The sequence below is a fragment of the Haliotis rubra genome, unplaced genomic scaffold (genome assembly GCF_003918875.1).
Source record: "Haliotis rubra isolate DU_JTF1 unplaced genomic scaffold, ASM391887v1 Scf11, whole genome shotgun sequence".
Classification (NCBI taxonomy): domain Eukaryota; kingdom Metazoa; phylum Mollusca; class Gastropoda; order Lepetellida; family Haliotidae; genus Haliotis; species Haliotis rubra.
This window is the reverse complement of record NW_025765003.1, coordinates 2,296,761-2,428,267: the sequence shown is the minus strand read 5'-3', so window position 1 is coordinate 2,428,267 and position 131,507 is coordinate 2,296,761. Positions and strand designations below refer to the sequence as shown.

At 41.3% G+C, this 131,507-nt stretch overlaps 1 protein-coding gene and 2 long non-coding RNA genes across 3 annotated transcripts; all 3 read left to right on the top strand.

Moving 5' to 3' along the window:
* Positions 1–25,162: 25,162 nt before the first annotated feature.
* LOC124284452 lies at positions 25,163–100,608 on the top strand. The gene is made up of 2 exons (XM_046720536.1): positions 25,163–26,439; positions 97,527–100,608. The coding sequence occupies exons 1-2, from the start codon at positions 25,958–25,960 to the stop codon at positions 98,485–98,487; spliced, it is 1,443 nt and encodes a 480-aa protein (XP_046576492.1). The 5' UTR covers positions 25,163–25,957; the 3' UTR covers positions 98,488–100,608.
* On the top strand, positions 66,205–73,619 carry LOC124284468. The gene is made up of 3 exons (XR_006900560.1): positions 66,205–66,324; positions 71,015–71,028; positions 73,606–73,619. It is a non-coding gene; the product is annotated as an uncharacterized LOC124284468 (long non-coding RNA).
* Positions 100,609–111,738: 11,130 nt separating the features above from the next.
* On the top strand, positions 111,739–116,306 carry LOC124284462. Its single transcript, XR_006900559.1, has 3 exons — positions 111,739–111,921; positions 113,492–113,493; positions 116,296–116,306. It is a non-coding gene; the product is annotated as an uncharacterized LOC124284462 (long non-coding RNA).
* Positions 116,307–131,507: the final 15,201 nt, after the last annotated feature.

Below are 131,507 nucleotides of genomic sequence, written 5' to 3'. Positions count from 1 at the left end.
TAATGTTTGGAACAAATGAAACAAGGAAAGGAACAAATTAAAAAAACGGAAATATCCGAAGATTTCCGAGTGTTATGAAGTTTTCCGAATGCATGTCAAAATACCGGTTTTCGATCAGCGTATCGCAATACGTATCGTTCTCATGCCTAAACCTGTATATACCGGTAAACTGGTTATATTGCGCAGCCCTACAAAATATGGCATTCGCCTAAGATTCTTGAAAAGATTAACATGAGAACATGGTTTAGATAGTCTCACTAGTGTAAATGTAGCCACATACTTCAGTCAATTGTTCTAAAACTAGATTTTGCAATATATTCCACACTGTTTAAAGGTACTGTTTACACATGAACTGATGTATTGTAAAACAAATTCGTAACGTTGAAAAGTTTATCGTCATGAGTTCAATAAATGATGAAACTCATTTGGTGAATTCTTAACAAAACTTTACACCAAAACGCAACTTTTCACATGCACATTATTTGCACATGCTTTTCCGCAATTCAACCTTCCTTGACATACACATGATGTCTGCTTCAACGGTTCATAAATCGGGTCTGTGGATAGGCATTGGGCATTCTGTTTTCTGTAGTATAGTAGTTGTCTTTTTGTCTCCAAAAGAACTTAGCACCCTGTGCAAGTTTAATGATAACTAGTAATACATAATTCTAAGATGCATAGGGGCGGTTGAGTAACCAAGTGAGCTTTCGCTCGTCATGCCGAAGACCCGGATTCGATTCCCTACACGGGTATAATGAGTGAAGCCCATTTCTGGTGTCACACGCCGTGGTGTTGCTGGAATATTGCTAAAACGGCGTAAAACTAAACTCACTCAATCACTGAAGGTTGATTCAAAATATGGTAAAAGTCATAGCAAGAGGTTAGGAAAACACCTCCTACAACTAGTGTGCAATTTAATAAAGCTCATTTTCCAAATAACCATCAACAATCCTTGAACAATTTGTCCAAAACCAACATCTTAATAAACACTAGCTTTGGCTCAGTCTTCAAATATTAGTAACCTCCTCAAAAACTGATGATTTATAAGAAACATTACATCAATTCTGTGTTAAATGTATGTTTCAATATTTATCCCATTACATGAACAGTTTCTGTAAGTTATTCTGTTCCAGGGTGCCGTTCCACTAACCGATCTTAGCCCTATGCCAATCGTAAAACCCCTAAAATCCCAATCTTAGCGTGACGTTAAGATCGGCATACCGTTCCACTAACCAATCTTACCCAAGTCAATCGTAAAGTTAAGATTCAAAGTCTAAGTTGCTCATGACCAACTTAAGATAGCTAAAATCAATCGTAGCGAAACCAAAATGGTGGCTTTCCTATTCTATGTGAAAAATAAGAGCGAGCATTTCACCGTGAGCGTCCCCTAAAATCCCCCATGAAATGAATTTGTATATTTCTGTGACGTAAACAACTGAAGCCTTACAAATGTCAGGCCAGTCTGACCACTGTCGTCATGGGAACAACCGAGCGAGTCGGTGTAACACATTTGTACAACAATATTGCAACGTCATGGTTAAGAATAGGGACAGCCTTGAAGTGAACAATGTTCTGAAGCAAAAAGATACAAATATGCTTGATTTCACTGCGCATATTTGGTGGGAGATTCTAAAGGCAGGCCGCGTGTTATTCAAGCCTCGTCGCGCCTTGTTTATTCTGATTGACAAGGTTCAGGCACATATGAAAAGCTCTGACACAATTGACATTTTTAAAGTCCAGACTTAAAACCTGTTCTCAGTATATTACTTATAATCTCGGCTGTAAATATTCTCGTGTAAAATATCTGTACACAGCGCTTTGAGCATGCCCAAGGATGTGGAATAGGCGCACTATAAATATGCATTTATTATTATCATATTATGCTTGATACCCAGCGTTCACACGCACTTGCACCTGAAACCAAGGTGCTCACTACCCTAATATTTAGCTCTTGTTTTTTTCTCCACGTTTACACTTGGTTGGAAAAATACCCTTGAAGGCCCGGGTTAGAATATTGAACCCATGCTTTTCCACTAACTAAGAGGCCACTAACGGGATCGGGTGGTCAGGCTCGTTGACTTGGTTGACACATGTCATCGGTTCCCAACTGCGCAGATCGATGCGCATGCTGTTGATCACTGGATTGTCTCGATTATTGAGATATATAGCGTTCACTAACATGAACGCTCATGTTAGTGAACGCTATGCATCTTAGCTAGATTATTTACAGACCGCCGCCATATAGCTGGACTATTGCTGAGTGCGGCGTAAATCTAAACTCACTCACTCATTCAGTTGGTTCGTAAACTACTTCCATCATTTGCTAGACTATGCAAAGGGAGATAACTCGTGCCTCGCATTCCTCTATCTCTCGCACGAAAGAGTCTCGATCTAAGCTTGGATCGGATCGTAAGATCGGGACCGGCTACGATCGGCCTAAGATCGGTTAGTGGAACGGGTGTAACTTTTAGCTAAGACGACTGTAAAATTGGCGTAACTTGCTAAGATTGATCTGGATAATGCCTGACCAGGATGTGACCAAAACGTAGGGTTGCTTTATCAAATTCTCTGGATGTTGAAATAACTTTGATGAGTTATGATACTAGCAATCACTTTCAGAATTATCTTATTAGTAAATATATTATTTTAAAAATAAAACATCTAAAAGCAGGAGCCAACAAACTAAGTCATGATTTGTATAGTGTTTGTTTGCCTAGTTTTGCCTTAAAATCAACATGAATTTGATATGTCAATCAATTAAATAATTATTTATAATTGATTAGATTAGTATTTATTTATTACCCTTCCACATTTACTAAAAAGAGCAAGATTCTTAAAACATACCTTGCTATCATTTCCAGTGAATTAATCAAAATGACAATTGCAATATTGCTCCTAAAATGTACCAATATATGTGAATAAGTTTATGTTGTAACAAAACTTCAAATGTCCTCATAATTAAGATATACACTTTATATCACTCCGCCCAATACTCCAGAAAGTCACTATTCTTCTCAAATTGTTTTCGTATTCGCTCCACATAACGTAATTCAATTCAAAGTCCCATCCATCTCTTTATAAAAACTCTGAAATATTTGAAGCATAGTTCTATAGGCACTCATATGAATAAATTTTGATATTTGGATATTGCATGATAGGCAACAATATTACTCCTCGAATATTTTGCACTTTTAACAAGATACTGTGCAGTAGGCCTTCAGATTGCGCTTTTGAAACTTAAAACATCCTAAAATGTGTGACAAATTTAGGATTATCTAAGATCTATTTGTATCCGCCACATTGTTCTTTAATGTAACAAGTTTTGCTATTTCGGTCTACCCTAGAACCGAAATCAGATCGCTGTCAGATTTGTTTACATTGTGTCACGGCTTTCTCGCCTGTCTCACTTCAGCTTTATGGCGTGCCAACTCAATGCCCAGTAGTGACTAAAAACGTTAAGTAAAAACAATTTTGTAGTTACAAGAATTGTCCGTGTTTATAACACTTGCAAAGTCTTAAACTCCTATTTGTTGCCATCAATTGGTAATGATTTTGCACATGTGCAAAAGTGTGGAAATTCGTGCAAATTCTTATCTGCGGGCATGACGTAGGTTTCGTGAACGATGGTGCAGACAATTATCTGATCACGAGACCTATCGCGCTCCTTGATCCGCCTCAATTTGTTTTGTCTTGACCGTAACGTTTTTGTTAAAAGTACACATAAAATCACAGCAATATGTAATAGATATAGCGAGTGTAAATGGTATAATTCGAAGCATATTGTTTCGGAGGCATCGTTTGACCCCGGAAATAAGTCTGACAAATCCACACAGCGCACCCGGCCTTCTGATTGGCCAAAAGTGACGCATGCGTTAGTTTTGATTGACCGACTGGATCGGTCTATTACCTACGAGGGCGAACATATCGGGGTTCATATTCTTCATATGATGCCCTAGCAAAATATCACTTTGTCATGGTGACGTGACGTCATGAACAAGGCTATGACGTTACGTTTCTTCTGTGACGCTGCATTCTACATGCGGCGACGGCGGGTAGCCAGCCTGTGTTTGAAAGTAGATTTGGGTTTATCTACCTCAATTTGACGACTTCGGCAATAAACAGAATATTATATTCATGCCCATATCATACTATGTTTACGACACTCGTGCTAAATATCGGTATATCCTCACTCTCGCTCGGGAAATACCATCATTTAGGCACTCGTGTCGTAAACATAGTATGACATGGGCACTCATATAATATCCTCTATATACGTCCAATATACGCAGCTTATAGCTCGTCCCGGGAGATCAGCGTATTGCAGCGTATGAACCGCTTATCCCCCACGAACACATAACATACTCGTACCGCGCTCGACCGATGAGGGACCGATACACTGCGTATTTGTAACTTATGATCTGCGTAACAGCGTACGCATCGTAGTTTTGTACATGTCCAAAACTATCACGCGTACTGGGCCGTACTGTGCGCATGTCGGCGTACATAAAACTTACACAAAACGATTGAGATACATATGAGGTGCGAATTGTGCGTACGACTGCATATGAAATAAATCAGTGCGCAACTCATAAGGAATTAGGATACGCTGAAGTGTGATAGGGCCCTAACACAAAGGGACCTACACCAGGGGCGGATACAGCTTTTCGAGAAAGGGGGTGCACACTTAATTTCACGAGCGTTTCAATGGTCATTTAACAAACTTTCAGGACAAAAGGCGAGCTGTTAACCTCAGGGGCGGTGGAGTAGTCTAGTGGTTAAGCGTTCTTCCCGCATGCGCGAAGTCGTCGGGACAATGCCTGGCGATGCGGAACTATGCGTGTCGTGCGTGACATTGCGGAACAATGCGGTACGGTAGACGTGAACAATGCGCGAACAATACTTAACCTACGTGTAAACAATTCGTGTCATTGCGTGTCAATGCCAATGTTTGGCCGCGCATTGCGTAGACAGTGGTTAGCCTAATGGTTAAAGCATTGGCTCGTCACGCCGAAGACCCGGGTTCGAATCTCCACATGGGCACAATGTTTGAAACCCATTTCTGCTGTCCCCCGCCGTGATGTTGCTGGAATATTGCTGAAAGCGGCGTAAAACCAAACTCAGTAAGTCAGTCAGTATACGAGGGGCGTCCCAAAAGTAGTCGGCTTCACCTAGAAAATTATACAAATGTAGCTGTTTATTTTTTTATATTCTACATATTATCTGTCAACCTCAAGGAAATTGCGTTTGCCATGTTCCAGCCTCACGATCCCCGTTTTGCTTGACTCTTTATCTTTGTACCCCCCAAAAACGCAAAATCTGCAATAAGCAGAAGTCCTCTAGAATCAAACGTAGATATTAAAGTGCATAAAAATGCAATTTGAAACTACAATCGCTTGTTAAAGTGACTCCCATCATGATGTTTACTGAAAGAGCTTGTTTTGGAGACACTACCCACGTCCCTTTCAGATGACGTAACTTATTCTAATGTTTTCACTTATTCATACATTATGCCAAGGGTTCAAACTAAACACCGAATGGTCACACAAGTGCCAGCACTCAATATATTGTAAACAGTGCCAGCTTCAATGTCTGGACACAATGTTTTTGAAAGATTAAAATGGGGTGTCCTTTAAAAACAGCCCTGTCTAAATATATATCAAGCAATCCAAATCTTTGAATGTTGACTATGACGGGAAGTCATCCATTCTAACATATTTTATATGATATTATCTGAGGGCATACCATTATCCAAGAGGTACAAAATGACAGATCGTATTTCACTTTCTTCAATTTTTTAAGAAATATTATACCCCAGTGTGTTGTGAGGACTAATATCTCGTAAACCAAATTACTCACACATGTGAAATTTTGGATATTGCTTTGCTAATGATTCCTTCAAAGTAAAATGGAAGCTTTTCTAACATTGGACATCGAGAATATGTACTGAACCGCATAAAAAACGCAAGTTTTTCAAAATTAATAAATATTCGACAGAACATTGTTAAATATTATAGTGTAACTACACACTGGTTACCTTTGTTGTGAAAAAAACAGTTTGTTAATGTTCAGGTTCTGTTTGGTGATTTATCTTGGATATTGTACATGGCCAAAACGCAGCAATTGAATTGCCCGTGGGATGTGGTTGCAGAAGTTTTTAATGAAAATCATTATGCGCATTTTGTCATGGACACATAGGGGTATAAAAATGCCCTCAAATCAGTTTGAAATCACTCCCGACAAACGCCCACCAAGAATGCCAAGGTTAACGACGCAACAGAGGGAACAAGCCATCGGCCGTCTTGAAGCTGGACAGAGTGTTGCAGATGTTGCCAATGCATTCCATGTGCACATAACGACCATCTACCGTCTTCAGGAACGTTTTGCTGCTACACAGACCACTGCTGACCGCCAACGTCCTGGGCGTCCGAGAGTCACAACACCACGGCAAGATCGACACATTCAACGTTCGCACATCGGGGATTGATTCTTATCTGCCAACGAGACTGCCCGACAGACTATTGGACGTCACAACCGAGCAATAAGCGGAGATACAGTTCGGCGCAGACTCAGAGCAGTCCACCTCCGTTCCGTTGTCGTCGTCCAGCTCGACGTCCTGTCCTCACACAGAGACATCGTCAGAATCGTCTGCAGTGGGCTACGTTGCATCGAAACTGGCGTCATCAACAGCGGAGACTGATATTGTTCTCTGATGAAAGTCGGTTTTGCATTTCTCATGCTGACGGCTGAGTTCGAATATGGCGAAGACGAGGTGAACGCTTTGCTGAGGAATGTGTAATGGAAGTTGATGCATGGGGAGGTCCGAGCGTTATGGTATGGGCAGCGATTGGCCTGAATCAGAGATTAGGGCCAGTATTCTTCCAGAATATTGGGCCAGGTCGTGGAAATGAAGTCACTGCCCAACGTTATATCGACCAGATCCTCCGACCCCAGGTTGGGCCATTTTTCGTCCGACACCAGCAACACATTTTCCAGCAAGATAATGCCAGGCCCCACACTGCTAGAGTCACTCAGGCATTTTTCCAGCAGCACAACATCCGACTACTGCCATGGCCTGCTGTCAGTCCCGATTTAAACCCGATCGAACATTTTTTGGACGAGCTGCAGAGACGACTGAATGAAGTCCGACCACGTCCGACAACTGCAGCAGAACTCCAGGCAGCCATCATCCGGACATGTGCGGCAATGCGTAGGGCCTTTGTCAACCGTCTGATTCACTCCATGTTCAGGCGATGCACATCTGTAGTGAATGCACGAGGTGGACATACGCGCTACTGACTTGTTGGATCAATTTCGATGTTGTCTTCAATGAAAATATAACTAACAATGTTTCCATGCATTGACTGACATGCAATAAGTGTTGATTGTTATTATGCACCTGTTTTCATGCATTATCTGTCAAAAGTAAAGTTTTTGTAAATCTTGATTTTGACTTGCGTTTCTTTTGCGGTTCAGTATAGTTAGGCCGACTATTTTTGGGACGCCCCTCGTAAAGTAAATCTATTATTTTTTTGCATAGTAATTCCTATGTATTTATAAGAAATTGTGTTCTCTAAAATATGATGTCCAATTTTAAATCAGTATTTATATTCTCTTTTGGAACCACCAAATATAAGTATCTTTGTTTTGTATGGATATATATTCAGTCACCATGTTTTACAATATCAAAGCAATCTATCATATGTTGTAAAATATTTGGATTGGTGTCGTCGGCATACAACATAACAAATAGATGTATCATAGTTTCTCGGCAGTTATTAAAATCACCAGTTTCTCGGCAGTTTCTCGGCAGTTATTAAAAGACCAGTGGTCTGACAAAGTTGATATGTTCACACCCGTGAAGGTCCGGGTTAGAATGTGTCTTCAGTAACCCATGCTTGTCGTAAGAGGCGACTAACGGGATCGGGTGGTCAGGCTCGCTGGCTTGGTTGACATATGTCATCGGTTCCCAATTGCGCAGATCGATGCTCATGCTGTTGATCACTGGATTGTCTGGTCCAGACTCGATTACTTACAGACCGCCGCCATAAAGCTGGAATATTGCTGAGTGCGGCGTGAAACTGAACTCACTCACTCATGATATGTTCACTCGTGGCTGCGCCACTCGTGAACATATCAACTTTGTCAGACCACTCGAGTACCATACCATAACATGTATATTTCATCTCGTGGGCTGACAAAGTTGATATGAACATTAACAAAATATTGTATTTATTATATTTTGATCATTGTTTATAAAGTCTGCATTTTAACTCTTTAATCGGAACGTAGTTCCAGGCAAAAGTGATATTCTACTCAGTGAAATAACATGTTATTCTATTCAGTGAAAATACCATTTTTATTTTCACCAATATTTACAGTATTTCACCCTTAAGAATATAATAAATGAAGGTATTACAGTATTTGGATGTGCTGTAAGAGTGAGTGAGTGCGTTTGGTTTTACGCCGCTTTTAGCAATATTACAGTAATATCACTCCGGGGGACACCAGAAATGGGCTTCACACATTGTACCCATGTGGGGAATCGAACCCGCGTCTTCGTCGTGACGAGCGAACGCTTTAACCACTAGGCTACCCCACCACCCCTGTGCTCTAAGAGAAATAGAGGGCTATTCTGTAGAGACACCTGCAGTGTTCTTGCATTTGGCCTTGGATTTGTTTGCATGTCCCACTGTTGGGGCTGGGTCACCTCTCCGTGTTATCATTGTTTGTGATTCATTCCTGAGATTTTGATAGCGCGCAGTCAGACATATATCTATTACGATTGTGGGAATGATTTTGTCGGTTGTGCTAACTGCTAAACATTCGAGATAAATAGGACTGCACTTCTAACCTGACTATAGTGGCGATCCTATTACTTTCGGTTCGGCTTCATGAGCAACAAAAGAAAAGCGACAGAAACTTTGCCCAGATTGTATGGCTCTAATGTCTGATGTTTACGAGTTACATAAGCTCGCTCACATGACAAAAAATAAAATGTTGAAAGGTAGGCCGAGGCTGTAAAGGGTTTCAAATAAGATATTTATTGTATCGGTATCTTTTCGAAACGCCAATACTTTCTTCACATCTTCAGCGCAGAGGCCTCAGGGGGGATGCTGAAAACATCTGAATGTTTGCCACAGATAATTGTCATTTCATATATGAGAAAAATTAGATTTATAAATTGTGATTGAAAGATTGAGGAGAACAACACCGATATTTCATGATTTTTACAGAATTAGTACTTTAAATGTTTTGTTGAAGTAAGCGAAATGGAGACGCATAGAAAATATAACATGTATGTCACAGTAAAACGCTAACTGTAAATTCAAGTGACAAGTGTATTTTAGCATTTGGGGCATCATGGCCAATAGTGTTAAGATACAAAAATCATACAGTATTGGCAGTGATATACATGTACATTGCAAGACTACGTAACATGGTACATTTCTTTTGAGGAACAGTGATATCTACAGAATCTTTTGTTGACATTAATGAGACAAATTTATCATGGGATGGGTTGTTATAATGATATGATGGTATAAACAGTTCTCTACATGTCTTATAATGAAAATTGAAATGAAAATTGAAAAGGAAATCAAAGTCATCTTCTACAGATCCTCAGTTACACTTCGAGCATAACAGTTGGTTATGATCCTTCAAACGTTTAAAACGTAGTACCTGAACATTTAATTTATGCGATGCACAACGAAATTTACAGTACACTCTTAAGAGAACCTTTAACTGAAACAGTTCTAATATATACTAGTCTTCTCAACTCCCAAAAGAGTTTCAAAATTACCATAATTATTAAAAAGGATGACGTTGAAATCTTGGAATGCTAATTTTGATACTCAATATCTTTACATTTCTGTGTAAAGATAGACTGGAAAATCTTGACATTACCACATTCTTGGCTATTCCAAGCATAAACAAAGCCAGTTTCAAAGAGTAACTTACGAATATGTGAAACCCAGCCAAGTTTACGTTGTTCATCGAAGTGTTTCAACATTTTATAGCGAGCTCTAGGAAATCTCGACCTGTCCATATGAAGTAATCTACATCAATACAACCAATACAGCTAATACAACGACTGTAGTAATGTACACATAAATAACTTCTACCTACATCTCCTAAAATTACTAAAAGTACGCCCAGAAACAGAAAGACACCTAATAAAAAGGTCACTCTGCACCTTTTCTATCGACGACCTAAAGGTATATCCCCAAATCCCCGAACCATATAATAAAATAGGCATTATTTTAGGGTAAAAAATACTTTGGACAATATTAACAGGTATAGCGTTGAAAACGATTTCAATTCAATTATTTTATTCAGGGTACAAACGGTATACAATTTTGGTGGAAAAGCTGTACAGATTATGTAATAAATATTACACAAGATTCTATAATATAGATTGCATGATACATTTTCACATAGAAAGTGGCACATCATCAAACAGTGATGAACAGTGAACAATGTGGAATGGGATTGGGTCATCTCCTTTCCATCAGGTGCTAAGGTACTAAGTTCTTGAAAATAAATTATGCTAATGATGACTGATTTTCACAATTCATTATATGTATAAACGTCTTTTCATTGGAAAGATATTGCGGTATGTTCAATAGTTGAGCTCTAAGATCATGATATCGTGAGCAGATAATAAGAAAGTGGGTCTCATCCTCAAGAACACTTCTGTTTAGTACAGACAAACATTACTTGCACACTCTATCTTCTCTATTGATTCATGCCCATCTCCATGTTTCCACGGCAAGATTATGGTTAATGCATTAGAATCTTGTAAGCGCAGTTCTGTATCTGGTGATATGTACCACGCTGAAATATTATTCCATTTCAACTGAAGATATATGACTTGACTGCACGAGGGAGCGGTGGAGTAGCCTAGTGGTTAAAGCGTTCACAGGTCACGCCGAAGACCCGAGTTCGATTCCCACATGGGTACAATGTGTGAAGCCCATTTCTGGTGTACCCCGCCGCGATGTTGCTGGAATATTGCTAAAAACGGCGTAAAACCAAACTCACTCTCACTGACAGCACGATATATTTCATGAAACTAAGTTATGCTTCCGAGATATGTCATGACAGCACGATATATATTTCATGAAAACATTTTATGCTTCCGAGATATGTCATGAAGGCAGGATATATATTTCATGAAAACAGGGTCTGCTTCCGAGATATGTCATGAAGGCAGGATATATATTTCATGAAAGCAGGGTATGCTTCCGAGATATGTCACGAAGGCAGGATATATATTTCATGAAAGCAGGGTATGCTTCCGAGATATGTCATGACGGCAGGATATATATTACACGATATGATACAACAGGATATTTATTTGGGCTCAGGCTAAAACGTCACCACAGCAAAACGGCAGCTGGCGAAAACGGCACCAATTGGACATAACGGAACCTCGACTTGGCGAAAACGGCTACAAATCTTATGGCGAAAACGGCACCAACTAAAATCTTATGGGGAAAACTAGTTTGTCATAAGATAATCGGATTGCAGATAGTAAATACATCTACTATTATGTCGGAACTATCAAAATTTAAGAACAAGGATGTATTTTTATATTCAAGGATACGATGTGAAAACTACTGTATACGGTAACGGCGCTTTGAATAACTCAACTATTAGTGACATTCTGAACTCATTACAACAGTTCATTTCTGAAAGTAACCGCTTCCAGTAATATTATCAAATCTACGTATATATTCAATGTAAGGCAAGTTTTATATAACTTGATTTTCTGCTGCTGCTCATTTCGTTGCTGGGCATAACCAACACCATATCGAACATATTTATTATTCAATCATTTATCTGTTATTTTGTCACAGTATTTTTTGAAAGTGTATATTTATTGCTTATGACAAAGACAAAAAAATCAAATGTCACATCTGTGACATCAGCCACTGGAGTTGTGACACATGAACATTAAGTAAAATTGGGTGGTGTAAAGTAAATATAAAAATATTTTTTCCCTAATTTTGTTACTGTAAAGTGTAGAAGATACTGGGATAAGTTAGGTACCACAAAATTTTTTTTTGACTTTGACTTAAGTTTGTCGGATACAAACATCTGACATAAATATGCACGGATTTTGAGAATGACTCATATGTTGATGTAATCTTGCTAATGTTATAATGAAATGAAATAAAACATAAGTAAACGTCATACTTTGTTTTATATATGGTGCCGTTTTAGCCCAGAAATCAGTAGCCGTTTTCGCCAATATGGTGCCATTTTTGCCAAACAAATTTGGTGCCGTTCTGCTGTGGTTCCGTTTTAGCTATAACCCTTTTATTTCATGAAAACAGGATATTCTTCCTAGTTATGTCATGACAGCAGAATATATATTACACGATATGACAGGACAACAGGATATATATATTTCATGAAAACAGGGTATGCTCCCTAGTAATATCATGACAGCAGGATATATATTACACAGTATGTCATGACGGCATGGTATATATCATATGGCATTGCATAACAGCAGGATATATTTAACATGGACGTGTGACATGACATCTCGCTTTACTGAATTACTGTTTGAAGGGAGAACAAACGTGTAGTGGTTGAACTGAACGACAAACAGCATCATTTTCCCTGTAAAAATCTTGACAGATTTGTTCAGGATTAGACGCGGGAAGCTGACAAAATCTGTCCTGTTTCAGAATTTAATTACCACTCATTCCCAAGGGAGCTGTAGAAGAAGGTGTCTCCTTTGAAATGGCTGTTTGACTGGTTCTGAAACATTTCAACTGTTTCACAAAAGATGGCCAGGATACATCTGTATCTCGGCTCCCTTTTTGATGACTTGGAACCTGTCTACTTGTTTGGCGCTCTCCAAACTGTTAGACTTGATGATTGTACGCGGTAACTTTATCAGCATTTACCAGAACGAGGCGTTTTTGTAAAATGTGTAAAATCGTCTTTACTCATTAGAGCAAAAATGGTACAAGAGCTATAGGTAGATATGGTCTGAAGGTGCGGTAGTTGATACCGTAAGCGAGGAATGCCTAGAGTTTGCCCCCAACAATATTCCACTAATATCAAGGCGATGGAGGCCACATATGGGCTTAAAGGGCCACTGATCCAGAGCAATTTCCGTGGACTGGTTGTTGCTCTTGTTATTGTTTTTCTCCAGTGAGTACCCGGCTAACTAAGTACATGGAGAGTCTTGGGGAGCTTGGGTTCACTACTAGTCAATCTGAATGTTGTATTAAATGGCATTATTTTGATAACAAATGAAAACATTTTAAGTTTAACCATCTGCCAGTGGTAAAAAATGTTAGGACTGAAATAACGAAGTTAATGTACGTCTTTATATTTTGTCTTATAATCCTAATTAGTTTAGTATCATATTTGTATGCATTATGAAACTTAATAAAATGCACACGATCTGCTTATACTTAGTGAATTTATAACATGATTGTAATATCTGGACATTTTATAGATTGCCAACGTGTATCATATTTCACACACACGCCCTGAGTGCGACCTAGTGTATGTTGTCTGTCTCATTACACATCACGGCAAAAAAATGATTCTGTTGAATGCCATAACAAATAAATAAAAACAAATGCAAATATTAAAATTAAAACAGACTAAAGTTATAGCAACAATATCAGGTTATTACCTTGTTCGGGGAATGTATCCATCAATATCCACATAAAGGAATGAGATGCCATTCATCTGCAGCTGACAAAGTATCCTGTTCCATGTCATGTGTCTTTCAAAAGTCTACTATGCGAAAAAGTGATCTATCGTTTCAGGTTTTTCACATTGGTGTATAATCCCATTGGTCACCCAAGATAGCACACCTGGCAACTAATTGCATGATGTCCGCCATTCTTTAAAAAAAGTAATTTAGTTAGCCAATAATGAGCAATCAATCAATGTATTGGCGGTTAATCCTTTGAAGGAAGGGCGTTGTTTTTACACAAGCACTTTACGACAGGGTGTATTCAGTATAGATTAGTAAATCTACATACATAAACACTACCTTTTGACAAATCCGCTGTGCAGGATAAAAGCAATTAATCAATCAGCGTGTTATCGGTTAATCCTTTGATCGATGTTTGGTTTGTAACACAGCTGATAATCCCTCTTGCTGCACTTCAATGCGCATATTACATAAGATGTAATACATTTGCCACATCAGACCTAAATTTAGAATGATGAGTATTTACTCCAGACACATGAAATGCCAAATTGGAACCTTTCTCGGGTAATCTGAGTGGTGTTACCACTAATTATACCTGTTATAAATTCATTAACTGACCATCAAGTGAATGATGACAAATAACATGTGTAGGTTTACCACCAAACAAAGGTTACAGCAAGAGAGTAGTAATCGTTGTATTGCATTTTGATTGCCTGAAAAAAACAACTTATGGGCCGACACTGTTTTGAGGATACGAACGGAAGTTCATTGTTACATAAGAAATATATATAAGCATTTGCTGTGTACTTAGTTAAAAACTGTATACACCTATGTACCTAAGTAAAATTTCAGATTTATTTTGCAATGGCAAAGTGGGGTTGTTTAGTTTATGGATTCAAATATTTCATATGTGTGTTTTTGATATCATAGCATACGGAATAGACATCATATTTTTACATGATTAAATATTGAGGTAAAACAACACAGAAATAGGATCAAATTGGACCAGTTACTATACCATCCAAACATTTGAAAATCTGAAAAAGCCTACACTGCTGGGATACTTTATTACAATCAGACAAGAACTACCGTGGATATTTTCAAATAACGGCATCTGATGGGCATCCACCCTTCCTAATGTCCCACTGATTAGGTTGAAGAAATTCTGCCAAGGTGGACAGTAGCCCAGTCCCCGTGTCCGTCACGATCGAGGGAGCAGGGGCTGACCAGCTTGCAGGTAGGTTTCGTAAGTAGACTGTTGGCGAGAAACATTAATCGCTCTGGATCAGTGGCCCTTTCTCGCGTAGTACTGACCTGGAATAGAACCCAGGCCTTCGGCCTTAGTTAAGACCAAGAGCTTCTTTGGGTGCCCGCTGACGGACGGAAGACAAAGGTCAGCGGGAAGAGTTGATGACGACGACGGCCATGTTATTATGGTTGGGGGAATAATGGTCGAATCGTACAAGTTGATAGTAATCACGTGACAGAACGCACACCGGGACCGAGTGGCCAATGTTCCCGGTGCGGAGACCCACTCCATCACTGACACACATGCAGAAGTCGGATGGCGGTTCTTCAGCGTCGACGTAGTCGTTGGTGAGGCAACGTCCTTGGCCGACGCCACGACTAGCCGTACGATCCGTCCGCTTCTGGAGAGAGTGTGTGTGTGTGCGTGCGTGTGTTATGATAATTGGGGATACACAGAATGTTTGCTGAATACATAAAACAGGCAAAAGAGATGGAATTTCGGTCTACTTTGCTTACATGTTGAAACAATTAGGTCGTTTGAATATTTGAAGTTTTAATGAACCTGAAATGGTTTGCTCTATGACAGCTATGGGAGCGAATGCCTGAACTACCAGACTACCTCTCTGTCTGTCTGCCCATCTGCCTGTCGGTCTGTCCGGATAAACGAACTGACGGATATCCAAATCACTCTATCACCAAGACCGCCTCCGTGGTGTAGTGGTTAGAGCGTCCGCCCGGAGAGCGGAAGGTCGCGGGTTCGATCCCCGACTGCGTCATACCAAAAGACGTTAAAATATGGTATCTGTTGGTCCCTGTCTGGCGCTCGGCATTAATGGGTACAACAAGGACTGGTCGGCTCGGAGTCAGTATAATGTGTCTGAGTGGGGTATTCATGCTTCACTGCAACATGGTATCTCAGTGGGCTAGCACTATAAAACCAGCTTAAGTCTGGGCTAGTACAAGCAGCCGCACATCCACATACACACGCATGCACGTCGTCATATGAGCGAAGTATTCTCAAGCACGACGTAAAACCCAATTTCACCTCACCTCACCTCTATCACCAAAATGCTATGTTGGCGCAAAACCAGCACCCGCTCTATTCTATAATATAACTATGAAATTGATTTAAACAGTATTTTATTTCCCACAAGACATGTAATCTACATTAAACATTATTAAGTTACAAAAAAGGAAAAAGGATCAGCAAACAGGCTGCATCAGCCTATGTAATCAGCTTCTCCTAAACATAATCTTGTAAAGAAAGAGTTTATAAATACATTTGTGGAAATAAGTAATTCAATAATTTCAAACTAAACACAGCATATGGTACCACACTTTATGGAAAACGGTTGGTGTCATTTAAGAAATTATAAACCGATTGTATTATCAATTCGTTTTCATACTGAGACAAAGATTCATCGCCGCTTAGAATAGCATGTAAACTTATATTATTTTGAAGGAAGTATTTATTAAATCTAAACCTATCATATAGAGGACACTGAAGGAAATAATGGAAGGATCCTCTCGAGTGTTTCCACAGAAGCAGGTTCGGCTGTCTGACAAACATCTATCAAACAAGTGAGAGTTAAGATCACTGCAGCCCAGGGGCAAACGACAGAGAAGAATTTGACCTCGCCTGGGACCATACGATATATCATTTTTAAATGTTGGGGATAATGTCATGTCACAAGATATACAATTTGAGACCAAACTAAGGCGGAATTAGCAATCAGCTGGACATATATTTCCTCTTGAGCTATAAGTGATTTACTAAAATATAACAAGATAATACAAGGAACTTTAACACAATAACCAGCATTAATTGTCACTTGAAACTAATTTGATATAAGGAATAACATATATTCCAATATAGTGGTATTTTAGCTGGCGTGTTAACAACGCACGCACACATGTGTACACGAACGCACGCACACACACACGCAATATAAATAACATATCGGATTTGTATTTATCTTACCTCACACATAAATGTTGTTTTCTGATTGGCTGAGCGCTCTTTTATTATTTTCAATGTACCCCGCTTACAAGCGAGTAACATTTTCTGTGTTACCCGCTGGGAATGCCGAACTGTGGGAATCCATTCGGTACTTCGTGTTAGTAATTCTTTATCTCGAATAATTGAGTCACGTATGATGTACGGAAATTATATTTTTTATGTATAACGTACCACTTTGGCACAACTGATTACAGTTGACGTACAGCACAGTAATTATTCAGCTTTGAGATATTTTCATACTTCTATCGGGAGGAGGTTGTGTTGGGATGTAACTGTCATGCTTCAACGAACATGATTGTTACAGAGTCAAACATATGACAGTTGTGATATATTTATCTATTATCAACTTACGTTCGCTTCAAGGCCGAAGTAGAGGTAATATGATATGCTTGTGTACGTAACCGTAATTTAGTCGAGCACTCCTGATTTTACTGAAATTAATGTAGACAATGTTGAATGGAATTTTGAATGCAATTAATAAAGTAGATGACAAACATAAATCCCGATATACCATGAACATTAGAGCTGTGACGATATATCGTAGTATCGATAATCGTGATACTAACTATATCGATTCTTTTTTTCGTATCGTGATATGTATTGTTGACTTAAAAAATTGGGAAATTTCACTAGAAATTGACGGTAATGTCAAAATTTACACTGTTACTTGTTATCAAAATACACTTTTTAAAGAAAATAACTAAAGATAGCATATCGTGATACGCATAGTATCGAATCGTATCGTTCTAAGATATCGCGATACGTATCGTATCGTGAAATTTCTGTATCGTCACACCTCTAATGAACATGTATCTACTACCAGCATTTGTGGTAACATGGGTAGATAAACAGATCACATGATAGTCGCTCCTTTAATGTTGGAATGTGATGAATCACAAAACAAATATCGTCAAGCGTGGTTGTTGTCCGATACATATGGTGGCTGTATCCTGTGTTTTTATTCTCTGTGATATTAAATTTAGTCGCTTTCTCGCAAATAAATTTTATTGGCCCAAGCGATGGCCCTAATCAACCACCAAAAGAAAGCGAACCCTAATCAGCCACTACAGATACACCGGAGATAAATGTGTATTATCCACTGTTGGTAATTACAAGTCTTTGTTTTGATAAATGTGTGTTGTTTTGTTGTTGTTTTTAATCTTTGTGTTTGTGTTTGTTTTGTTTGTGTGTGAGAGAGGAGAGAGAGAGAGCGCGTGCATTCGTGTGTGCACTTGTGTGTGCGCAAGATAATGGATTTCCCTCCAACAACTGCTATTGATTATTGAATAGAAAGTTACTCTTAGAATCGGACGTGTTTGTTTGTTGTTTAACGCCACACTCTGCAATATTCCAGCTATGTAAATAATCGAGTCTGAACCAGACAATCCAGTGATCAGCAGCATGAGCACCGATCTACGCAATTTTGATTCGGTGAACCAAGTCAGCGAGTGTGACCACCCGATGCCGTTAGTCACCTCGTACGACAAACAGGGGTCGCTGACGACCGACGAATTCCAACCAAGACTCACCGATGACATTGTTGCGACGCGTGACATCGGTCGACCATCATGGTACTAACTATATATAAAAAGCACGCAGATTAGAGCTCCAGGTTATCCAGACCAGTTGTGTTTCCCAAAGTGACAGAAGCTTTTGTAAAATATTTCACTTACATCGATTTCTCACTATTTCATTTTGGTGGCGCGGTCGGGGATAAAACATTACCCTCACAGAAACACCGAGCAAATCAGTGTTTAGAAAATTATATATTATGTATGTCTGCGTCGGTATGTGCGTGTGTTTGTACATGTGCGTCTCATCGTATATTTGTGAGTGTGTGCGTGTGTTGATCTACTAGAATATAAATATCTATATTTATCATAATGGCTTGGCAATTTCTTTTACTGTTGCTAGCTATATCATAATACATTATATATTTATTCCTAGATTTCTTTCTTTGAAATAACATGCCGTGCCGTATGACATTCACGAGATATAAATGCAATCCTCGTCCTGGCATATTGGCCCATTAATGAAAACTGTTTTCATCCTTTACACTCTCAAAAATATATGGTTCAAAAGTTTACTTGAAAATATTGAATTTTATTTTATTCGAAATGCCATTCATTAACAACTCATTAAAATCGTATTGTATTTCTCTCACAAAACACACATGAAATTGATCTAAAAACACGCACTTGTTTAATAAACTGAGGGGCAAAAGAAACGTCCCTGATGATTTTGTATCATAAAATGATACAAACACGTGCAATTCAATGTTGAAATGTTTGATATAATTTTTGAACATATTATGCAGACTGTCATTACAGAACAATTGAAACAATTGCTGTAAGTAGAGTTTTGTGACGTTTTTTCACAGGAGGTTCAAATGTCTGGTTTTCGATCATGACACACATGCACATCAGTACTGACAGAGTGTCTTTTGAGTGTCCAACTCCTCAGTAGCGAGTGTGTCCACCTCTTGCAGCGATACATGCTGCCACCACGACGTCGTGCAGAGTGCAACAAGACGTCTGATCACGTGATGTGGGATGCGACGCCATTCTTCCTGTAGAGCTTGAGCCAAAGCGTTTCTTGTCTGTGGGGGATGTTGACGTTGCTTCACCTGACGGCCGAGATGATCCCATAGGTGCTCAATAGGTGATAAATCGGGGGATCTTGCTGGCCAAGGAATGACGTTTACGTTGTTGTTGTTCAGGAAGTTCCGGGTAACAACAGCAGTGTGGGGAGTAGCGTTATCCTGCTGAAACAACACGCCTCGATTCTGCTGGAGGTTCCTCTATCACCAACAAGTCAGTCTTCCCTCGCCACAAATTCCTTCCCCCACACAACACACACCATCACACTAACGCCGCCAAACGTCTCAACTTCCTGAACGCAACAACGTGCTGTGCGTTCGTTCCGACGTCTGTAGACTCGTACCCGACCATCAGCTTTGTTCAACTGGAAGCGGCTCTCGTCACTGAAGAGTACCCGGCGCCAGTTCCGCGGCTGCCACTGCCGAACTCTACGTGCCCAAGCCAATCGACGACGTCGATGTTCACGCGTTAACGTCACGCCCCGGAATGGTCTGTAGGCTCTGATACCGAATCGGCGGAGTCGTCTGATATGGTCCTTCGACTGACTGGATGGGTAAGGCTGGTTGTTGCTGATGACGTCACACCTCTAATGAACATGTATCTACTACCAGCATGTGTGGTAACATGGGTAGATAAACACAGATCACATGATAGTCGCTCCTTTAATGTTGGAATGTGATGAATCACAAAACAAACATCGTCAAGCGTGGTTGTTGTCCGATACAAGGGAGACAATCCTGTGTTTTATTCACTGTTATATTAAATCTAGTCAATGTGTTGGGCGCAAATAGGCCTCTTATTGGCCCACGTCGCCCTAAAACTATAAAACCAACCAAAAACCAACCAACCACTGTTGGTAATTACAAGTCACTGTTTGGATAAATGTGAGTTGTTTTGTTGTTGTTTTTATCTTTGTTTTTGTTTTTGTTTGTTTGTGTGTGTGTGTGTGTGTGTGTGTGTGTGAGAGAGAGAGAGAGAGAGAGGGAGAGAGAGAGAGAGCGTGCATTCGTGTGTGCACTTGTGTGTGCGCAAGATAATGGATTTCCCTCCAACAACTGCTATTGATTATTGAATAGAAAGTTACTCTTAGAATCGGACGTGTTTGTTTGTTGTTTAACGCCACACTCTGCAATATTCCAGCTATGTAAATAATCGAGTCTGAACCAGACAATCCAGTGATCAGCAGCATGAGCACCGATCTACGCAATTTTGATTCGGTGAACCAAGTCAGCGAGTGTGACCACCCGATGCCGTTAGTCACCCTGTAATGACAAACAGGGGTCGCTGACGACCGACGAATTCCAACCAAGACTCACCGATGACATTGTTGCGACGTGTGACAACGGTCGACCATCATGGTACTAACTATATATACAAGCACGCAGATTAGAGCTCCAGGTTATCCAGACCAGTTGTGTTTCCCAAAGTGACAGAAGCTTTTGTAAAATATTTCCACTTACATCGATTTCACTATTTCATTTTGGTGGCGCGGTCGGGGATAAAACATTACCTCACAGAAACACCGAGCAAATCAGTGTTTAGAAAAATTATATATTATGTATGTCTGCGTCGGTATGTGCGTGTGTTGGTACATGTGCGTCTCATCGTATATTTGTGAGTGTGTGTGTGTTGATCTACTAGAATATAAATATCTATATTTATCATAATGGCTTGGCAATTTCTTTTACTGTTGCTAGCTATATCATAATACATTATATATTTATTCCTAGATTTCTTTCTTTGAAATAACATGCCGTGCCGTATGACATTCACGAGATATAAATGCAATCCTCGTCCTGGCATATTGGCCCATTAATGAAAACTGTTTCTCATTTTACACTCTCAAAAAATATATGGTTCAAAGTTTACTTGAAAATATTGAATTTTATTTTATTCGAAATGCCATTCATTAACAACTCATTAAAATCGTATTGTATTTCTCTCACAAAACACACATGAAATTGATCTAAAAACACGCACTTGTTTAATAAACTGAGGGGCAAAAGAAACGTCCCCGATGATTTTTGTATCATAAAATGATACAAACACGTGCAATTCAATGTTGAAATGTTTGATATAATTTTTGAACATATTATGCAGACTGTCATTACAGAACAATTGAAACAATTTGCTGTAAGTAGAGTTTTTGTGACGTTTTTCACAGGAGGTTCAAATGTCCGGTTTTCGATCATGACAACACATGCACATCAGTACTGACAGAGTGTCTTTGAGTGTCCAACTCCTCAGTAGCGAGTGTGTCCACCTCTTGCAGCGATACATGCTGCCACACGACGTCGTGCAGAGTGCACAAGACGTCTGATCACGTGATGTGGGATGCGACGCCATTCTTCCTGTAGAGCTTGAGCCAAAGCGTTTCTTGTCTGTGGGGGATGTTGACGTTGCTTCACCTGACGGCCGAGATGATCCCATAGGTGCTCAATAGGTGATAAATCGGGGGATCTTGCTGGCCAAGGAATGACGTTTACGTTGTTGTTGTTCAGGAAGTTCCGGGTAACAACAGCAGTGTGGGGAGTAGCGTTATCCTGCTGAAACAACACGCCTCGATTCTGCTGGAGGTTTCCCTCTATCACCAACAAGTCAGTCTTCCTCTCGCCACAAATTCCTTCCCCCACACACACACACCATCACACTAACGCCGCCAAACGTCTCAACTTCCTGAACGCAACAACGTGCTGTGCGTTCGTTCCGACGTCTGTAGACTCGTACCCGACCATCAGCTTTGTTCAACTGGAAGCGGCTCTCGTCACTGAAGAGTACCCGGCGCCAGTTCCGCGGCTGCCACTGCCGAACTCTACGTGCCCAAGCCAATCGACGACGTCGATGTTCACGCGTTAACGTCACGCCCCGGAATGGTCTGTAGGCTCTGATACCGAATCGGCGGAGTCGTCTGGATATGGTCCTTCGACTGACTGGATGGGTAAGGCTGGTTGTTGCTGATGACGTCACAGTCAGGAATCTGTTGCGCAAGTGAAGCACCCGTAAATGGCGGTCTTCCTGAGGGGTGGTTGCGGGTGGTCTCCTGTCCTCCAGGCCTGTAACGCAGTCCGACCTGTTGTTCTGAAGCGTCATCAGTCTGGTGATGGTTTTCTTTGCTTGCAACTCCATGATTCTGCAACGTGACTGTGAGAAGCACTCCAGCTGCAACATCCCAATAGCTCGTTCTCTGTTCTGCCGTGAGTCGAGGCATGTTCTTTGTGTCCAACGTATTGAAGTGATGAATTCGAACAGTCGAGCATAATTTTTATACTGTACTTTCATACGGGTATGTTTCCACAGAAGCATGCAAAAAACGTGAATAAAAGCAATTTTCATGCTTACAAAAAACCCCACGTGGATTTCCTTTCTGTGAGACGTGGGGATGCGTTCGGGAGATGTGTTCCTAAATAAATTTCCGTCATAACGAAAACAGAAGAAATGTTTTTTTACAATTTTACTTTGGGGACGGTTCTTTTGCCCCTCAGTTTATTAACACTGACGACGATAATAAGAAATGATTCGTGCCGTGCAGTATAATAATCATAATATTTTATCTTAAACCGTATTTTTCATGTACATTTTCTGTATTAGTTTTTGGTTTGTTTTTAAATATCTTTTTTTATATAAATTAATAAACTGAAAATACATGTGAATGGAATATTTGCTTTGTCGATGTCTCCCTTAGATGAAACTCCTCTCTCTCTCTCTTCTACGGGCAAAGACATGGTGCCAACAGACCATGAGTGAGTGAGTTTAGTTTTACTCCGCTTTTAGCAATATCCCAGCAATATCACGGCTGGGAACACCACCGTGAGTGAGTGAGTTTAGATTTACGGCGCACTCAGCAATATTCCAGCTATATGACGGCGGTCTTTAAATAATCGAGTCTGGACCAAACAATCTAGTATGGGGAACACCAGAAATGGGCTTCACACATTGCATCCATGAGGGGAATCCAACCCGGGCCTTCGGCGTGACGAGCGAGCGCTTTAACCACTGGGCTATCCCACCGCCCCCGGCAGACCATGAACCAGCATCAAATAAAATCTTGGCTTCGAACCCAAGACCAATGGCAACTGCCTGTCTGATACTCCTCGTGCAACCTGTGCTTACATCATGATTGATCAGTACGTAAGATAGGAAATAAGTAATCGATAGTGGTACTAGCTATATTAGATGAGCAATTGTGTTATTGTTAGTGTCATTGTGTCTGTCAGTGATAGTGTGTGCGTGAGTCCGTGTCTGTGTGTCAGTATGTGTATTATTTATTTATTTATTTATTTATTTATTTATTTATTTATTTATTTATTTATTTATTTATTTATTTATTTATTTATTTATTTATTTATTTATTTATTTATTTATTTATTCATTTATTCATTTATTTATTTATTTAAAACTCGCCCAACCACCTTCCCACACAGACCAGTCGAAGCCATTCAAAACTGAGCATATCCACCTATTCCGAGTACAAGTCACGACAATACTGATGCAATAAGCCTGTACTAAATTATTTTAAAAATTTAACAATGAATGATCTTCTTTTAAATGTAAAACGACATATTTTAGATATGGTTCATCGATTGAACTGATTTGAAGTTTAAAAGGAGTTGAAAATTCAGCATACGCTCAAACATGTCGCCATAAAATCCTACATCGTGTATTTATATATGTGTGCCTATCAGTGCTCTGCCCCCCAGTGACCCACTGTTATCAGGGGTCGTGCCCCAGGCTGCTGTTTAAGGCCGTCAGCTGGTGACGTTAATTGCATGGTGTCATTGTGTTCCAAAAGCCCCACTAATTATCACGATAGTGTTATCACGGTATATTACCGCATTACCTGTAATATAATTTGGGAACGCTTCCCAACCGTTCACTGTTTCAAATATTGCTCTGCATAATCAACATTACCAATAGGAACACATACAAGAGCACTTTCTGTTCTCGATGCAGAATTTATTTCAAGGAGCGCAGGCGGTGGGGTAGCCTAGTGGTTAAAGCGTTCGCTCGTCACGCCGAAGACCCAGGTTCGGTTTCCCACATGGGTACAATGTGTGAAGCCCGTATCTGGTGTTCCCCGTGGTGATATTGCTGGAATATTGCTAAATGCGGCGTAAAACTAAACTCACTCACGCCCAGGAGAGCGAACTCGAGCATATATAGTAATATGAAATTTTTTTAAATGTGGCCCTGAGTGGGTACAGAGGATGGTATCTGTTGTAAAGGGACTTTTCGTTCTTATCCTTATATTAATCCAGGGAAGGTAATTTCAGTCGGTTATTCTGTTGTACGCTGTTTAATAGCCGGCGCTTACTAAAATGCGGCGCTTATTAACGTATGTACGGTTTTTCCTCTTGCTCTATACACGGCCAACCGTTACGTATTTCTTACCATACACGTGTTAATGCCTAGTCGCTCATTTGGTAGGACTGTTAAACATAGTATTTTTAACTGGAAGAAAATCCACTGAAAGCCGATATAAGCCCTGCCTGCGCAGATACATTTTCTGGAATACACTCATTACCTCCCCTCGTTACACCGATCAATGCAGCATCGTTGTCTTGGAACGAGTGTTATTCAAGTTAATTATTGGTTCAAGGGAGATAATTCAAAATGGACTACTATCAAAATACTGGCGACAGGGCCAAGGAAGAACCCACATTGTCCACCCACAGGCCCTACTCTACCCTTACCACCATTCCTGCCCCGGCGAGTATCGGAAATAACTGCGTAAGTGTTAACACCGTTATTACATGCGCTCTGCCATTCAGACAATGGTAGCCGGCGCGTTGTAAACAACAAAAGCGACATTTGTCGACTTGCCCGTTTCGGGACTGCGAGCACAGTAATGGGCGACACGAGCAGCGCCCATCGGACAGAGGAAGTGTTCCCGTGGCTGTTTCTTAATACTGTTGTATGTAACATCATGATTCCACGATGGCAATAGACTGCACAAAGACTGGGGGACAACCTCCCTGTCGTCTGACAGTTGTGTGTTGCCATGGATACCCGTAGTCGCGGCGGTGACAATGGAACGTGCACGCTGTACTAGTCATTTCATTTTGGATCGCAGTGTTTATCTTACGCGGATAGGGGGCGGGTTATCGATTGTGCTGGTGTGAGTTTATCGTACAGACCCGGTAGATACACACATGGCGATTGACTTTACCATGGGGTTAGTGAATTTCTTCGTGTTGATGTGATTAGAAGGATTCACGAAATCACCTTGTCAAACATATCAGAGTCACTCGATAACGGAAGTAATTTCATGCGGAAAACTTCGACGGATTTCAACGACTGCAGTGAATTATTAATCTTCATACCCACCTATAGACTGACGAGCCTACATTCTAGTTTCAAGATTAAAAGTGATGTGATGTGAACTAGCTTTGTGTTTTAAACATGCGGTTAAGGATTAGGCGAGCGTTCTATACGCTTTCCGTCGTGAACCTGTTGGTATTTTTGTTTTATTTATATGGCCTCGCATCAACAGTGCCGAAAGACACAGTTGAACAACTTGGACTTTTTAAGACACGAAAGGACGAAACGGTTAAACCAGCAACAACCACAACTGTTAGACCCGTTTCGGATTCACTGCAATTTGGAAACCGATCTAGTCAAACTTGTCAACACGTCAAAAGACCCATCGCCGTGCCCGATCTTCAGCAATTTCAAAAAGTTGGCCACAGTGATGCTTTTTATGTTTTCTCTGCATTTTTTGACGATGTGGTTGAAGCATCCCCCATCGTTCGACTGCTGGGCCTCTCCACAAGGGGAGGGGGTGGCCCCCTATACTGCCAGCTATGGTTCGATGATGCCACGGGACCAGATTTTCTTGAAGTTCAAGTTCAGGTGCAAAGGATACCAGAGGACCACGGTCGGAAGTAAGTACACTGTTATTAAATCACACATTCTTATTAACATGGGTGAGTGAGGGAGTGAGTGAAAGTTGCTTTAAGCCGCATCAGCAATTTTGCAACTATTCGCTGCGAACTTCTAAACATAAACATAATTAAAATGCATGTCGATTAAGACCTCACAAATTTCGTCAAATATGTGAGTATCTGTCTTAGTGGATAAGCTATAATAGTTGCCAGTTATGAGGGAGGTAGTGATGACTATTGACCTTCCAAAAGTAGGAGGCGGTGGGGTAGCCTAGTGGTTAAAGCGTTCGCTCGTCACGCCGAAGACCCGGGTTCGATTCCCCACATGGTACAATGTGTGAATCCCATTTCTGGTGTCCCCCGCTGTGATATTGCTGGAATATTGCTAAAAGCGGCGTAAAACTAAAGTCACTCACTCCTAAAGTGGCTTGGAGATGTTATGTTAGATCCATTAGATATGGCATCGAAATACCTCACAGACCACAGTGACTGTGATGTCATCGGTTACAATGACGTCACCATCAAATTACATCACTAATCCATGCCCCTGAAAGTTGATCAGCAGTACTTTTTATGCCTAGCCATTGCTTGGTGTTTCTAAACTGAACACATTAGAAGGGTGGTGATGGATGCCACCCACCCCGTGTCTTTTGATGTGAAATATATCAACACACGACCAAAAACAGTTATACATTGTGTATTTTTTTTAATATTGATCCAGTAAAGAGAATTGTAATGGATCTGTCTGCGAAATAGTTTCCAATTATTTTCTAGCCAGTCGCCCTAGTTATACCTGAAAGGTACTAGCCCACAAAATAATTTACTAGCCCGAAATTTGACTGTAGAAACTAAGCAAAAGATTACTGAAAAGGGAAAATACCATCAAAAACAAACGACAAAACACATGTCTGAAATATTTGTTCATGCTCAAATAAGTCATCATGAAGCTTCTAATATAATGAACACTTTTATCAGACCATCATTTAAAAGTGTATCATAACTTAACGAGTCGAAGAAAGTGATATATTTACAAAATGACCCCCTGAAAATTCACTAGCCAGCCGGGCCAGTGACTGTGGCGATTTACTGGCCCGACTGGATTTTTACTTGCCACGGGCAGGCGACCCAGTGGCTATTTCGCACGCTGATTAGGAGTGCGTAATTATTCACAACATGTTTTGGGCAGACTGAAGTTTAAATGTGTATAAACACGAACACACTATCCCACAGGTTTATGAATTCTTTAAAACATTCATAGCTGGATAGGTCATACATACTTTGTCGTACAATATGCATATTTGTATGAGACGCCGGAGGGAAGATAAAAAAAAAGATTTTACGTCGGTTAATGTTGTTTTTTATGCTATCTGGACTGACATTTCAGCCTCTAGCGTTATCATGAAATGTGATAATCTGTATGAGGTTGAAAATACCATCTGATCTATAGCTCGACATTTTTGTAGTGAAAAGCATTCATGACCAACTCGATTTATTCCGGAACAAGCCGAATAACGACCTTTCTGCAGGTTACAGAAAGGGTGCGAGTGGTGACAAATGTCAAAATATGATATTGACAGACTTCGCCCATAACTAGGTTTACAATTTATCGCTTAAATATACTTTCCAAGTTTTCCGTTTGCTATGTGGTATAATCTTGATGTCACCTATTTCTAAATTTTAGTCTGACAGCATACATATTGATTCATTACACCTTTACTGTTGATGTTAAACATCTATATAGTAAAATCCTTTGTTTATTGTTCCACAAGTAGAAGTAAGTTGTAGTATATCACCACGCGTAGATACTGCAGTTTGCATGCTTTATGTGGGAGGAATGGTAAATCCCTTTAGCCCTTATGATACGGCCCGTCAATGGATATGCCGCAATGACGTGACATTGACGCAATGGATCTCGAACTCGATCTGCAATGGTGAATCATTACACAGCCAGCTCGGTTACATCTTGAGTTTGTTTATATGTGTATTGTGTAACACTGCACTCAGCAATACTGCTACATTGTCGGAACCGGGCAACCAGTGACTGACATCATGAGCATAGATCTACGCAACTATGAGTGAGTGAGTTTGGTTTTACGCCTCACTCAGCAATATTCCAGCTATATGGCGGCGGTCTGAACCGGGCAATCAGTGACTGACATCATGAGCATAGATCTACGCTACTATGAGTGAGTGAGTTTGGTTTTACGCCTCACTCAGCAATATTCCAGCTATATGGCGGCGGTCTGAACCGGGCAATCAGTGACTGACATCATGAGCATAGATCTACGCTACTATGAGTGAGTGAGTTTGGTTTTACGCCTCACTCAGCAATATTCCAGCTATATGGCGGCGGTCTGAACCGGGCAATCAGTGACTGACATCATGAGCATAGATCTACGCAACTATGAGTGAGTGAGTTTAGTTTTACGCCTCACTGAGCAATATTCTAACTACATGTGTATATGGCGGCGGTCTGTAAATAATCGAGTCTGGACCAGACAATCCAGTGATCAACAGCATGATCATGGACCTACGCAACTGGGATAGGAGGACATGTGTCAACCAAGTCAGCGAGCCTGACCACCAGATTCCGTTAGTCGCCCAACAATTATGAGTTCCTGGAGATTTATTCTAACCCGGATCTTCAGGGGCAGTTACATTTTGCACGAGGCAGTCTCGACGTCATTTCACTCCGCTCCTACGCCTCATTTCATGCGACGTTGCGAACACTTCTGTGCTAGAATCCCGAAGGGTTTTATGGTTTGTTCTGTGTGATATATCAATCAAGGAAAGATTTGTCATACATACGATTTTCTGCCAATTTACCATATTGTCAGCACTTCTTTTTTAAACCATAAGCTGTTCATTATGAAACTATGTATCAGCTGTTCTCTATCAAAATATCAGCTGTTCTCTATCAAAATATATGCTGTTCTTTACCAAACTGCCAGCTGTTTTTTATCAGTATATCAGCTGTTACAGTTCTGTATCAAAATATAAGCTGTTCTTCACCAAACAATTTGCTGTTCAAAACCAAAACCAAAATGTTACCAACTGTTCTTTATCACCCAAAACTGTGTTCCACAGGAGATATTGCTTGTGTGAGATCAAACGATATCTCCTAGGATAGGACAGTAGATTTTGTACAATGCCCTAACAATGCTATGACGTCATGAACTTGATGACGTCACAATGCTGCATCGCTGCACCTCAAGTCTAATGGCAGTACTGTGTTCAGAGTTGTACATTTTTCATTGAAAACTAAACACGAGTGATTTTGGATGATAAATAGAATCTCACCCTCGTGTCTTCTGATAACAAATATATCAACACTCGTTGATTAAAGTAAAAATATTCTCGGCAAGCCTAGGATATTTGTAACTTTATCAACTCGTGATGATATATTTGATATCAAAAGACATTCGGGTAAGGTTCTCTATTTATCAACATTAAAAACAGCTTTACCAAACCATGTCCTGTTCCGCTGTTCTTTTCCAAAGTATCTTTGTTAGTCATTCGTTTCAAGCCGTAACAAGAACACGTAAATGTTTATGTTCACGCTTATACAATACACATTGTGTTCACGCTTCAATGAACCTTTTATGTACTACATTACTTAACTAGTTCGATTTTTTGTGCTTGCGTTGTTGTTTAACACCGCACTGACATTTTCCAGCAGTAGAAGAATTTACTTCAATGTTTTTGCGCTTGTGGAGAAACGTTAAAATTCCGATGTGCAAAGTGTACACAACAAATTGTGGAAACCGGTTTTACGCTTATAATTCCATAATTCCACATACATGCACGCGCGCGCACGCACACAGGGTGCTAGAGACCAAATCGAACCCGGAATCCCCACTTGAGTCACTAGGTTTGAATGTGGACAAATCGGATTTTACACTTGTTGTCCCCCGCCGTGATATCGCTGGAAATATTGCTAAGAGCGGCGTAAAACTAAACCTCACTCACGGACCCGCCGTGATATCGCTGGAAATATTGCTAAGAGCCTAAAACACTCACGGAGTTTACAACAGCACCGCTCTACCATAAGTATCAGTATGCAGGTGTTAGCAGAATTAAACCACTGGTCGATAACTTGAGCATTTCCACACAGTGTCGGAATCCACCCTGAATCATAAATTTAGTGGAAAAGATCCATAAGTGAGAGATGGCTTCCCGGTGGACACAGCTGGCAAGATCTCGCAATTCGCTCTGCAGAGTTTCATCCCTTGGGCATACAAGGAACCCTTAGTGTGTTCGAATCCGATTATGTTGCTGGGTGTGTCAGCACCAAACCTATCAATGTGGCTTCACCAAATTCCAAGCGGCAAATGTCTGACATGGAGGCCAGCGTCCCGATCCACAATCCGTTCGTAATGTTACGACCTGTCGCAACTAGACCCGTGAGGACCCGGATTAGAATTGGTCTTCAGCAACCCATGCTTGTTGTAAGAGGGATCGGGTGGCAAGGCTCGCTGACTCGCTTGACACACGTCATCGTATCCCAATTGCGTTGATCGATACTCATGCTGTTGATCACTGGATTGCCTTGTTCAAACTCGATTATTTATAGACCGCCGCAATATAGCTGGAACATTGCTGAAGGCGGCGTCAAAACTCACTCGCTCACTCAACCTGCAATGTTTGAAGTGTACGCAATGTAGCATTGCTAGACGGATTAAATGGCTGTTCGTTTTACCTCAAGGGAGAACATGTAGCTACAAGGAAACCTAAATTACTTGTCGGAGTTCTTCGTTCTAACATATATTTGTTCTGTAGACTAATCAATCAACCAACCAACCAACCAACCTGTCGTAACTCAACTTTATGGTTTATCATAGACTCACTAATGTCGTTGGCTACGAACGCTTTGAGGACGATTACCCTGGAGTACTTCAGGCTCTCCCTCCACATGGAGGGGCGGTGGGGTAGCCTAGTGGTTAAAGCGTTCGCTCGTCACGCCAAGATCCGGGTTCGATTCTCAATATGGGTACAATGTGTGAAGCCCATTTCTGGTGTCCCCAACCGTGATATTGCAGGAATATTGCTAAAAGCGGCGTAAAACCATACTCACTCACTCACTCTCCCTCCACATGGAGCTCAAACACTGTGTTGTAACTGGAATGCTGTTTAGAGCAGCGATGAAACCCATCTCATACACACCATGAACTGTGAGCTTCCACCGTACATCCGAATCTCCTATGTGTAATGTCCGTCATGTTCTATGTCATAGTTCAGATGAACGCTTATTAGAGTGTGAAATTTCTTCTAGTTATTTGGTAGATGAGTCGTTTCATGTTTTAACTGATCTTCGCAAACGAGACATACATATCGATTTCAATGTTTGAAAACGTTAACTCCAGACGCTTTAATGTGTTTGGTTTTCGTGGACAGACGGGGATGTTTGCAATATCATTGTCTGTGATTATCATAATTGTCAATGCGATCTTCGGATTCATGTTGTTTATGTTATTTTTCTCTTTCTTTTTTCAAAATTCGGAAGAGAACTAATTGTGAGCGAGCATGCCTTCTATGGCATCTGTTTCGGTGTATGCCAGGGGCGGTGGTGTAGGCTGGTGGTTAAAGCGTTTGCTCGTCTCTCCAAAGTGAGTGAGTTTAGTTTTATGCCGCACTGAGCAGTATTCCAGCTATATGGTGGCGGTCTGTAAATAATCGAGTTTGGACCAGACAATCCAGTGATCAACATCATGAGCATCGACCTACGCAATTGGGCTACGATGATCTGTGTCAACCAATTCAGCGAGCCTGACCACCCGATCCCGTTAGTCGCCTCTTACGACAAGCATGGGTTACTGAAGATCAATTCTAAATGCACCCGAAATCCTTTCGAATATTTTTATCAAATGTTCATTGGTGGACTACCCTCAACCAGGAGCTGGTTGTCAAATACTTAGCCTTCCCTATACTCAACAAGGAGATTTACTTGAAGACAAGTCCAGATACAACATGACCGCTTTCACTGGCTGGAAATGGTAAATTTTAAAGTAACGGAATTTGTGGTTGACAACGAATCCTGTCTTTTGTCAACCTGTAATACCCGTGACTGTCCGGTTTAGAATGAACCTTCAGTAACCCATGCTTGTCGTAAGAGGCGACTAACGGGATCGGGTGGTCATGCTCGCTGACTTGGTTGACACAGGTCATCGGTTCCAACTTGCGCAGATCAAGGCTCATGATGTTGATCACTGGATTGTCTGGTCCAGACTTGATTATTTACAGACCGCCGTCATATAGCTGGAATATTGCTGAGTGCGGCGTAAAACTCACTCACTCGCTCACTCAACCTGCAATGTTTGAAGTGTACGCAATGTAGCATTGCTAGACGGATTAAATGGCTGTTCGTTTTACCTCAAGGGAGAGCATGTAGCTACAAGGAAACCTAAATTACTTGTCGGAATTCTTCGTTCTAACATATACAGTACAACCAGAAATTATTGAGAATTTAAAGATTGTAAATTTGTAATTTTTTTCACTCATTACTCACGTATTAAATGTGAATATTAGCAGAACATAACTCCAGATTCAAAGACGGGTTAACAGTTAGTATTTTGTCAAGTCAGCATGGGCAGCAATGCAGGCTTCAATGCGGCGGGGCATACTACTGATCAAAGAAGTTAGAAAGTCGTGGTCCATGCTGTCCCAATATCGGACCACCTCTTCTTTTATTTCAGCAATATTTGTCAGATTTTTCTTATTGACACTTTCCTTCATAAGTCCCCAAACATTTTCTAGTGGATTTAGGTCAGGGCTATAGCTTGGCCAATCAAATAATGTCATATTTTGGGTCCGAAACCAGGCCTATGAATGCTTTGAACGATGTTTTGGGTCGTTGTCCTGCTGGAAAATCAAAACATTTCCATAGAACACGTGGAAGTAAATGTCCCTCGAGAATATCTGTGTACCGCTCACTGTTCATATTCCCTTCATATACACAGAGGGGCGTTGCCCCTAACACAGATATGCCACCCCACACGTTAAATTTCGGACTGTACTTTGGGCGCTGATACAAAGGTTTTTCAGTTTGTTTGGTCCAGAATTTCAGTGTATTAGGAAACAGCCACACAGAACTTTCAACTGAGAAAATCACATTGTTCCAGTTAAAATTTCTATGCTGTAAGCACCAGTTCAACCTTCGCTCCTTTCGTTCAAGTTGCATGATCGGTGATGGAATTCCTCGACTTTACTGCCAACCCATTGCATGCAGCTCAGTTCTAATTGTCTCCTTACAGACAGCCACAGTTCCTCTATCAATCATATCCAGCCTTAACTTTTCTAAACTCCTTCGTTTGTTTTTAGAAACAAGAATACCAAGCCGCCTCCTGTCACCGACAGTCAATTTTCGTAGCCTACCTGCGCCTCCCTGGTGCTCAATGCCATATCCATTTGCAATATTTTTCAAAACACGATAAACAGTGGACAAAGGGATGCCCGTTCTACTTGAAATCACTTTAGCTGATCTGATGTCCTTGTTATAATACTCTAAAATCAACTTCCTCTTCTCTAAATCATCCATACTGAGGATCACTGAAAATGTCGTCTGCTAGCAAGCAAACAAATGGGGGATAACTCTTCACAAACTAATGAAAAAAGGATTAACGGAGTTGTCTCTCTTGAATGAACCCAAGCACTTGATAGCTGGTCAAGGTTGTTTATACTAGAAATCCAATTAAACATATTCCTAAAATTCTCAATAATTTCCGGTCATACTATATTTTTTCTGTAGACTAATGATCCCCTTCTTCAAGAACATCAGCTTGTACCAAACACTTGTTTGGGGAGGTGGTGTATAGTGTGTGTGTCCTCGCCGTAATATGGTGGAATATTTCTAAAACAGTACTCACTCACAGAAGATTTCTGTTCTTTAAAATACGTTTTGACATTACCTAAACATATAACGTTTGTCAAAACATGCAGGTGTTGCAGTGAACTGCAAATTCGTATTGTCATTCATGTGAGCGAATAAGAAAATATTCACGAAGGTATTAAATTTTTTAATTTATACAGGGCAGAAACAGGAGTAGCTACTGCACCATTACGTCAGGCTGCAAGTTGGCTGAATGGTATAAGATATTCAAGGACGATGTACATGGTTGCTCAAGCTGAGAAAAATCCGTCCAGTAACTTTCCACGCTATATAATTATATACGTAGAGGAACAGAGGAAAATTCATTATTTTCTAGTTTTCATCACCAGCTTTGAACAACGCTGTGGCGATGAAAACTGGAAAATAATAAAGGAACGCTTGAATCTCCCCGTGTTCCTTCATTTAACAATCTCTACGTATAAATAGCTAGGCCTTTGAATAGAACACATGTTGACATGCACTTGCTTTATTAATAAGCGCTATAAGCTGCCTCCTTATCTAGTGTTCATGCAAGCGAAAGAATGTACGTATAATGTACAGGAAGTTAATGGGGTTATTCAGCGCTATCAGCAATTTAGAAATTCAGAGAAATATGTTATCGTGAACGTTATGCGTAGTTGGCACAATGGCGACTACATCTAGATGAAGGGCAGTTGTTTGAGTGAGTGTGGATTTACTGAGGTCCGCTCAAACCTGGACAGGTGAAAGAGTGAGTGAGTGTATAAGCGTAATGGTTCAAGCGTTTGCTCATCACGCCGAAGGCCCGGGTTCGATTCTCAACATGGGTAGTACACTATATATGAAGTCATTTGTGGTGTCCCCCGCCGTGATATTGTGAAACTGCTAAAGTGGCGTAAAACCCTACTCACTCACTCACTCAAGTATAAAGACACGCAAGATATCAGTTTATGATGCTGCATTAGCTCTATATTGGAAGACATTAGTGAGAGTGTTGTGTTTCCGTGTGTGCATGTGCTTTTACAGGCTAATCTACTATAGCGATCTGCTATAATAGTACTCTATATAGTGCTATCAATTGCCTTGTTTTGGTGTTTCTTTTTAAATTCCATCAACCCGTGAAGTTCCGGGTTAGAATATTGATCTTCACTAACCCATGCTTGTCGTAAGAGGCGACTAACGGGATCGGGTGGTCGGACTCGCCGACTTGGTTGACACATGTCATCGGTTCCCAGATGCGCAGATGGATGCTCATGCTGTTGATCACTGGATTGTCTGGTCCAGACTCGATTATTTACAGACTGCCGTCATATAGCTGGAATATTGCTGACTGAGTCACTCACTCTAAATTCCATCCGCCAATGTACACAGTTTACTTATCCCAAAACCATGTAGTCTGTGTTTCATTCGCGGTCGCTCGCCACACCGAAGACCGGGGGTAGCCTAGTGGTTAAAGCGTTCGCTCGTCACACCGAAGACCCGGGTTCGATTCCCCACATGGGTGCATTGTGTGAAGCCCATTTCTGGTGTCCCCCGCGGTGATATTGCTGGACTATCGCTAAAAGCGGCGTAAAACCATACTCACTCATTCCCCTTTCATCCAAGCGCCAGGGCAGGGTAACGACAAGTACCATCTTTAAACATCTTTGTATATGTTAGTGTCACATTGGAACCGTAAATATTACAGCGACCAGAGCAGTGCAGTGACGAAAGGACCGTCGTGTCGGAACATGTATACATAATTATGAGTGTATAGTTTGCGTTACTGTAAGTCGTTGGCAAGGCAACCATAAAGCTATTTTGATCGCCTCCCCCCGGACCCTGTAAAACATATGTAGCTGAGAATGAAATATCAGACTGTATATCCGTCACTGCCCGTCGAAAAGTCCCAAATTATTTATAGATCGAAATGAAATACATCCATAACAATACCTGTCTACCCGCCATATAATGGGTCGTGTTGACCGGGAAGGAAATACCTTCTTGAGATATCGTGTGCCTGTTTTCACGTACCATGCGCCCTTACGCCTTGACACGGCAACCAGGGCATTCCGACGTTCAAGCTCTTCCTGGCTAAGTCGGGTTTTATTATTTCGCTCAATCTAGCCGTTAAAATGTTCCTGATGACCAATGGACGTAGTGTCGGCTTACAAACGACACTAATTATGATGTCTAGACCTATACACTCGAAATTGACTTCTCTTGTTTCCCTTTAATATTTCACGACATTTCGGTACCGCCGTTTTCTTCGTTTTGTTTGTACGTTTGTTAAACAGATTTTATCTTTGGCAAAAAGTCCAAACATTTTTGTGTTATGATGGTATGCGTGTGAAGGTTACCAGATACAGAATAACTATTGCCTTAGTGTTTACTTGCGTTTTGGACCCGTGAAGATACGGGTTAGAATTGGTCTTCCGCACCATGCTTGTCGTTAGAGGCGGCTTAAGGGATACGGTGGTCAGACTCGCCGACTGATTGACACATGTCATCGTATCCCAGTTGCGTAGATCGATGCTCATGCTGTTCATCACTGAATTGTCTGGTCCAGACTCGATTATTTACAGACCACCGCCATATAGCTGGAATATTGGTGAGTGCGTGGTAAAACAACAAACCTATACCTGCTTGGGTTTTGTTTTGTTTTTTGGATGTTTTGTCACGAGTTTATTGACGAATAGAGCTGTGACGATATATCGTAGTATTGGTAATCGTGATACTTTTTCTGACAATAAATATATCGATACTTTTTTTCGTAGCGTGATATGTATCGTTGACTTAAAAATTGTGAATTTTCACTAGAAATTGACGGTTATGTCAAAATTTACACTGTTACCTGTTATCAAAATCTCTTTTTTAAAGAAAATTACTAAAGATAGCATATCGTGATACGCATCGTATCGAATCGTATCGTTCTAAGATATCGCGATACGTATCGTATCGTGAAATTTCTGTATCGTCACACCTCTATTGACGAAGCAATTCGTTTTATAAGTGGAAATAGCTTGAGAGGTTTTAAATATTTTTCGATTGTTATTGTGATTCTGTATCGTCGTTGCCAGGGGTAACAGATAACCCAGTCTTCCATATCTAATCCTAGACTCATGTCAGTCGTTTTGTGGCTTGTGTTATAAAAAACGTTCATCGTGTGAAGAGATGTTGTGTGAGGCAAACATACTGTACTTCAATTCATTGCCATTTAGATTCCCGTATTGTAATATACACATTACAATTGCGATATATTAGGAGCTATTGTTTTATGTTGGGTGACACTGATTGCACGTGCAGATCCTATATTTTGTACATACTACCTAAAAATATATGTTATTGTTCTGATGAGAGCAATCTCAAAATTAGGTTGCATAGTCAGGGTTTCTGTTTTCTTTTGTATACAATTGATAGCATGAATTACGGAGAAAAACAGAAGTTGTGATTGAAGTCTGTTTAGATTTTAACTTAAACAATAAGATAAAAGTTCCTATATATTTTTACCCATTATACCGGTTCTCCGATTTGTTTGTTTGTTTGCTTGTCAGCAATATCCCAGCTATATGGTGGCGGTCTGTAAATAATCGAGTCTGGACCGGACAATTTAGAGATCAACAGCATTAGCATCAATCTACGCAGTTGGATACGGTAACATGTGTCAACCCAGTCAGCGAGCCTGACCACCCGGTGCCGTTGTAAAACTCACTCACTCCTGACTATCATACAGGGGCGCGGATACAGCTTTTTGAGAAAGGGAGAGGAGCATTTAATAAACTCTTAGGACAAAAGGGGAATGCGCACCCCTGCACGCACGCACGCACGAACGCACGCACGCACACTGGATCCACCTATGTCATACCCACAAAACGATCATTCGCTACGTCTGTCATAAGCTTACGCATTGAAATTACTATCGGGGCATCCTGACACAAGTACCGTGTCCTCGATGTAGAGAATTATTTAGTAAGCACCCTTGAACTGTGTACTTGTGAGATTGTGCACCTGTAGTCTGTCTGTTCAATGCTTTCTTATCTTGTTAGCAAATCACATCTGTCTAACCGGTTGTGTCAAGGCGTGTCTCATTTCCATAGTAACTGATGGGTGTGACAAACAGGTCAATGTGTCAAGTGCTTGATGTACTTTATTGGTTTCTGTCTCGTTCTTAGGGGTGAAGGTCAATTGCCGTACGATATAGTGAGTGAGTGAGTTTAGTTTTACGCCGCACTCAGCAATATTCCAGCTATATGACGGCGGTCTGTAAATAATCAAGGCTGGGCCAGACAACCCAGTGATCAACACCATGAGCATCGTTCAACGCAATTGGGATACAATGACATGTGTCAACCAAGTCAGCGAGCCTGGCCACCCGATCTCGTTAGTCGCCTCTTACGACAAGCATGGGTTACTGAAGATCATTTCTAACCTGGATCTTCACGGGTCTGGTAAAGAGGTATAAGTAACTTCAGAATGTTAACGTTTCTGAATGCAGTTTGTACCTGGGTTACATCGTCAGGTAATCTGTCACTACCAAAAAGACATGTATGTAAATAGACTAACAAGGACTGGCTATCGATATAGATCATATAGATCGATAATCGTTAAAAAACCGATCAATTATCGATGAATATCGGAGATGTAACTGGTGAGTGGTGACGTGTTTTTGAATGGATTTACAAAACAGCGTCCTGAACATAATATAAAAAAGCAGTCGATGAATACAGTCCTACATTTGTATATTGTGACAAAATTAAAACTTTTTTTCTGTCACCTAAGTTAATGTGCGATATTATCGATAACACAATTTTCATATCGATAATTATTAATATTATTTTCTATTGACGATATATCCGATTATCGATCATTTTAGCCTGCCCTTAGACTAGCATATCCCTCATATATACATGACCCGTGAAGAAGGTTACAATTTGTTTTCAGCAACACATGCTTGTAGCAAGAGAGTAAGGCTGCAGTGGATCCATTATGAGGCGAATGTGATACCTATCACGAATATTGGTTGACGAATACGATTATTAACTAATGAATATTGTTCAAAACCAGTCAAAGTTTCTCATGTGTGGACATAATGATAGTGTTAATGAACAGTGACTAGATTGTTGTCAAATCGAATTTTAATAGTGTTGACTGTTATACTGCCTGTTTTTCTATATATTCCATTTTGCACATCGTTTCGATAAATTCAGGTAAAAACTCTCCTGTTTAACAAATAATCATGAATATTCGATTCTAGTGATCACGAATAACGACTTGAATTCAATAAAGGATACGGTTCAATTCACCGTATACGTGGGTCTTTATTTAACTGATGCAAGTGACGTTAAATTCTACCTTTCTCCATTACGAAGATCTATTCTCATAATGGTAATCACCAGGCTCGAATACCTAGAAATCGCCATCTTGCAGGTGGTATATAGCCAATTGCGGCGTTACACAACAAACAATCACAAACAACCACAAACAAACAGATAAATATTGACACACCCTGGTTAGCGTACGTTCCCAGCAGGTGATGCTGGACGTAACAGGCGATCAGATGTTAAGTTCTTTGATCGCTTGCCAGCCAGCGTGTCGTATCCTACATTATCGATCACTGGATTGTTTGGTCCAGACTCTATCTGATTGCAGGCCACCGTCACATGGCTAGGCTATTGCTGGGGTGGTATTTGGGGTAGGGGGAAGGTGTGTGGGTAGGATGGTGGTGATGGTTGAGGTAGGAGTGGTGGTGGTGGTGGTGGTTGGAAAGGCGGAAGATGTGTGGGTAGGAGAATTTGTGTGGGTAGGATGGTGGTGATGGTTGGGTAGGAGTGGTGGTGGTTGGAAAGGCAGAGGAAGGTAGGGAAGGTGTGTGGGTGGATGGTGGTAATGGTTGGGTAGGGTGGTGGATAGGGAAGGTGTGTGGGTAGGATGGTGGTGGGGAAGGTGTGGTTAAGGCAGGATGGATGTGTAGGTTGGGGAAGGTGTGTGGGTAGGATGGTTGGGTTGGGGGTGGGTGGGTTGGGGAAGGTGTGTAGGTTGGGGAAGGTGTGTGGGTAGGATTGTTGGGTTGGGGAAGGTTGGTGTGAAGGTGGTGTGGGTTGGGTGGATAGGGACGGTGTGTAGGTTGGGGAGAGGTGTGTGGGTAGGGTGGTTAGGATGGGGGAGGGTGTGTGGGCGTTAACCAATACAAAATCCTATTTTTCTGAAAATACCTTTGTACTGATTGTGGCTGCGACTCTATTCAGTAAATGGCGTCAATGTTGGCTTTATTGCTTGCTACCCAAGGGGCGTTCTGTGAATGTCATAAATGGGATAAAGTGAGTGCAGAAGTAGGCCCAGTGAATTCCCAGGTGAAGAATGATTTTACCGTGGACCTTCACCCCATGTCTCAGTGGTGTGGTCAAATGAAATTGGTGGTCATTCAGAGGCCACCCACTCAGGCCAAATATAAATAACTGTTGAGCCCCGGACACCTAAACGAGTAGACAGTCGATGGCAGATTTCTCGTTGGTTGCGACTGGACGACTTTAAAGATATTATTTGTATAAAAGAAAAACGAACGATTTGCAGACTATGTGAGTGAGCATGGTTATACGCCGCTTTAAGCAATATTCCAGCAATATCACGGCGGGGAACACCAGAAATGGGCTTCACACATTTACCCATGTGAAGAATCGAACCAGGGTCATCGACGTAAGGAGCTAACGCTTTAACACAAGGCTACCCCCACCGCCCGCTCCAGCAGTAACTTGAGACGATTCCGATATTGTTATTCACGAAAAGTTTACTTTGAGTGTGAGTGAGTATGGTTTTACGCCGCTTTTAGCAATATTCCAGCAATATCACGGCGGGGAACACCAGAAATGGGCTTCACACATTTACCCATGTGAAGAATCGAACCAGGGTCATCGACGTAAGGAGCTAACGCTTTAACACAAGGCTACCCCCACCGCCCGCTCCAGCAGTAACTTGAGACGATTCCGATATTGTTATTCACGAAAAGTTTACTTTGAGTGTGAGTGAGTATGGTTTTACGCCGCTTTTAGCAATATTCCAGCATTATCACGACGGGGAACACCAGAAATGGGCTTTACACGTGGCAATAAGCTTACTGTGAAGATGTAGATGGGGAAAGCCTCCATGTTTTGCATTCGGAATTGAAGACATTACCGTATGCGCTTCTGTAAATGGCCGTGGTTTTCAGATTTGGACTTTGTTTGTTTGTGTGTCGCCTGTTAGCTTGAATCGGTTTCGTATATTACTCGGGTTGGACATTAAGCAATAGGAACCGCCATCTTACATAAAGCAGCGAGCTGCAAATAATTTGCATACATATCCTGTTTTCGTAAAAGCATTATATGTTTTTCACATGTATACTTCAAAGGAAAGATTTTACTAATTACCGCTCCCAGATGGCTGCTCGTAAAGGGACGCAACGATTGATGGCGTCATTGAAATACGTGCACTTTAATTCGTGTTGATAGGGAGAGATCTAAACGTCAAAATAAAAATCAATTCAGGTCTGTTTGGAACGGTATGAAATACGTTTCTTTTATTTTTGCGTGAAATAATTAAATTTTTAGAGAGTCTGAAAGTATTTTGTTTGAATGAAAAAGACGGACCTGTTTTCCAGTGATTATTGCCAATAAAAATATGAGATTTTACAAAATAAAGCCTAAAGTTGCAGCAACCATTTTCTGAAATATTAATATGTTTAAACATTTCTTTATTTACGAAGAAATTTATCCATTGTCTGATAAGTGATTATGTTTGCCAAGAATATATTTTCAACTACTAGTATTCCAGAACTGTATTTTTTCTATGTTTAATACGTTTGATTTTGTTTTGTAGTCACATGGGAATTCAAATTCCATCAGTTTGTTTGTAGTTGAACGCCACGCTCAACAATAATCTAACTATATGACGGCGGTTTGAAAGTAATCAGATATCCAGTGATTGACATCATGAGCATTGATCAGCTGGGTCACAATGACATGTATGAACCAAATAAGCGATCCTCACCACCACGCCTTTATTAGTTTCCTCTTACGACAAGCATGCGAGCCTTGATGTATTTCCTTTCTTTCATACTGCTATGTTTATCAATCCGACAGAATCTGTTTTATATTACAAGTAAGGCGACGTATGTCGCCAGCAGGTAGTATTACCACAGGTTCAGTACTGAAAACGATACTGTATTTCAAGGATGTCAGCTATGACATGTCTCCCTATGTAACCAGGACTGTGTAAGTAGATGCATCCGTCCTGAATAGATTGTTCTCAAAATAACTGCTGGTTCGTCACTTGTGTCTCTAAATCGCCTTGACACCTTAGTGACGCTGTTATGACAGTCTGTTATGTCGTGTTATCTGTAAATAATACACAATGTTGTGACAGACTGTGTAAGTGATAAGCTTCTTAGTGACGCGCTGTGTTATGACAGACTGTGTTAGTGATACAATGTGATATGACAGACTGTGTTACAATGTTATGACAGTCTGTGTTAGTGATACAATGTTATGACAATGTTGTGACAGTCTGTGTTAGTGATACAATGTTGTGACAGTCTGTGTTAGTGATACAATGTTATGACAGTCTGTGTTAGTGATACAATGTTGTGACAGTCTGTGTTAGTGATACAATGTTATGACAGTCTGTGTTAGTGATACAATGTTATGACAGTCTGTGTTAGTGATACAATGTTGTGACAGACTGTGTTAGTGATACAATGTTATGACAGTCTGTGTTAGTGATACAATGTTATGACAGTCTGTGTTAGTGATACAATGTTGTGACAGTCTGTGTTAGTGATACAATGTTATGACAGTCTGTGTTAGTGATACAATGTTATGACAGACTGTGTTAGTGATACAATGTTGTGACAGTCTGTGTTAGTGATACAATGTTATGACAGTCTGTGTTAGTGACACATGTTACAATGTGACAGTCTGTGTTAGTGTGATACAAAGTGGTGTTAGTTGATACAATGTTGTGACAGTCTGTGTTAGTGATAGTGATACAATGTCGTGGCCCCGCTCTGATAGTGGTACAATGTTGTGACAGTCTGTGTTAGTGATGATACAATGTCGTGATACCGTGACAGACTGTGATAGTGGTACAATGTTGTGACAGACTGTGTTAGTGTTATGACAATGATACAATGTTGTGGCCCACGCTCTGATAGTGGTACAATGTTGTGACAGACTGTGTTAGTGGTACAATGTTGTGATAGACTGTGTTAATCATACGATGTTGTGACAGACTGTGTTAGTGGTACAATGTTGTGACAGTCTGTGTTAGTGGTACAATGTTGTGACAGTCTTGTGTTAATGATACAATGTTGTGACAGACTGTGTTAGTGGTACAATGTTGTGACAGACTGATAGTGGTACAATGTTGTGACAGACTGTGTTAGTGATACAATGTTATGAGAGGCTCTGTTAGTGATACATTGCAGTGACCATGCTCTGTTAGTGATACTATGTTGTGGCCATGTTTTTAGTGATACAATGCTGTGGCGAGCCCCAGTTAGTGATACAATGTTGTGACAGACTGTGTTAGTGATACAATGTTGTGACAGACTGTGTTTGTGATACTATCACACCATCAAAATCCATCTCGACCAAACCGTCTAGTCCACAGCAGATATGACCATATCATTTGAATTTACAAACACTCTATGGATAAGAAGATACGGTTTGATGATCCTCATTATCCTCTACCTTTTGGCACAGTATAGGATAATGTTGAAGAGACTCTTTAATAATTATTGTATACAAACTGTGTCAGTAAATGTTATCAGTAAAGAAGTTTATTTGTCGAGTCTGCTGTTCGTTGTTGACTGCAATGGTACAGCAGGCGGTCCAAATCCACATGGACCTTATGGTAGTGTGGGTACTGTCGAGTCAGTGGAGGAGAGTTAGTTAGTTAGTTAGTTAGTTAGTTAGTTCTGTTGAACGACGCACCCCGCTTTGTTCCAGCTTTACGACGGCGGCCCAAAAACATACGTGTCAGATAAGGGCGGTGGGGTAGCCTAGTGGTTAAAGCGTTCGCTCGTCACGCCGAAGACCCGGGTTCGATTCCCCATATGGGTACAATGGGTACTCAACTCACTCATTCGAGTCAGATAATCAAGTGATTGATATTGCGACCAAGGATCCATTTCGGTCGACCTTTACGACCGGCATAGGTGGCAAGGGAGCTGTTTTAACCCAGGACCCCGTGGGGTTACTTGATGTGATTAGTCGGGATCAACCCCAGAAGATATTTGATCGCTACGAGAACAAGGTCACGCACAGTGGATCTCTACGGGACTGTCGTAAACATGAGATCTGTACGAGGACATCGTCACGCACGGCGGTCACTTCCATTTAACATATATCCGCGGGGATCGTCACAAATTGTTCTTTGCCTGCATTAATTATAGCATTCAGGAAGGTGAAGATTGATTTTTGTCCTTGTCGAATAGCCTTCACCTTCACTTTGGTTAAAGGACGGTTGGGCAGCCGAGTGGTTAAAGCGCTTGCTCGTCAGGCTGAAGACCCGGATCGATGTGTGATCCCCTTTCTGGTGTTTCCTGCCGTGATATTGCTGGAATATTGCTAAAAGCGGCGTAAAACGCACTCACTCACTCTGTCACTCACCCTCAATCTGATGACTGCACAGTCCAGGGTGTTCAAATGGTTAACGGGGCGGTGGCGGAGAGGTTGTCATAAGAGGTGACTAAGGGGATTAGGTGGTCAGGCTCGACTTGGTGGACACATGTCATCGTATCCCAATTGCATGGATCGATGCCCATGCTGTTGATCACTGGTTTGTCTGGTCTAGACTCGATTATTTACAGACCGCCGTCATATAGCTGGAATATTGCTGAGTGCGGCGTTAAACAACAATCAATCAATCAATCAATCCAACGCGCAGACAACCCATGGTTGAACTTGTTTGTGTATTTAAGTCCGTTCCGGTTACAATAAGAAGAGGGGTGGAAGAGAATTCCTTATCGCGCATAAGGCCAGGAAGAAGACTTTTTACTAAATCACCTCCTCGATCTCTTCTTTGTCGTTCTCCGAGAGAAGCACAGGCTCAAGCCAACGCTGTAGGACAGATGCTCACGACAACGAATACTGGACTGATGTAGCATGGGGTCTATAGGCATTAATTTGGGGAAACATCGCATTTGGACATGTTTCAATATATTGACCATTTATTAAAAACACACTTTCAGACTGCCGCCATATAGCTGGAATATTGCTGAGTGTGGCGTTAAACAACAAACAAAGAAAAAAACGGAAGAGACGAAATAGGAATCACGTGACAGAGGTACAGATAAGCTGCGTATCTGCGTAAATTACGCAAATGTTTATGAGAAAACGCAATTCCTATTAAGTCTATTGCGTACAAATACGCTTGGTGTTTGGTAAATACCCAATAAATGTGATCTTTCATGCGTACAAAGAAAAATGTCAAATCGTAGCTTGCGTAACGGTGGATAAAATAAAATAACTGCGGTATACTGAGAGGTTCTATTTCAGGACATGAACTTGACAACCTGCAGTCTTTCTTATCGTTTCTCATATTACAGATCAAATATAAATAACAAACACTAACATTGAAACTTTTTTATATTTGTAAAATTAATGGAAAATGTAAAAAATACCCAATTGAGTTTGAGTGAGGTGAGTACAATTTATTTGGTTACTCAAAGGAAAATTTGAATACCCAATTGAGATGAACACAAGCGAGTACATAACTCAATGATCCAAAAAGTTACCTGTAGCTCTGCGTGACCTATCGACAATGGCGCGCAGTATAACTTTGTGTTGCTCAATTTAGAACCAGGATTGAACATGGAGTTATCGCTTGTCTTCTCAACCACAACTGTTGAACCAAATAGAATACAGGAAACTGTGTTTGTAACGAACAGACTGATATAACAACTTGTCTTTATTTCCTGGTCAGTTTCTGTATATTTTATTCAACATCCGTGTAACGAATTACGGTCATAACGAACTAAAAGCAATAATTTCCTTGGTTTCGTTGTAACCCATGCCTGTGGTAAGAGGCGACTAACGGGATCTCCAATTCGTCTGGATTATTTACCGACCGCCATCATATAGCAGGGCCCCGTTTCACGAAGCTATCGTATAGGGCTACGACTGTCGTACCTCCTATACTGTAACATAGACTTACGCCAATCAGAGTGTAACCAGAGTCTGATCTGAGATCACTGCAATGTTCAACAGATGTTACCAGTGGAGATCCGGGTTAGAATTGATCAGCAACCCATACTTGCCGACTAACGGGATCGGGTGGTCAGGCTCGCTGACTTGGTTGACACATGTCATCGTGTCCCAGTTGCGTAGATCGATGCCCAAGATGTCAATCACTGGATTGTCTTGTCCAGACTTTAATCGTTACAGACCGCCGCCATATAGCTGGAAGATTGCTGACTGCGGCGCTAAACAACAAACCAACCAAGTAGGTTGATCGCATGTCTTCAAACAACAAACACACTCCACGAGGCTGGTCGTATAAACAGCCAGTGCAACACAATACCCTATAGAATTCCCATTACGAACATATCGCCTGGTAAAATATTAATCGCACTGTGTCGTCACCTTAAACAGGGCTGTGTGAGAGGCAGGACGATCGATGCGACAGAGGATATATTATATAGGTATAACATGAAGGCTCATAAAAGCATTTCCGTCTGTTTGAAAGAGCATCCCCCTAACAGTGACAGACAGCAGAATACGAAACGGATTGAGTGTTTGTTCCCGTGTTAAATCGTTTCAGATTACCGGCCATGTAGGGACAGGTCCAGTACACAAAAAACGTCTGTCCAGTGTCCAAATAGTGATAGTTTATGTATTATAAATCTGACTTTAGATGACAGTCTGTACCGTGCCTCTCACAGAACTCCGCTGATGGCTTGGTACGACCCACGTGTCTGGTGCTGTGTGCGTTTGTAGATTGAATGGTCAGTATGGCTGGTGAGGATGGTTCCTCCCGCCACAAGGGCGGTGGAGTAGCATAGCGGTTAAGGCGTTCGCTCGTCACGCCGACCACCCGGGTTCCATTCCCCATATGGGTACAATGTGTGAAGCCCATTTCGGGTGTGCCACGCCCCGATATTGCTGGAATATTGCTAAAAGCGGCGTAAAACTAAACTCACTTATTCTTCCTGCACATACCCGGAGGGGGGGATTAGCAGCTAGTCATGATTATTAGGGGCATCCAAATCGTTTTGGTTGTCATGCTTGGCCAATTAGTTGAGTGCGTGTCACCATTCCCAACAACGGACATATTTGCTCATAATATCGATCACTGGATTGTCTGGTTTCGATTATTTACATGCTATCGCCACATAGCAAATGTTATTCGGGTTTAACTCCGCCTTTTGCAATATTCTAACGACAGGAGACCCTATATTTGGGCTTCAAATATTGTGCCTATGTGGGGAATCGAACCTGGACCATTTACGTGACAAGCGAACACTTTAACCACTAGGCTACCCACCGAACCCATATAGCAAGAATGTTGCCAACTATTGCGTTAAGCAACACACACACCGAGACATTCCACTCAATAGGCCCCAAGCGTCCAGTGTTTGCTGTAAGGGCCAATGCAACATGTAGTTATTGGGTTTCCTCTGCAACATTGCGGAGTGTGTGACATCACCGTACCCGGAAGTAATGGTCGTCGCTGAGCGACATATTTCAAAATCCGAGACTGTATTATTTACATGGGGCCGTGGTATTGATACTCCATATCAACGACTGCAGTGTAGGTTGTTTGCCCCGGCAATGCAGAAACCAGAAGGGACACGTCTCCAATGTATGTGCGTCGCTAGTCACTCTGACAACACGATATGAAAGACTCCAATCAATAACGACAGATCATGTGTCTTATTTATAAAACAACAGCGTTAATATTTGATGAATAAGGAAAGATATGTCACTGGTATATGGGCCAAGTGGGATGTGTGAAAACGCTGAAATACATTTCTGTGGCGAGATCATTTTGAGTTCCATTATTTCCGACATACTTCACAACATGGAATGAGCGTTATGCGGACGCTACAGTTTGTCAGTTTGTCGTTTGACGCTGGACTCAGCAAAATTCCAGCTATATACCGATGTGTGCAAATAATCTCGGCGGGACAATGCAGTGACTGACATGATAAGATTTGATAAAACATGACTGGGATACGATAACATAAATCAACCAAGTCAGCGAGCCTGGCCACCCGATACCGTTAGTTGCCTCTGACGACAAGCACGGATTGATTCATCTACCTGAACTGCTCTGCCGACAAACAGTGTAGGGAAATATAACTGTTTATATATTTTTCACAGTTATCAGGGATTGTCACGCAGGAAATTCCTTCACATTCCTAAATGAATATTGTTTTGGTTTTAAATTTTGCGAAGTGAGCAACTATTTGTCGTATCGAGGAACGTCGTTACTATGGATATGGTGTCTGTCGAGCTATGGAACCTATACCTAATCTTTTAACTTCAATTCAAATGGAGACCCGTGAAGATCCGGGGTAGAATAGGTCTTCAGCAACCCATTCTTGTCATAAAAGGCGACTATGCTTGTCGTAAAAGGCGACTGACGGGATCGGGTGGTCAGGCTCGCTGACTTGGTTGACACATGTCATCGGTTCCCAATTGCGCAGATCGATGCTCATGCTGTTGATCACTGGATTGTCTGGTCCAGACTCGATTATTTACAGACCGCCGCCATATAGCTGGAATATTGCTGAGTGCGGCGTAAAACTAAACTCACTCACTCACACTCAACTCAAATGGGGGCGGTTAACGTTGGATGATTAATGCTCCGCTCGTCACGCTGAACACCCGGGTTTGATTACCGACATGGGAACAATGTGTAAAACCCATTTCTGGTGTCCCCCGCCGTGATATTGCTGGAATATTGGTAAAAGCGGCGTAAAACCATACTCTCTCACTCACTAACTCAAATCATCGCCTTTCGTTAATCGGCTGTACCACTGTCAGTACAAACTTCATCTATCAGTAGCAAGTCCGATAGAGCTCGAGGAGCGTGTCAGGTAGACTGCCATTACGTCCACACATCTGGTCATGTGAATTAGTCGTCCGTACGCCTTATCTTAAGTACACACTGTCCAAAGGGCAGTGTTTGCACTGGAGGTAACAGTTGTCAACGGGTTAGATCTCAGATGTGAGGTCATGGAGCTGTCTGATAGAGAATCAGTTCGTTGTCAGGCTTGGCATTCATTACTCATACGAACAAAGGCCACGAATACGTGTTAATCATTTGGCTGTAATGTACTATTTCTCCTTCAGGGTTAGAGGAAGGTGCAGTTTCGTTTACGTTCTGGTTTTAAAACATGCAATTCCTTATGTCGCCGCCCAAACATTTTCTGTATGCAATCTCTAACAAGATGTTAGTACTTCATGGCTGTGTCGGGGCGACGGGGTAGCCTAGTGGTTAAAGCGTTGGCTCGTCACGCTGAAGACCCGGGTTCGATTCCCCACATGGGTACAATGTGTGAAGCCCATTTCTAGTGTCCCCCGCCGTGATATTGCTGGAATATTGCTAAAAGCGGCGTAAAACCATACTCACACAGTCACTCACACATGGATGTGTCTGTCTTACGTTCCTCCATCAAGCCTGAATATAGGAGGCCCGTATGTAAAGACGCTATTTTAACCAGCCAATCCAGATGGAGCTCGTTTCTCGCTGGTGGGACATTGCTGAGAGCTCTGACCAATGAACGGGTGTTTTACATCGCGCAAACTGCAATACGACTCGTGCAACAATGTTACATATGCCATGGTTTCGAAACCATCTACTCTCTATATTGTGTAAGTTACGGCAGGAGATGCGTACCCTGTTCGGGAACACCCGGTGTCATCACTAATTTTCAGTTTTCCATTCATATGTGTTTCACACCTATTTTTCCCTTTACAGCAAATGGAATCTGTTTTTGTCAAGAGTGGGTATTGTTTTGCACTGACGTTCTATATTCAAGCCCTTTCCACTTTCACATCACGATAGAATACTGCTTGAACCTATAAAAATGAATATTCGTCTCCGACTGGCTCGAACATTTACCTGTTATATTTATCTATCGTATGCAATGACATATCACGTAATGGTTTTCGTTCTTCTGATAGAACGTGTTATGCATTCTGCCCCCATTGTGTGGTCAGTGCATGCCAGTGCATGTCATACGAGAACGACGATATCACAAGACAACAATGGGACTTAATAGGTACTCTGTTGTCACGTGATACCAGATGTTGACCTCGGCCCCAAACCTGTGTTAGTAACCATAGCAGTGCAAATAACCAGTCCGTGTTTTGAGTATCAGGGATGAGATAAGAAGATGAACGGTACGAGTAGGTATATACTGCTCAACTCGGCCATCTTTCGCCTTATCTCGGAAACAACTAATAGTGTTTGTGTGACCCGGAAGATCAGTGTGGTCCTCGCTAACTTTGCGACTGAAGTGGATGGTTGGGTGACTTGTTTGATTGCGTGTCATCTTGACACGATGGTGTCATGGCGTTGTACGTTGGTTGCAGTTGGACGTAGGTTGTGATAGTGTTGAACGATGGAGGTAATGGCGTGGAACTTTGGTCGTGATGGCGTTCGACGTTTGTTTCATGGCGGTGGACGTTAGTCATGAAGGGTTGTCGACGTTGGTCGTAACAGCGGTCGACCTTGGTCTAGATGGCGGTCGACGTCGGTTGAAATGGCGGTCGACGATGGTCTTGATGGCGGTCGACGTTGGTCTTAATGGCGGTCGACGATGGTTGTAATGTCTTTCGAAATGTTGTTTCACGTTGACAGCTACCTTTAGCGGTGATGGGGTTTGGAGATTTTCATGATGATGTTTATCTTGATGGCGTATCCCAATCGTTTCCTCCGTCATACTTATGGATTCTGCGTGACTACGGGGTTAAAGAACAAACAAAGAAATAAACATACAAACAGGTCAAAATGGTCAAACTTATGGCTGGAACATGCACTGTGCCCTTAGAACACCACGGTCCCGTTCTAGATTTTTTCAGCATTTGTTTAACGTTTAATATTAATTTAAAGGTTTGAAAATGATACATAAATCACTGCTGTCAAACGTTCTGTCTGTTGAAAAGTACCAGCACTAAATAATCATATTGGAGGGTCATAGAAAGCAACTAAGGAACATAGAAGGAATCACTTAGTTCTTTATACACTCATGTCATTTGTACTCACAGGCTTTAGAAATAGGTTACGAGTTTTAGGTGAGGTGAAATTGGGTTTAACGTCGTGCTTGAGAATATTTCGCTCATATGACGACGTGCATGCGTGTGTATGTGTATGTGCGGCTGCTTGTACTAGCCCAGACTGAAGCTGGTTTTATAGTGCTAGCCCACTGAGATACCATGCCGCAGTGAAGCATGAATACCCCACTCAGACACATTATACTGACTCCGAGCCGACCAGTCCTTGTTGTACCCATTAATGCCGAGCGCCAGGCAGGGACCAACAAGTACCATATTTTAACGTCTTTTGGTATGACGCGGTCGGGGATTGAACCCGCGACCTTCCGCTCTCCGGGCGGACGCTCTAACCACTACACCACGGAGGCGGTACGAGTTTTAGGAAAAGAACGGTATTTCTTTTGTGGTTAAACTCCCCAGAATTTATTCGTTGAACATTCTGAATCTCCTGAAAAAAATTGGTTGTGAAAAATGTAAATAATAGTTCTTTGCAAATCGCGTGTTTAGAACCAGCCCCCTCCCTGCGTGCGTTCATGTTTTGCTTGTGTACTTCGACCAGGCGTCGCGGAGTATATTATACACATTCGAGAAAGCAATTGTCCATTTGGGAGAACATTAGGAGAATATCGTTTTTTCAGACCGTTGCTTTCATCCAATGTACAAGCGAAAGAAAAGGGCATCCGTAAGTGTAATTTGACAGTAAGTGTTTCAAAGTGACTATTGGTATAAGGCTTACAGGAGATTTAGAACCTTATTCTGCCCGTAGTATTATTATCACGACTCATCTTACATCAGTTCAACTGCAAAGGCTGCAGTGACATTTCCAAAGTCTCTAGTAAACTGTATCTTGTTATGATGATGGTGAATATTTCCTAGTCTGTTCTGACGGACCAAATCATAGGCCAGACAGACAGCGGGAATGAATAAACCATTGGTTAAACTTCTTCAGCTGTAGTTTGTGAACACCCACGATGTCGATGTCGTGCAGACGGAGGAGGTGGTCTCATCACGACGTTGACCTCAGGCCATCCACGGCGCATGAGGCGTTAGTGATGATTCCTGTAATTGTGTATGGCATTTATATAGGACTGTCAATGTTAGGACCGGAGTTGTGGAAGGTGGTAGGGCTAAGTGTCAGTCATGGAGATGGGAACTCCTGCAGTCAACACTTGATATCCCGGTATTTATAAGATGAGTGGTTTAATAGTGAGTGAGTTTAGTTTTACGCCGCACTCAGCAATATTCCACCTATATCGCGGCGGTCTGTAAATAATCGAGTCTGGACCAAACAATCCAGTGATCAATATCATGAGCATCGATCTACGCACTTGGGAACCTATGACATGTGTCAACCAAGTCAGCGAGCATGACCACCCGATCCCGTTAGTCGCCTCTTACGACAAGCATGGGTTACTGAAGATCAATATTCTAACCCGGATCTTCACGTGTCTGCGTCATCAACATGCCGTATATCTATATGCTCTCATACACACGAGACGGGACGAGACGGTTTTGGGGTGTTTTAGTTTGCTGAACAAGAGAGAAGAAAATGTTTCGTCCAACAAACAGCATTAATTTTTAAAATTTTGCGAATTGTGTAATTTGGGGTTTAGGTTGAGTAAGTGAGGAGGTGAAAGACTGAATCGGGTTTTACGCCGCTATGAGCAATATTCCAGCAATATCACGGTGGACACCACACATACGTTGTACTCATGTGGGGAATCGAACCCGGGTCTGGTATAAGTGCAGTAATGCAGCGACGCCAACTTAACTTTACCTCAAGTTAACTTCTTCGACTTGTCTCACTCTTGACTCAGAGACCCGTGAAGATCCGGTTTAGAATTGGTCTTCAGTAACCCATGCTTGTCGTAAGAGGCAACTAACGGGATCGGGTGGTCAACCTCGCTGACATGGTTGACACATGTCATCGTATCCCAATTGCGGATTGATGTTCATGATGTTGATCACTGGATTGTCTGGTCCAGACTCGACTATTTACAGACCGCCGCCATATAGATATTGCTGAGTGCGGCGTAAAACATCAACCAAACCAAAACATAAATTAAGAATACTGTTCGAAGCGTTTAACCCAATTCTTTGTAAACACAACTTGTTTCCCGCGCTGGTGGTAATGTCTACGCTTCTCAGTTGCCAGGAGGCTTGTAGCCATGACATCTCCACCATGTCGGTGCAAAACTGATAGATCTGTCTAGGACTGCCTTTTGTATCCCATATAGACCACTGATCCATGCGGCAGGTCGATTAGCCGGCGTTGTTGATGCCAACGTGCACCACGACGGCGCTGTAACTGGTGCAACGTCTTTTGACAAGACTATTGGCGAGTTACTACAGCTGGGTGCAGTGTCGAGTGATTGCATCTGGATGCAGTGTCGAGTTACTGCAGCTGGATTCACGTGTGAAAACAGGTGTTTCATCTACTCGGTCTGTCAACTCGCTTCCACGTGGCACGCTAAAACGTATTTGTGTAGGTTGTTGTTTGTCCAGCAAGGGCGATTTACATTGACACTCAGCAAATGGCATAAGAAATCTTGCTAATCTCATCGATAATTCTAAACTAATTGAGTTTGTGAAGTTGATACCTCCGTCAGTAGCAGTACTATTTTAGTATGAATAATGCATTGAACACGTATTAGTAGTTCATAAATTGTAAAAACCGGGATGGATGATCAAGCGATGTGGTTAAAACGTTCGCTTGTCACTCTGACGCCCCGGGTTCGATTCCCACATGTGTGCAGCCCATTTCTGATGTCCTTCGCATTGATATTTCTCTCAAGACTCTGGCATATATAGGCAGTTTTGATAGGGTTGCCAAGTGCGGCGGTGGGGTAGCCAAGTGGTTCAAGCGTTCGCTTGTCACTCCGACGCGCCGGGTTCGATTCCCCACTTGTGTGAAGCCCATTTCTGATGTCCTTCGCGTTGATATTTCTCTCAAAAAACTGGTATATATAGGCAGTCTTGACAGGGTTGCCAAGTGTGTCACGTGAATGTACATTACAGTTAAAAAGGCAGAGGTAAAAACATAAAATATACAAACACCAACGGGGGTGTGGTCGAAGCAAGCCCTCTGATTGGTCATCGCTTGCAAATCTGCAATTCTTTATAAATTCGCGGGATTTTTTTTCTTCCATCGACTGCTTAATGTAAGAATATTTTTCGAGCAATGGCTTCTCAAAAGAAAGCATCAGTTGTAAATGTCTCCAAAACAAGGATCAACCAACCAGAGGGCTTGCTTTGACCACACCCCCGTTTTGTGCGTACACATCATCATCCATTTGTGTCAAGATCGTTTAGTTGAGAGTCAAAATCGGGTTTCAATCTACTTGCAGAAATAACAATAAAGAATTGGTAGGTGTCATGAGTGGTGATCGATAGGCCATTCATCCATGATTATGCTCCCATTAAGTGTTAATCGATTGCATGCGATGGTAGCGTAGCGATCGGCAAAGCAAGCGGGTGGGGTATACCGAAGTGTCCGGCCTTATCATAATGTATTGTACTGTGTAGCATATCGAGTCGGGGGTCATCTAAAAAATAATAATTTTTTAAATCTTTAATCCTCGCAAAGACACGAAAGCTTTGTGCACCAATCCCAGTGCGCGATTAGCAGGCTTCGCTATTTCCTTAGCAGTGTAATTTAAATCCAGATTCTCCTCAAGCCAAAGTCCATAGGCGTTAGTATAATCAACACAATCATCACCCATCATAAAAATAAATTTAGATCTCATAAACCGTTTAGGACGATAATGAATAACTTTAGTTTTCTGAATATTAACAAGAATTCGCCAGCGGGAGCGCCAATCAGCTACAACATCCAACATTCTCTGCAAGGACACCTCATCGGGAGCAATAAGTGCTATGTCATCTGCATATAATAACAAACTTAACATAACATGATCAGTTTCAATGCCACATCCTAAATTATTTATTCCCCACATGGGTACAATGTGTGAAGCCCATTTCTGGTGTCCCCGCCGTGAAATTGCTGGAGTATTTCCAATAGCGGCGTAAAAGTAGACTCACTCACTGCGGCGGTGTGCATCATTCAGTCACCATTTTGTCTTAATCCTTATTTGATAAAAATAAGCTTTTATTCCGTGTTGTCAAGCAGTCTGGATTAAGCGACAGAGAGATGTTTGTCAGGATCGAGCGAACGCTTCGTAAACCCGTTTCACTTCCCCACCGTTTATTGACACACCCTGGCCTGTGCCATCAGCTCTGTCAAGACTGTTTACTTTAATAGATATGTCGACAGATCAACGGGTGACTGTTGACGCTGCGAGTTTACTGTTGTGTGGCTGAATTCCCCTGTCTGATCTGGGTTAAACAGTAATTAACACTACACCGGTAAACGAGACCTGCTGTCACATGACTTGGGCTCTAACTGCGTATATCGCAGCATGAAACAACAGCTTTTACACATGTGTAGGGCTAATAATAGACTATCCTCCAGTCACAGAAATAACATTATTTGCATTATCGTATTTTCAACAAAATTCAAAATAAAATCGAAATAAAGTCCAGAGCAATGTTAATATTTTCTTTCCTCTTGTCACAGTAAGGAAATTATTTAAATGATGGTATTTACAAATATTTAACACAATACAATTAAAATCTACAAAAAGTTAAGAACAATGTTTTTTATTATATTTCCACCAGTCACAGAAATAAAATTATTCAAAGAATCGTTTTTCTAACTGCTTAAACAAATTTCAATCTGAAATCTAAATACAGTGCAGCATGTAAAACAATATTTGATATTTTATTTCCACACAATTCAAGACTTGATTTGGATTAATTTGTATTTGTTCAATGTTTTTATGTATTCTATCGGATCTAGGAGACAGACTTGGCTATTAACCACCATTGAAGTGTAGAAGTCACTGTGTGCTCGTTACTCTCTGTGGGATGAAGCATTAGTGGTGTGTATCATGTCGTTAAATTGCCATTTGTTCAATGATGTTGTTATATTACTAAATTATACCTATCGTTAAGGGGATCGTTTCTATTTAATGTTGCGCAACTGCTAGGACCTTTATTGGGGCATTATATCTGTAACGGGGTATAAAGATATTGCTGTCTGCTTTCAAACACCATAAAACACCATGAATGTGGAATTCGGAAGCATTCTATATCATTTTTAGAGACATAAAAGGACTGAACCGAAATACGTTATATTCCAAGCTCTACTGGGGCACCAGGGTCCCAGTCTGAGGCGCCGGAATTCGCTGTGCAGAGTTGCGTCCCTTGGGTACGCCAGGAGTCTATGATAGTGAGTTCGAATGTCGGGTTGCCCCTATTATGTTTCTATGTTTGTCAGCACCGTGATGGTGGGTTTCACCGGAGTGGTCACCGTCTTAGACTTTCATCACTTTCATCACTTTCACCACCGTGCGTGATATAAATGGAATACTCTCCAAAGCGCCGTTAAACATAACTCACTCACTCACGTGCCCCAGTGGATTAACTTCAATTTCTGTCAAAATATGATTATTTTTCTAAACGAAATCCAAGTCTATCTCGCATATGTTGCTATGCTGTTGTCGATGTTCATGCTGTTGATCCCTGGATTGTCTGGTCCAGACTCGATTATTTACAGACCGGCGCCATATACTAGTAGCTGGAATATTGCTGAGTGCGGCGTAAAACTTAACTCACTCATTCACTCCAGAACATCACACATGTTGCTAAATATCGATTATATTTCAGTTAGACATATGAATCGTACAAACCATACCCAACTCAGACGCAGTATACTGACCCTTCACACTATACTGACGAGTCCCAGTTTCAGCGCCTTTCGGTCGAGCCCCGAACAGGATAAAAGGCTGAATCTTTTTAAAGGAGTTTGGTGTGACGCGGCCGGGGATCGAACCGCGGACCTCCCGTTTTCCGGACTCACACTCTATCAACTTGACCAAGGATTAAAACCATGACATCGCGTTACTGCGATTGCTGTTGTTGAGGGGCGGTGGGACTGTCTTGTGGGTTTCACACCGAGGACCCAAATAGGATTCCGACAAAGTTAAAATATATGACGTCCTTTCCTGGTTCCCCCCTCCACGGTATTCCGGAATAAATAACTAACAGTTCCCTTGTCATCTTCGACACGGATTCAACCAGAATTGGGTAATTTGGGGTCTTTACTTTGATTTTTGCACTGGCCTGTGTGTATCCGGATGACCATTTGTCCATCCATCCCTAATAAGCACAGACATATGCCTCATTGCCTACCTAATTTTGTAAACTTCTCTTCTATACTTGTCTACCAATTGTTTATAACTGCTTACCTGCAAATGTCTACTACTATGTTCTACCTGCCCAATCACCTATATCGGTTGTGCCCTTCTGTATCGGCCTACCCGCACTAAAGCGTGTCTACTTAACCTGTTATATCTCCATGCTTGCCCTAGTCAACTATAATCCACCTACCCATATTTCACCAAGCCCCCCTCCCCCTGCCAACCATTGCATTGTGATTCCCACCTTAGCGTCACGCCATTGTCGCTGCATGAAGAACTTGACGAAGGTGTTGTTGTACAAAGCGGTCTTAGCGCTAAGATGACCGTAACTCCCATACCTTAACATAGGCAAGCACAGTTTTAGCACTGAGGCTGTTTCGTACAACGACACCCTGCTCAGAGGATTGTGTTGCTGACAGAGGCCCAGATAAGCTGCTTATCCGGGTAAGATACGCATATAAAATTTCCAATTACGCATTGAAAAATAATTGTTGCGTACAAATTACGCATTTAAAATGTAAGATACGCAAAAAGTTTAAAACAAATGCGTACGGAATATATTTATAAAAATCGCTTGCGTAATGAAAAAGACATCGATTGCTATCAAGTTGTACTGTTAGTATAGGACAAGTGTTGTACTGTCAGTATAGGATGAGTGATTTTTTATGAAATCATGTCCATTACATGTATATCTAAGTTGGTTTTGATTAGGTATGACATAAGGCAGAACATACCTGCTTAGTAAACTTACTCAGTCACATAATACTTAGGTGAGCACATATTTGAAAGCAGTGGGTAACGGAAAATGAAATACCCACTCAACATTCATAATACCCACTCAAAAAAAAAATACAGTGGGTACAGTACCCACATGAGCTAAATCTTATCTGGAGCTCTGGCTGAACAGTCACACGATGAGGCCTCTGACGTACAGCAGCTGTGCTTTGTCCACTATCTCAAAATATGATCAGAACCCAACAGATATTCAGGGCCGTTAAGTGGGTCTATTCATGGGATTATGTTGAATATATCTGATCTTCCTAATGGCGATTGTGAAGCTGTTTGAACACGTGTTTCGTCAACCAAATAGGAAGATATGGGGTTAAAGGTCAATTGTATAGCGATGTACATGTACGTGTATATCTGTCAGGAAAGATATCTGGAAATCATTCTGAATATCTCTATTCAAGATATCTTTAATTCATTTCAAGATGTCTCCAATTCCATTCAAGATATTTTCAATTCAATTCAAGATATCTTTGAAATAATGTAAAATATCAGAGTGAGTAATTTCTCAATACATTATATCGATTTGATATATCTTTAATTCAGTTCAAGATATCTGTAATTCAATTCATGATATCAGCAATTTTTTCAAGATATCATCAATGTGCTTCATCATTATTATTATAGGGATCCACCCACCCCACACCCCACACCCCACCCGTACTTCCTTAGTACGTACTTCCTTATTTACTATGGATCGGTAGTCGGTAGTATCTGGATAGTTGCTTATCATAAGCCCGTGTTTAAGTGTGGGAGCTTCGACCATCTTAACGCTAAGATAGCTTAGTGCAAGTGGGCCCAGACCACTTAATATGTTCGTCACCCAAAACTTATTTTAAGGTGGTTTTCATGGCAGCTATATTTGCCTCTTGCCCCTGCAATGTTTGACTGACCTCGACCTCGACTGATAGGATCGTTGTCAAGATATGATCAGCGAGTGTAAGGGCCACGTTTCTGAACACCACGTCAACTACAGCCTTATCGGAACAGAGTTCACCGACTAGACTTTACAAGTTGAGCCGACGATTTATGACTTTATGCCATTGATATAGATGTCAAACAATACGAGTGGAGGGAGACAGGTAGAAGCTACAAAGCAGATTAATAACTTTAATAACTTTAAATACAAACGAGTTAGAAGTTACTTTAGATGAGATATCGCATCTTTACTAATTTTTAACGGGGTTTGGGGTCGGAGATCGGGATGGGACATTTGGACAGCGGGGTAGCTTGTGGTTCGCTCGCCACGCAGAAGACCCATATTCAATTTCTACGTTGGTACCATGTGTGAAGCTGCAGTGATATTTCTGGAATGTTCACTATGCTAGAAGCGGCTACCATACTCACTCACTCATGCTGTCGTCTTTTCTGTCACATGATGATGTCATTTATACAGTCAAATCCCCCCGATGAGTCGAATCGCTGGGGACCAAGTAATAAATTCGTCTTATCGATGTATTCGAGACATAGGTATGTCTATGAGGGTATTTATGAGACGAATTCGTGTAACCGGTATTCAAATGATGACAACTATAACAGGGAATGGTCGGGGCCGACAGGTACTTCGAGTTATGCATAATATTCGAGACACCGGCATTCGACTCATCGAGATTTGGCTCTATGTGCTTTGATTCAAACGATAAATCTGAAGTTTCGAGAATCTTCATTTTTAACCGGTCGTTTATTTTCATTAAATCATTATGTACATCGACTTTTAGGTCACAAGACATTGATATGTGTTTTACGTGTAGAGGTTGGTACCGTCAATGAACTGTCGTATATTTCATGGAGTGAGTGTATGACGTTACTTTGAGAGTATTCCAGTATATCACGGCATGTCAGCTAAATTTAGATGCAATGTCTGACGGGATGCACGTCTTCAGTTGAAATACCACGAACATGGGTATCTTGCTGAGAAACCTAGAAACATATTGCACATCAAAACGCACACGCACACGCACGAACGCATACACACGCAGTCACAGGTAATGAAAGAGATAGACCCGTGAAGATCCGGGTTAGAATTGGTGTTCAGCTACTTATGTCACAAGAGGCGACTAACGGGATCGGGTGGTCAGGCTCGCTGACTTGGTTGACACATGTCATCGTATCCCAGTTGCGTAGATCGATGCTCATGCTGTTGATCACTGGGTTGTCTGGTCCAGACTATAGATTATTTACAGACCGCCGCCATATAGCTGGAGTATTGCTGAGTGCGGCGTAAAACAACAAACAAACAAATTTGAAAGGTGAGGTGAGGTGAAATTGGGTTTAACGTCGTGCTTGGGAATATTTCGCTCATATGACGACGTGCATGCGTGTGTATGTGGATGTGCGGCTTCTTGTACTAGCCCAGACTTAAGCTGGTTTTATAGTGCTAGCCCACTGAGATACCACGCCGCAGTGAAGCATGAATACCCCACTCAGACACATTATACTGACTCCGAGCCGACCAGTCCTTGTTGGACCCATTAATGCCGAGCGCCAGGCAGGGACCAACAAGTACCACATTTTAACGTCTTTTGGTATGACGCGGTCGGGGATCGAACCCGCGACCTTCCGCTGTCCGGGCGGACGCTCTAACCACTACACCACGGAGGCGGCCACAAACTGAAAGAAATAACGCGCTCACCTGTCAACAGAAGCGTACAGCTTATGAAATATTCATTTCGTCCTCCAGATGTTCAACAACGCAGGACAACATAACATATCAGGTTGAAACATTTATAACTTAACAACCGAAAAGTACATTCATGAAGTCAATAACTGTACCACTATTGATAGGCGCTATCTCACTGTAGGCTTTATTGCTGCAGTAAAGTTTCATTTCCTAAGTTGATAACACTCAACTGCTAAAGCTGGGCAGCTGTTGTTGTGTAGAAGTCTCGGGTTGTTAATTGACAATTTTATTGTACATTATAGCGAATGTACACATGAAGAGCAAGTTTATAGACACGTATCAGCGGGAACCTGCTAGGCTTCTCGTACATGACAACTTGCACCGAAATGAACTGATCATTTTTATGATAATTATATTCTGTTGTTGTATTATCAACATTTTACAGGAACAGAAATAACAATAACTTCCGGGTTATATGGCATCTATCTCTGTGCATATTGAATAGTACCAAAGTGGACACGTGTATATAGTAGGGGTGGGTATTGCAGAGAATATTCATATTGCGATATATTGCGATGCGAAAGCATGTATTGCGATATGTATTGCAATATATTGCATGAAGTATTTTTAAACAAAAAACTACTTATAATCGAGTTACTGCTTGATGTATAGAGCAAAAACATAACAAAATCACTATGCTTGATTAAGCTTTAATAACAAATTTTAATCATGATAGAATAAAAATGTGAATAATATTTGGCACAAATAAAACAAGGAAATATCCGAAGATTTCTGAGTGTTACGACGTTTTCCGAATGCGTGTCAAAATACCGGTTTTCGATCAACGTATCGCAATACGAATCGTTTTCATGTCTGAACCGGTATATACCGGTAAACCGGTTATATTGCGCAGCCCTAGTGTATATAGGCTTTAACGAAATAGAGCATCACTGGATCACCAGAATTTGTAAAGGGATCTGTGTTACAGTCAGTTAAAGAGAAACACATACATGTATTGTGATCATGGGTTGTTGTTTACTTTATTCTGGAAAGTATAGACTGGGCATGCATAGTTTTGTAAAGTTTCTTTTGAAAATCAAATGTTTAAAAAGTATAATGATGATAATAATAATGTAGATTTCATTGTTTCTACATAAATAACCATCATAGAAAAGATCACGATTCGACTTAAGTAATGACCAACTATGTGTACGCTAGTGTAATAACTCCCAGTAACATTACAGAAAACAACACGCTTATAACGAACTGATAGATATAACGAACTGGATTTTGGTGTTTTTATATTTTTGCTCCCGTTTACTGGTAGGGCTTGGACTATACACTATGTCACGAAACGATACGATACGTTTCGCGATGTTTTACCTGCGATACGATACGTATTGATTACTGGCAGTATATCTAAGTCGAAAGTCATATAAAGAGGTATGGTTATATCGAACTATAATTAGTGGTCCTTTGAGTTCGTTTTAACCGTAGTTTACTGTATATTCTTTGAGGCTGTTTTTCTGTGTGACAAGCCCATGTCCGTGTTCATGGGTTTCGTCACAGTCGTAAGCGTCAAGGGTCCCGGTCCACAAAGCGTTCGTAGCGCTACGACATTCGTAAGCCTATGGTAAACTATAGAGTTACGACCTGTCGTAACTTTACGAACGCTTTGTGGATCGGGACCAAGGACCTTTATTACCTCATGCTGTCCTCCAACATTATGTGAGGCCGGTGCGATAGGATATATTACCTGATATACAGCTCAAGGGGACACTATTTGAAAATAGCTGTGTGACAAATGGCAAGTGAAACCAAGATACCTGTTGTCAATAATACCAAAGATCGTGGGTATAATGGCGACCATCCTGGACCAAATTTTCTAATTTGAAAAATAAATAAATTGAGTAGTATGTTCTAAGCAATGCTGTCGTCATTTCCTGCCAAACTATGTCCAATTTGATATATATTCTATTTGTTTTTACAGCGCGCGCACGCAGGTACGCACGCACGCACGCACGCACGCACACACACACACACACACACGTAAAAAAACATAACCAACAGGCCCAGGGGCTACAGATATTATTTTCCAAGTCAGTACTGTCATCGATTCCCAATTGCGCAGATCGATGCTCATGTGATCACTCGATTATTTGCAGACAGCCGCCATATAGCTAGAATGTTGCTGAGTGCGGCGTAAAACTGAACTCACTCACTCCAAGTCAGTACACTAGTCTTGCCTTTACAGTGTTAGCTGGGTTGATTAGTTCACGCAAATGTAGCAAACCATTCTTGTCGACTAACAGATTTGTCAGGCGCGGTGACTTGGTCGATATCCCAACTGTAAGGATTGGTGCTCATGATGTCAATCACATGCCTGGTCAAGAGACCGCCTCCGTGGTGTAGTGGTTAGAGCGTCCGCCCGGAGAGCGGAAGGTCGCGGCTTCGATCCCCGACCGCGTCATACCAAAAGACGTTAAAATATGGTACTTGTTGGTCCCTGCCTGGCGCTCGGCATTAATGGGTACAACAAGGACTGGTCGGCTCGGAGTCAGTATAATGTGTCTGAGTGGGGTATTCATGCTTCACTGCAGCATGGTATCTCAGTGGGCTAGCACTATAAAACCAGCTTAAGTCTGGGCTAGTACAAGCAGCCGCACATCCACATACACACGCATGCACGTCGTCATATGAGCGAAATATTCCCAAGCACGACGTTAAACCCAATTTCACCTCACCTCACCTCTCACCTCACCTCACCTCACCTCACCTCACCTGGTCAAGAGAAACGTATTTACGGACCACAGTCATATACTTGGAATTTTGGTAGTGCGACGTTATGAGTCGCTGTGCTGACCGACTGCATGAGTATTAACACCATGATCTCATTGTGAGGGAGTTTAGTTTTACGCCGCATTTAGCAGCCATATTCCAGCAATATCACAGCGGGGGACACCAGAAATGAGCTGAACACATTGTACCTATGTGGGGAATCGAACCCGTGACGAGCGAACGCATTAACCACATGGCTACCCCACCTCCGTCGTCTAATGGAGGGTGGCAAACACCGCTGTTCAGCCTGGTGAAGATATACAGTGTGGTTACAAGGCCGGGTGTATCATATTACCTAATGTTGATGCTATCTCTAAACCTGGCCTCGAAGCAGTTAAACAAAGCACTAAATGCATTAATCATGCACATACTGTATAAAGTCTCTAATGAACCACACCAATTTTCCCATGCCACACAACCATGTGAGTAAGTATGTTGGAGAATTGTAAACCAGTCCCAGTTGACATGACACCGTGCTCAACGCTTCTTATTTCGTGATCATGAATAGGACCGCCAGTTTGTGATACCACGGTCCGGAGCTTGAGCACACCGCAATCTTATCCTTACACCGTGGACTTGAACGTCTCTTGAGCTTCACACGTGTCACGCCCGACTGCCAACCACAGCTTGTCTGTGTTTGTATGAGCGTGTTTCAAGTCAAGAAGGAGGATTGAAGGGAGGGGGTTATGTTGACCAAGAGCTTAGTTTAGCAACGCATTATTGACAAAGACATTGTACACAAGGTGGTGACGTCTGGTCATACGTATTTCAGCCTGGGAAAAGACGGGGCTCTGTCTCTACTTCAATATGTAATAGAAAGTGCAAACAGTTTGGCTGAAGGGATCGTTGTCGGTACACGTACTACAGATATGTGTATGGAAATGTAACCTAAACAAAGTAAAACTATAGAAACGTACCCTGTACACTAAACGGTGAAGAAGCCCATCTTCCGCAACCCAAAACTGAAACTATTATATATAGCTGTTCCCGTTCAATTGAACGCGAGCGGGGCGGTGGGGTAGCCTAATGGTTGAAGCGTTGGCTCGTCACGCCGAAGACCTGGGTTCGATTCCCCACATGGGTACAATGTGTGAAGTCCATTTCTGGTGTCCCCCGCCGTGATGTTGCTGGAATATTGCTAAAAGCGGCGTAAAACCAAACTCAGTCAGTCAGTCAGTGAACGCGAGCGGTATTGTGTATCGCGAAATATTCGTTACTATGTATACTCGTTTCTTATATAACACAATCAATGCATCTAATACAACAGTATGACAGTTTCGATCAAGAAAACGGCACAATGCAGAATGGAATCGTCCTAGGGTACGTTTCTGTGTACCTTGTACACGAGGTGATCCGGGTTAGAATTGGTCTTCAGTAACCCATGCTTTTAAGTGGTGACAAACGGGATCGGGTGGTCAGGCTCGGTTACTTGGTTGACACATGTCATCGTGCCCCAATTGCATAGATCGATGCTGATGCTCTTGATCACTTGATTGTCTGGTCCAGGCTCGATTATTTACAGACCGCCGCAATATAGCTTGAATATTGCTGAGTGCGACTCATTCACTCACTGCTACCAGTCATAGCCAGACAGTCTTTGTTATCACGTCATAAAGATCTCGGTATTGACAATATGTCTCAAAACCATTCTAACAATTCGTTAAATATGGTCTCTCACATTTTCCAGGGTAGCTCGAAACATCAAACGTAGTAATATGTCGTAAATTGATGCTTGCGATAATGGATGACATAAGATCGGTATAGCTTGAATATCGCCGAGTGCGGCGTAAAACTAAACTCACACACTCTGAATACCTTGGGTCGACAACGACCTCTTCAGCGGTAGTGTTGAGTGTATGCTTCATGGCGCTAGTCCTCAGCACGAGGTGATGTCCTGGTCTCATCACTGATGTTCCCTTTTATCAAACGTGACAGGATCTTAGATATGTTTTCGAATTCGGATTAGTCACGCACAAGGACTTGTCACATTTGAGGTTTTACTGTGACAAGAAGAGTTACAGGGTTTTAACACGACATAAGGATGAGTGTGTATTTAACGTGGAGAGGCGTTTCATAAATTCACCGTATTCTTGTTATTATTCTTGTTATTAACCAAGATCCTCCTAAACATTTGAACAGCTACTGATTCCAAATGGATATTCGTTCCTGTCAGTTTAGACTAACGCTTAGTCTCTGAATATATATAATTTTTATAGTAACAAACAAGCCCATTTAAATTGAAAAGGAGCCCCATTGAAACCAGAGATTCGGAGACTAATAACATCTGCATTAGGGCTACACGTGCCGGGGTCATTACCAATTAGAAGTCACATCATACAACCATCAGATAACGGCATAAGTGACAGGCCTATTTATTGGCTCTCCTGTTAATAAGCCCTGTCCTATCTCCATGATGTCATCAACTCATGTGGGCCAGTCAAGCCCCTACTGCCTAACAGTTGCTGAACCTGAGGAAATCTAGACTTGCTTATTTAGGGATTTAGCACTGCAGTTAGGGCTTGGCAGTAGGGAAAATAATGTGGTTCAGGGACTGTGAGACAGACTACTGTCAGTTCTCAATAACAGTTACTCATTTTCAAACTGGAGAGCAATCTTAACGGCACAGATGACATGAGCGGAGGAAATATGTGTCTCCTCCTTACAAACCGGACAATAGTGACGAACCTTCAACCCGGATTTTTGTACCGGACAGAACCAAACTATATCGCGCTAACAGAGACTGGGCCATTTGGCATGACATTAAATGGACATTTTTCTGTAATGTTTCACGACAAACTTAGTTTCCACTTCTGTCATTTACTTTGATCTTGGAGATCGATTTTATCTGTTGCTACAGGAAATGAGCTCGGGGAATGTGTTTCTGGTTATTTCAGTGAGATCATAATGAAACGCACAACATATGAATCGACATGGTGCACTGTGTGGTATTTACTGGGGGAATTTTGGATGATGTTTTGTTTGTTTTTAACACCGTTTAAATTTTGTGAAGTGATCCAGTGATCAACAGCACAAGCGTACGCATCTGCATGGGATACGATGACATGTGTCAACCAAGTCAGCGGGCCTGACCACCCGATCCCGTTAGTCGCTTCTTACGAGAAGCATGTTGCTGAAGACCAATTCCACAGGTCATCGGAACCATAGACCACACTGTTTGTAGTCTTTACGGCCTTTCGGGTTTTTCCGCCACAAGCTGTTTACCATTGAAGCCGAATGTGCCAGTCTCTGTTAAGTCAAATGATCAAAGGACACTTTAATTATTTTGAAGCGACTTCAGCAGTTTCTTATGAATGGAAATTGGTCTCGTCAGAAAGAAAGTAAGGATACTGTATATGACCTGAGGCTTTAGAACAGGACATGGCGGGGACCTTTGATGTGCCGTTGTTGCAGTTCTACATCACCAGCGACAGATACAGTTGATGTTTTCTTTTTATCTCGTGATGTTTTATGTTTTCATGGTCGGAGAATTCGTTTAGGTAGGGATTGTAGACTTGGATCCGCGAAGCATATGTCTGTCTTGTGTAATAAATATGTTGATGTGGCTTTAAGTTGGGGCGTAATTAAGGGCTTCTGAGAAGACATCAAGGTAATGAAAAGGGGCGGATTTTCTTAGGATTTTCGTTGCGAGAGTGTGAATTTACGCCGATTTTAGCAAATACTGTGGGCTCCACACATTGTGGGGAAATCGAACCCGGACTTTCGGCGTGGTGAGCGAACGCTTTAACCTAATGGCTTCTTCAGCTACAGATGGAAAAAATATGTTTCAGCTGATACTTTGAACCAAAGTTTCTATTCTGTCTGAAGACATCTTCCGCCAGTGTATGTTTTGGAGCTGCCTTTTTCTTCATTTTTCAACACCCTGAAGCATATACATATACTTATTATAACTCTCTGTAAGGGACAACTGATATTGTTCGATAAAATTCACTGCGCTGACCATGTATTCATATTTCTCCTACCTATCAAACTTATTCGATACTAATGTTTACCTCGAACACCGTGTGGCGCGTAGAAGTCGTTTGAAGTTGCGTCACATCTTTGTGACATTTGAAATATTTGACGATTTCAAATACCCATCAGTCAGTGTTGTGTGAACTAAAAAGAACGTCCGAAGCGTTAGCTAACATGCGTCCACAGCTCTACCCACTCGCCTGTGTACTCAGTCTCCTCTGCTCAATTTGTCGTCTGCTCAGTTTGTCGTCTGCTCAGATCGAGCTGCCGATTGAGCAATATGAAGTCAATGCATAATTGATGTGGAGCTCTTTGGATTTTGACCTTGAATGAATGTTTCATCGTGCAGCTACGAATATAGCTGTGTTACGACAAAGTAATATGTTTTGCTTTTAGCAACTCTCGGATCTCTGACACGTGTGGTGTTTTGGGCGTATGCGATCTATGGTTATTGTCGCAAGACGACACCTGCATTGCATAAGCAAGCGTCAGTTATTATAGAAGGATGAGAGGTTCGTTTATGTGGATCGTGAAAAGTATAGACCCCACACCCAAATTATTTCATTATGCCGGCAGCGCTTTTATACATTATCATCTCAGTGTACTGGAGTGAGTGAGTGAGTTTAGTTTTACGCCACACTCAGCAATATTCCAGCTATATGGCGGCGGTCTGTAAATAATCGAGTCTGGACCAGACAATCCAGTGATCAACAACATGAGCATCGATCTGCGCAATTGGGAACCGATGACATGTGTCAACCAAGTCAGCGAGCCTGACCACCCGATTCCGTTAGTCGCCTCTTACGACAAGCATAGTCGCCTTTTGTGGCAAGCATGGGTTGCTGAAGACCTATTCTACCCCGGATCTTCACGGGTCCTCAGTGTACTAGAAGGCCGTATGTTCCAGTCGTCTATAACCGAGAAGATCCGGGTTAGAATTGATCTTCAGCAACCCATACTTGTCGTTAGAGGCGACTAACGGGATCGGGTGGTCAGGCTTGCTGACTTTGTTGACACATGTCATCGTATCCCAACTGCGTAGATCGATGTTCATGATGTCGGTCACTATAGTGCTGTAACGATGCATCGAACTATCGATGGATTGCGATTGTTGAGTGTCCGATATCAATTAACCGATGGTAGAAACGAAAAACTATCGACGCATCGATAGTATGTGTGACTATGTATATAATTTAGTAATTGGCTTTCATTGATAAATGCGCAGCGCAAAATACAGGAGGTACCAGATTTATTCACTTTGATCTAGAGTTCTCCGTCCCGGTTACCTCTTTAAAAAATTTCATCTGGATTTCAAGGTTCTTGTCAGTTATTGAAAGAGACTGAAACTACCCCAGATTGCTTTTATTTCACAAAAACTACATGTATAAATGGAAGTCATGTCTGTCACTATTGTGTCATTATATGCAAAAGGATTGCCCTTTAAATGTTTTTAAAAGATTAAATCATAATTTATGTAGGTGCGCTTCTTAAAGCTAAAAGGTTGTGATTACCCATGGCCTCCGGCGCTGTGTGGTTGAGATAATGCCATTGTGACGTAATGTTGTGGCTCAATCGTGACATCCTGGGTCCCGTTTCACAAAGTACCTGTTGTAGCGTTGCGACTATTGTAACCCTCATGCTTTAATGTATAGACTTACGAGAGTCGTAGCGCTGAGATCGTTTTGTGAAACGGGACCCTGGTTAAGTGTTCTGTGGGTACGCAGGAGGCAAGACCTGTAAGGTCTCAGTGGCGTGCAGACTCAAAGTTTATCATAAATTCATTACATCTGTTTTCAACATCGATTTGGTGGGTAAGTAGGTAAGTACGCGCGCACCAATAAATGTTCGTACGTGAGGCTTTGCCCACAAGGAACAGGTGGTGTGTTCACATAACATGGCGTTGTGTATTTAGGTGGCCTTTTGCTATTTAGGGAGTTTTAGGAGTTGAAAAGATTTTTGTTTCAGTGTCATCATGTTTCACTTTGACCTTGTTCACAGAGGTGTCCGGACCATATCTCTAAGACTAATAGGTCTTAGACTCTTATGTCAGAAAACACTCTCCCCGTTCCGATGGCAACATGCAAGGGTGGATCCCGGATTTGGTGTGTGTGTGTGTGGGTGTGTGTGGTGGTTTGTGTTTGTTGGTTGTATGTGTGGTTTTGTTTGTGTGGTTTTTCTTCTTTTTGTGTGTGTGTGTGTGTGTGTGTGTGTGTGTGTGTGTGTGTGTGTGTGTGTGTGTGTGTGTGTGTGTGTGTTTTGTGTTTTGTCTTTTTTCCCCCTGGGTGCGCCCCTGACGCCGCTTTTAGCAATATTCCAGCAAAGCAATATCACGGCGGGGGACACCAGAAATCGGCTTCACTCATTGTACCCATGTGGGGATTCGAACCCAGGTCTTCGGCGTGACGAGCCAACGCTTTAACCACAAGACTACCCCACCGCCCCCGCCCCTGACGTATTCTGTACATAGTGGTGTGTTCATCGTTTTAAGTATCTCTACAACATATTCTTTCATGACATTTTGCCTTCAGGAGGTACTTGTATGAAAAGGTTATAAAGTGGTGCTTTTTAGCTATTTAATTACAGAGTCTTAGACGAAAATCCGTTTCCATGACAACACGTTTGACATTGACTCTGATCATGGTGGTGTGGTTGCACCCATATTTCCGAAACAGCTATTCTTTCATGAAATAAACCTTGCACACACGGCGATTAGGTTGTCAGCTGCTACTTTTCGCTATTTAGGGAGTTTCAGAATATATTATGTATTCTGTTTCATGCCAATAAGTTTGACTTAGACTTTATTCACAGGGATGTCACCGAATTCACTTCCCGTGAAGATCCGGGTTAGAATTGGTTCTCAGCAACCCATGCTTGTCGAAAGAAGCAATTCACTGGATGGGGTGGTCAGGCTCGCTGACTTGGTTGCCACGCATACCAATTGCCTAGATCGATGCTCATGATGCCAATCACCAGATTGTCTGGTCTAGATTCGATTACTTCTCTGAGTGGCATTTTTTAGATGTTGGAAAGTTAGTCTTTTCTTGTATGTAATCATATTTGAATATCATAATGATTATTGTCATGAGTATTCAAATGTATATTCATGTAATCGTATGCGATCACATATTGTACCAACTGTGAGATTACAGCCTATTGTACTAAATGTGAGATTACAGCATATTGTACCAACAGTGAACTCACAGCGTATTGTACCAACTGTGACATTAGAGCGTATTGTACCAACTGTGAGATTACAGAGTATTGTACTATCCGTGAGATCACAGCGTATTGTACCATCTGTGAGAGAACAGCGTATTGTACTTATTGTTGGATGACAGCGTGTTGTACCAACGGTGAGATTACAACGTATTGTACCAACCGTGAGATCACAGCGTATAGTACTATGAGATTACACCGAATTGTACCAACCGGGAGATCACAGAGTATTGTACCATTTGTAATATTACAACGTAGTGTACTAACTGTTACATGACAGCGTATTGTAACAATTGTGAGATTACAGCGTATTGTACCAGATGTGAGATTACAGCGTATTGTGCTAACCGTGAGATCACAGTGTACCAACTGTGAGATCACAGCGTATTGTACTAAATGTGAGATTACAGCGTATTGTACCAACTGTGAGATCACAGTGTACCAACTGTGAGATCACAGCGTATTTTGCCAACTGTGGGATCACAGCGTATTGTACCAACTGTGAGATCACGGCGTATTTTACCACCTGTGAGATCATAGCGTATTGTACCAACTGTGAGAACACAGCGTATTTTACCAACTGGGAGATCACATCGTATTGTACCACCTGTGAGATTACAGCGTATTGTACCAACCGTGAGATTACAACGTATTGTGCTAACCGTGAGATCACAGCGTATTGTACCAACCGTGAGATCACAGCGTGTAGTACTAATTATGAGATTACAGCGTATTGTACTAACTGGTTGGAATCCATAACTCATATCTTTGCAGAGTAAGGACCAGGCATACAAATGGAAGGTCTGAATTCCGATGTATGATACTCTTTTGACAGCCCAATAACTACTGTTTTATATGTACAGGAATATAGGATGTTCTCATCAAGTTGGACAGATCATTCTTGTGGGACTTGCCGTATCAATCAGATGATTTGTTCTTTCGAATGTGTGGGGCCGGGGGGATTTGTCATCTTCTGATGAATCTTGTTTTACATTAATGTGAGTCGGATCTCCACGATGGAAAATCGTATGATGAATATCAAATGTGAAATAAAACATCACTAGATATGACGTTTTACAATTTCATTTGCATGTCGTATTCTGCTTGGCAATGTCTTAAGTACACAGATCAACATTGCCGTGTGTCTCGTAAACTGTTCAACTAGAAGTAATCATTTATCCTCGATCTACCGGTGTTTCAGCTAAAAAGTATCCTCGATCTACCGATGTTTCAGCTAAAAAGTACCATGTTCACATTAAGATGCGTCGGGTTACCGGAAAATGGGATATGTAATCGCAGATCAATATTTACAAGTTATATACCAGTCTCATTGTCGCGGTTGACACACTCACTTGAATTGAGATACATAGATAGATATTCATTTGTGACATGTGTTCAAATATCGATTCGGTACGATGGAACACATACATAATCCAATAATTTCATTGGGTGTTTCATCGACCGTCTCATCGCACTCAACCTAGCTCATGGTTGGCAAGGCAAAAACGGCCTAATATATTGTTGCATGTGGACAACCACCAGGGCCCGTTTCACAAAGCGATCGTAGCGCTAACGTGATCGTAACACCCATACTTTAACTTAGACTTACGACGGTCATAACGCTACGATCGCTTTGTGAGACCGGCCCCAGTGTTTTAGTCTGTCCACCCAAGTTCATTCCACCGACTGTAGATGTGGACTCTTCTCAGCCTGACAATATTCAGGAATTCCTGCGTGTTATGTGTCTCCATCACCCTGTGACAAAAGTCGACGAAAGAAAATAGGGGGTTGTCAATTTACATTTGAAAATTGTAATTCAGTATCTTCAAATTCCTACTTAGGTATCTTCAAATTTCAAGACAATTAGGCGAAAAAGAATAGGGGGTTGTCAAATTACATTTGAAAATTTCAATTCAGTATCTTAACTGACTGACTGACTGAGAGTTTAGTTTTAAGCCGCTTTTAGCAATATTCCAGCAATATCACGGCGGGGGACACCAGAAATGGGCTTCACAAATTGTACCCATGTGGGGATTCGAACCCGGGTCTTCGGCGTGACGAGCCAACGCTTTAACCACTAGGCTACCCCACTGCCCCTCAGTATCTTAACATTTCTATTTACATAATTATCTTGAAATTTAAAGACAATAAATATAGAAAACAAATTACCGTACAGTGGTTCACAGACCGCCTCACATAGCTGGAATATTGCTGAGGGCATCGTAAAACAGCAAGCAGATCACTGGCAGTTATGAGTTATATATTTCTTTACTGTAGTTAATATAGCGAACATCACCATTACATTGACTGTAGGTATAAATAGAGAATCTCACCCGAGTGTCCTTTGATATCAAATATATCACCACGAGTTACAAATATCCGAGGCTTACCGAGGATATTTTTACTTTTATCAACGAGAGTTGATATATTTGATATGAAAAGACACGAGGGTGAGATTCTATTTATCATCAAAAATAATTCTTTTTTAGTTTTCAATGAAAAATGTACATCTATGAACATGGTACTGCCATTAGGCTTGCAGTGCAGCGATATCATAGCATTGTGACGTCATCAAGTTCATGACGTCATAGCATTGTCAGGGCATTGTACAAAATCTACTGTCAAAACGATCTCACTCAAGCAGTTGCTCCTGTGGAACACTGTTTTGGACGATAAAAGAACGTAGCGTATGGAAAAAACAGTGATAATACAATTCTAGTACAACTAGGTCAGTTTTAGAAACAAAATCGAATCGCGATTGATTTATTGACTTTTACCCTGGGTGTCCTCTTCATTGCTCTGGATCTTGCCAGTGTTTACCAGTAACCAAGACAGTACCGTTCCATCTGAGCAGACTCGTATCCAGCGGAACGCCTGGAAGTCTGTGATAGTTTTGTATCACTCCAGATAATACAATGGGAATCCATGACATCTGTTGTATGATGGAGGTCCGATGGGATTCGAGCTGAGTAATTGCGCCTTTAAAATTGCACTATGGTGTTCAAGGAAACTACGGTTATAACGAACTCAAAGGGTCCAGTAGTAGTATTAGTGAGTGAGTGAGTGAGTGAGTATGGTTTTACGCCGCTTTTAGCAATATTCCAGCAATATGACGGCGGGGGACACCAGAAATGGCCGTCACACAGTGTACCCATGTGGGGAATCGAACCCAGGTCTTTGGCGTGACGAGCGAACGCTTTAACCACTAGACTACCCCACCGCCCCTTCATATCAAAGAACATCAAACATGCACGCACGCACGCACGCACACCGCTGTGTAAGCGCAGTGATGGTGTACGCAACGCTAAACCCCATCTCACTTCACCCCTAACTTTAGCTAAGATGTGTACTTCGTGTGAGCTACTTACCGATTGTACATTTATTCAATTGTTCATTCCCGTTGTTCCGTGCAATCTTTTGATAAAACTAACCCTACTTAGTCTCGAGAGGCGTCTGTTTTTACACCTTCTGTGGTCATATGGAGTGGAAATAGTCAGCCATACGTGGTTTCCTGTGTTATGTTGTTGAATTATTGACCGTCGCCTCATGGTGGGACCCTGGTTACGTTCAGGAGGATAAACAAAGCCCCACTGCTGGGAAACTTCTCAACACAAAGCGATCTTATTTAACGACGAGAATCTAATTTAATATTGTCCTTCTCAGCAGACAGACAATCAAGGTCCCCAATCAGATAGTGGCAGTTGTTTGGGGGATTCAGAATGAAAGCTTTCTTGTCAGTCGTTCCATGTCTGGGTTTCATCAGCTGCTGATGAAATAATGGTATGTTTTACACGAATTTTAACACGCTTACAAGCGTAACGATGTAAACAGTTCACAACGTGTCTCATAACTAGTGCGGTGGGTAGCCTAGTGGTCGAAGTGTTCGCTTGCCACCTCCAAAACAGAGGTTTGATTCCCCACAGTGTGTGAAGCTCATGTCTGGTGTCCCCCGCCGTAACTTGGCTGGAATATTGGTAAAAGCGGCGTAAAAACCATACTCACTTTAAATCTGAAATCATTACAAGGATGGTTTTTAGGCCGAGAACTGATGGAGTAGTGGTGGATGAAATGTTCGTCCTAATTTCTTAGTTTGTGTGAAGCCGATGTAGCCCTGTCTCTCCCCCAGGTTTTAGCTTCGTGCAGCTGAACGCTCAGGATGGAAGTAACTGGGGAAATTAAATAAAGTTTTAAGTCTTTCCGACAACCAAGGGGCGGTGGAGAAGCCACTCCCCGCCTAACTATCCGCCCTCTCTCTCTCTCTCTTTCTCTTTCTCCTCCCCATTCACTCTGCCTGGTCTCCCCTGTCTGCCTGTCTGCCCTCTCTCTCTGTTCGTCTATCTGTCTGTTTGCCTGTCTCCTTCTCTCTCTGTCTCTCCGTCTCTCTCTCTCTCTCTCTCTCTCTCTCTCTCTCTCTCCCCACTCTCTCTCTCTCTCTCTCTCCTTTCTCTCTCTCTCTCTGTGTCTCTCTCTCTCTCTCTCTCTCTCTCTCTCTCTCTCTCTCTCTCTCTCTCTCTCTCTCTCTCTCTCTCTCTCTCTCTCTCTCTCTCTCTCTCTCAGAACTGATCTACTTCGGGGTTTTCTCCCACATTAACCAAACCAAGTGGCGTTCAGTTCCCACTACCCACTGCCCTAATGGGGAAACCATTCAGTCTCTCCGCCACAAAACTTCCAACGGCACTCTCCAAACCATCTCACATGCACTTTACCACAACTCTAGCTCAAGTCCACCGAGCTCACATAAGCATCCTCACACATCTCCAAAGAAACATGGAGAATCTCACACACCTCAACAAGAAACTCATGCTCAGAGACAGAATCACGGTTGATGCTCATCCTCGCCCACAGGGTTTAATTTGTATACGGTGGAGCCATGTTGCTCAATTTGTCTCCGCATTCTCGTTGAGGTTTTGTTCTAGTGCACTGGGCGTTCTTTTGATGGTGCTTCAGCAACAGCACATTATCACCATAATACGACACCACTCCACCAACAGCTGAGGCATTGACGCAACGTCGATGCCTTTCAAAAGAGTCACTCTCAAAGATGTCCTCGCCTCTCAAAATCCTCGTCTTGAGTAGTCGGTTTTTGAGTGAGCGGCTCGCGAACACTAACGGGACATTTAGAAGACAAAGCTTTTATGTACCCTCTTTGAGCCTGCCATAGTGCAGCCACTACGTTGAGGGAGCTATCGATTTTTTGCGAGTATTCACCAAACTAAGTTTGTTATGGAGAACGATGTGCTGTTAATTCCAGGTATCAAATCGCGTGTTTCCGTTGAGCATCACGATGGTTCTGACGGATCAGAACACATCTAACAATGGTCTTCTTTCAGTGAGGTTTGGTTTCAGAGACATACAAATGCTGTCCTTGTACATCAAAGCCTTGTGTTTTTCTCATGTTCCGCACCTCAAATAGATACGTATACGTGACTACGTGGATTTCATGAAGTAAAACTGCTCATGTTTAAACTTTTTAGATATAATTTTAGATTTGTTGATTTACGTTTCGTGATGGGTTTTTGTGAGTGGGAGTTTCCTCTTTTCTTCTTCGTTCTTTCTCCTTTTATGCGTGGTGTGGGTGTGTTTGTTATTATAGAAACTCGACGTATGCGTACCTATAAGCGAATAGCGTTACGCATGCCCAATTCTATCCGGGTCTCGTACGGGTTTTGTATCCCATATATAGACCGCTTGACGTCCTGGAGTGAGTGAGTGAGTGAGTTTAGTTTTACGGCGCACTCAGCAATATTCCAGCTATATGGCGGCGGTCTGTAAATAATCGAGTCTGGACCAGACAATCCAGTGATCAACAGCATGAGCATCGATCTGCGCAATTGGGTTGATGTCCTGGAAGCATCATTATAAGATGCTTCGCTATTAGATCAAGGGCGCAGACAGTTCTTTATCAGACGATGAAGTACAGGTTTTGCATTACGCCTCACTGTATTGACGTCACTACGTCATTCTAATCTGTCCCCTCGTAATCAAACACACTTCGTACGCGATGCCCAGTACAGTCTCCTACGGTTGATTTGATTGATCATTAAACTTTAATAGGTGTTCGGACAGCTATGCCCATTTACACCCATCATAAAGGTTTGCTAAGTTTCTAAAATTTTATAAAGTATCAAAGCTGCCACACGCTTTAATATAAGCAAGAATTACATTCTGGACTTCATGTCTCCTACAGTACAATGAAGTCCGGAGCATCCTTAATCTTGGTTTGCAGTTGCTACACACGGCTAATATTGGTGGAAACTTTACGTTTGACTTTTTTGACGGAAAAATGTTTTAGCTCAACTCACAATTAAACAGCGACACGGCAATGTTCGTTAACTAAGCCTATGTACAGTTTTTCGCCGAACTGTTATGACTTTAAAGCACTGTATTTCTTAAGTAGAACCAGTTGAGACTCCCTGATGCAACCCGTCTCTCAGTGGGGACCGTTACGTATAGTTTTACCATAGTCGAAATCTAATTTGATGGCAACTTTCAAGTGATTGCTATCAGCGTGATAGTCCGTTCAGGCCATCTGGGGGTTTAATGTTTAGATCGTCGGAGTCCGGGTTTAAGGTACGCGTGAGGCACAGGAGTCGAATGTCCACGGAAAATCTCAAAATGTTTGTGGAGAAAACTTTGTCATCCGGTTAACCAGTTCCGGTCCCTGGGAGGTCCTGCGGATGGTGGTGAATCAGTCGATCTGGGGCCGGATCCCGGTCCCTGTAAAGGGGGAGGTCCTGCGGATGGTGGTGAATCAGTCGATCTGGCGCCGAATCCCGGTCCCTGTAAAGGGGGAGGTCCTGCGGATGGTGGTGAATCAGTCGATCTGGGGCCGGATCCCGGTCCCTGTAAAGGGGAAGTCCTGCGGATGGTGGTGAATCAGTCGATCTGGAGCCGGATCCACAAAGCGTTGGTGGCACTTACTCATTCTTAATACTATGATAAACTATCTAGTTTATCGTAACGCTAAGAACGCTTTGTGGATCGGGACCCTGGAATGATGTATGTATTGTTCTGTGTAGAATGCGTTTCCTGTTTCCCAAATCTAGTTTGCTGCTGAGTTGAGTCAAGAATAATGTTTCTTTTTTCTAATTCCGCGTTTGAATCCACTCCCAGCAACGTACGCTTGTTTGAAGAGGTGGCTTTGTGGATTGGGTGTCAGGATTGATGTCGCGGTTGATGTTCGTTATTATAGAAACTCGACGTATGCGTACCTATAAGCGAATAGCGTTACGCATGCCCAATTCTATCCGGGTCTCGTACGGGTTTTGTATCCCATATATAGACCGCTTGACGTCCTGGAGTGAGTGAGTGAGTGAGTTTAGTTTTACGGCGCACTCAGCAATATTCCAGCTATATGGCGGCGGTCTGTAAATAATCGAGTCTGGACCAGACAATCCAGTGATCAACAGCATGAGCATCGATCTGCGCAATTGGGTTGATGTCCTGGAAGCATCATTATAAGATGCTTCGCTATTAGATCAAGGGCGCAGACAGTTCTTTATCAGACGATGAAGTACAGGTTTTGCATTACGCCTCACTGTATTGACGTCACTACGTCATTCTAATCTGTCCCCTCGTAATCAAACACACTTCGTACGCGATGCCCAGTACAGTCTCCTACGGTTGATTTGATTGATCATTAAACTTTAATAGGTGTTCGGACAGCTATGCCCATTTACACCCATCATAAAGGTTTGCTAAGTTTCTAAAATTTTATAAAGTATCAAAGCTGCCACACGCTTTAATATAAGCAAGAATTACATTCTGGACTTCATGTCTCCTACAGTACAATGAAGTCCGGAGCATCCTTAATCTTGGTTTGCAGTTGCTACACACGGCTAATATTGGTGGAAACTTTACGTTTGACTTTTTTGACGGAAAAATGTTTATAATTCTTAATGTTTCATTCTTAATACTATGATAAACTATCTAGTTTATCGTAACGCTAAGAACGCTTTGTGGATCGGGACCCTGGAATGATGTATGTATTGTTCTGTGTAGAATGCGTTTCCTGTTTCCCAAATCTAGTTTGCTGCTGAGTTGAGTCAAGAATAATGTTTCTTTTTTCTAATTCCGCGTTTGAATCCACTCCCAGCAACGTACGCTTGTTTGAAGAGGTGGCTTTGTGGATTGGGTGTCAGGATTGATGTCGCGGTTGATGTTCGTTATTATAGAAACTCGACGTATGCGTACCTATAAGCGAATAGCGTTACGCATGCCCAATTCTATCCGGGTCTCGTACGGGTTTGCTATCAGCGTGATAGTCCGTTCAGGCCATCTGGGGGTTTAATGTTTAGATCGTCGGAGTCCGGGTTTAAGGTACGCGTGAGGCACAGGAGTCGAATGTCCACGGAAAATCTCAAAATGTTTGTGGAGAAAACTTAATTTGTCATCCGGTTAACCAGTTCCGGTCCCTGGGAGGTCCTGCGGATGGTGGTGAATCAGTCGATCTGGGGCCGGATCCCGGTCCCTGTAAAGGGGGAGGTCCTGCGGATGGTGGTGAATCAGTCGATCTGGGGCCGAATCCCGGTCCCTGTAAAGGGGGAGGTCCTGCGGATGGTGGTGAATCAGTCGATCTGGGGCCGGATCCCGGTCCCTGTAAAGGGGAAGTCCTGCGGATGGTGGTGAATCAGTCGATCTGGAGCCGGATCCACAAAGCGTTGGTGGCACTTACTCATTCTTAATACTATGATAAACTATCTAGTTTATCGTAACGCTAAGAACGCTTTGTGGATCGGGACCCTGGAATGATGTATGTATTGTTCTGTGTAGAATGCGTTTCCTGTTTCCCAAATCTAGTTTGCTGCTGAGTTGAGTCAAGAATAAATGTTTCTTTTCTAATTCCGCGTTTGAATCCACTCCCAGCAACGTACGCTTGTTTGAAGAGGTGGCTTTGTGGATTGGGTGTCAGGATTGATGTCGCGGTTGATGTTCGTTATTATAGAAACTCGACGTATGCGTACCTATAAGCGAATAGCGTTACGCATGCCCAATTCTATCCGGGTCTCGTACGGGTTTTGTATCCCATATATAGACCGCTTGACGTCCTGGAGTGAGTGAGTGAGTGAGTTTAGTTTTACGGCGCACTCAGCAATATTCCAGCTATATGGCGGCGGTCTGTAAATAATCGAGTCTGGACCAGACAATCCAGTGATCAACAGCATGAGCATCGATCTGCGCAATTGGGTTGACGTCCTGGAAGCATCATTATAAGATGCTTCGCTATTAGATCAAGGGCGCAGACAGTTCTTTATCAGACGATGAAGTACAGGTTTTGCATTACGCCTCACTGTATTGACGTCACTACGTCATTCTAATCTGTCCCCTCGTAATCAAACACACTTCGTACGCGATGCCCAGTACAGTCTCCTACGGTTGATTTGATTGATCATTAAACTTTAATAGGTGTTCGGACAGCTATGCCCATTTACACCCATCATAAAGGTTTGCTAAGTTTCTAAAATTTTATAAAGTATCAAAGCTGCCACACGCTTTAATATAAGCAAGAATTACATTCTGGACTTCATGTCTCCTACAGTACAATGAAGTCCGGAGCATCCTTAATCTTGGTTTGCAGTTGCTACACACGGCTAATATTGGTGGAAACTTTACGTTTGACTTTTTTGACGGAAAAATGTTTTAGCTCAACTCACAATTAAACAGCGACACGGCAATGTTCGTTAACTAAGCCTATGTACAGTTTTTCGCCGAACTGTTATGACTTTAAAGCACTGTATTTCTTAAGTAGAACCAGTTGAGACTCCTGATGCAACCCGTCTCAGTGCGGACCGTTACGTATAGTTTTACCATAGTCGAAATCTAATTTGATGGCAACTTTCAAGTGATTGCTATCAGCGTGATAGTCCGTTCAGGCCATCTGGGGGTTTAATGTTTAGATCGTCGGAGTCCGGGTTTAAGGTACGCGTGAGGCACAGGAGTCGAATGTCCACGGAAAATCTCAAAATGTTTGTGGAGAAAACTTTGTCATCCGGTTAACCAGTTCCGGTCCCTGGGAGGTCCTGCGGATGGTGGTGAATCAGTCGATCTGGGGCCGGATCCCGGTCCCTGTAAAGGGGGAGGTCCTGCGGATGGTGGTGAATCAGTCGATCTGGGGCCGAATCCCGGTCCCTGTAAAGGGGGAGGTCCTGCGGATGGTGGTGAATCAGTCGATCTGGGGCCGGATCCCGGTCCCTGTAAAGGGGAAGTCCTGCGGATGGTGGTGAATCAGTCGATCTGGAGCCGGATCCACAAAGCGTTGGTGGCACTTACTCATTCTTAATACTATGATAAACTATCTAGTTTATCGTAACGCTAAGAACGCTTTGTGGATCGGGACCCTGGAATGATGTATGTATTGTTCTGTGTAGAATGCGTTTCCTGTTTCCCAAATCTAGTTTGCTGCTGAGTTGAGTCAAGAATAATGTTTCTTTTTTCTAATTCCGCGTTTGAATCCACTCCCAGCAACGTACGCTTGTTTGAAGAGGTGGCTTTGTGGATTGGGTGTCAGGATTGATGTCGCGGTTGATGTTCGTTATTATAGAAACTCGACGTATGCGTACCTATAAGCGAATAGCGTTACGCATGCCCAATTCTATCCGGGTCTCGTACGGGTTTTGTATCCCATATATAGACCGCTTGACGTCCTGGAGTGAGTGAGTGAGTGAGTTTAGTTTTACGGCGCACTCAGCAATATTCCAGCTATATGGCGGCGGTCTGTAAATAATCGAGTCTGGACCAGACAATCCAGTGATCAACAGCATGAGCATCGATCTGCGCAATTGGGTTGACGTCCTGGAAGCATCATTATAAGATGCTTCGCTATTAGATCAAGGGCGCAGACAGTTCTTTATCAGACGATGAAGTACAGGTTTTGCATTACGCCTCACTGTATTGACGTCACTACGTCATTCTAATCTGTCCCCTCGTAATCAAACACACTTCGTACGCGATGCCCAGTACAGTCTCCTACGGTTGATTTGATTGATCATTAAACTTTAATAGGTGTTCGGACAGCTATGCCCATTTACACCCATCATAAAGGTTTGCTAAGTTTCTAAAATTTTATAAAGTATCAAAGCTGCCACACGCTTTAATATAAGCAAGAATTACATTCTGGACTTCATGTCTCCTACAGTACAATGAAGTCCGGAGCATCCTTAATCTTGGTTTGCAGTTGCTACACACGGCTAATATTGGTGGAAACTTTACGTTTGACTTTTTTGACGGAAAAATGTTTTAGCTCAACTCACAATTAAACAGCGACACGGCAATGTTCGTTAACTAAGCCTATGTACAGTTTTTCGCCGAACTGTTATGACTTTAAAGCACTGTATTTCTTAAGTAGAACCAGTTGAGACTCCCTGATGCAACCCGTCTCTCAGTGCGGACCGTTACGTATAGTTTTACCATAGTCGAAATCTAATTTGATGGCAACTTTCAAGTGATTGCTATCAGCGTGATAGTCCGTTCAGGCCATCTGGGGGTTTAATGTTTAGATCGTCGGAGTCCGGGTTTAAGGTACGCGTGAGGCACAGGAGTCGAATGTCCACGGAAAATCTCAAAATGTTTGTGGAGAAAACTTTGTCATCCGGTTAACCAGTTCCGGTCCCTGGGAGGTCCTGCGGATGGTGGTGAATCAGTCGATCTGGGGCCGGATCCCGGTCCCTGTAAAGGGGGAGGTCCTGCGGATGGTGGTGAATCAGTCGATCTGGGGCCGAATCCCGGTCCCTGTAAAGGGGGAGGTCCTGCGGATGGTGGTGAATCAGTCGATCTGGGGCCGGATCCCGGTCCCTGTAAAGGGGAAGTCCTGCGGATGGTGGTGAATCAGTCGATCTGGAGCCGGATCCACAAAGCGTTGGTGGCACTTACTCATTCTTAATACTATGATAAACTATCTAGTTTATCGTAACGCTAAGAACGCTTTGTGGATCGGGACCCTGGAATGATGTATGTATTGTTCTGTGTAGAATGCGTTTCCTGTTTCCCAAATCTAGTTTGCTGCTGAGTTGAGTCAAGAATAATGTTTCTTTTTCTAATTCCGCGTTTGAATCCACTCCCAGCAACGTACGCTTGTTTGAAGAGGTGGCTTTGTGGATTGGGTGTCAGGATTGATGTCGCGGTTGATGGCATTTCATCTTTAACTCACTCACTAACAAAAGCACCACCGATACACTCATACTGTGACTGTCACTTTCGCTCACAACATTCACTCGCGTGAACTGGCACACTCTGCCACACTCACGCACACACACACACACACACACCCTCTCATACACACATACGCTGCCACACTTATCAATATGAACTGCGGGGAATTCATTAAAAATACTCCCATGCTCAGTAGACGAATGTATGGAGAGATTCCCCGCTGCCACAATCGGTATTTATATCCGTAACATGAAAGGGCCTAGATCAGCAGTCTTACCATTCTCGCCATGGCATCGCGATTATAACCCCCTTAATGTGCACATCACTCGGCGGCACTGCAGTACTCAAGGAGCAACGTGGCTGTCGTTATCGGGGTATGAGGGTGGATTTAAATTGTGCATTCTGTAATATTGGATGGATGGATAGATAAATAGATAGACAGATATTCGAATTTCGAGATGAACTATACATCTTTACTGATACAAATATATTATCAATGGCAAATACCGCTGAAAGCTCAAAATATTCAAAGTCAGTTTATATGCATAGAGAGCAGAGTGTTGAACTTCCTTGTGACAAAAACACTTGACAAGGACAAAGACCATATAACAAGTGCCACTTGCTCAACTTATATGTATTTCCGGAGCGCCAATGTAGTAAAATCATAAAGGGTTTAAGTATTTTCAGTTCGCGCGGTTTTGCCTACATAACCCATAACCCATAACCCATATTACTTATTCGTCTACTGTGAATATATGAGTAGATACGTACATAACGCCTCCCGAAGATATGTGCTGTCCCGGTCGTTGATCCCTTTCCAGCTGCCTATCCAAACAGCCCAGACCGATAGGAGTTAATATTAAGTTGTATGAAATTTGTGCGCTAATCATCGGTCCCTGGACAGACCGGCCGCGATAAGGTTTTGGCAATCTCAAATCAAGAATGGTATTTGCTTTGCTTGAAGGCATGTCTCGCGTTACTGATTCGGACTAAAGCCCCAACTGAGACATGATTCTCATCCAGGAACTTCTGATTGTCAATTTGAGGACGTTAATGTCTCACAATGCCGGCACACGTTGAAAGCTCGTTAGTTGAGGACAGCTGAGGACGTATATCACCCTGGCCTCATGTACATCTGAATACGAAGGCTCTCAGATTACAACAAGTGGATGTAATTAAGTAAAGCTAGCAAAGTAATGGTTGTATGAATTTGCTGCCAATTATCATCTAAATCTGATCATGTCTGGGACTTGCAAAGCGGAATTAAATTTCTGAAAGTACTGTTGGCTAACTCCTTGCAATCAATACAGATTCTTGACGTTAGTCTCCTGTAGAGTTTTACCATGACCTTTGCAAACAGGGGTCCAGGGAGTTCCAAAGGATGCATTATTGGTTCTGTAAAGCGGTGAAGTTGTAGTGTACTGTACGATTTGATCATTACTTTGAATAAAGGACGTTTACATGTCTTTTCGGGTGGTGGGGTAGCCCAGTGGTTAAAGAGTTGCTTCCTCACGCTAAAGAACTGGCATTCTATTCCCCACATGGGTACTATATTGTGAAACCCATTTCTGGTGTACCCCGACATAATATGGCTGGAATATTGCTAAAAGCGGTGTAAAGCACAGCTCACTTTATCACTCAACTGTCTTGTCAACAGTTTGGTGCAGGTAATCAGATTGTGCATCCCTCGGGATGAAATATATTAATATATTCTTTCTTCTGTTTGGGCGAGCATTTCTGCGTCGTGTACAACTCTGTCCTTCTATCTGCCAGTTGTGGTTATATGTGTGTTGTGCCGGTGGTATACTGAATATCATCATCATCATCATCATCATCATCATCATCGGAAAAGTGACAATAACCATTAGGGGCGGTGGGGTAGCCTAGTGGTTAAAGAGTTCGTCGTCACGCTGAAGACCCAGGTTCGATTCCCCACATGGGTACAATGTGTGAAGCCCATTTCCTGGTGTCCGCCGCCGTGATATTGCTCTTATTTTGCTAAAGGCGGCATTAAACTGAACTCACCCACTCAATCTGCCCAAAGTGATGTATCTTACTGATGACTGCACAAGACAACGCTGGGTTATTCTTTCAGAGTAGTGAACTCACAGTTGTATCAGTCAGAAACGTATAGATACGCAAGACCATGCCATACTTCGTTTCCATGGACTTTAATGATATCCCAAGAGTGGGAGTTGTAGGAGATGGCTGCTTATATGGAAGTCATTTCAAATAGCTGATCCCGCGAGCGACTTCCCATACCATCATTGTCACGCCTGGCTCTGTCAGCTTGGGTTGTCTCCCCCTGGAGACCGCTAAGTCTAATCGAAATCAAGAGTCGTGTGATCGAATCACGAATCAATGACGGGTCTGATAGGTAATAATCTCGCTTGGAGAGGGAATAACGGTAACTTAACTGTCCGCGACAGAAACTTGGGGGGACTTTAGGGGATTTCCGTGGTGAAAACTGGCGGGGGCTGAAGGTCAAACTGTCGTGGGACCCGGCGTGGGTTAAAGGTTAAATCAGTCTTGGCGTTAATAGACTTGTGAGATAATTCCGTGCTGATGGCAATGGCGTAAAGCTGGTTTCAGTGCCCCCAGTTGGAGACCTTTAAACTTTATCACCACAATACATTGTGCTTGTCTTTGACAGAATGATATGGCTTGTCATTTAACTCACGCGTCTTTCCGAACATAGACGAGCACAGACTGATAAATGAAAAATACGTGAACGATGGAAAGAAGATAGCATTCTTTAGATGTCGGTGGCGTCTGGACAGAGTGTTCGGTTGTGACACCGAAACCCAGTTTCGATTCCATACATTTGTTTGCGAACGGCTGTCATCTGTGGTTGGTTGTTGTTTAACGCCGCACTCAGCTATATGGCGCGGTCTGTAAATAATCCAGTCTGGACCCGACAATCCAGTCAGGGAGCCTGACCACCCGATCCGTTAGTCGTCTCTTACGACAAGCATGGGTTACTGGAGATCAATTCTAACCCGGGCGGTGGGGTAGCCTTGTGGTTAACTCGTTCGCTCGTCACGCAGAAGACCAGGGTTCGATTCCCCACATGGGTACAATGTGTGAAGACCACTTCTGGCGTCCCCCGTGGAATATTGCTAAAACCGGCATAACACTCATCTCACTCACTCACTCACTCACTCCTGCTATCAGACACTCGTTCCTTGGCCCCAACATGCGCTCACGTCCTTCTATTAGTGCCACAAAATGCCACGATACAACTGACATTATCTATAACCCGACATTAAACTCCATATCACCTCGCCTCACGGTAACCACTGGCAACGGTGCCTATGGTAATTACAAAAGGAAGAATCAAGCGATCCAACCGTCAGGGTGGGATGACTATGCCCGCAAATTAAGCTCTATTCATATTCATATAAGCATGAGACATAGGCCACTAAAGCCGTACTGGATTCCCCGGGGTAATGAAAAGATCGTATTGAAGCCCCCTGCTTGCATTGTTAACATTGGCGATCGGGACCTACTGACACTGATCTCAAGTCATCACGTAACATACTGTGATTGTGATTGAACCGTTTGATGTGGCACAGTTGCCCGTGGCGAAAGACAAACCTGACATTCGTTCATATGTTCAGGGTAGCAAAATGGATCGATTATTGATCCATATTTATCGACTGGGGTAGAATGTCTCTATGCAAATGAAGTGGGTTTTTTCGTCGGATTGATTTTGTGATTTGTCAGTGCATGTGGTAGAATACGATCGAATATGGTAATAGACGTTTTACTTCTGTTAGACATTGAATATTTCATTTAGTACCTGCTCCATGGACTTAATGGTTAGCGTGTCAACCAGGATAGTTTGGTTGTTGTTTAACGCCGCACTAAGCAATATTCCAGCTATATGGAGGCGGTCTGAAAATAATTGAACCTGGACCAAACAATCCAGTGATTGACATCATGAGCATCGATCTACGCAGTTGGGATAATACCTGCTCCATGGACATAATGGTTAGCGTGTCAACCAGGATAGTTTGGTTGTTGTTTAACGCCGCACTCAGCAATATTCCAGCTGTATGGCGGCAGTCTGAAAGTAATCGAACCTGGACCAGACAATCCAGTGATTTACATCGTGAGCATCGATCTACGCAGTTGGGATACGATGACATGTGTCAACCAAGTCAGCGAGGCTGACCACCTGATCCCGTTAGTCACCTCTTACGACAAGCATGGGTAACTGAAGACCAATTCTAACCCGGATCTTCACAGTGTATGCCATTATCAAGAGAAGCTGAATTAGTCAATGGTTATTGTCACTTTTCCAATGATGATGTTGATGATGACGATGACGATAACCATTCAGCATACCGCCGGCACTACACACATACAACTCACCAGTAAAAGAATAAGAGCATGACACCCGATCCCGTTATTCGCCTCTTACGACAAGCATGGGTTGCTGAAGATCAATTCTAACCCGGATCTTCACGGGTCTGTCAACCCTGAGAGACGGAGGTCCGTAGGTGGCGTTTAAGAATGGCACTTGTTACCTGCTAGGTGATCGTCCAAAATGGGATAAAACAAGAAACGGAGACAAAATTATTAACACAGCTCTGTATAGATACATGTTTACACTACAGAATATTTATATGAGATTCTAGATCCTTATCGGGGCGGTAGGATAGCCAAGTGGTAAAAGCGTTAGCTCGTCACCAGGAAGACCCGAGTTCGATTCCCCACATGGGTACAATGTGTGAAGCCCATTTCTGGTATCCCCCGCCATGATATTGCTGGAATATTGCTGAAAGCGGCGTAGAACCATAGTCACTCACTCCAAGATCATGCTTGCTACACAGACAAGCTTCAACAAGAGGTTTTATTATCATGTCTGTTGTGGACAGGATACAACTTTGATGGTTCTTTTAGGAGATGGTGGAGATAGTAATTGGGCATAAAACAAGTATGTTTTGCAATAACAGGCTCTTTTTAGTGTTCAATAAAAGTTTCATCTAAACGTTGACATATATATATGCTAAATACCACACTGTCTTTACAAACAAGGGGGCGGTGGGGTAGCTTAGTGGTTAAGGTGTTCGTTCCTCACGCCGAAGAACCGGGTTCGATTCCCGATATGTGTGGTGCCTATTGCTGGTGTCCCCCGCCATGAGATTGCTGGAATATTGCTGAAAGCGGCGTAAAACACAGCTCACTTTATCACTCAACTGTCTTGTCAACAGTTTGCAGTGAATCAGATTTTGCATCCCTCGGGATGAAATATAAAATATATTCTTTCTTCTATACTGGAGGAGCATTTCTGCGTCGTGTACAACCCTGTCCTTCTATCTGCCCAGTTGCGGTCGGGTAGTCTCTTGGTTAAAGTGTTCACGCTCGTCACGCTGATCACCCAGGTTCGATTCCCCACATGTGTGCAATGTGTGAAGCCAATTTATGGTCTCCCCGCCGTGATATTGCTGGAATATTGCTGAAAACAAATCTCACTCACTCACTTTACAGACAATGCCACGCAATAGACCCGGATTTGGATCCATACGGAGACCCCTTTCCGAGTGTCCACTAAGGTTGTAACGATTCACTCACATATTCGTTGAATCGAACCGTAGCCCTTCATGAATTCAATTCGTTATTCGTTGTAACCAGAACCGAATATTAACGAATATTTACGTGTTTTTTTAAGGGAACACGTGTTACTTGAACCCTTGTGTAATTTTGGAAAGTGCGATATGCAAGAATGAAATATGTACTAGCCTTGCAGTAGCGCAAGTCATGTGAGTTTGCCAAGGCCGCACATGGTACTGTTGATTAACTATTACATACCAAATTTTTAGTGTCAGGAGATCACTGGTTATTGCTGTGACAAATTAACACTGTCAACATGGGCGTCCATATTGTGCATCAATAACTTAACTACAATATTGTATTCGTGAATAATTATTCATATTCATTACCCAATATTCATGATATGTATCATATTCGCCACAAGGTGTATTCGTTGCAGCCCTAGTGTCCACTGTCGTAATTATATTGCTAAATGTATAAAATATAGTGGATGTGATGTATTTTGCGACTTTAAAAGCTACCAAGGTGACCCAGTCGTCTTAGATGGCACATTGTGCTGTTTTGAATTGTGCACGCCAGAAACTATGACTGGAGGTTCGAATCCCGATTCCCCCCCCCATTATGTTTCTAGGTTTGTCAGCAACAGCCCCGTGCTCATCGGTTTCAGGAGTGTAGTTGACTTAGGAGAGCTTCATCTCTATTGACCTCCCATATGACACACGTCATCGTATCCCAGTTGCGTAGATCTATGCTCATGATAATGATCATTGGACTGGCTGGTCAACCAACCAACCAAATCTCTTCTCTCCCAAATCCCCCCTTTTGGTGTGGACACGCTGTGTTATAACTGAAATAGTGTCAAGCGTCATTAAACCCACTCATTTTAATTTTCTGGTGTCCCCTGCCGTGATATTGCTGGAATATTGCTAAAAGCAGCGTAAAACCACTCACTCACTTTAATTTTCTCAAAAACACTTTTTCTAAAATGTAATCGATTTCATTTTTGGAAAAAGAAAAGAAATGAAATTAAAATTCAACGTGTCCAAGAGGAATGTTTTAGTTTCTATTTGTCCCTGAAACACATCACAGCTCCTCTGTTCCAAAGAAATATCGGAGAAAAAACATAATTATCTCTCAATTGTTTGAAAATTACGGTTCAGTACCGTTTCCTGATATAGAGTTTTGTCTGTGTAATGTAGAGAGGCGGCGGGGTAGCGTGATGGTTAAAGCGTTCGCTCGTCAGGCCGAAGACCCAGGTTCGATTCCCAACATGGCCCATGATATGTACAATATGAGAAGCCCATTTCTGGTGTCCCGTGCCGTGATATTGCTGGAATATTGCTAAGAGCGGCGTAAAAGCCAGCTCACTCACTCACAGTGTAACACAGTCAGAGTCCGTGGATTAGTTTTAACGCCGTTTTGACCAGTATTCCAATGTTTGAGTGAGTGAGTTTGGTTTTACGCCGTTTATAGCAATATTCCAACAAAATAAGTGAGTAAGTTTATTTTTACGCCGTACTCAGCTATATTCCAGCTGTATGGCGGCGGTCTGTAAATAATCGGATATGGACCAGGCAATCTAGGGATCAACAGCATGAACATCAATCTACGCAATTGGGATACGATGACATGTGTCAACCAAGTCAGCGAGCCTGACCACCCGATCCGGTTAGTCGCCTCTCACGACAAGCATGGGCTACTGAAGATCAATTCTACCCCGGATCTTCACGGCGGCGGTCTGTAGTTAATCCAGTCTGGACTAGACAATCCCGTGATCAACGGCATGAGCATCGACGCAATTGGGATACGGTCACGTGTGTCATATGGGAGGTCAGTAGAGTTGAAGATGAAATGTGTCAACCAAGTCAGCGAGCCTGACCATCCGATCCCGTAAAACGCCTCTTACGACAAGCATGGGTTGCTGAAGATCAATTCTAAGCCGGATATTCATGGGTTACAACAAAATAACGGCAGAGGACACCAGAAATGGGCTTCACACATTGTTCCCATGTGGGGAATCGAACCCGGCTCTTCGGCGTGACAGCGGACTGCTTTAACCACTTGGCTACCCTGCCGCCCCTCTTGTCAAAATGTTGAAGTAGACTCCGACCTGATGCAGTTTAAGTATGACAGAGAGATATACATATATGGGTTATATTGAATGCTTGCTACATGCATGTACACCGCAGCAATGTTTAAGTCAATCTAATAGTCAGTGTCTGGCAAACAGAAGCCAAGTGGGCACAGACTGACTGCACAGTTATGGATGTGGCGTTTTGCCCCGTGCATATAAAATGTCCACATTTGATGCTGAAAATCGATTGTGGCGACTTGAGTGTTGTATGAATCAGTTGTTAATGTATCTCCACATGTACTGAATAAGACGCGAAGATTGATCTCGAGGTGAGGGATTCAACTGCAGCCTTGCTCCACAATGTTCATGAACGAATACCGCCATATAGATGGAATATTGCTGAGTGCGGCGTGAAACAAGACAAAAAGCAAAATAATCCGTGTTTGAATGTGAGGTTTGCTTATTAGCGGGCCGGGGCGGTGGGATAGCCCAGTGGTTAAAGCGTTCGCTCGTCACGCCGAAGACCCGGGTTCGATTCCCCACATGGGTACAATGTGTGAAGCCCATTTCTGGTGCCACCCGCCGTTATATTGCTGGAATATTGCTAAAAGCGCCGTAAAACTAAATTCACTCACTCACTATAAGCGAGCCGTGGTCTTGTTCCGCTTGTATTCGGCGTGTATGTTCTCCAACGCTGCATGTATATAATGGCTGTGATGAGTCCCACAGAGGCTGGAGATATGTATGGTGAATTTCGTTGTTCGTTAGATCCTCTGAATCTCAAATGCACATGAAGTATGGATTTCATTTTCAGTGCGGCGTGCAGGGAGTTAAGATCGCTTTTATTGTCATTGCCGTTACGTCATGGGGACTTCGACAGTGACTGAGGATAACATTCACCCATATACACAGACAGTAAAACTGGAATCTGGTGAATTCATGCACTGTTCACTTATCCGCGAATGTGTTTTCGGTTGGATCAGATGATCAGTCTTTGGTATAACGGCCAGTTTGAGCTGTATATTGATTAAAAGTCAAAACTGCAATAATATTTAGCACTGAGTCTCTTATTCTTTTACTGGAGAGTTGTAGTGTGTAGTGCCGGCGGTATACTGAATGGTTATCGTCGTCGTCATCATCGTCGTCGTCGTCGTCGTCGTCGTCATCATCGCCATCAGAAAAGTGACAATAACCATTGAGTAATGTCTTCAGTAAGCCATGCTTGTCGTAAGAGGTGACTAACGGGATCGGATGGTCAGCCGCGCTGACTTGGTTGACACATATCATCGTATCCCAAATGCGCAGATCGATGCTCATGCTGTTGATCACTGGATTGTCTGGTCCAAACTCGATTATTTACAGACCGCCGCCATACAGCTGAAATATTGCTGAGTGCGGCGTAAAACTAACCTCACTCACTCGTTGTCGCTGCTGCTGCTGTCAGACAAATGGCAAGAACCGAGTTTGAAGTGTCTCCGCAGCAACCAATGCTGGACCAAATGGGTCAGTTAATCATGACTAGGTTTGCCGCTCATGAGGTCTGTCACTGGTTTGACAAGTCCAAAAACGATTTATTTACTGATAAAGCTGGAAAATCTGGGCGGCGTCAGACAGCAAACAAAACGGAGAAAAGAATCGTTAAGTAGTCCAGCTTTTTAACCATTCAGTTTTATGGAACATTTTACAGCCCCGTTTGCCAGTCCTAGAATTCTTCATTTGTGCATTCAGGACCAATTCATTGACGCGAAGATCTGTTATCTTGAAAGCGACACAGACGAATACACGGAACGGAGGAATCTCAAGTCTCTCAAATCCGTCGGTTACAGCCGCCAGTTGAAATTTAATGAAACCGAATCGGGAACGGTGACTGGTATTGGTGGATTAGGAATTATTTTAGGATGATAGGGGTCTTAAAGTCGCCGCCCTTGGGGGGCCTTTATTAGCATCGGCTGAAGTCGTAGTATGGAGCTCTTCAGCCAAACCAACCCTTGCTGTTGAGATCGATATACTTTGACTGGTACTAATAGCCTATTTATTTTGTTGTCTCCAGAATCAATAATCATAAACCTCTTTCTGAGTCTTCCCACAATCAGGCCGGAATCACCCCCTGACCTGTGCTCGTTCCCACGCCGTCCCCAATTCCCTGACCCACGTTTATTCCCTTGGGGTCGGTAGCTCACTTCATCAATGGCTGTTTGTCTCAAATTCGACTTTAAACGCAGTGACCTTTATCTGAGTTATAGAAACTATTTCTACTCCAGCGGTTCAATATTCCAAACGTCTTTTAAATTCACTTTTCGCAGGTTCTTCCTGCTGGACCTTTATTTTGAACTGGATGCTGGTACATAGGTCAGATTCACGCAACTGTGCTTCTTAATGTTCGGCTCAAGTAGTTTTACGACGCTCTAACGAAATTGGCTGACATTTGTGGCCTCCTTGGAGAAGTCAGGGAAACGAAATGTGCTACAATCGTGTTACTGCCAAGTTAAAATGGCGACCAGTGGGTAGGCTAATAATTGCCCAACTCCTAGACTGTGGAACAATATATCCAAGTGTCGGATAAAGTACGACTTGCTTTCGATTATTGATATATTTTCCGATGTTATTCCTCGCCTGATAATTGCTGGTGCAGACTGTTTACAATGAAACTAGGATTTAATAGCTATCGTACAACGGCGTCTAATAAGGGTATCATACGGTTGTAACGATATCACTATTTTAGTTGTTATTACATTCTGAAGAATTGGCTTCTAAATGAGTATAGTGGTATTACAATGTTCTAAATTGTCGTCGGGTAATGTAGGATTGCAAGGTACTTTATATTTGCAGACGCTTAATTCGATAGGCTATAAAGACGTTATTATGTTAGGTGAAACAATCGTAGCCTTTTTCTCGTATATTCTATTAAATATTAAATAAATTGGAAATATTAATGTAAGCACTTTGTGTAGACTGCCGTACTTTTAGTATCTTAATAGTCCTCTTTCAGTTTGATATTCAACTTCACACAACTGAGTAACAACATCAAGAAGTTAATGTAGTGTTCTCACGGAAATGGTCGAGTGTTACTGAGTCACAAGCACACTTGAGACAATATGCTTTCGCAGCATGTAAGATCATGGGAGACTGATCGACAATCAATGCCATTTCCAGGCTTAAAAAGAGACCCGTTGCTTCTTTTCTCAATTCTGATATGTGTCTGGGCAAATGCGAATGCGAGTGCTTACTTGATCTCCATTTTACATAGGAATGGTTTTGTAGTGAGGCGTTTGATATTGGTATTCGTCTCCTTTGAGAGAAAGAAGTCTCGCCATTGGAACAGCTTGGAAAGCAGATCTGAATGAGATTGAGGATGAAATTCGACTTGACTTGGATACATGGTGTGGGATGTAAACTGATCATTTCCAAAAGCAACATATTTGAGTTGACACTCGTATATATACTATAATGTTTGAGTGCTCTGTTGAAACTGTTTTGAAATTCAGAAAAACACCCTGGGGGATTGGGAATGGGCTGGTCGTCGTTATATACTGAATATATCGAGTCTGTAGACCTTTGACAAACATAAGAATAAAGGCTGGATAGTTTAAACTACAACTGTGCTCACCTAGCAGTTAGGTTGGATCGATATGCTGTACGACTCTGAACTTTCCATGTTGGAGAGGTTTTGTCTTCGTGCAGCTGAACGTTTGGATGGAAGTAACTGGGGAAATTAAATGAATTTTTAAGTCCTACCGACAACGGTTGAAACAATGCGCTGGTTTTAATGTGTCTGGTTGCTACAGCACGTAATAGTGATTGTGTCGAGAGGGTGGTGGAGTTGACGCGCCGAAAACCCGGGTTTGATTCCTTTCTCTCTCTTGCTCGAACACGTTATACTGTTAGTGATTGTGTCGAGAGGGTGGTGGAGTTGACGCCCCGAAAACCCGGGCTCGATTCCTTTCTCTCTCTTGCTCGAACACGTATTACTGTTAGTGATTGTGTCGAGAGGGTGGTGGAGTTGACGCGCCGAAAACCCGGGTTCGATTCCTTTCTCTCTCTTGCTCGAACACGTATTACTGATAGTGATTGTGTCGGTGGTGGAGTAGCCTGCTGGTAGCCTTGGTCTTCAACAACCCATGGCTGCCTCGCTGACTTGGTTGACACATGTCATCGTAAACCAGTTGTGTAGATCGATGCTCATGCTGTTGATCACTGGATTGTCTGGTCCAGACTCTATTATCTGCAAACCGCCGCCGTATAGCTGGAATATTGCTGAGTGCGGCGTTAAACAACAACCACACCAAACCAAACCAAACGGGGTTTTCTCCCACATTATCCAGACCAAGTGGCGTTCGGTCGATCGCGATCCCTCTCCACCCCACTTCACCATATCGTGTGGGACATTCTAAGGACGTTCTAAGGTCTAAATGTCACGTTCTCCTTCAAATAATGTCAGTACTTGACCAACTCTTTGAGAGGTTGTCTTCGAACAACCTGGCTCCGCTGCCGACATCGTGAGACCAGCACTCATGGTTTTTACGACATGGTGACACTGCACGTTGCCAGACGCTGTCCGCGTCCAGGGGAATATCTGATGACGAGCCATTCATTCTCACCATATACATATTCTCAGAATTGTACATGACTTTCAGATTAGGGAGTTTTTTGTTTGGGTCGAGTTGCATTATACATCCTCTTAGCTTCAGTTGGCAGACTTTCAATATTGATAAATCTTCGTATTACTCTTTTTGCTGGCGTATATGCCAAAAATGAGTTCTCGATATTTATTTCTTTGTCCGCAACTGGTTGTACTTTGTCACCAATAAATCCCAGGGTATAGCACAAACTATGAATAATCTGGAATAATCTGTCCTGGTGCTATACCGCTGTGAGTGTTAAGGTTCATCTAATTGAAAGCAAATAATGGATTTATCGGCGAACTTTTGACAGGGAAATATATTTAGCTCACCTGAAACGATGGTCACCCCTCACCAACACTAAACGCCCACACCCCACAGCCGCATCCCACACCAACAATAAACGCCAAAAGCCAATACCCACACCCACATTCCAAATTCCACATCTCATACACACTAAAAACCCACATCACATCTCTTACCCCTATGCCCATAGCCCACGCCCACAGCCCACGCCCACATCCGACGCCAAAGCCAACATCCCACGCCCATCAAAGGCCCAACATCCCACGCCCATCAAAGACCCAACATCCCACGCCCATCAAAGACCCTACATCCCACGCCCATCAAAGACCCAACATCCCACGCCCATCAAAGACCCAACATCCCACGCCCATCAAAGACCCAACATCCCACGCCCATCAAAGACCCAACATCCCACGCCCATCAAAGACCCTACATCCCACGCCCATCAAAGACCCTACATCCTACGTCCATTAAAGACCCTTCATCCTACGCCCATCAAAGACCCAACATCCCACGTCCATCAAAGACCCAACATCCCACGCCCATCAAAGACCATACATCCCACGCCCATCAAAGACCCAACATCCCACGCCCATCAAAGACCCAACATCCTACGTCCATTAAAGACCCTTCATCCTACGCCCATTAAAGACCCAACATCCCACGTCCATCAAAGGCCCAACATCCTATGTCCATTAAAGACCCTTCATCCTACGCCCATTAAAGACCCAACATCCCACGTCCATCAAAGGCCCAACATCCTACGTCCATTAAAGACCCTTCATCCTACGCCCATTAAAGACCCAACATCCTACGCCCATCTAAAGACCCAACATCCCACGTCCATCAAAGGCCCAACATCCCACGCCCATCAAAGACCCTACATCCCACATCCGACAAACCACAATCCACGTCCATGCCAACGTCCCACATCCCACACCCAAATCCATCCAAATTCCGGGATTCATCATAGTCTTGAAAGTATTTTGTTATGATGGAAACGAAACCTCCAGGTACTGAAACTGCTGATGGAAACAAACTCCCTTGGTTATTACGACATGTAGTTACCAGACGCTCTTTGCTTTCTCCGACCAGGGGAATATCCGATGACGAGCCATTTCGTCTCACCACATACGTGACGAATATTATACATAAATAATAGGTTTTCGGCGAATACTCCTATGGTTTCAAGCTTTGATGCAGAAGTAATGCTTTGTGTCCTGTGTCAAATGTAGACAAGAATTATAAACGTCTGAACTTATACAAATGAGTGAGTGAGTGAATTTAGTTTTACGCCGCTTTTAGCAATGTTTCAGCAATATCATGGCGGGTGACACCAGAAATGGGCTTCACACATTGTACCCATGTGGGGAATGGAACCTGGGTCTTCGGCGTGACGAGCAAACGTTTTAACCATTACGCTACCCACCGGCCCCAGATAAAAGATGTTATATTTATTTCAATAAAGATTGCTCAGATTGGACCTTCGCCTCATACTCTGCCCCTTACAATAATAATCAGCTTCAGCAGCTACGTCGTTATTTCTAACTTCAGACGTCAAACAGGTGATTTGAAATTTGAGTTCTAATGTAATGTCTCCTGTGTTTCAGATACGGGGCTGTATATCTGAAGTGTACCGTACCACACAAGCGACGCCCATATGCTGTCTCAGTTGCAAGGCAATCCTGCGAACCTCCAACGAACTATCTGCCTGTCATACATTCTGAGAAGGCGTCTCATGAATTTACAGTTTGCGTGACGCCGTTCAATTTTAAATACAGTCGAGCGTACGAGCTGGTTGAAATGGTAGAGTTCAACAAGCTGATGGGCGCCGGAATGGTGATGTTTTACAACCAAAGCACAGGCAAAAACGTAGACGCTGTCCTCAAACACTACGGTGAAGAAGGATCTGCAGAAGTAATCCAGTGGCATCTTCCAATGAAGGTGGACACATGGCCGCCAAGCGGCGCACCGGAAGTGCACTATTTTGCGCAGCTTGCAGCCTTGAACGATTGTGTGTACCGAAATTTACACCGCTCAAAGTACCTGGTATTCACAGACATGGATGAGTTCGTCATCCCCAAGGCGGCAAAGAACTGGACGTCTATGGTTCAGAAAAAGGTAGCTAAGAACCCAAACATTGGTGCTTTCATCATAAGGTGTAACTTCTTCCGGAAAGATTGGCCGCAGTACTCGAAGGACTTTGCCGGAAGGAGCGACGCGGAGAAATACAAATCCATCCTGTTGTTGAATGTGATGAGAGAGAACAAGGCTTTCAACTACTTTCAACGTTCCAAGTATATTATCGTGCCTTCTCGTGTGGAAACTGTGGGTATCCACAACATCTGGGCCCTGCGTCCAGGCTTTATAACAGACCGGGTGTCCACAACTGATGCCCTCCTCCATCATTACAGAAACTGGGAGAACCCGAAAGACAGCCTGACCAGAGTGGAGGACTTGGTCATCCATGGCTACAAGGACAAGCTGCTGGAGAGACTCCGCTATACCTGGGGCAAATTACCCGGGATTGTAATGGACATACCTCTTTCAAACTATAGCAAACCTGTATAGATTCGAATGAACCTCTGTGGTTTGGACTATACGGTCATACCTCTACAGTATTCCTGGGGCAAGTTACTCTGGGTTTGCATCGAGTATTCTGGTATTCTATAGCAAGTTGTATGTCAGTTGACGAACATTATCCGGTCCAACCTATATGGACATATATCTGTAGTGATCCTAGGAAAAATTACCCGGGTTGGTATGACAAGCCTCTTTTGTATTACCTGTTCAAATTACCTCTTTGGTATTTCTAGGGAAAATACCCAGGGATCGTACAGACATACCTCTGTAGTATTGTGTTGGCATATAGATACCGCTTTGGTATTCCTATTCCCATTGTTCGTATGAACATGTATTCCTTAGTATTCCAAGTATTCCTTTGGGTAATTTTTCCTCGGATGTATACACATCTTATATATTCCTAGGGCAGGAAAAAATAATTTGGGCTTGTATGGAGATACCTCTTTGGAGTCCCAAGTGCAAAATATCCCTTCTTTGTAAGGACGTAACAATATTTTATTCCGAGAGTTAATTTACCAGTGTTCGTTTGGACTCGCCCCTTTAGTATTCCGAGGTCAAAATACCTTGGGTTAGAAGGGACATTCCAATTTAGTATTCCTGGTGCAACAAGGCCCGGGTTTGTAGGATATCTGTGGCAGATACATGGAGTTGGTAAAAACAGACGTTGTAAGTATTTCCAGGGCTCATCTAGTCAGTATTACAAGGACAAATTACCCTGGATCGTATGGACATACCTGTGTCAAAGTATGACAAGCTTGTGTACATGCTAACGAGACCCTTGTTCTGCGAGACCCTTGTTCACTCGCATTCGGGAATTATTCCTTCGTCTAAAAGACGACCGAATCTCTCGTACAAGTTCCAAACTTTCTGTTAGTAAATAAGTGTCAACTCCCGTATAAGTGTCGTAAGTGGTGTTAAAGCAAGATATTACGATCACCCAAGAGCTGCGCTTAGATCGCTTCGAGAATTGGTTGATCTCGGCAAACTGACCGTAGCTCTAAAGCGATCGTAACTCTCACACTTTAACAGACATCTACAACAGGTACGATCGGAGCTCATAATAAATGTCAGGGCCCTGCCCCAAAGCGATCTTCGCGCAAAGGCCATCATGTCCAATACTTAACACATGCTAAGGAAAATCGTAGCACTAAGATTGCTGTTTAGAACGTGGCCTAGGTCATTATAACGTCTGAGTGTATACGCGATGCGGGCTAATATTAGAGGATATACTGTACATCTCTTCCTGGGAATAGTTTGGAAAAACTGAAGGGGCAAAACTTTTCGACTAACTAACCTCTAATATAGGTAAAATGAGAGTGAAAGTTAAATTTTGGCGACAAGGTAGCCTGCTGGACAATGTGTTTGCTTGTCTTGCACATTTAGTCAGGTTCGATTTCACTCATGGATACTTTGTGTGAAACCCATTTCTGTTGGTCATCTGGAACATTGCTCTCTCACAACAGTGTAACCTTTCAACTCAAAATCCTCGTATAGTTTAAGACGACTTTACTGACATGCCCGTGATACCTTGGATAATAACGGCACCCCACTTGTCTCGAACTACTGAAGCTCGACAAGTTCGATGGTCAAGAAGCGTTTTCAAAACCTGGTGTTCCACTGTTAATGAAAGGTATTCCTCTCGGTGACAAATCTCACTGGATGACGTGAGCTTCTTGTTTCTCTGATTATTAGAAACAACATCAAAGTATGGAAGTTTGATATGTTTCGATACTGATGAAATGAGGGCGTGGTATCACATGTAATCATTAGTGTTAACCAATCCAGAAAGACGTGACCGAACGGTTTACTTTCTTTGTATTGTAAATATGTTCAGAGAATATATTTTGGTCACTTAAGAAAACTCAGTTTCTTTGAATGGGGTTTGTTTCACGGTACGTCATTTATTTATATTTGTTTACGGTGCCTTATTTATTTATTTATATATTTATTTATTTAATTAGTTGTTTATGTATTTATTTATTGGTTATTTTTAGTGCTACTTGGTACCTACGTAGAAAGATATAAGCTATCTGTCTCAAAAATGTGTCAGAGAGACATGGTTTTACGAAACTTTGGGCAATATTCCGCGAAATCACGGCTGAGGACACCAGAAATGGGCTCCACACATTGTGTCCATGAGGAGAATCGAAACCGGGCCTTAGTGTGACGAACGAACGCTTTACCCACAAGCCTACCCTACCGCCCTCACAGAGGTAGGGCTACATGTGGATACACTACAACTGTATTGCAACCGTTGCTTTCCTGAACTGAGTGCTGGTTAATAGATACATTTACCATTTGAATTGTTTTGTAAAAGAAATACTCAATGTTTAAGAGTAGACTTATTTTTTTACTTTGGAAGATATTTGTGGATATTTTCTTATACTGAAATCTGTTTTCAAACCTATCTGGTGTTGTGTGTTCGACACTAGAAAGATCCATTTGTGGTTGAATTGTAAATTGTGAATAGCTTTGAGCGTGCAATTTGTGACACGTTATACTTTTTAATTTCATAGCAAAGTGGGCCCCGTTTCATAAAGCGATACTATACGGTCTAGCTAAACGTAATGGTGTTATATGAGCTGTAGCGCCCTGATTGCTCTGTGAAACGGAGCCGTTATAGTTTGAATGTATTCACAATGAAACACCAAAACATTGCCATCTGTGATACATGCCAGTTGCAGGTAACGGTAGTTTAGGGGGATCTGTTTCTTTTTGAAAGCTTTAATTGTCTGCTAAAGCAAGCAATCAAATCCCAACGGAGTCTGCTCAGAAACTTGTTACACTCTAACCATCAATTGTTTAGCTCATGTGATGGAGAAACCTTACTTTACAGTGTTTGGTATTAGATCAAGAGAGTAGAACTCTTGCAGCGAGCCGACGGATTTGCTGAAATTCAGTCGCAGATGTGAGTTGCACATAAGAAGATTACTGCGATAAGCATTCGAAATTGGTCATTTGGGAACGGGAATCTTACCCATCATCGCAATAAAGCGCCAGCTTCACTTGATACAGCTTCATGTTTATCTCAAAATGCTTCATTCCGCATCAGTAGGACAGATGATTGAGGTGATAAAAACCTGTGCACGCATCATGATGCAACGGCTATTTAATTACGATATTCATGATGTAAGATCAAAAAGCATAGCTTCTACGATAGTCATGTCAGATACTGCAGTAGGTTGCGGGAAACAATGGCAATTGATTCCAGTAAGCTTCATTCCATTCTTTTAAGCTAGGCTGTTCAGTTTGGCCGATTGATAGCCCCAAGTTATTACACCCCGTCAACCGTTGATTGAGACAGGAGATAACTGCTCTCAGTTAATGCAGGGTGATAAATGAAACCCTCCTGCTTTTCCCTCCAAGTGTCATTTTAGATCAGAATGGACGTTCAAGAATGTAGCAAAGGCGGTATCAGCGATCGGATTCATAGCAGGGCGTATACTGGAAGTTTAAGGGTATGATTCGAATTTTCTCTCTGGGTTTGAACATTCTTGTCGGATGGATGGTGCACGTTCTCGCGACACATTAAAACGTTAGTTATTTCCACATTATCTGTTTAGAGCTCTGTTATCTGTAAACCTGCTAAGGAAATTGCCACGTGGCACATTTTATCTCACTTTACGTCAATAAGATCTGCGTGTTAACGAATTATAAAGCATCCTGTCAACAAAGTTGAAATTATGCATCCAAAATCAACATCCACACTGTCATCTCTCGCTTGGAACTTTGCCTCTGTGATTGGTGCTTACAAACTAACATCAACCCTGAAATGCAAAAAAAATGGAATAAAATGTTTCCTGTTGTTTTAATGACGCAACATCTTAACAAAGTGCCAGTTCTGTTTACGATCTATTATCATATCAAACAGCGACGACAGCGAACCTTCAGAGTTGAGTGAACCCATGTCATGATGAGATGCGTTTCTGATTCGTCAAACACCTACCATTAAGCTGAAAGCGCTGGAGTTAATGGCGCTTGAGCGATGCGTTGGCGAATGTCATCCCGTCTCGTTTTGTTGTACCAATTCGAGATCCCAACGAAAGTTTGAAAAAGAGAGAGGAAATGTAATATCATGAATTTCTATTTCTTATATCACCATAATCCGACTGTGATTACAATATGCCCTGACGGTGGAACAGATGCTGTCATCACTCCTATTTGACAACCCCTACTTGTGAATTCAATCCTTTCGATGTTTTTGTTTCAAATGTGTTTTTACAATTGAATGTAACACCTGAAACCTGTCCAAAATCTTTTAATGATATCAAGAATTTCATGTCCAATATTGATATAAAATAGATATTTATCAGTTAAGGGGTATATTTTGCCATCATCTTTCTTTCCCACAATCGAGATACATTGATGCACTATAGATTCCCTGATGACCTACGCATGTCGCTATTATAAGAATTAGTTAGTTAAAGTGATACGTGACGCCAATACAAACGTTGTTGGAACTTATAAATTATTTAACAATTATAGCATTTATTTTTCAATTGTACTGATGAAGGTAGTTTTGGGAGTATAACACGTAAATCAAAATTGACTTAATCAAATGTTCTGAATGGTGTTTGCACCAATATGTATATATTTTGGGGGAAGCTGTGATTTATGTAGATGATCTACGTATACGCTTTACATGGTGTATGAGATCAATGTGTTTGTAGGTGATGAATGTTCTATACCCTGAAATTGATACCGTTAATAGATATGTGTTAACCGGAAAAATGACCTCTCCTGTATGAAGGAAAGAATATTTACGCCAGACGTTTACATATGTTTATTGAATTTGGGAGGAAAATCAGGTCCTTAAGTCAAAACATATACAAATAATTCCAATTTCAATACAATTGAGATTTGTCAATATTTGCCTTGTTTTTGAAGTTCTTAAGATATATGTTCAACAGTCTATAATTGTAGTGATTTATTTAATCTATTTATATTGACAGCGACAGTGAAATAGTATTAGTAACGTAAGGATGGAAACACCTGATATACACTCAGTCTGTCTCGGTATATTCTGGAATAAATATGTCAATAGTGAATAATACTTAACTGGATCAATATCGTTTATAGATAATATATATTCCAATGTTGACTGTTGTTATTTTATTTGTTTTCATTCCATTTATGTTGATTATCAAAGATGCATTCCACGTGTTTGTTTTTATGCTGTCACATGCTAGATCTTGCCGTCAGTGATCACCAACAGTAGGCCGATTTGAGATTGTATGGTATTGTGTTAAGCTGGAAATTCAGGTATTATTCAGTGGGAGTTATCTACCCTTACTTTCTGTCTCCAACAAGAGATGCAACACAACCACGGATACTGCTTGTAATTTAAAGATTGGCTGTACGACAGTAATCTTGTGGTGTTAATTAACTTGCCCATATCAACATTGAAGTAAGCACAAAAATTTAAAGAGAACATAGCCATACTATGTTTTTAGAAATCAATATTTGTTTGTATGCAGGTACACAGCACATTGTTGAAGGCTGTATGTTTCTTTGTGGGTATGCGATGTATTATTTATGTCAGTTACGTTTTGATATTTTACCATGTTGTACCATTTAATTTATCATATGTTTGAGCCCACTGAGACAGTGGTATTCCGTTATACGTGCATTACATGTTACAGGCTTTACATACAGGGTTGACATATGGCGTGGTCTTGACATGACAGTGTTGATATATGGCGTGGTCTTGACATGGCAGTGTTGACATATGGCGTGGTCTTGACATGACAGTGTTGACATATGGCGTGGTCTTGACATGACAGTGTTGACATATGGCGTGGTCTTGACATGGCAGTGTTGACATGTGGCTTGTGGTCTTGACATGGCAGTGTTGACATGTGGCGTGGTCTTGACATGACAGTGTTGACATATGGCGTGGTCTTGACCTGACAGTGTTGACATATGGCGTGGTCTTGACATGACAGTGTTGACATGTGGCGTGGTCTTGACATATGACAGTGTCATTGTAGTGTTTACGTATGGACATATGGGATGGTGTTGATATGACGGTATTGACATAAGGCATAGCTGTGCAGTGATTCGTGATTACATTTCGATCATCACTAATTAAGTGTTAGGTCATCCCTTTCCCAGCGAACTAGCGAAAAATACAGAGCATGAGTGGGGTAAATAAGTACGTCCCACACTTTTGAGAGCTAAACTACCACTACCAGAGTGACTATGGAAGTGGGCATTGGTTACTGTTCTACAAAATAATTATGGACATTATTATGATTAAACAGACTTCACCTAACCCCACCCACACCCATTCGACCTAACCCCCTTCCCGGAATACCAAATGGCCAGTCTCTAAGACTGCCACCCCAATCCCCAACCTCCCTCAGCCTGCTTTGTACTCCTTAAAAGGTTATAACATATAAGAGAGATCCAATCAGCATATAGGCAGGCTGCTTAGAGAGTCGACATCAGTACCAGTAATGACAGTGCGAGTAGAAATTCACTTTCAGATATTGTTGGTATTCATGGTCACTATTGTGTTTGGAGACACCAAGAGTGCAATACATTTATATTCCTGTGCTAGTCATATTCCTGGTCGATAGTCAGGCACGTGTATAACCATTGACAATAAATTATCTTCCTCAGGTAATTTCGACTGGACAAACACCGACAGATACGTCTCCTAGAAGTAGAAAACCGATCTTCTGTTATCCATTATCGCCAGCATCAGTTTACGACATATTGCTACTTTTGATGTTTCGAACTACTCAAGAAAATGTGAGAAACCATATTGATTATTCAAAGAATTGTCAGAATGGTTTTGAGACATGTTGTCACTTTTGAGATCTTTATGACGTGATAACAAAGATTGCCTGGTCATGACTAGCAATAGTGAGTGAGTTTGTTTAGCTTTACGCCGCTTTAGCAATATTTCAGCAATATCACAGCGGGGAGACACCAGAAATGACCTTCATACATTGTACCCGTGTGGGTAATCAAACACAGACGAACGAACGCTTAACCACAAGTCTTCCCCACCGCCCCGACTAGACGTAAACACTAAACAGAACTGTTGTATTAAACACTGAATGTTGTATGCAAAGCTAATGTAACTGACGCCTTTGTAAATACATTAATCTTGTGTTGACTTTCGTTAATCAGATTCGAGCTAATATGTCCTTGGTTCAGACAACAAACACTGACTTTTTATTCCAATTGTGTGGGCTGTCGACAGGGCAGGGCATGCATACCTGTTTCTTTCTATTACATTCTTATTATGTGTTGGTGATTGATAGTGTTTGGAAAAGGGGTTTATTTTTGATGGTTCTAAATTAGTGTACAGTCGTTTCACTCAACGCCAACGATTGACCAAAGGTCTAGAATCTGTATATGTGGTGTCATGGCGTCCTAATTGTGATAGGACACAACCACTATAAGTGGTGTCCTATATCCCAAGTACCACTTCAACATGGAGGAGGTAGCATTGTGATGGAGGACGTCCCTATGTGGATATTTAAATAATGTATTATGATGCATGGTCGACATGCGTGTTCTTTGTAGCTGTTATTAATTGGTGCAGTGATGTCACTGATCATATGCACTCCTAATGATAGTGCAGACAATATATTTTCCGTTTTGTGGAGTTTTGTTTTGTTTTAGTAAGCATCAAACAATAATTTGCATGCTTTGATGAAATGTGTTTTTAGAAATTCTGATTATTATTCTTTTCTAGATTAGTGGTTTTTAAAAGAATGGTTCTGACATTTTAGCTCATGGGAAATTTGGAAAGAAATATATCAGATTATTTGCCCTACGTATAAACTTCCTGACGCTGTTGTTTGGCTTTTAATCAACTGAAAACTGAATTAATATGCTTAAAGAAAATATCAACACACGAAGTTAAATGTTTATTGGACCATTGGATAGTTTATTGGAACTGGGCAACTGCCTGGGGCGTTTGAGACTTCCGAGTTATATGTAGAGGGAGTAGCGTCCCTCACCCGTGCAAGGATCCTCATACACAGTTCAGATCTCTCAGATCTCTTTGTCAGAGGCGTGTTTTCCACCTGTTCCATAAACGAACTGCATGACTTTATGCAGCCCGCAATATTAAAGTGACACATCGGGATATAGCTGAAATATTGTTAAAACGGTATAAAACACAAATTACTCAGACGCTCATTGTTACGCGTGTATACGTCCGTGGAACATCACTAGTGCTACAAGTCAAGGTTCAAGGCTTTATATGAACACTTGTTGGATTTCAATGTGTACAGGTATGACTGATGTTGTGGAGATCATGCATTTTGAATGTTTGACATTGCGTGTTTTGGAACAGGTATTTCACTATTTTGAATTTAACTTTGTTGGAATAAAATGAATACTAACTTTCCTCTGTTTTTTCTTTCCAAAGACCTTGTTCAAAATGGCTTCCATGAACGTCATCACTCACAGTTCAGAGTGTCCAGCAAGCTTGAACGCGGTGATACAACCGATTCACAACAATGAATAAACCGATGTTGAACTCTTAAGTACTGTCTTACCCATTCATTTTGTCATTGTCTAGTCCAGACCCAGTTATTTACAGACCGTCGCAATTTTGCTTGAATATTGCAAATCTGATTGATGGTAGAACAGCAATAAAGTGTATTAACTATCACAAACATTTGGAAATTGAGATTATTTTATCGACTCAGCAACTTTAATGACTTAGTGTATTAAATGTGTCAAAGATTTCCATTTTATAGGAATTTTATAGTGCAAACAAAGATTTGAGGGGAAACATAGCCATGATTACGATGACTTAATCTGGTTTATTTGAAGATTGTACACATTTGGAAAATGACGTCATTTCATGCAAAAACATGCAAATACTTAACAAGCACACATCTTGTCCACGGTATTGAAGACCCTTACTTTCCTTGCGCTGGTTGATAGATTGTAGTGAACTGCTACAGATAAATTTACTATTTGAATTGCGTTGAAAATATTCCTCGATGTTTAAGAGTAGATGTATTTCTATACTTAGGAAAATATTTGTAGATATTTTCTTACACTATAATCTGTTTTCAACCTAGCTAGCGTTGTGAGTTCGACACTAGAAAGATCCATTTGTGGTTGAATTGTCAATTTTGATAAGATTCGAGTGTGAGAACGGACACACGTAACGAATCGTCGTGCTATTTTAACTTCACAGTAAAGGGGACCCCGTTTTATAAAGTGATGCCAGACTGTCTAGTTAAAAATAAGGTATTACAAGAGTAGTAGAGCCCAGATTACTCTGTGAAACGGAGCGCTGATGGTTTGAATGTATTTACAATGAAACACCGCAACATTGCCATCTTTCATACATGCCAGTTGCAGGTAACGGTAGTTTAGGGGGTCAGTTCTTTTTGACAGCTTTATTTGTCTGCTAAAGCAGGCCACGGGACTTGCAAGGCGGCTACCAAATCAAAGTTATTTACAATCAAATCCCAGCGGAGTCTGCTCAGAAACTTGTTACGCTCTAACCGTCAATTGTTTAGCTCATGTGATTGAGAAACCTTACTTCACAGTGTTTGGTATTAGATCAAGAGAGGAGAACTTCGCACTCTTGCAGCGAGCCGACGGATTTGCTGAAATTCAGTCGCAGATGTGAGTTGCACATAAGAAGATTACTGTGCTAAGCATTCGAAATTGGTCATTTGGGAACGGGAATTTTACCCATCATCGCAATAAAGCGCCAGCTTCACTTGATACAGCTTCATGTTTATCTAAAAAATGCTTCATTCCGCTTCAGTAGGACAGATGATCGAGGTGATAAAGCTTCGCGCGCATCATGATGCAACGGCTATTTAATTACGATATTCATGATGTAAGATCAAAAAGCATCGCTTCTACGATAGTCACGTCAAATACAGCAGTAGGTTGCGGGAAACAATGGCAATTGATTCCAGTAAGCTTCATTCCATTCTTTTAACCTAGGCTGTTCAGTTTGGCCGATTGATAGCCACAAGTTATTACACCCCGTCAACCGTTGATTGAGACAGGAGATAACTACTCTCAGTTAATGCAGGGTTATAAATGAAACCCTCCTGCTTTTCCCTCCAAGTGTCATTTTAGATCAGAATGGACGTTCAAGAATGTAGCAAAGGTGGTATCAGCGATCGGATTCATAGCAGGGCGTGTACTGTAAGTATAAGGATTCTTGTCGGATGGATTCGTCCAATTTTCTCTCTGTTATCTGTAACGCTGGGTTTGAACATTCTTGTCAATAAGATCTGCGTGTTAACGAATTACAAAGCATCCTGTCAACAAGGTTGAAATTATGCTTCCAAAATCAACATCCACACTGTCATCTCTCGCTTGGAACTTTGCCTCTGTGATTGGTGCTTCCGAGCCATCATCAACCCTGAAATGCAAACAAAAATGGAATAAAGTGTTTTGGGTAGTTTTAATAGCGCAACATCTTAACCAAATGCCTGTTCTGTTTACGATCTATTATCATATCAAACAGCGATGACAGCGAACCTTCAGAGTTGAGTGAACCCATGTCATGATGAGATGCGTTTCACATTTGTCAAACACCTACCATTAAGCTGAAAGATAATGGCGCTTGAGTGATACGTTGCTTAATGTGAATCCATCTCGTTTTGTTTGTACCAATTTCAATTTCAAACGAAAGTTTGAAAAAGAGAGAGGAAATGTAATATCATGAATTTCAATGTCTTTATCACCATATCCGACTGTGATTACAATATGCCCTGACGCTGTAACAGATGCTGTCATCACTCCTATTTGACAACCACTACTTGTGAATTCAGTCCTTTACATTTTTCTGTTTCAAATGTCTGTTTAAAATTGAATGTGACACCTAAAACTTGTCCAACAAATTCTTGTAATCATATCAAGAATTTCATGTGAAATATTGAGATGGGATAGATATTAATCAGCTGGGAGTTTTATTTTGCCATCATCTTTCTTTCCCCAAATCGAGATACATTGATGCACTATAGATTCCCCGATGACTTACATATGTTACTGTCATAAGACTTAGAGATTTAGTTATTCAAAAGAGATACGACGCGAATACGAACTTTGTTACAACTTATAAATTATTTTACAATTATCGCATTATTTTACAATTATACCGACGAAGGTAGTTTTGTGAGTATAACATGTAAATCAAAATTCACTTAATCCAATGACAGGATGGTGTTTCCTCCAATGTGTGTTTTGGGAACGTGAGATTTATGTAGATAATCTATGTATGCCCTGTACATGGTGGATAAGATCAATGTTCTTGTTGGTGATGAATGTTCTATGTCCTGAAAGTGAAACCGTAAGTCATTAAATAGATATATGTCTTATCCGGAAATATGACACTCATCGCCTCGATGCCCTTTCCTGCATGAAGGAAAGAATATTTAAGCCAGACGTTTTCATGGATTTATTGATTTTTTTAGGAAAATCAGGTCGTTAAGTTGAAAAATATATTAGTAATTCCAATTTTAAATCAATTTTAATTTGGCAAAAATTTGCTTTGTTTTTTTAAGTTCGTATGATAAATGTTCAACAGGCTTTGATTATTGTATTTTATTTAATCTCTTTATGTTGACAGTGGCAGTGAAAGAGTATTAGTAACATTTTACCTACATCTGGTCGTCGGAATTGGAAGGCTGCTTGTTATTTTATGCATTTTTTCACTTTTCAGTTTTCGAATTTGGCAGTTTCATTTGCTAAAGTTTGAAGAACAAAATCATCTGTTGTGGTAAGAAGAAAACAATATATCATATTTTCACCTGGAGGATCGATTCAGATGATATGGCCTCCCGTTAATAATAACAATAATAATAATTGGCTTGTATAGCGCCTAGTTTCCATCATAGATGCTCAACGGCGCTGCATAACATCGTTAAAAACACAATAAGTGTGAAAAGAGTTCTATTCAGAAGCCATCTTGAAGAAGTAGGTTTTGAGCAAGTTCTTGAATTGTGAATGTGACTCAGTTCATCTGAGGGTGACTGGAAGATTGTTCCACAGAGCTGGTGCTGCTACAGAAAAGGCTCTATCACCCATTGATGTTTTAGTGCTTGGCTGTGTTAGTCTTAACGTATCTTTTGATCTAAGAGCTCTTGAAGTAGATCCTGTACTTTACTGGAAGCCAGTGAAGGGATTTCAGAACTGGCGATATATGGTCATGGCGATGGGTTCGAGAGACCACACGAGCTGCTGCGTTTTGAATTTTCTGCAATTTAGAAAGTGTTGAAGATGCCGTGTTGCAAAAGAGTGAGTTGCAATAGTCCAGCTTTGAGATTACAAGCGTTTGCATTAGGAGCTTTGTTGTCTCGGTGTCTAGGAAGTTGCGGATCTTGCCGATGTTGTAGATGTGAAAGAAACATGACTTGCAGAGGGACTTGACATATTCATCTAGGGACATGTTGGACTGGAAGATGATTCCCAGATTTCTGGCTGAGTTTGAGGTCTTCACATCCTCAGTTCCTATCTTGAGCGTGATTACAGGTGGCATCTTCTGCAGCTGTTGCCGTCAGCCTATGGCAAGGAACTCAGTCTTGCTGTCGTTCAACTTCAAATAGTTGACAGCCATCCATTCCCGGATATCCATTATGCAGCGTTCGATCTTATGAACTCCTTGTGAAACTTCTGATGGTTTGATGGAAATATACAACTGATTATCGTCAGCGTAGAGATGGAATTTTAGGGAATGACTTCTCACGATGTCTCCAATTGGTAAAATGTACAAGCTGAAGAGGAGGGGTCCCAGAACAGAACCCTGTGGCACTCCATAGCGAACCAATGATGGTATTGAGGTTACTTCTTAGGATGGAAACACTTTTTGCACATTCAATCTGTAACAGTATATTCCGGAATAAATGTATCAATAAGGAACAATACCTCTCGGGATCAATATCGTGTCTTGATAATATATGGTATATATATTCCAATGTTGACTATTGTTATTTGTTTTCATTCAATTTATGTGGATTATCAAAGATGCATTCCACGTGTGTGTTTTTATGCCGTCACATGCCAGATCTTGCCGTCAGTGATCACCGACGGTAAGCTGATTTTTGATTATATGCTATTGTTGTAGGCCCGAAATTCAGGTATTTTTCAGTGGGAGTTATCTGCCCTTACTCTCTGTATCTCACAAGGCGAGATGCAACACTGCCATGATAAACTGCGTGTAATTTAAAGATTGGCATTAAGACACTAATCTCGTGCAGTACGTGGTGTTAATACACTTACTCATATCAAAATTGAAAGAGAACATAGCCATACCATGTTTTAAGAAATCAATATTTGTTTCTATGCAGGTACACAGCACATTGTTGAAGGCTGTATGTTTCTTTGTGGATATGCGATGTATTATTTATGTCAGTTACGTTTTGATATTTTACCATGTTGTACCATTTAATCTATCACATGTTTGAGCCCATTATGGTAGTATGACTCTCCTTGATAGGTACATTAAATATGTGTAATTCTATTATAGAACGATAGTGCTGACGTGGCAGTGTTGATATCTGGCGTAGTATTGACATATGACACTGTGTTAATAAAAGAGTAATATTCCAGCTATATGGCGGCGGTCTGTAAATAATCAAGTCTGCACCAGACAATCCAGTGATCAACAGCATGAGCATCGATCTGCGCAATTCGGAACCGATGACATGTGTCAACCAAGTCAGCGAGCCTGACCACCCGATCCCGTTAATCGCCTCTTACGACAAGCATGGGTTACTGAAGATCAAGTGTTGACATATGAACCCGGACCTTCACGGGTTGTTAACAAAAGACATGGTGTCGACGTATATGTTGACTGTCTGACGTGTTGTCATCAAATTATAGAAAGTACCATTGACATATGACCTGTCCGTGCAGTGATTATAATTCTGTCATCACTGTCTGATGTGTTAGGTCATCAAATTACTAGCAGTGAAAACTACCAGTGGTGACATAATAAGTATGTTCCTCACTATAAGAGTTTCTGATGTTTGAGCAAAACTGAACTACCACTAACCAGAGTGATCTATGGAACTGCAGTGAGCATTGCATCAATTACTAGCAAAACTACCATAGACATGTAACCTGTCCGTGCAGTTATTGTTAGCAAAACTACCATTAACATATAAAAATGCTTGAGGAAATTATTATGATCATACTTGTGAAAATAGAATAGATTTGCTGCCAAACAATACCCAGTTGCAAGGTTGAAACTGAAAAAAAATTAAAGCTGATAGTTCCCCCAACCGACTTCACCCAATCCCACCCACACCCATTCGACCCAACCCCCTTCCCGGAATAACAAATGGCCAGTCTCTAAGACTGCCACCCCAACCCCCAACCTCCATCAGACTCCTTGTACTCCTTAACCTATAAGAGAGATCAAACCAGCATATAGGCAGGCTGCTAAGAGAGTCGACATCAGTACCAGTGATGACAGTTCGAGCAGAAATTCACTTTCAGACATTGTTGGTATTCATGGTCACTATTGTGTTTGGAGACACCAAGAGTGCAATACACATATATATTCCTGTGCTAGTCATATTCCTGGTCGATAGTCAGTCACGAATATAACCATTAATAATTAATTATCTTCCTCAGATAGTTTCGACTGGACAAACACAGCGACAGATACGTTTCCTAGAAGTAGAAAACCGATCTTCTGTTATCCATTATCGCCAGCATCAGTTTACGACATATTGCTACTTTTGATGTTTTGAACTACTCAAGAAAATGTGAGAAACCATATTGATTATTCAAAGAATTGTCAGAATGGTTTTGAGACATGTTGTCACTATTGAGATCTTTATGACGTGATAACAAAGATTGCCTGGTCTTGACAAGCAATAGTGAGTGAGTGAGTTTAGCTTTACGCCGCTTTAGCAATATTTCAGCAATATCACAACGGGGAGACACCAGAAATGAGCTTCATACATTGTACCCGTGTGGGTAATCAAACACGGACGAGCGAACGCTTAACCACAAGTCTTCCCACCGCCCCGACTAGACGTAAACACCAAACAGAACTGTTGTATTAAACACTGAATGCTGTATGCAAAGCTTATGTAACTGAAGCCTTTGTAAATACATTAATCTTGTGTATCTTTCGTTAATCAGATTCGAGCTAATATGTCCTTGGTTCAGACAACAAACACTGACTTTTTATTCCAATTGTGTGGGCTGTCGACAGGGCAGGGCATGCATACCTGTTTCTTTCTATTACATTCTTATTATGTGTTGGTGATTGATAGTGTTTGGAAAAGGGGTATATTTTTGATGGTTCTAAATTAGTGTACAGTCGTTTCACTCAACGCCAACGATTGACCAAAGGTCTAGAATCTGTATATGTGGTGTCATGGCGTCCTAATTGTGATAGGACACAACCGCTATAAGTGGTGTCCTATATCCCAAGTACCACTTCAACATGGAGGAGGTAGCATTGTGATGGACGACGTCCCTATGTGGATATTTAAATAATGTATTATGATGCATGGTCGACATGCGTGTTCTTTGTAGCTGTTATTTATTGGTACAGCGATGTCACTGATCATATGCACGCCTAATGATAGTGCAGACAATGTATTTTCCGTTTTGTGGAGTTGTTTTGTTTTTGTGAGCAGCAAACAAGCATTTGCATGCTTTGATGAAATGTGTTTTTAGAAATTCTGATTATTCTTCATTTCCTGTTGAGTCGTTTTTAAAAGAATGCTTATGACATTTTAGCTCATGGGAAATTTGGGAAAGATATATATATGATTATTTGCCCTACGTATAACTGACTGACGCTGTTGTTTGGCTTTTAATCAATTGAAAACTGAATAAGTGTGCTCAAAAGAAAATATCAACACACAGAGTTTAATATTTATTGGACCATTGGATAGTTTATTGGAACAGGGCAACTGCCTGGGGCGTCCGAGGCTTCCGAGTTATATACTACCATCATTTTGTTTTACTCGTAAAGCATTCACTATATGTTATGTCTATATATGTGGTTAACCCTAACGTTGGGGAACCTTATGCAAATGAATTACATGAGGACCATGCATCAAATTGCTGAAAAGCATGTGTAAATATCGTACACTGTGAACAGCTGCGTTTTGGTGTAAAGTTTTGGTTAAGAATTCGCCAATTTTCACTGAGTTTCATCATTTATTGGGCTCATGACAGTAGTCTTTTCAACGTTACGAATTTGTTTTACAATAAATCGGGTAATGTGTAAACAGTACCTTTAGACAGTATGGAATATTTTGCAAAATCTACTTTAGAACAGTTGACTGAAGTAAGTGGCTACATTTACACTAGTGAGTCTAAACTTGTGATGGGTAGTAGTAGCGACCCTCACCCGTGCAAGGATCCTCATACATATGTTCAGATCTCAGATCTCTTTGTCAGAGGCGTGTTTTCCTACTATTTCATTAATGAACTGCATTAATGAACTCATTGTTATTGTGTATACGTACGTGGAACATCACTAGTGCTGCAAGTCAAGGTTCGAGGATTTATATGAACACTTGTTGGATTTCAATGTGTACAGGTATGACTGATGTTGTGGAGATCATGCATTTTGAATGTTTGACATTGCGTGTTTTGGAATAGGTATTTCACTATTTTGAATTTAACTTTGTTGGAATAAAATTAATGTTAACTTTACTCTGTTTTTCTTTTCAAAGACTTTGTTCAAAATGGCTTCCATGAACGTGATCACTGACACTTCAGAGTGTCCAGCAACCTTGAACGCGGTGATACAACCGAACCAATGAATAAACCGATGTACAACTCTCATGTACGGTCTTACCCATTCATTTTGTCATTGTCTTAGTCCAGACCCAGTTATTTACAGACTGTCGCAATTTTTGGTTGAATATTTCAAATCTGAATGACGGTAGAACAGCAATATGGTGTATAATGTATAATATACATTTGGAAATTGAAATTAAGCAGCAACCATATTTTCTCAGATCCTGCAACTTTAATGAACTGGCGCATCACATGTGTGAAATATTTCCATTCCATTTGACCTTTATAGTGAAAACAAAGAGTTGACAAAGAAAATAGCCATGATTGCCATAACATAATCTGGTTTATTTGAAGATTGTACACATTTGGAAAATGACGTCATTCCTTCAAAACATATTCACTTTTCTTGAACAAGTTTATCTTGTCCACGGTACACGGAACTGAAGGATCCTTGCGCTGGTGAAGATATAGACTGTAGTGAACTGCTACAGATAAATGTACTATTTGAATTGTGTTGTAAAAGAGACTCAATATATGAGAGCAGACTTATTTCTTTACTTTTGAAGATATTTGTGGATATTTTCTTAGACTGAATCTGTTTGCAACCCAGCTAGTGTTGTGAGTTCGACACTAGAAAGATCCATTTGTGGTTGAATTGTAAATTGTGATTGATTCGAGTGTGAGAATGGACACATGTAACGAATCGTCGTGCTATTTTACTTTCATGGTAAAGTGGGCCCCGTTTCATAAACCGATGTCAGTCTGTCTGGTTAAACGTGGGGGTGATAAAGGAGTCGTAGCGCCCTGATGGAGCTTGGATAGTTGGAATGTTTTAACAATTAACGACCGAAACATTGCCATCTTTGATACATGCCAGTTGCAGGTAACGGTAGTTTAGAGGGATTTGTTCTTTCTGACAGCTTAATTGTCTGCTAAAGCAGGCCACGGGACTTGCAAGACGGCTACCAAATCAAAGTTATTTACAATCAAATCCCAACGGAGTCTGCTTAGAAACATGTTACGCTCTAATCGTCAATTGTATATCTCATGTGATACAGAAACCTTACTTCACAGTGTTTGGTATTAGATCAAGAAAGGAGTACTTCGCACTCTTGCAGCGAGCCGACGGATTTGCTGAAATCCAGCCGCAGATGTGAGTTGCACATAAGAAGATTGCTGTGCTAAGCATTCGAAATTGGTCATTTGGGAACGGGAATTTTACCCATCATCGCAATAAAGCGCCAGCTTCACTTAATACAGCTTCCTGTTTATCTAAAAAAATGCTTCATTCCGCTTCAATAGGACAGATGATTGAGGTGATAAAAAGCTGCGCGCGCATCATCATGCAACGGCTATTTAATTACGATATTCATGATGCAAGATCAAAAAGCATCGCTTCAACGATAGTCACGTCAAATACAGCAGTAGGTCGCGGGAAACAATAGCAATTGATTCCAGTAAGCTTCATTGTTAACCTAGGCTGTTCAATTTAGTCGTTTGATAGCCCCAAGTTATTACGCCCCATCAGCTGATGATGGAGTCAGGAGATAACTAATTTTCACGTCAATGCAGGGAATTTGGTGAGAAATGGAAACCCTCCTGCTTTTCCCTCCAAGTGCCATGTTAGATGAAAATAGTCGTTCAAGGATGCAGCGACAGATATATCAGGGAACGGATTCATGGCAGGGCGTATACTTAAAGTTCGGTTCTGAAGGAAGAGTTTAATTTGATGGATTTTAACATCCTTGTCGGAAGGATGGTGGGCGTCCTCGCCACACTTTAAACAGTTAGTTATTTTCACATTGTCTGTTTAGAGTTCTGTTATCTGTAACCCCGCTAAGGAAATGGAATAAACTGTGTTTCTTTTGGTTCTAATAACGCAACATCTTAACCAAATGACTGTTCTGTTTACGATCTGTTATCATATCAAACAGCGATGACAGCGAACCTTCAGAGTTGAGTGAACCCATGTCATGATGAGAAGCGTTTCACATTCGTCAAACACCTACCATTAAGCTGAAAGCACTGGAGATAATGGCGCTTGAGCGATGAGTTGGCAAACGTGAGTCCATCTCGTTTTGTTTGTACCAATTTCAAATCCCAAAGAGAGTTTACAAAAGAGAGAGGCAATATAATATCATGGATTTCTATTTCTTACATCATCATAATCTGACTTTAATTAGCAGATGCCCTGACGGTGGAACAGTGGCTGTCGTTACTCATTTTTGACAATGACTACTTGTGAATTCAATCCTTTCGACTTTTTTGGTTTCAAATGTGTTTAAAATTGGACTTGACACATCAAATTTGCCCAACAAATTCTTTTAATCATATCAAGAATTTCATGTGAAATATTGATATGGAATAGATATTGTTCAGCTCGGAGTTATATTTTACTGTCAGTTTTCTTTCCCAGAATCGAGATACACTGATGCACTATAGATTCCCCGAAGATTTAAACATGTTGCATTTATAAAACTTAAAGATTTAGTTATTCAATGAGATACGACATTGTTGCAACTACTAAATTAGTTACCGCAATTATCGCATTATTTTATAATTATACCGACGGAGGTAGTTTTGTGAGTATAACATGTAAATCAAAATTCACTTAATCCAATGAACAGGATGGTGTTTCCTCCAATGTGTGTTTTGGGAACGTGAGATTTATGTAGATATTCTATGTATACCCTTTACATGCTGGATAAGATCGATGTTTTTGTTGGTGATGAATGTTCTATGTCCTGAAAGTGAAACCGTAAGTCATTAAATAGATATGTCTTATCCGGAAATATGACACTCAACGCCTCGATGCCCTTTCCTGCATGAAGGAAAGAATACTTAAGCCAGACGTTTTCATGGGTTTACTGATTTTCTTTAGGAAAATCAGGACGTTAAGTTGAAAAGTATACAAATAATTCCAATTTTAAATCAATTTTAATTTGGCAAAATTTGCTTTGTTTTGAAAGTTCGTAAGATATATGTTCAACAGGCTTTATTTATTGTAATTTATTTGGCAGTTTCATTTGCTAAATTCGAAGAAAAAAAATGATCTTTTGTGGTAAGAAGAAAACAATATATCATATTTTCACCTGGAGGATCGATTCAGATGATATGGCCTCCCGTTCCTTCTTAGGATGGAAACACTTTTTACACATTCAATCTGTATCAGTATATTCCGGAAAAAATGTATCAATAAGGAACATTACCTCAAGGGATCAATATCGTGTCTTGATAATATGTATATTCCGATGTTGACTATTGTTATTTTATTTGTTTCATTCAATTTATGTCGATTATCAAAGATGCATTCCACGTGTGTGTTTTTATACTGTCACATGCCAGATCTTGCCGTCAGTGATCACCGACGGTAGGCTGATTTGTGATTATATGCCATTGTTGTAGGCCCGAAATTCAGGTATCTTTCAGTGCGAGTTATCTGCCCTTACTCTCTGTCTCCAACAAGGCGAGATGCAACACTGCCACGGATACTGCGTGTAATTTAAAGATTGGCATAACGACAGTAATCTTGTGGTGTTAATACACTTGCTCATATCAAAATTGAAGATTTAAGAAATCAATATTTGATTCTATGCAGGTACACAGCACATTGTTGAAGGCTGTATGTTTCTTTGTGGTTATGCGATGTATTATTTATGTCAGTTACGTTTTGATATTTTACCATATTGTACCATTTAATCTATCACATGTTTGCGCCCATTAGGGCAGTATGACTCTCCTTCATAGGTACATTAAATATGTGTAATTTAGAACAATAGTGTTGACGTGACAGTGTTGATATCTAGCCTAGTATTGACATATGACACAGTGTTAATAAAAGAGTGAGTGAGTTTAGTTTTACGCCGCACTCAGCAATATTCCAGCTATATGGCGGCGGTCTGTAAATATTCAAGTCTGGAACAGACAATCCAGTGATCAACAGCATGAGCATCGATCAGTGCAATTGGGAACAGATGACATGTGTCAACCAAGTCAGCGAGGCTGACCGTCCGATCCCGTTAGTCGCCTCTTACAAGCATGGGTTACAGAAGATCAATTCTAACCCGGACCTTCACGGGTTGTTAACAAAAGACATGGTGTCGACGTATATGTTGACCTGACGTGTTGACATGAAAGTGTTGACATATGACCTGTCCCTGCAGTGATTATAATTCTGTCATCACTGTCTGATGTGTTAGGTCATCAAATTACTAGTAAAACTATCATAGACATATAACCTGTCCGTGCAGAGATTATAATTCTGTCATCACTGTCTGATGTGTTAGGTCATCAAATTACTAGCAAAACTACAATGGACATATGACCGGTCAGTGCAGTGATTATAATTCTGTCATCACTGTCTGATGTGTTAGGTCATCAAATTACTAGCAAAACTACCAGTGGTAGTTAATAAGTATGTTCCTCACTATAAGAGTTTCTTTGAGATGAACTACCACTACCAAAGTGACTATGGAACTGAGCATTGGTTATTGTTCTAGAAAATGCTTGAGGAAAGTATTATGATCATACTTGTGAAAATAGAATAGATGTGCTGCCAAACAATACCCAGTTGCAAGGTTGAAACTGAAACAAAAATATTAAAGCTGATAGTTCCCCCAACCGACTTCACCCAACCCCACCCCCACCCAGTCGACCCAACCCCCTACCCAGAATACCAAATGGTAAAGCTCACTCAAATCCCCAATCCCACCTCCTTTGTACTGCCCAGAAGCTTACAACCTATAAGAGAGTTCCAATCAGCAAATGGACAGCCTGCTAAGAGAGTCGACATCAGTACCAGTGATGACAGTGCGAGTAGAAATTCATTAATAATCATTAATAATAAATTATCTTCCTCAGATAGTTTCGCCTAGACAAACACCGACAGCTACGTTTCCTAGAAGTAGAAAACCGATGTTCTGTTATCCGTTATTGCCAGCATCAATTTACGACATATTGCTACTTATAATATTTGGAGCTACTCAGGAAGATTTGAGAAATCATATTGATTATTCAAAGAATTGTCAGAATGGTTTTGAGACATAAGTGGTGTCAACGACTACTTCAACATGGAGGAGGTCGTTCCTATGGACGACGCCCCTATGTGGATATTTAAATAATGTATTCTGATGCATGGTCGACATGCGTGTTCTTTGTAGCTGTTATTTATTAGTACAGAGATGTCACTGATCATATGCACGCCTAATGATAGTGCAGACAATATATTTTACTTCCTGTGGAGTTGTGTTTTGTTTTTATGAGTAGCAAACAAGCATTTGCATGCTTTAATGAAATGTGTTTTTAGAAATTCTGATTATTCTTCATTTCCAGTTGAGTCGTTTTTAAAAGATCGCTTATGACATTTTAGCTCATGGGAAATTTGGGAAAGAAATATATCAGATAATTTACCCTACTGACGCTGTTGTTTGGCTTTTAATCAATTGGAATCTAAATATGTGTGCTTAAACAAAATATCAACACACAGAGTTTAATGTTTATTGGACCAGTAGATGGTTTATTGGAACATGCGAACACTGGCTGGGGTGGCCGAGACGTCCGAGTTATATGTTCAGAGTAGCGTCCCTTACCCCTGCAAGGATCCTCATGTATATGTTTGGATCTCAGATCTCTGTGTCAAGGCATATCCGCGCCCATGGTTTTCACCTAGTCTATTAACGAAATGCATCATTTTACGCAACCATCCAACACTAAATTGATACATGGGCATATGGCTGAAATAATGTTTAAATGGTATAAAACACAAATTACTCAGACGCTCACTGTTACGTGAGTATACGTCCGTGGAACATCACTAGTGCTGCAAGTCAAGGTTCAAGGCTTTATATGTACTCAATGTGTACAGGTATGACTGATGTTGTGGAGATCATGCATTTTGAATGTTTGACATTGCGTGTTTTGGAATAGATATTTCACTATTTTGAATTTAACTTTGTTGGAATAAAATGAATATTAACTTTCTTCTGCTTTTCTTTCCAAAGACCTTGTTCACAATGGCTTCCATGAACGTCATCACTGACAGTTCAGAGTGTCCAGCAAGCTTGAACGCTGTGACACAACCGACCCAGCGTTCAAACCCATATACAGCTCTTAAGTAGCGTCTTACCCATTCATTTTCTCCTTGGTGTCTCTGGTCCAGACCCAGTTATTTACAGACTATGGCGATTCTGCTTGAATATTGCAAATCTGAATGATGGTAGAACAGCAATAAAGTGTATTAACTGTCACATACATTTTGAAATTGAGATTAAGCAACACCTATATTTTCTCGAGTCATCAACTTTAATGACCTAGTATATCAAATGTGTCAAAGATTTCAATTTCAAAGGAATTTCATAGTGAAAACAAAGAGTTGTGGGGAAACATGACCATGATTACGATGACATAATCTGGTTTATTTGGTGTGTGTACACATTTGGAAAATGACGTCATGTCATGCAAAAACATGCACAAACTTACAAGTACACATCCTGTTCACGGAATTGAAGACCCTTGCTTTCCTTGCGCTGGTTAATAGATTGTAGTGAACTGCTACAGATAAATTTACCATTTCTAATTTCATAGTAAAGTGGGCCCCGTTTTATAAAGCGATGCCAGACTGTCTAGTTAAAGTAAGGGTAGCGCCCTGGATGCCCTGTGAAACGGAGCTCTGGTAGTTTGAATGAATTCACAATGAAATGTATTCACAATGAAACACCGAAACACTGCCATCTATGATACCTGCCAGTTGCAGGTAACGGTAGTTTAGGGTGTGTGGTCTTTTTGACAGCTTTAATGGGGAACATTCCTCAGTTATCTCCTTTTACTGCTTCACCAATAGATGGTGCCAATCACTACGGTCCTAAGTGTACTTACGGCATAATGATGGCGTTCAAAGTTTCTTGCACGGTGGATTTCAAATGCGCAGCAATATTACGATGCCTGAGACGTGCTGCCGTGCCTCGAGATGCTGCAATAGAGGTTCGACGTGTCCGAGAGGTCAAAACTTGCTGAAATGGTGGTTGACTATCATTCGAAGTAGCGACGAATGAAACAAAAGCATGACGAGGTAGCCGTCAGCTCTCGCTGGTCTCACTCTCAGTGTTGTGTGCCATTTCCACTTCTGACAGAGCGATTTCGTTACTGTAACTAATTATGGTAAGTACCACGTATTTTGTATCTTTTACAGATTGAAGAAAAGGTTGTTATTGTTATTCTTCTTGCCAAATTAAGTTAACGGGCATGCCAACCGAAATTACGAGCAGGGGTTTTGAATCGATTCAGGGAAAAAGAATGTGTTGCTTCTAGAGGGACACATGCTGTACAAAACTTTTCACGCGAAACATTAGGGGCCTCTCACTGTAGTAATCATCAAAACTTACAGTACACAATCTTTTCGCTTTACCTAACCTAATTGTTAACTATAAACTATAGACTAAACTATAGTGTTTGCTCATCCCAAAAATAGGCGGGGGTACTAAGGAACTCTTTCCAATTATATCTTAGCAAAGCATTCATCACTTGATATGGCCTGTTGATTTTACCTGCTTGTCTTCTCTCATACAGCACCTGGTCATGCATCTTAAATACAGTTGTCAGTTTGACACCTGAGTTATATTGAGTAATCTACTTAAAATCTAATGTATGTGATCATGATATTTTCACATATGCTTATATCTCCTGATGACAAGTAGGTTGAGTAGGCAAGTACATTGGAACAGACCCCAATTTATTATTTTCAATGTTTTAAGGTAACTGGCATTTCACAAGTAAATTTTCATGTGAACCTGTGGGTTAACTTTCATTTGCTTCTTGCTTTTAAAAAGCAAGTTAGCATCATTATATACATGTTTGCAAAGTTGTTTATTTCTGACAATAACACCTTTGCTCCCTTCATCATGTTCATTGTGGAATTAAAGTTTACCAAGAATGATAATACACAACTGACTTTTTCCCTTTACTGCATTATATTACATCTCCCTACAGGTGCCTGTTGTCCACAAAGAAGAGGCCCAGGTGATTCCAGAATACACATGATACAGGTTAATGTTTGTTTACTTTTGGTATGAATTTGTCTGAATAATGTCTGGTGTACTTGTTAAACAAACTTCTTTGTATCAGACATATCTCCCTATAGAAACAAAATAACGAGGAGAGTTACTTGCTTGATAACGGTGTTAGTAGCTACACCACAATGTCGGTCATATTTTATTAAAAAGAAGTTGTATATCCATAGAACTCTCCTTGTTGTTCATCACACCAACTTCTAAATGCCACTCAGAGAAGGAAAAAATGTCAGCATATTTAAATTATGCTTCTCCATAGTTGAAACATTTGTTAAGAAGAATGTTTTCCACCTTTGGCTTATCCGAATGAATATGTTCATTATGTGACATGTCTTTCTCCACAATAGTAACTTAAATCTGATATTGATACATTTTCTCATAACTGGCAGTCATGAGATAATATTACCCTGTATCAGTTTGGATAGTAATACTCCACTGATGTTTTTCAGGATGAACACCTCTGCGACAACAGAGAAAAACAGATGCTGTATGACCAGTTCTTTCCCTGGACTGTATCAGCCATGATGATTTTGATGGCAAGAATATTGAGACAAACATTTTCTCTCCAGACTGGGCAGAGGCCAAATATGAAAGTAACTGTATATCAACACAGAGAGACAAACATGCAGTGCTTCCAGTACTAACTATTATGCTTAGTGCTGCAGCAATTTTCATTTACACAGGACTGTCAAAATATTCAGACTTCACTGTTGTACTTCCATTTTTGGTGCATATGCATGTTACCTAAATTATCTGTACAGCAATATTGACAGTATGATTGTCAGTGTGGAAAACATCAACATGCATCTGATGTAAGTGTTAATCAAGGTTCTTCAAAGGAGATCATCATTTTTTACTGTATGTATGTATATATTTATGAATGTCCATACATGCAGAATATAATATGTTGAACAATAAAAACTGAAATGACAACCCAGACTTCGATAATTTTTGTCTGATGATATATAATTGACACATGAGAATAATCATAAGTATTGTAGAATCTCAGTTGTACCATTTAGAATACCATTCAAAAGCTAAATTATTCCTTGTTTCAGTATTTCAATACACACTATGTTCACTGACACTGTGAGTCCATTATAATTGTGATGAGCTTTGATGTAATTTGCAAACCCTTCACACATGCTGGAATAACAAATGTGAAATATTTGTATTCAAATTTAAAAGGCTCCCACCTTTAAAGACAATGAACCCGATACCCCCTTGCTTCTGGCATCAGATAGTTCAGACCTCCAGTAATGGTTCAATGTGTTTATAATATTTCAGTATTTAACCCATGCTTAGTTACATTATTTGACAACACCTGAAACACAATTTCAAATAATATTCTTGTGTTTTCAAAATGTGATCTGTCATTTAGATACTGGTTATTTGTGTTGAGAGGAGACAGTCTTTAAAAATGGTACAGATTGATGTTGGGTCATTATGCCAATTTACTGTACATTTTGGGGATTGAATAATGGCCTAAGGGACCGTTCATAATATATTTGGGGGATGTAGGGTGTGAGGTGATGATGAATTTAAGGGGGATCACCTATTTTCTTCTGGAAAGGTAGAGGTCATCAATTTTGTACACATGTACTAGGGGGTAAGCAAATTTGTACATAAAAAAGATTATGCTTAAAATTATGGGGTGGGGGTGGGTTTAATTGATTTTGAATATGACATATGCAAAGGGGTGTCATGAATTGTGGCATAGGAGGTTATTCACATAGTGATGAATTTTTTTTTTATGGAGAAGCATGTACAAACTTCCCATCCCATTAAGTTATGTGGTATGAACGGTCAGATTTTGATAACATGTATGTATGTAGAAACTATAAACCGGAAGTCGTGTGCTTATTTATCGTGTGAATGGGTGTAATATATTTTGTTGAACACACTGTCAACGAGTCGTTAATTCGATAAAAATTATTTATGTTTCATATCCTCTCGAAAACGATCCGTTGACATAGCATTTCCTCTTTCCATTGCATCCCAAAGCGTTATAGGCTATGAGAATAGGTTGTTTACGTGAACGAAAACTGAAGCACTTATGTTGTGCGCGTAATCAGATCAGTGCTAACGTTATTTGTCTAACGCTAATTTCAGTGTACACTAATCCTATGTTCTAACAACTATTACGACGCCGTTAATGCTCTGTGTAATGTGACATAGTGGGGAGTAAATGGTTTGACGAATTCACAAAGCAACTACAATATTATAATAACTGCTGTACCGATCTATTAGCATTATTTTTTGTCCAGACACGCTAGTTCTTCGTGCTTTGACAACTGTCTTCAGTCGGGGTAACTTCCAGCTTCTGTAATTCGTAATATAAGAACCTTTGACAAAAGTAGGTTTAATGTCGATTTAAGTTTAGGTTTCTGATAATTCGCCTATATGCCAGTATCAGAGTGACCACAGAGTAACTAAGCAGCGCTCCAAGAGGCAAGGGGATTTAACTCCAGGAATGTTCCCCATTGTCTGCTAAAGCAGGCATTGGGACTTGCAAGACGGCTACCAAATCAAAGTTATTCACAATCAAATCCCAACGGAATCTGTTGAGAAACTTGTTACGCTCTAACACTCAATTGTTTAGCTCATCTGATGCAGAAACCTTACTTCACAGTGTTTGGTATTAGATCAAGAGAGGAGAACTTCGCACTCTTGCAGCGAGCCGACGGATTTGCTGAAATTCAGTCGCAGATGTGAGTTGCACATAAGAAGAACACTGCGCTAAGCATTCGAAATTGGTCATTTGGGAACGGGAATCTTACCCATCATCGCAATAAAGCGTCAGCTTCACTTGATACAGCTTCCTGTTTATCTAAAAATGCTTCATTCCGCTTCAATGGGACAGATGATTGCGGTGATAAAAAGCTGCGCGCGCATCATGATGCAACGGCTCTTTAATTACGATATTCACGATGCAAGATCAAATAGCATCGCTTCAACGATAGTCACGTCAGATACAGCAGTAGGTTGTGGGAAACAATGGCAATTGATTCCAGTAAGCTTCATTGTTAACCATGGCAGTACAGTTTAGTCGTTTGATAGTCCAACGTTATTACAATTTATTAAAAATACAATATCGATATTCACACAGTTTGAATACAAAATAAGTGCTTGTTGTCTGAACCAAGGACATATTAGCTCGAATTAGTGCGAATAATGAACGAATTAACACAAGATTAATGTATGTACAAATGCGTCAGTTACATTAGCTTTGCATACAGCATTCAGTGTTTAATACAACAGTTCTGTTTGATGTTTACGTCTAGTCGGGCGGTGGTGTAGCCTGGTGGTTAAGCGTTCGCTCGCCCATGTTCGATTACCCACACGGGTACAATGTGTGACGCTCATTTCTGGTGTGCACCGCCTTCATATTGATGGAATACTGCTAAAGCGGCGTAAAGCTAAACTCACCCACTCACCATTGCTAGTCATGAAAAGACAATCTTTGTTATCACGTCATAAAGATCTGAATAGTGACAATATATCTCAAAACCTTTCTGACAATTCTTTGAATAATCAATGGTTTCTAACATTTTCGGGGGCGGAGGGGTAGCCTCGTGGTTAAAGCGTTCGCTCGTCACGCCGAAGACCTGGGTTCGATTCCCCACATGGGCACAATGTGTGAAGCCCATTCCTGGTGTCCCCCACCGTGGTATTGCTGAAATATTGCAAAAAGAGACGTAAAACCCAACTCACTCGCACACTCTCACATTTTCTAGAATAGCTCAAAACATCAAAAGTAGCAATATGACGTAAATTGATGCTTGCGATAATGGATAACAGAAGATCGGTTTTCTACTTCCAAGAAACGTAGCTGTCGGTGTTTGTCCTGTCGAAACTATCTGAGGAAGATAATTTATTATTAATGATTATACACGTGACTGACTATCGACAAGGAATATGACTAGCACAGGAATATATATGTGTATTGCACTCGTGGTGAATACCAACAATGTCTGAAAGTGCATTTATATTTCTGATTGATAGCATTGTTGTCCAGTGTCTTAGCAGCCTGGCCATAAGCTGATTGGAACTCTCTTACAGGTTGTAAGCTTGTAGGTAGTTCAAAGGAGGCGGGTCGGGGGTTGGGAGTGACTTTTACCATTTGGTATTCCGGAAGGGGTTTGGGTCGAATGGATGTGGGTGGAGTTGGGTGAAGTCGGTTGGGGAACTATGAGCTTTAATATTTATTTTTCAGTTTCAACCTTGCAACTTGGTATTGTTTGGCAGAACATCTACTTTATTTTCACAAGAATTGTTGTTTATCTCTAAGAAACTCTTGTAGTGTGGGACGTACGTATTAGCCCCACTCATACTCTGAGTGTTTCACAAGAAATAGGATGACTTAACAGTTAATTAGTGATGACATAACTCACTGCAAAACATGCCTTTTCTCAACGCTGTCATGTCAGCGCCATTTTTCAACACTTTAATATATGTAATGTACGCATAACTGAAAACCACACTGTTTCACTGGGCTCAAGCATATGATAAATGATATGGTACTAGCATATCAAAACGAAACTGACATAAGTAATACATCGCATATCCACAAAGAAACATATAGCCTTCAACAATGTGCCGTGAACCTGCATCGAAACAAATATTGATTTCTTAAACCATACTATTGCTATGTTCCCTTTGAATTTTGTGCCAACATTCAATTTTGACGCTAGATATTAACACTGCCACGTCAACACTATTGTTCTATAATAGAATTACACATATTTAATGTACCTATGAAGGAGAGTCATACTGTCCTAATGGGCTCAAACATGTGAAAGATTAAATGGTACAACATTATAAAATATCAAAACGTAACTGACATAAATAATACATCGCATATCCACAAAGAAACATATAGCCTTCAACAATGTGCCGTGAACCTGCATCGAAACAAATATTGATTTCTTAAACCATACTATTGCTATGTTCCCTTTGAATTTTGTGCCAACATTCAATTTTGACGCTAGATATTAACACTGCCACGTCAACACTATTGTTCTATAATAGAATTACACATTTTTAATGTACCTATGAAGGAGAGTCATACTGCCCTAATGGGCTCAAACATGTGAAAGATTAAATGGTACAAAATTATAAAATATCAAAACGTAACTGACATAAATAATACATCGCATATCCACAAAGAAACATATAGCCTTCAACAATGTGCCGTGAACCTGCATCGAAACAAATATTGATTTCTTAAAACTTCAATTTTGATATGGGAAAGTGTATTAACACCACAAGATTACTGTCGTAAAGCCAATCTTTAAATTACAAGCAGTATCCGTGGTTGTGTTACATCTCGTCTTGTTGGAGACAGAAAGTAAGGGCAGATAACTCCCACTGAATAATACCTGAATTTCCAGCTTAACACAATACCATACAATCTCAAATCGGCCTACTATTGGTGATCACTGACGGCAAGATCTAGCATGTGACAGCATAAAAACAAACATGTGGAATGCATCTTTGATAATCAACATAAATTGAATGAAAACAAATACAATAACAACAGTCAATATTGGAATATATATTATCTGTACACGATATTGATCCTGTGAAGTATGATTTATTTATTCCGGTGTTTCCATCCTTAGAAAACAGAACGGGGGGCAATATCATGTGAATATGTCCTAAAGGTGTAAATATATAGTATATTGTTTTCTTTTTCCAACAAAATATGTTTTTCTTCAAAATTCGGTAAACGAAATTGCCGAGTTCGAAAAAGGAAATGTGAAAAAAGCATAAATTACTATAATTAAAGCCTGTTAAACATATATCTTAAGAACTTCAAAAACAAACCAAATTTTGACAAATTTAAATTGTTTTAAAAATGGAATTTGAGAAATTTAAATTGTTTTAAAATTGGAATTAACAAATTTAAATTGTTTTAAAATTGGATTTATGTGGATATGTTTTCGATCTAACGAACTGATTTTCTTACCAATTTCAATAAACATGTAAACGTCTGGCGTAAATGTTCTTTCTTTCATACAGGAAAGGTGACATTTTCGGTTAAGACATGTCTACTAATATCTGTTAATCAATTTCAGGGTACAGAACATTCATCACCTACAAACACATTGATCCCATACACCATGTAAAGCGTATACGTAGATCATCTACATAAATTACAGCTTCCCCCAAAATATATACAAACTGGCCCAAACACCATCCAGAACAATTGATTAAGTCAATTTTGATTTACGTGTTATACTCACTAAACTACCTTCATCGGTAAAATTGTAAAATAAATGCTATAATTGTTAAATAATTTATAAGTTGCAACAACGTTCGTATTGGCGTCACGTATCACTTTGACTAACTAATTCTTATAATAGCGACATGCGTAGGTCATCAGGGAATCTATAGTGCATTAATGTATCTCGATTTTGGGACAGAAAGATGACAGCCAAATTTAACCCCGAACCGATAAATATCTTTCATATCAATGTTTGACATTAAATTCTTTAAATGATTAGAAAGAATTTGTTGGACAAGTATTAGGTGTCACATTCAATTGTAAACACACATTTGAAACAAAAACCATCGGAAGGATTGAATTCACAAGTAGTGGTTGTCAAATAGGAGTGATGACAGCAACTGTTCCACCGTCAGGGCATATTCTAATCACAGTCGGATTATGGTGATGTAAGAAATAGAAATTCATGATATTACATTTCATCTCTCTTTTTCAAACTTTCGTTGGGATTTGAAATTGGTACAACAAAACGAGACGGACTGACGTTCGCCAACCCATCACTCAAGCGCCATTAACTCCAGCGCTTTCAGCTTAATGGTAGGTGTTTTTTGACAAATCAGAAACGCATCTCATCATGACATGGGTTCACTCAACTCTGAAGGTTCGCTGTCATCGCTGTTTGATATGATAATAGATCACAAACAGAACAGGCATTTGGTTATGATGTTGTGTTATTAAAACCAACCAAAACATTTTATTCCATTTTGTTTGCATTTCAGGGTTGATGTTTGCTCGGAAGCACCAATCACAGAGGCAAAGTTCCAATCGAGTGATGACAGTGTGGATGTTTATTTTGGAAGTATAATTTCAACCTTGTTGACAGGATGCTTTGTAATTCATTAACATGCAGATCTTATTGACATGAACTGAGATAAAAAAAGGTGTCACGTGGCAATTTCCTTAGCTGGGTTACAGATAACAGAGCTGTAAACATATAATTTGAAATAACTAACGGTTTAAAGTGTTGCGAGGACGTGCACCATCCATCCGACAAGGATGTTCAGTCCTAAAGAGAAATTTCGAATCATTCCTTTGATAATTCCAGTATACGCCCTGCTATGAATCCGATCGCTGATACCACCTTTGCTACATTCTTGAACGTCCATTCTGATCTAAAATGACACTTGGAGGGAAAAGCAGGAGGGTTTCATTTATCACCCTGCATTAACTGAGAGCAGTTATCTCCTGTCTCAATCAACGGTTAACGGGGTGTAATAACTTGTGGCTATCAATCGGCCAAACTGAACAGCCTAGGTTAAAAGAATGGAATGAAGCTTACTGGAATCAATTGCTATTGTTTCCCGCAAACCTATTGCAGTGTCTGACGTGACTATCGTAGAAGCGAAGCTTTTTTATCTTACATCATAAATATCGTAATTAAATAGCCGTTGCATCACGATGTACGCGCAGCTTTTTATCACCACAATCATCTGTCCTATTGAAGCGGAATGAAACATTTTTTAGATAAACATGAAGCTGTATCAACTAAAGCTGACGCTTTATTGCGATGGTGGGTAAGATTCCCGTTCCCAAATGACCAATTTCGAATGCTTAGCGCAGCAATCTTCTTATGTGCAACTCACATCTGCGACTGAATTTCAGCAAATCCGTCGGCTCGCTGCAAGAGTGCGAAGTTCTACTCTCTTGGTCTAATACCAAACACTGTAAAGTAAGGTTTCTTCATCACATGAGCTAAACAATTGAGTGTTAGAGCGTAACAAGTTTCTGAGCAGACTCCGTTGAGATTTGATTGTAAATAACTTTGATTTGGTAGCCGTCTTGCAAGTCTCAACGCCTGCTGCAGCAGACAATTAAAGCTGTCAGAAAGAACAAATCCCCCTAAACTACCGTTACCTGCAACTGGCATGTATCACAGATGGCAGTGTTTCGGTGTTTCATTGTGAATACATTCAAACTATCAGAGCTCCGTTTCA

Excerpts from the sequence above, each read along its gene's own strand:
- LOC124284452 (XM_046720536.1), top strand. The coding sequence starts at position 25,958 with ATGCGGTTAAGGATTAGGCGAGCGTTCTATACGCTTTCCGTCGTGAAC. Across the intron at positions 26,440-97,526 it reads CCAGAGGACCACGGTCGGAA|ATACGGGGCTGTATATCTGA; the intron begins GTAAGTACACTG and ends CCTGTGTTTCAG.